Source organism: Cannabis sativa, chromosome X (assembly GCF_029168945.1).
Source record: "Cannabis sativa cultivar Pink pepper isolate KNU-18-1 chromosome X, ASM2916894v1, whole genome shotgun sequence".
Lineage (NCBI taxonomy): Eukaryota > Viridiplantae > Streptophyta > Magnoliopsida > Rosales > Cannabaceae > Cannabis > Cannabis sativa.
In genome coordinates this window covers 4,076,256-4,220,434 of record NC_083610.1, presented here as the reverse complement: position 1 = coordinate 4,220,434, position 144,179 = coordinate 4,076,256, and the positions used below count along the sequence as shown (strand labels likewise).

General features: G+C 31.3%; 9 protein-coding genes, 1 long non-coding RNA gene and 1 pseudogene across 19 annotated transcripts; 2 read left to right on the top strand and 9 right to left on the bottom strand.

The window, feature by feature from the left end:
- Nucleotides 1-3,759: 3,759 nt before the first annotated feature.
- On the bottom strand, nucleotides 3,760-7,999 carry LOC133032593 (uncharacterized). The gene is made up of 2 exons (XM_061106607.1): nucleotides 7,561-7,999; nucleotides 3,760-6,727 (listed from the first exon to the last, which is right to left on the bottom strand). The coding sequence occupies exon 2, from the start codon at nucleotides 5,656-5,658 to the stop codon at nucleotides 3,760-3,762; it is 1,899 nt and encodes a 632-aa protein (XP_060962590.1). The 5' UTR covers nucleotides 5,659-6,727; nucleotides 7,561-7,999.
- Nucleotides 8,000-53,570: 45,571 nt separating this feature from the next.
- LOC115707424 (F-box protein At2g17036) lies at nucleotides 53,571-55,863 on the bottom strand. The gene is made up of 4 exons (XM_030635387.2): nucleotides 55,680-55,863; nucleotides 55,471-55,541; nucleotides 55,259-55,303; nucleotides 53,571-54,993 (listed from the first exon to the last, which is right to left on the bottom strand). Exons 2-4 carry the CDS (start codon nucleotides 55,481-55,483, stop codon nucleotides 53,759-53,761), a joined length of 1,293 nt encoding a protein of 430 aa, XP_030491247.2. The 5' UTR covers nucleotides 55,484-55,541; nucleotides 55,680-55,863; the 3' UTR covers nucleotides 53,571-53,758.
- Nucleotides 55,864-57,494: 1,631 nt separating this feature from the next.
- On the bottom strand, nucleotides 57,495-61,545 carry LOC115707403 (pentatricopeptide repeat-containing protein At5g46100). 5 transcript variants are annotated; one of them, XR_004009737.2, is made up of 3 exons: nucleotides 61,266-61,526; nucleotides 58,922-60,470; nucleotides 57,495-58,287 (listed from the first exon to the last, which is right to left on the bottom strand). XR_004009737.2 is itself a non-coding variant. In XM_061107333.1 (2 exons), exon 2 carries the CDS (start codon nucleotides 60,452-60,454, stop codon nucleotides 59,021-59,023), a length of 1,434 nt encoding a protein of 477 aa, XP_060963316.1. In that variant the 5' UTR covers nucleotides 60,455-60,466; nucleotides 61,266-61,545; the 3' UTR covers nucleotides 57,495-59,020. The 5 variants fall into 5 exon arrangements, 1 of the variants encoding a protein (XP_060963316.1); XR_004009739.2 differs by having other exon boundaries at nucleotides 57,495-58,292; nucleotides 58,922-60,466; nucleotides 61,266-61,524; XR_009685404.1 differs by having other exon boundaries at nucleotides 58,922-60,466; nucleotides 61,266-61,524.
- A 5,005-nt stretch (nucleotides 61,546-66,550) lies between these two features.
- Nucleotides 66,551-69,516, bottom strand: LOC133032491 (uncharacterized). Of its 5 annotated transcripts, none has more exons than XR_009685122.1 (6): nucleotides 68,864-69,516; nucleotides 68,717-68,778; nucleotides 68,340-68,408; nucleotides 68,174-68,240; nucleotides 67,393-67,858; nucleotides 66,551-66,928 (listed from the first exon to the last, which is right to left on the bottom strand). It is a non-coding gene; the product is annotated as an uncharacterized LOC133032491 (long non-coding RNA). The 5 variants fall into 5 exon arrangements; XR_009685119.1 differs by having other exon boundaries at nucleotides 67,393-67,491; nucleotides 67,716-68,240; nucleotides 68,864-69,512; XR_009685123.1 differs by having other exon boundaries at nucleotides 67,393-68,259; nucleotides 68,864-69,515.
- Nucleotides 69,517-73,368: 3,852 nt separating this feature from the next.
- Nucleotides 73,369-80,643, top strand: LOC115707434 (potassium channel AKT1). Of its 2 annotated transcripts, none has more exons than XM_061105442.1 (12): nucleotides 73,369-74,027; nucleotides 74,925-75,290; nucleotides 75,967-76,024; nucleotides 76,136-76,453; nucleotides 76,849-77,094; nucleotides 77,242-77,340; nucleotides 77,435-77,471; nucleotides 77,694-77,875; nucleotides 77,966-78,160; nucleotides 78,630-78,705; nucleotides 78,785-79,351; nucleotides 80,144-80,643. In XM_061105442.1, the coding sequence occupies exons 1-12, from the start codon at nucleotides 73,846-73,848 to the stop codon at nucleotides 80,437-80,439; spliced, it is 2,622 nt and encodes an 873-aa protein (XP_060961425.1). In that variant the 5' UTR covers nucleotides 73,369-73,845; the 3' UTR covers nucleotides 80,440-80,643. The 2 variants fall into 2 exon arrangements, with proteins under 2 accessions (XP_060961425.1, XP_030491258.2); XM_030635398.2 differs by having other exon boundaries at nucleotides 73,373-74,027; nucleotides 77,435-77,467; nucleotides 77,690-77,875.
- A 2,074-nt stretch (nucleotides 80,644-82,717) lies between these two features.
- On the bottom strand, nucleotides 82,718-89,746 carry LOC115718649 (metal transporter Nramp6.1). Its single transcript, XM_030647476.2, has 13 exons — nucleotides 89,451-89,746; nucleotides 89,170-89,248; nucleotides 89,028-89,068; nucleotides 88,383-88,461; nucleotides 88,128-88,232; nucleotides 87,077-87,186; nucleotides 86,154-86,335; nucleotides 85,984-86,053; nucleotides 85,540-85,713; nucleotides 84,366-84,470; nucleotides 84,148-84,279; nucleotides 83,930-84,025; nucleotides 82,718-83,193 (listed from the first exon to the last, which is right to left on the bottom strand). Exons 1-13 carry the CDS (start codon nucleotides 89,580-89,582, stop codon nucleotides 82,867-82,869), a joined length of 1,632 nt encoding a protein of 543 aa, XP_030503336.2. The 5' UTR covers nucleotides 89,583-89,746; the 3' UTR covers nucleotides 82,718-82,866.
- A 6,531-nt stretch (nucleotides 89,747-96,277) lies between these two features.
- LOC133031953 (uncharacterized) lies at nucleotides 96,278-97,549 on the bottom strand. The gene is made up of 5 exons (XM_061105753.1): nucleotides 97,429-97,549; nucleotides 97,090-97,334; nucleotides 96,681-97,001; nucleotides 96,473-96,571; nucleotides 96,278-96,394 (listed from the first exon to the last, which is right to left on the bottom strand). Exons 1-5 carry the CDS (start codon nucleotides 97,517-97,519, stop codon nucleotides 96,278-96,280), a joined length of 873 nt encoding a protein of 290 aa, XP_060961736.1. The 5' UTR covers nucleotides 97,520-97,549.
- A 118-nt stretch (nucleotides 97,550-97,667) lies between these two features.
- On the bottom strand, nucleotides 97,668-112,823 carry LOC115707442 (uncharacterized). The gene is made up of 6 exons (XM_061105752.1): nucleotides 112,538-112,823; nucleotides 112,323-112,392; nucleotides 111,854-112,051; nucleotides 98,677-98,866; nucleotides 98,490-98,580; nucleotides 97,668-98,414 (listed from the first exon to the last, which is right to left on the bottom strand). Exons 1-6 carry the CDS (start codon nucleotides 112,613-112,615, stop codon nucleotides 97,668-97,670), a joined length of 1,374 nt encoding a protein of 457 aa, XP_060961735.1. The 5' UTR covers nucleotides 112,616-112,823.
- On the top strand, nucleotides 108,206-109,514 carry LOC133031662 (putative F-box protein At5g60060). The gene has a single exon (XM_061105167.1). It carries the CDS (start codon nucleotides 108,333-108,335, stop codon nucleotides 109,383-109,385), a length of 1,053 nt encoding a protein of 350 aa, XP_060961150.1. The 5' UTR covers nucleotides 108,206-108,332; the 3' UTR covers nucleotides 109,386-109,514.
- A 13,673-nt stretch (nucleotides 112,824-126,496) lies between the features above and the next one.
- On the bottom strand, nucleotides 126,497-131,140 carry LOC115710207 (uncharacterized; annotated as a pseudogene).
- Nucleotides 131,141-138,831: 7,691 nt separating this feature from the next.
- LOC133032563 (glutamate receptor 2.9-like) lies at nucleotides 138,832-139,888 on the bottom strand. Its single transcript, XM_061106544.1, has 2 exons — nucleotides 139,395-139,888; nucleotides 138,832-139,284 (listed from the first exon to the last, which is right to left on the bottom strand). Exons 1-2 carry the CDS (start codon nucleotides 139,759-139,761, stop codon nucleotides 138,866-138,868), a joined length of 786 nt encoding a protein of 261 aa, XP_060962527.1. The 5' UTR covers nucleotides 139,762-139,888; the 3' UTR covers nucleotides 138,832-138,865.
- Between the last annotated feature and the right edge of the window lie 4,291 nt (nucleotides 139,889-144,179).

Genomic DNA, 144,179 nt, shown 5'->3' with positions numbered 1-144,179 from the left:
GGTTTCAAAATGTGATTAGGGTATCCATCTAGCACAAGATTTCCGTTCAGATCGGCCAGCACACTTGAATTCGGAAAACAGGTAAGAACTGTGTATAATGTGTAATGTGATTATCTGGGTGTATGTATATGTATGATATATATATGCATGCTGTTTGTATCATTGTATATGTTCGGGTGATATCATAGCGACACAACCATTGTGTCGGTTCAGCAGTACAGGCATCGTACTGGTTAAGAGTGATATTCTCCCCCGAAAGTATGAATTGGTACTATCGTAGTGACACAACCATCGTGTCGGTTCAGCAGTACAGGTATCGTACTGGTTAAGAGTGATATCATGGCCAATTATACTTTCGGGTGTTGTTGACGCTATCATAGCGGCAGGAACATAGTGTCGGTCCTACAGCTAGAATATAAAGCTGGTAGGAGTGATATCATGGTCAATAGCACAAGTAGTTTGAACGTTCATACTCATCTAATAAGCTCTGTAAATAGGTGTATGGGCGCCTAATTACAGGTCGGAAATTATATGATATGTTATATGCATTTCTTACTAAGTCTATCGACTCACAGTTCTGCTTCCATGTGTAGGTAAAGGAAAGGCGAAGGCTGAACATGGGTGAACTTGAGCTCAGATGGGTTGTACATGTCAAAGCAGCGCGACCTGGAGTGTTCGGTCTCGGGACATCTGGAAATGGTATTTTGATAGTCGCTGTGCGACCTGTACTAAATGTGTATTTTGAAATGTTATTTTTACAAAGTTTAAAAACGGGATCCCGGCACTTGTAAATATTTTATTATATTACAAAGTTTAATATTTAATGCAAAAGTTTTAATTTGACACGTTTTTCGAGAAACTTCTTTGATTAGCAAAGATTGCACAATAATTGAAAAAGCACTATAGTGTGCCTTAGCATTAGGGCGTTACAATGCACATGCCAATAATATCATATCATCACAAAGAAAAATTCTCATACATATTTAAATCCATAAGTATGTAAAATAATAAAAAAAAATACTCTCAACTAAATAAAATTACAAAAATACCCTTTCGGAGTTAGCAGATATTACAATTATCCCCCTCTAAAAGAAAATTTTGTCCCGAAATTTATTCAAATAATTCTGGATATTGTTCTCGCATATCAGACTCTAGCTCCCAAGTAGCTTCCTCAACCACGCTGTTTCTCCATAGGACTTTCACCAGGGTAATTGTCTTATTTCTCAAAATCCTATCCTTTTGATCAAGAATCTTTACCGGACGTTCATTGTAGGACAAATCTTCCTGCAAACCCAGTGTTTCATAGCTCAAAACATGTGATGGGTCTGACACATATTTTCGAAGTTGGGATACATGAAATACATTGTGCACCCCAGATAATGATGGCGGTAAAGCTATTTTATAAGCTACACTGCCTACTTTGTCCAATATCTGAAATGGACCAACATATCTGGGACTTAGTTTCCCTCTCTTGCCAAATCTCTTCACTGAGAGTCCTTTTCGTGGTGTCACTCGAAGAAACACATGATCACCCACTTCGAACTCAATGTCCCTCCGCTTCAGGTCTGCATAAGATTTCTGTCTGCTCTGAGCTGTGATCATTCTAGCCCTGATCCTCTGAATAGCTTCGTTGGTGTGTTGAACCGCATCTGGCCCTAAGAGTTTGTTCTCTCCCAACTCATCCCAATGTAGTGGAGACCTGCATTTTCTTCCATACAACATCTCATAGGGTGCTACCCCGATAGTAGACTGATAGTTGTTGCTGTAAGAAAATTCAATCAAAGGCAAGTATTTGCTCCATGATCCTTGGAAATCTATCACACATGCCCTCAACATATCTTCCAAGATCTGATTTGTTCTCTCAGTCTGACCATCTGTCTCTGGATGATATGCAGTACTGAACTTCAATCGAGTTCCCATTGCTCTCTGTAAGCTTCCCCAAAAAGATGAAGTAAACCGAGCATCTCGATCACAAACAATAGAATACGGTGCCCCATGTAATCTCACAATCTCATTCACATAAAGTTCAGCAAAATGGTCCATGGAGTAAGTCATGCATACTGGTAGAAAAGGAGCAGACTTTGTATACCTATCCACAATTACCCAAATGGCGTCATGCTTCTTTGTAGTCTTAGGTAACCCAGTCACAAAATCCATGGAAATCTCTTCCCACTTCCATTCAGGGAGTTTCAGTGGTTGTAATAATCCTGCTGGTCTTTGATGCTCTGCTTTAACTTGTTGACATGTTAAGCATTTGGCCACAAATTCAACTACATCATTTTTCATACCAGGCCACCAATACAATGCTTTCAGTTCATGGTACATTTTAGTGGTCCCGAGGTGAACTGAATAAGGTGTAGTATGAGCTTCTACCAATATCCCCTTCTTGAGCTCATCATTATCGGGCACATAAATTCGTCCCTTGAACCGAATTAATCCTGTGTCTGATATTTCATAATCTTTGGCGTTACTATTCAAAATTTCTTGCTTTAGTTCACTGAGCTTTTGATCTGTCGTCTGTCCCTCCTTAATTCTTTCTAACAAAGTGGATTGAAGTGTGACCTTTGCAAGTTGCCCTGTAATAAACTCTATACCAGCTCGTTCCATGTCTTCCACTAATTCCCTTGATACTCCTTGTAAAGTGGAAACTAGTCCGGGACCTCTACGGCTGAGTGCATCCGCTACCACATTGGCTTTACCGAAATGGTACATTATCTCGCAGTCGTAGTCTTTGACCAATTCCAACCATCTCCTCTGCCTCATGTTTAACTCCCTCTGGGTGAAAAAGTACTTTAAACTCTTATGATCGGTGTAGATTTCACATTTCACTCCATAGAGATAATGACGCCAAATTTTTAGTGCCAAAACCACTGCGGCTAACTCTAGGTCATGTGTCGGGTATCTCTGTTCGTATTCTTTTAATTGCCTTGAAGCGTAAGCAATTACCTTCCCTTCTTGCATTAGAACACAACCCAACCCTTGTTTAGATGCATCACAATATACCGCAAATTGTCCCTCTTCTGTTGGTAAACTGAGGATTGGTGCTGAAATAAGTCTATTCTTCAACTCTTGGAAGCTTTGCTCACACTTGTCTGACCAGGAAAATTTTAGATTCTTCCTAGTTAATTCTGTTAAGGGTGTGGCTATCTTTGAGAACCCCTCAACAAACCTTCTATAATAGTCTGCTAAACCCAAAAAGCTTCGAACCTCTGAGGCGGTCTTTGGTCTAGGCCATTCTTTCACTGCAGCAACCTCGGCAGGATCTACTTTTATTCTCCCGTTAGTGACAATGTGGCCCAAAAATGCAACCTCGGACAACCAGAACTCACATTTTTTGTACTTGGCATACAATTGATGTTCTCTCAGTCGCTGCAAGGTCAAGCGTAAGTGCTCCTCATGTTCCTCTGTCTTAGAATAAATCAGTATATCATCTATGAATACAATGACAAACTGATCCAGATATTCCTTGAAGACTCGGTTCATGAGGTCCATAAAAGCTGCTGGGGCATTTGTAAGTCCAAATGACATCACCATGAACTCGTAATGCCCGTATCTCGTTCTGAAGGCTGTCTTCGGTATGTCTTCATTTTTGATTCTTAGCTGATGGTATCCTGAACGAAGATCAATCTTAGAAAACACCTTTTTTCCTTGAAGTTGGTCAAACAAGTCGTCAATCCTCGGTAATGGGTACTGATTCTTTATAGTCACCTTGTTCAGTTCTCGGTAATCTATGCACATTCTCATAGTACCGTCTTTCTTTTAAACAAATAGAACTGGTGCGCCCCACGGAGAGTAGCTAGGTCTGATAAACCCTAACTTAAGCAATTCTTCCAACTGTATTTTGAGTTCTTTCAATTCAGATGGTGCCATTCTATATGGTGCGCGGGAAACTGGTGCTGTCCCGGGCACTAATTCTATCACAAATTCGATTTCTCTGTGTGGTGGTAACCCGGGTAACTCCTCTGGAAATACATCAAGGAACTCAGCAACTACCCGTGTTTCCTCCGGCTTTCTTTCAATTTTCTTGGTGTCATCAACCACATTAACTAGGTACCCTAAGCACCCACGCTGCAATAGTTTCCCAACCTTCATTGCCGAAATAATAGGGGTGCGAGGTTTCTTTCCTATCCCTCTGAACTCGAATGTCTCTCCATCTTCTGGTGTGAAAACAACTTTCTTTTGCTTGCAGTCAATTGATGCTCCATATTTGGTAAGAAAATCCATGCCCAAGATTACATCAAAATCAAATAAATCTAATACAATCAGGTCTACAAATAATTCTCTACCATCTATCCTGACAGGTATTCCCCTAAGCCAATTTCTAGAGATTACAACCTCCCCAGATGGTAACATGGTCCCAAACCCCACAGTAAATAATTCACTCGGTGCATTTATATGATTAACAATTGTGCTAGCAATAAAGGAATGAGTTGCACCAGAATCAAACAAAACTTTACAAGTGGTGTTGGCCATAGGAATCTGACCTGATACAACCGAAGGACTGGCTTCAGCTTCTGCTTGAGTGATGGCAAAAACTCTGGCTGGAACATACTTGTCATCTTTCTTAGGTTCTGCTCTGTTCCCAGTCTGTCCCCACAGTGGGCAATTGCGTTTGATGTGTCCTTCTTTTCCACATTTGTAGCATGCTTTTGCGCGACACTCGCCGAGATGACGTTTGGTACATTTAGGGCATTCTGGAATATTTCGCCCACTGCTGCCATTAAATCGTTGGTCGTTATCACTTTTGTACCTCTTGTCTTGACTTGGCTGCCCGGACTGGTCCTGTCCCCGTTTCTTGTGGTCATTAGAATTGGCTCCACCTTTCTTAGATTCTCTCCTGGCAGCATTTTCCTTCCAAATTTTGTTTTCACTCCGCTCAGCCGTAAGAGCCATTTCGACAACTTGAGCATAACTGAATTGACCCCTTGACACAATTTCCACATCTCGAGCAACCATTGGTTTCAAGCCTTCCACAAATCGATGTGCTCGCACTCTATCAGTAGGTACCAGATCTGGAGCGAATTTCGCCAATCTATCAAATTTTTGTGCATACTCAGTCACAGTAAGAATCCCTTGGACTAATCCAGTAAATTCATCGACCTTTGCTGCTAGAACTGCTGAGTTATAATACTTCTCATTAAAGACCCTTTCGAAATCATCCCAGTTCATGGTATCTACATCCTTTGTTTGTTCCACCACCTCCCACCAGATACGAGCATCTTTTCTCAGCATGTAAGATGCACACCTCACTCGGTCATTCCCATCGACCCTTAGCATCTGCAAAATGCTTTCTATGCGACTTATCCACTCCTCAGCCACTACCGGGTCTATGCCTCCCTCAAATTCAGGTGGGTGTTGTTTTCGAAATCTCTCTGCTAACAACTCATGTCTAGCCTCTGTAGCAGGATATACCACTGCAGTTGGTGGGTCTCTATTTTCTGCATCCTGCCTTATTTGGACTGGCGGCTCCGGTTGACGTCTCAGCTGACGAAGTTCTTCATCCTGCCTATGAATGATTCTTTCCAGTGCGGCAATGCGCTCTTCCCATCCCTGTGGTGCTTGAGGTGGTTCATTGATCCCTCCATCATCTCGGCCTTGGCCTTGGCCTCGACCTCGACCTTGACCTCGACCCACTCTAACTGACCTTCTAGGAGGCATTTCTAAACTCCTGAACCACACAAACCAAAACACATCAAGATCATTTTGATCATCAATTTTACATGAAAATAATGTTACCCTCTCGCTTGCAGAAATTTAAGGCAACTAAATTATAAGTAATAACCACTTACAGTACAGTGAGTCGAGCTCGTCTCATGGCGGTGAACTTTACATGTTAGGGCTAACCACATTCTTTAGGACCGTATTGCTCTGATACCATATTGTAACACCCCGATTTCCCGAGATGTCACATAGGATAGTCCGTATAAAACAATTTAATAAGATAAAGACAAACAAATACTTCTTTATTAAAAAATATCCAAGCATGAGATATCATTGTTTAAAACAAAATACTTTTAGTACTGTAAACTTAAATAAGAACTAGTTAAGTCAAAATAATAGTTCCAAAATGTTTAGCAGTTAAAAACATTAAAAACAAAATACTGTGCCAGCCCCCCTAACATGCAATCCACGCCTCGAGCTCTTCAATCTCACTGCTTGGCCTTACCCTTACCTGCACACAGAGTACCCGTGAGCTAACGCCCAGTAAGAAGAGCTTTGTAGGACATAACCCTCCTAACTAGTTACTTGACATAAATTACTCTTTAATATTAATCAACAGTAATTCACATTCCATAAATATATCCACAACGCATGTTGTTCTCACATGCACAAATCATGTCTCATATCGCACATTATACTCACATACGATGATCAACTATACACTCATGTTGATCAGACATGAGGTAAACTGCCCTGCCTTGTGTTATTCTCACACTTGGCATCCAACAGGGCAATTAATTACCATAAGTTGTACTCACCCATGATAAAGTTATAACCTGCAAGTGTTATGCTCACACAAGCAGCAAGACCCTAATATCATTCTCATGCTAACGATGCTCACAAAATAAAAAGAAATCATAACACAATCAAATTAAATAGCAAACAACCCAAGTTGTATGCATAACATACACCCTGTGCACAGATGTCCACTCTTCTTACCTCAGTTGCTAAGACCACACTTGCTACCTCGAGCACCTCAACGAATTTCCTTGTTGAGAACAAGATCCTAAACATTCATTAACACAACAATACACTCAAAATACATTCAAGTATGAATCTCTAAACCCATACAGAAACTTACGTAAAAATATGTAACACATAGGTCCATTTCACTTGCATGACACACCATGCATAAGCATTTATTATTTTGATTCTCACAAACATATTGCATGCACTCAAACAAATATTCTTAACGTAAAACATGAATTCATACAACACCTTTTTACGTAAAATTTACTAAAATACTATTTATTCTCATTAAAACCCATATAAATAGTTAATTAATCACTAATAATTATAATAAATACCTACAGCAACCAATAAATAATAAAACCTATTCCATTTGATATCATAGACAGTAAATGGTATTTCAAAAATACATTTTACTATTTTAACAACACTTATCCATTTTTCATAATTAACTTAAGCATTAATTAAGTAAATTCATGAAAAATACCAAAATTGATTAAAAACTGAATCTAACTCTTCTAACATAGTTTATAATCTGTACTAAGTCATAAATAATTTTTTTTGAATTTTCTAAGCAACCTAGGTATTTTTCATAATTAAAATAAGAAATAACATCAATAATTCATGAAAAATACATAATCGCCTGAAAATTCAATCTACCAATTTTATAACAGTTTATATATCATAGTCTATCATATAAAATAAATCTAGTTTTTTCTGAGCACCCTAAGTATTTTTCATAATTAATCTATGAATTATACTAAATAATTCACAATAATTCTAAATAAATTCAGAAAATTATGAAACTTCACCAAGCACCTTAGAATAAAATAAGGAATCAAAATATACAAAAATATCTAAGAAAAACACCTCAGAAACGGTCAGAACGCGGTCGCCGGCGTTCTCGTCGGTTTCGTCGCCGGTAAAGTGTAACTTTGTCTCCGATTGCTCTTGAAGCGTCCTTTCGATTGGGGAAGCTCTCCACAATGCTCAAGACCTCAAAACGATCAAGAAAAGTGGTCAGAGAAGGCAGATCGGGGTCGTCTTCTTCGTTGGCGGTGTACCGTCTTTAATGGAGTCAAAATGTTGGATTTTCGTTTTGGACGTTAAAGCTTCGTTTTCCTACGTCAAAAACAATCCTTAGGGTCCCATGCACTCAAATATAACCTCCCTTGACCCAAGAACAAGCTTAAACACGTTCGAATTCGAGTCCGTAACTAAGCCGCACCTTTGAAGCTTCAAAAATGGCGAATCTTAAAACGACGACTTCCGCCCCTTATACCACGTTAAAAAGCTTCCTTAGGTCGTATATAAGCGGTCCCAAACCCCCACTTTCACCCAGGTTGCGCTCCGCTTGAAGAAACGAAAATTTTCAGTATCGTATACGCCGTATATTTCACTCTCTCTCTCGTTCGTTCTCTGTTTTTGGTGTACGAAAATAGAGCTCAAAACCTAATTTCTATCGTGTTTAAACTCAAGCAGAGAGATCGCTTTGAACCGAAGTAGAACGATTCTCATTCCACCAAAATTTCGGTTCGGTTCATGCGTATATACGTACAACCACATCATATTTTGTTTCGTATTAACAACCTCAACTTAATAATAATAATAATAATAATAATAATAATAATAATAATAATAATAATAATAATAATAATAATAATAACGTTAAATTTAAATATAATAACATTAATAATAATAATAATAATAATGTTAAATATACCCTTTAACACTATAATAATATTTACCCATATTATTAGACCAAAATAATAATCCCAATATTATTATAAGTTAACATTCATCATTATTATTATTCCTACACTAATAATAATATGTACCAAAATCAAACAATTCACACACCCATATAATAATAGCCAAATATATATATATTTATTAGGCATTATGCACATGCCAATAATATCATATCATCACAAAGAAAAATTCTCATACATATTTAAATCCATAAATATGTAAAATAATAAAAAAAAATACTCTCAACTAAATAAAATTACAAAAATACCCTTTCGGAGTTAGCAGATATTACATGGGTCAAATTCGACACACATTTTACATAACTATTGGAGTTAAATTTAAGCAAAATATTCTAAAAAATAGCAATACACTATATTTATAACTCTATATTAGAAATACTCTTAGTTATTTATTTATAAAAAAGTTAAACTTACGTATTTATGCGCAATTTACTCTAATCTTAATTACAAATGAATTAATTGTAAAATTATTGAAAATGAAATCATATAATGACTACATTCCACCAATTCAATTGAACAATTGGAATCTAAAATTAATTCAAGTTGCATATAAACTCTATAACATATTTGACAGTTCAATAATTCAATTATTAACACATATTTATTTATTTTTCAAAAATAGAAAAACTTGCATGTAATGTAACACCACAAAATGATAGCAAAGAAGAACAAGCAATACAAACAAGTAATCAAAGCACAAAAATGTAAAAACACACCAAGATATAATAGAAATTAAATTTATTAATAGTTTGATCATTAGAATATTACTAAACAATAAATTTCCACTTTTAATAGCATATATATAAGATTAAAGCCACAAATTTTGAGTTGTAAGCTATATACAATCAAATTAATTAATTAATACTTCAATTATTTTTGTCCCAAATAAGGACAAAGTAAACAGGAAGGTACTTGGTAAAAAGGAAGACAACCTCATTTTTTATCGATGTGGTACTGGTAGAGTTATTTACATTTGAGATTTGTAGTATCTATTCTATTGTGTGGAATTTTAGGCTCCATTTCGAAATACAGTAGAATATCTATCCAAGAATACACTTGGGACCAAGAAAATAATATTTAAATTAAGAAGTTATAACTAAATAAAATTACACTTGAAAAAAAAAATCAAAATATCAAAAAATATCAATGTAACAAAATTACCAATAAACAATTCTTAATACTATATTATATTAGAATTATTTTCGAGTACATATAATATTTATACATGTACTATAATTTAAAATGAAATTATTAATTTGCTCAAAAAAGAAAAATAAATAAAATTATTAATTCTACATAAATAAATTCATAAAATACATGTATATATTTTTTTTAAGATGTAATTATTCTTATATAGATATATATTTTATTAATACGGAACTTAAAAAATGTATAACTAATTACAATATAGAGGTTATTCTTATTTATAACTGGTCCAAATTGGGACTTCATTTTTTTTATAACAAATTAGAGGTTATTCTTGAATAGAGTATTCTTAAATAGAGGTTCTACTGTAATATGGATCGATGAGGATTGAAGAAAATTGTGAGTTGATCTTTAATGTACCATCAAACTTGGCTTGGATTGAAGAAAAGTATTAATAGGAGAATCTTCTACTGCAGAAATTTAATTAATAAATTATGGTACAACAAAAATTGTGGATACCTTTTGCCACTAGTTCAAATTTTTTAACCTATAAAAGTGACAATCATTAACAATAAGAAAGTGATTAATGATCATCTATATACTAGACTTTCTTCTGCACATTCATCTTTCACTTTTTTACATTAATAAGAAGAATTAAAGATACTTCTCGTAACTATATTCAATCCATCCAATGACTTGGTTCTCAAGATCATATAAAACCAACTTAATTGAGAGCACCATATGTGCAATTGTAAAAAAAAATCAGTAACTTAAACTGATTGAACTATCTTGACATGCACATACAATACTCAACACCAACCAGGCTATGCACAGGTTGAGCTCAAGAAATCATAAACAATCAAAGTAAGAGACCTGTTGAAGTTGAAGGTTACAGGTGAATCAACTCACCCTCAATTCTTTCTGTTATCCAACTTACAGTGGCAAGATCCATCTCAACACAAAACCAGCAAATGCAATAAACAATAAACCAGAAAATTGAGGATGAACAATAAGTAGAACTTGAATTAAATGAACAAACTAAATTAAAGATAGCAAAAACTCACAGCCACTTTATTCATTCATGATCATCACATTACATGGAGGATAGCTTGATCCAAAATGTACATTGTGTAAGAGAAAATTAGAGCAAGAACAGTTACAATCAATCCTCACTTGAGTCCCCTCCAACTCTCTCTAAGACCCTAAAATTTCTCTATGCTTATTGTCCTAAAACAGAGTACATAAATTGAACCAAAAAACCTTGCTTCATTGGATGCTGAAGCTTGTCTTGACTGGTTTCAGCTCCAACCAATTTTAACTAACTTTTGCCAACTAGGATAGGTAGGTAGCTGATGTGGCAGAGAGAGAGTGAGTCAAATCCACCACATGGTGGTTTCTATAAGCCTAAAATAATATATATCACATTACAGCATTGATAAAACCAAGCCTTTAACTTCATAATTGGCACCAAGGATGAATAAAAAAATCTATGGAGATGATGCTGAAGCAAATGCTGAAGCCTAAAATAATATCAAAGAACATAAACAAGATTGAATAAACTAAACAAAGATCATTGGTATTTTCCAAAATTGATTTTTTTTTTCTGTAACTTTCCAAAGATGATTCTTTTTCTGGAATTTCGCAAAGATGATTCTTTTTAAAACATTATGAAATTTAACATAAAGTTCCACAATACAATACTAGCATTTGTTACTGTGAATTGATCGAAATTGAAAATAGAATAGGATAATGTGGGCCTTTATTTATATATCAGTAAAAATCTATACAAATGAAAAAATTGAAGAAAAAGAAAATATATTTACTCAGTGTTTCAGCTTCTTTTCTTGCGCATGGCATTTCCCTATTGAGAGCAAGATTTTGCTTCTTGCTCAGAATGTGCCTTTATGAGAGTATCTCTCATGATCAACAAGAGCCCCAATTTCAACAAAATTTCTCGTAAGCCCAAGAATGTCTTCATAATTCATTTCTTCTTCTTTTTCAATATTCTCTAGCTCGATTAATATATTATAAAATTTTTCCTTCAATTTTTTTAATATTGAATGGAGCTTGATTGTTTATATAAGAAAGTATAAGTAAAAGGATTTATTTTGTCCTCTATGTGGGACACAACAATTTAAAACTCATTTTTTAATTTTTTTTTATGTTTATGTACATAAAAAAAGTAGCATCAGGTGATCATCGGACTACTATTGGACCACCATCGGACCATATTTATATTTATAGATGTTTATCTCCATTCATTAAGCTCGTTAGGAAGGCATTGGACCACCACCAGACCACCATCGGGCACCATCGGACCATATCATCGGGCTACCATAAGACCTTCATCTTCAACTTTTACTCATTTTAACAACAAGAAGGCATCAGACCACTATTGGACCACCATGGGGCCTAACAAAAAAACCAATTTTTTGCCCAAAACTCAAATCTGGCCATTTTCGATCCTAAATCTAACATCTACTCATAGATTACAAACATTAATCATACACTTTATTCTTTTGACAACATTGCCGATGGTGAAGCCGTAGTTGATGGAGAAGTCGTTGGGTCCGCGATGGTCATTGGGTCTGTGGTCATGGTGGTCGTGGAGAGAAGGGACCAAGGTGATGGGTTGTGGGTCGATTGTGTGCTCCTCCGTGTGCGTGTTTACAGAGAGCGAAAGAGAGAAGGGGGAAAGAGAGGGAGAGGGCTGCTCAATTGAGAGGGGCAGAATGAGATTTTAGGCAAAAATGACACATTCTACCAATATTGAATAGTTTAGGTTTAGAAAAAAAATTGGTCCAATAAATACATAATTAGTCAATTTTTCCTATATATATGACTCTTTGGATTATCATCTTTCAACTAATGTTTACTGAATTTTACTCTCTTAACCATCATACTCGAGCAAGAAAGCAAAAAAGATCAGTAATATACATGAGAAGACATGGATTGGATAAATGGTGGCCACATAAAAAAAGAGATAAGAATTCTACTATTTATTATCACTGTGAATGATATGAATTAACTATTTATTATTACAATATTTAATGGTGAATCTATCATTACATAAAAACAGGACATTATAAATGAAGTCAACAAGGACATTATAAATGAAGTCAACAAAGTTTGAGTTGCTTGCTTCTACTGTACAAATACAATTGCTAATGTCTATCATTTTCTTATATAAGTTAAACCGTTGGATCAAAATTTGGATACAATCTAAGAAACCTACGTCACATGACCATTGCCACCTGGCATTTACAGACCACAAAGAAGATTAAAGGAATAAACAAATATTACAATGCCTATATCCACATGGCTTTTTTTTTTCTTCCCTCCAAGAATTCCCCATTTTGAAAAGGAACTCTTGTAACTGACTTTTGAAATATGAAAGAGTAACGGCAATGTGAGGGAAAACACTAACCAACTTTTGAATTTGAACCTATCTAAGCTAAGCTAAAGATTCTACTAATTGCATATACTTCGTCCATGACAAAGATTCTACTAATTTCAGTATTGGTCCTTTAGATTGTGGAGTGTTAGTGAAAAACAAGATTAAAGATCTGTTATTAGTTATTTGTTATATAACAGAATTTTGTTATGCCTGTTATTTTGTTTTTCATCTGTAATTCGAGTACTCTGTACTCTATAAATACTTTGTATTGTGTTCTGTTCTTTAATGAAGAATTACTCTTTTCTTCTGCCTTTCTTTTGTCTCTTTTACTCTCTCTCTCTCTTTTACTCTCTCTCTCTCTCTCTCTCTCTCTCTCTCTCTCTCTCTCTCTCTCTCTCTCTCTCTCTCTCTCTCTCTTTTTCAAAAACTCATCTCTGAGTTTTACATGGTATCAGATTGCCATTGATCCTCTCCTTCAATGGCATCCACTACTGCTGATATTGCTACTCAAGCTTCTACTGGTCAAACTCTAACCAATGATCCTCCCGTCCAGACGAACTCCAACTGGAATCCCTTCTCTCACTCTCTGCAATCAACTTTGACAATTAAACTTGATCAAACTAATTTTCGTTCTTGGAAATCGTAGGTTATTCCTACTGTAATTGGTCATGAACTAGATGATATTCTCTTCAATGGTACTCCTCCTCCTGCAAATTTGGTTACTGGTGCACCAAATTGTAACACCCCGATTTCCCGAGACGTCACACTAGCTAGTACGTTTAAAACTATTTAAGATAAAGACAATAAAAGACTTCTTTAATGAAAATTAACTAAGCATGAGATCTCATTATTTTTTAAAACAAAACATTTATTTATTCATTACCTTAAAATATAAAGCTTTACAAAAATTATTTGAATCATAATCATTAATGAAATACTTTTAAATTAAAACATCGTGACAATCCCCTAACATGTAATCCATGCCTCAAGATCGCCATCCTCACTGTTTAGTTTTGTCATTACCTGCACACAGAGTACCCGTGAGCTAACGCCCAGTAAGAAGAGCTATGTAGGACATAACCCCCCAACTAGATAACATAGTCATAAGTATAACAATATCACAACATCAAATCAATTCATACCATACTTGCATACATATAACAACATGTCATATCAAATATTATTCTCACATACAATACAACATCATATCACAGTGTAATCTTAATGCATGCTATACTCACACACATAACACATAGTATCTTATCACACATTGGCCTCACATACGATAATCTACTCCCACTCATGTTGATCAAACATGAAGTGTAACTTGCCCTGCCTTGTGTTGTTCTCACACTCGGTATCCAATAGGGCAATCCCTTATCACAAGTTGTACTCACCCATGATAGGATAACCTGCAAGTAAACCCATACAAGCAGCCAAAAATATATCCTGCAGTGCTATGCTCACACTAGCAGCAGAAAACCTATCCTATAAGTGCTATTCTCACACAAACAGTCAAAAGCCTTTTCACTATCGCACACTAATAACATTAGCATAAAACAACAATCTACCATAGAATAAAACATGTAAATACAAACCCATAAATACAGTTGTATATTTCAACATACACCCTGTGCACATATGTCCACTCTTCTTACCTCAGTTGTTAAGAACACCTTCTTGCTACTCCAAACACCTCAATGAATTTCCTTATTGAGAACAAGATCCTAAATATTCATTAACACAACAATACACTCAAAATACATTCAAGTATGAATCTTTGTACTCATACAGAAACTTACCTAAAAATACATAACACATAAATCAATTTCAATACATAAAGAATTTAAATTTATGCAGATAAACACATACAAAATTATCTGATTTCCTTATCTCAAATCCCGCTGCTTAAGACTTGTTATCTCGTCACTACTACCTAAGACATGGGTCAAGGCCCTAATATTAAAATTCGTACTCTTATAGTACAACAGAAAGATCACTATTTTTGACCAACAACTATACTAATTCAGTGAAAGTTGTCTTCATAAAAATTATAGGAAATTTCATTATCTTTCCAATGATATAAAGATCATTAAAAATGAATTAAAACTGAGGGAGTTATGATTGTTTTACTGAAACTATATTTGAGAAGGAATATGAAGTAACGAATTACACGACTTAGCAAAAATACAAACTTTTGACCTTAAATGGTCCAGAACTAGAAGATAACATCTTCATCAAAGTTTTAGAAAATTAAATTCCCTTTCCAATGATACTAAAATCTTTGAAATTGGAATTATATTCAAAGAGATATTACAATTTTACCAAAACAGTTTTGCAAGAACAAGATTCAAGAAACGAATCACATGATATTGAAGAAAACTAACTTTTTGACATAGTATGACTTCGAATTAACAAAACATTTCTGCATAAAACTTATGGGAAATTGAATAAGCTTTCCAACAATACAAAAATCTCTAAAAACGGATCAATATCAAGAGAGATATCGTCACTTTACTGAAACTTGTTTTTTTTTTTTTCTGAAAACGAAAAAATATGATAGGTTCGAACCCTAGATACCATTTAGCATTATTGAGCAAGAAAATATTTCATACCTCTTCACAACTTTCTATTTGATGTCTCAAGTCCGCAAGCCTTGATTATAAATCCAAAACTTTAAGAATGAAGGTAGAAAAATAAGAAGTGTGGAAGGTTTGAGAGGAGCAACCATGAAGAAGAATGAAGCTTTGACAAATTGGTTTGGAAAGGAAAACTAAAACTATGATAGTTTAGGGTTTGATAAAAACATGTACTGAAGTTTATGAGATACCGTATTCTAATAGGTTTAGGTTAACCAAAAATAATAATATATAATAAAATGCTAAAATATTATTAAATCAACAAATATCTAATTTTTTTAAATTTTAAAAATAAGCCCTCTATCTTGTAACTTTAGACTCAGTTTTTATCTATAAAACTTCAGAATTATGATATAACTATTTCTACAAAATTTATAGATCTTTGAATTATCTTTCCAACGCCACTGGAATCACCTCAATCGGAGCTCTAAAACTCTAGATATGATCATTTTACTAAAACAGTTTTTAATCATGCGAATTTATCCAAACCTACGAATTGTTTTAACATTAATTCCATTATAATGTTATTTAATGCACTGATACAATAAATTAACCCACTAAATAATTTATAAAACTCTAATAGACTTTCATATTGGGCTTTAATTGGGTAATTATCCTAATTCGTAAAAATACCATAATTTTACATTGACACTTATTATAATTTCAACTATGTTTAGAAATCTGTCAATACTATTCTAAGCAATTATCTCTATTCACTATTAGTAGAAATAAATAAAATACTTATTCTCACACAAATTGTATAACAAATAAAATTTAAAATATATGTATATTTTTACCGGGTATTACACAAATCTTGTCTTTGCTCAATGGAAATGAAAAGACCAATTACTCCTCTCATGGCTTCGTTCGTCCATGACCGAAGGAATTCTTGCCTCTGTTGCTAACTTCCAAACCTCTGTCACGGTTTGGAAAGCTCTTGAACACAAGTTTGCCAGCAAATCCAAGGCACGACTTCTCCAGCTGAAGAGTCAATTCTCCACCATTCGAAAAGGCGGCTTGTCGATCTCTGACTTCGTGGACAAAGTTCAATCCATTGTGGATTCTCTTGCAACAACTGGTTCTCCAATTCTTGAGAAGATGTCATTCTTTAACTTCTGAATGGTCTTGGCCCAGAATTTGATTCGGTGGTGTCAGGAATTACTGCACGAAGTGATCTATTGAGTCTTGAGGAGGTTCAAGCTCTCTTTCTCTCCCATGAAAGCCGTCTTGAACATCATAGTGCCTTCATAGATCTGACTATACAGATGCAAGCTAATATGGCCATTGGAAACTCAAGAAGTGGCATTTACAGACCACCTCAAGGTTTCAAGAATGGTGGCCATGGGTTCTTTCGAGGTCCTAACACCAACAACATGCCACAATGTCAGCTCTGTCTTCGCTTTGGACACACTGCACCAGCCTGTCACTATCGGTTTGATAAGAACTGGGTACCCCGAAACCTTCCTCCAACACAAATGGTTAAAATCCCTCCCCAAAGGCTTATATTACTGAACAAGAATTTGAGTATGATCCACATGCATTTTATACATCCTTCCTACCTGACTTTGGTGATGATTCGGGGTGGTTTGCTGACACAGGAGCAACCAACCATGTGTCCCAAGGCACGAATAATCTTGACTCCTCAACCACCTACACATGTGCTGAAGGCTTGGCTGTAGGCAGTGGTAAGAAATTACGAATTTCAAATATTGGTTCAGCCACTCTACCCTCTACTAATTCTTATCCCATTAAGTTGAATTCCATCTTACATGTCTCCTCTATTATTAAAAATCTTGTTAGCATTTCTCAGTTAACTAATGACAATCCTGTCTATCTTGAATTTCACAAAACCTGCTGTTTTATAAAGGACAAGGCAACAGGGAGTGTGCTGCTCAAGGAAACCCTTAAAGATGGCCTTTACTTGCTAGGACAGTCCTCCAATGCCTCAAGATCAAGTGTCCCACCTCGGTCCAAGTCTCAATTTTCTTTTCCTGCTGCTATGATATGTAATAAACACAATTTCCCAAATGTAATTCTCAAATCTGATAGTAATATTGTTGACAGCAATAAAATAGAGAATTCTCATTCTTGTTTTTCCACTCCTGTCACATTTCATACCAGCAGTAAAATAAACTTTGATATTTGGCATCAAAAACTTGGTAACTGTTCGTTACCTATTTTACAAAAAGTTTTGTCTAGCATAAGTAATTCTACTACTCCAAATCAATCTTTTTGTCATGCCTGTCAATTAGGTAAAAGTCACAAACTACCATTTCCTATATCTAATTCTAGAGCCTCTCAACCCTTAGAATTAATACATACCGATCTTTGGGGGCCATCACATGCAGATTCCAAAGATGGATATAGGTATTACATCCATTTCTTGGATGACTTTAGTCGTTATACATGGATCTACCCTCTTGTTCAAAAGTCTCAAGCATTTGATATGTTTATAAAGTTTAAAAGCATGGCTAAAAAGCAATTCAACTTGCTTATAAAACAAGTTCAAGCAGATGGAAAGGGGGATATCGACCATTTGTTAAGTTTCTTTCAAATCAAGGAATTGTATTAAAGCACCTGTGTCCCAAGACAAGTGAACAAAACGGGAGAGCAGAACGCAAGCACAGGCACATCACAGAAATGGGACTCACAATGCTTGCTCAATCTGGTTTGCCATTCAAATACTGGTGGAATGCCTTTCACAGTGCTGCATTTACTATAAACCGGTTACCTACCCCTGTTCTACATCAACAATCACCACTTGAATGTCTTTTTGGCAATATACCTAATTATAACATACTAAAGCCTTTCGGCTATGCTTGCTACCCTAATTTGAGACCCTATAACAGACACAAAATGGAGTTTAGATCACAAAAGTGTCTTTTCTTGGGGTATTCTTCATCTCACAAAGGATACCTCTGTGAAAACCAAGATGGTAGACTTTATATAGCAAGAAATGTTGTCTTTGATGAACAATCATTTCCAGCAAAGGATATATCGACTCCTTGTCAGGTACAATCTTCCTTCACTATGCCTACTGCTGTTTTCTCTACTAATTCTCCCAATGTTATGCCTGAATCTAATCATATGAACTTTGAAAATGATGTCTCTGAGTCCTCTATACCATATGTCAACCCTACACCAGATCCCTCTCCCACTACTCAATCACCTAATCACTCAAACACAACTCCTCCACCAAGCTCAAACCCCAACGTCCTACCTGTTGCATCCTCACCACCAGAACCCACTTTCCCTAACATACACCCTGCTGCTACAGCATCTCACCATGAGCCCCCAGCCTCAATACCATCAAATATTCCTGCAGCATCCCAACCCACTCTACATAATCCCATTCCCACTCAAGAGACATCATTACCTACAGGTACAAGAGTTCACAAAAAGATCACTAGATCCCAGAATGGAATCTATAAACCCAAGTCGTATCTTGCAACAAAACATCCTCTATATGAGTCCACATTGCCCACTGAACTGAAGACACTCAAAGCAGCCTTAAATAATCCAAAATGGAATGCTGCTATGAATCAGGAAGGAAGAGCTCTTGTCAAGAATAACACCTGGGTGTTGGTTCCCTACGATCCCACTATGAATGTTATAGGCTGCAAATGGGTCCATAGAGTTAAACTTAACTCGAATGGCTCTCTTAACAGACTGAAATCACAGTTTGTTTAGATAGTTTGAGTCCTTTAAGCCTACCATAAAATGAATATCTGTAGTTAACCCTTTTGAGCCTAAACCTATTTCGTTTCTTCACCCATTGAACTAAAAGATGTATCCACACTGTTGTTTTTGTCCTCATTACATTTTGAATGGTATCATAAGCCTTACAATAAGTTTGGGGGAGTGAAATATATAGTGTGTGGAAGTATTGAAGAAAAGAAAAAAAAATCTTGCGTGATTGAGAAACATGTGAAAAAAAGGGAAAGAATTGTAACTCTGCATCACTTGAAAAAAAAAAAAAAGAATGAAAAAAATCAGAAATAAAGAAAAATTTCAGTGATGTCTGGTCATTGAAAAAATACAGAAAAATCTCAATCATTGTTAGTTGTGGGAGTACTTCGGGAAATTTTAAATTATGAGAAGTTTGTGGGTTCTATTATGCTTATGATATGAAAAGTAAAAATCAAAATACAAAAGCACACAAAAAATCGGAAGTTAATCCCATGAAACAGCATGAAAAATCGAAGAAAATCGAAAAAAATTGTGAGCTGTACGGATGGTATGCAGTTGCATACCCATCCGCGCGCGTCACCAAGTGAGCAGCCGAGAAATCTCGGCGCCAGGAGGTCCCTGCAGGATTTTCGCGCGTGCAGGAGAGGGATTCAGACATCCCTGGGCGTGTTCCTAGGACAGCGCCTTGTCCGAACACGCTCCTGGCCGTGTGAATGGGCCATCCGCGCGCGTGGGATGAGGTGATCACCTTATCTTTTTTTCAAATCTTCAAAAAATCATAACTAATTCAAATAAAATCCAAATTGAGTTTCGTAAAAAAGTAAATTGCTTAATTTTTTCCAAACTATCCAATAAAAATAATTCCAGAAACGAAAATTCAATTATTTTTCACAAAATCTCACAAGCATCAATCAATCATCATATAACACACAGATCAACATGAAACCATCCAAATCACACACAAATCATTTTAAGTCCAAATTTCTTGAAAACAAATCAATTACTATGGCTATGAGGCCAGTTGTTGGAATTATTTTACCAAGATCTTAGATTTACTAACAAGTATATTGTTTAATATCCTAAATATGAACTTCTAAAACGATTATAAATAAACACATATAAAGTATGATAAATCTTACAGTGGTTGCAGCGGAATATGATGTCTCGTTCCACTCAGATCTCTAACTCTTGTATCCTTTCTGTCGCAGAGTATCACCAAGATCTGAGTCCGAATGTCCTTCTGTTGAATCTGGATTCTTCACGATCTTCCACACCATGATTGAGGTACCACTTGATGTGTGTGGGCACTACTCTTTCACTCAAGGGATTCGGTTCAATAATGAAGAAGAGAGAAAGATAGGTGGCAGTTAGGTTAGGTAGAAGGCACTCAGGTTTTTCTCTGAAGGAATAAGATGCATCATCTTTTTCTGAAGCGATCACTACTTATTTATAGTATGCCACCTAAGGTTAGGTTAGAATTATTTGGCATTAAAATAATGAAAAAAATTAAATAATAAAACCTACATAAGTGGCCGGCCAAGGCTATGGATATTGGGCCCCACTTTTGCAATTTTGTTGTTTTATCATTTCTACATCTCATTTTCTCAAAAACGCCAATTTTCAAATTCAACCATTTAAATGCCAATTTCAACTACTTAATAACTAAAATTAATTATTAAATAATATTGTCATTTAATATATTTATTAATTAGATTAATCAAAGTCTCTTAATTAAAAAATATACCCTAGAAACTCTTTCTTTAAAATTTTGCCCTTGCTTAGTGAAAAAATTCACAAACTAGACATAGTCTAATTTTAGAATTATAATCGATTAATTAAAATCAATTAAGTGAGTCTTACAAGTGGTATTGTCTCAACTAGTATGGGGAGCATGGGCCTATATATCCGAGCTTCCAATAAGCAGACCAAGAACTTACCAAGTAAATTCACTGACTTATTAATTCTTTGTTGCATCCACGCATAGAACTCAGAATTACACTCTCAGCTATATAGAACGCTCTATATGTTCCACCATGTAGACACGCTATTAATTATCCATTGTTATAATCCTAATTTGATCAATGATCCTCTATATAGATGATCTACATTGTATAGGGATTAAATTACCGTAACACCCTTCAATGTATTTTATCCTTAAAACACTTAGCCCCGTATAAATGACATTTCAGCGAAGTGAAATGAATATTAAACCATTTATCTCTGTTTAGCCAAGCTCGAAGGAAATCATCATTTACTTTCTATTTGCCAGATAGAAGCTATAGATTCCATATCTATGTTTAGCGCTCCCACTCAATTGCACTACCATGTTCCCAAAATGAACGTATCACCCTGACCCAAAAGTAGGCTTAACTAACAAATCAAAGAACATGTGTAATACTCCTGAGATTGAACCTAATCATATCAGGATTAAGATCATTTGATCTAGGATCAACTAGGTAATATTGAATTGAATAGATATTACGGTAAGTTTAATATATCTGAATCAAAGTTCAATATCCGTCCCTTCCGATGCATACTCCATGCATCCAACTCAAGCTTTACTTTGACCAATGCTCTGGAAAGAACATAACATTTATCCAAAATGCAAGTAAACTATGTTGTAGATTATCATATCAGTAAAACCCTGTGTTCTGATAAATCTAGGAATATCTTTAATCACATAATCTTGATTACTTTCCACTGTGTTCACGACACAATAAACAAGAATATAAATGTGAAAAGGGTTTGGATGAATTTATAAATCAAATATACAAGTAATTGATAACATGAACCAAAAAACACATAAATAAATGAAAAATACTTATGTTTCTTTATTGATATTGAATAATAGAGATTACATTGAAATGGAGTTTTATTTAGGGCATAAAACTCAACAGGGCTTCCATCAATAAGCTGGGTTTGACTTCAATGAGACTTTTAGTCCCGTTGTCAAACCAGTAACCATAAGAATCATTCTCACTCTTGCACTGACAAAAGGATGGTCTGTTAGACAGTTGGATATTGACAATGCATTCTTAAATGGAGATCTTCATGAAGATATCTATATGGTTCAACCCCCGGGTTTTGAAGATCCAGAACACCCCACCAAAGTCTGTAAATTGGACAAGGCAATTTATGGCCTTAAACAGGCTCCTCGTGCCTGGTTTGAGAAACTATCCAATGTCTTACTTGGTCTTGGTTTTACCTCAGCCAAAACAGATTATTCCTTGTTTATCAACATCACTACCACAAGCTGCATTTATGTTCTCTTATATGTGGATGATATACTCATTACTGGCAGGAATTCTCAACATGTATCCACCCTGATCACTACTTTGAATTCAAAATTCTCTCTCAAAGATCTTGGTACTATGGATTACTTTCTTGGACTGATGGTTGTTCCAACCACTGATGGGATCATTCTGTCACAAAAGAAATATCTTCAAGATATCATTTGCAAAGCTGAAATGCAGGGTGTTAAAACCCAAAGTACCCCAATGAATAATGGCTTAAGATTGTCCAATTATGGGAGTGATCCTGTAATTGATCCCACTGCTTATAGATCTATTGTTGGTGCTCTTCAATATGCTACTATTACATATCTCCTTTACTGTCAACAAGGTGTGCCAATTCATGCACAATCCCTTGCAATCTCACCTTGTTGCTGTAAAACGAATTTTGAGGTATCTTGCTGGTACTTTGGACTATGGACTTTATCTTAAACCAGCCAAATCCCTGCACCTTGAAGCATATTGTGATGTGGATTGGGCTGCTGATCCTGATGACCGTCGATCAACAATACGATTCTGTATTATGCTGGGAGGTAATCTAATTGGATGGCAGTCCAAAAAGCAAACAACCATATCACGGTCTTCCACTGAAGACGAATACATGAGCCTAGCTGCTGTTGTCACTGAACTCAGTTGGATTCAGTCCTTGCTTTCTGAGTTGCAGCTCTCTCCCTTGCCACCTCCTCTGATTTGGTGTGACAATCTCAGTGCTGTGCTTCTCACATTGAATCCGGTTCTCCATGCTTGAACGAAACACATCGAGATTGATCTTTACTTTGTTCGAGACAAGGTTCTTCGTAAAGAAATTCTTGCACAACACATTCCTGCTGAGCATCAATTAGCAGACTGCCTAACTAAACTAATCTCTAGCTCCAGGTTTCCTTATCTTCCAGACAAACTTGGTGTGGTTTGCATTACCACCCTAAGTTTGAAGGGGGTTGTCAACAGAACCTGCTGAGCTATCACTTGTTCTGTTATTTCTGTTAGAGGTTAGGTAGTTAGGATTCTGTTATTTCCTTTCTTGCTAGTTGTTATGTCTGTTATGGCTGTGTATATAAGAACCTTGTAATGGATTGCTAAATCAATGTACAAAATTCTTTTCTTCTCCTTCTTCTTCTCTTTTGTTTCTTTCTATTATGTTCTCAAACAGTACCCAAACTACCCCTTAACAACTACCACCAGCTCAGCCCTCAAATGACCAAGACTACCCTGTTAGGTTATTTTTAGTACTAATTTTAAATTAAGCTTAGTATATTTTTAATTTAGTTTTAATCGTGTTTGGAGCATTTTCACGCTCGTTATCTATTATTTTTGCAGATTTAAAATAGAAGAAGATTATAAAATAACAAAGGAAAAAGATGGAAAAAAAAAGATGAAAATATCTTACAAAAAGATGATATTTGAAATAGAGAAAATTATGCAAAAAAAAAAAAAAATAAATAAAGTTGAAACTTCAAGCCTGAATTCAACTAGCTTTTGATTAGATTTTGGAAAAAGTCAAAACATAAAAGTTCTAGATGTATCTTTTATCTTTCCGCAACATCTTGAATTGTTCAATTCTGAGCAATATCGAGAGAGTTATGGCCAAAATACTATCAGTCGACGCAGTAGAAAAATCACCGTCGAACTCCAACACGGGTCGCGACCCAGCCTTTTAGCATGCCGCGGCCCGCCCCCTAAGCATCACAAAAATCGTATTTTTCTCTCACGTGGGTGTTGGTGGTTTCCTAATTCGAATAGGCATTTAACATGTGCATTTTTCTATTTTCTTAGTCCCTGAAAGCCTATATAAAGGGTGAACTGGAGTTGATTTCAATCAAGCAATTTTAGAGGGAAAAAGAAGTATGAATTTCAGAGACAGAAGTCAATACTGAAGGCATTCTGCGGAGGGTTTTCATCATTATTTTATTCTCTATCTTCTTCTCTTTCTTAAAGTTATTATGTGTGATTTTGCTTCCATGAACATGTGTAGCTAAACACTTAATTAGGGTTAGATGGATGTTGTTTGACATTGTTTTATAGTTTTAATATGATTTATTTTTCCTCTAATTTCTATGTATTCTATTTCATTCGTGCTTAATTACTTTTAATTGTCTAGCCATCAATTAACTGTTTTATGATTTCGATGCGAGATATGAGAAGTGAGTGTCGATTATGCTATAGTGAAATAGAACTGAATTTCGATATAGGACGAGAATACCTGTATGGTTTAGATAGCTTATAGGGTTTTTGTGTTTAATGCCTATTGCATGTTAAATTTATCACGAGAGTAGAAAGTTTGCATATGATTGAGATTTATATATCTGAGAAGACTGTAAATTACCTTAGTAAACCTGTTATTGCATAGAAATTGATAATACGGAGATAATCATATTAGACCATAATCAATAGAAACAATTGAAGTCGAAGCCCCAGTTCTTATTAAGTGTCAATTTCTTTTAATTATTTGCTTCTTACTAGTTTTCTTATTTTAGATTTCTTTCTTAATTTTTACTCAACAAAATAGAAGTAGAAGTTTAATTTTAATGTACTTAACTACAATCCTTGTAGGATCGACCTCACTCTTGGTGAGTTTACAACTTGTAACAATACGTGCACTTGCATGTGCAAAATATCACAACATACCATTGACCCGTGTGTTTGTTTGGCCCCATTCTAGTGTAAGTGAATCTTATAGCACGCCTAGCAATTTCATCATTACCCCCAAAATATTTAACCTTGTCCTTAAGGTTGAAAGCTGGAAATTGTGCTTTTTGTGATGTTGACTGGGCATCTGAAGCAGATGAAAGGAAATCAACATCTGGTTATGCAATCTTTTTTGGCTCAAATTTGATTGCTTGGAAAAGAAAAAGCAACAAATTGTCTCTCGGTCGAGTACAGAGGCAGAATATCGAAGTGTAGCCAATGTGACTGCTGCACTTACATGGCTTCACTACCTGTTTTCTAAACTACATATCAGATTATCTCAGCCACCAGCAATTTGATGCGACAACCTCTAAACAATAATGCTCAAACAAAATCCAATTCTTCATGCTAGAACAAAACATATTGAACTGGATTTGTATTTTGTCAAGGAGAAGGTTATACAAAAGCTGATTCAAATCAAGCATGTTGCAGCGTTTGATCAAATTGCAGATGGCTTCACCAAAGCAATTTCGAGTCAAAGGTTCTCTGGTTTCGGGGACAAACTAAAAATTGGTGATCATCCAATTCTGAGTTTGAGGGGAGGTGTTAAGGACTCTAATGACAGTTAGCCTACCAGCTCATGACAGTTACAACAGTTAGTTTTAGTTTATTAAATTTGTTATCTCTTTCTGTTGTGTCCTGTTATTTTGCTTAGCTGTCTTTGTAATTTTTTTTTCATTTTCGTTTGTAATCAGCTTGTATATATTGCTGTATTGGAATACAGTTCAATGAGATTGTTCTTTCTTCTCCACTCTTTCTCTGTTCTTTCTCTCTTTCCTCACCTTTGTTCATCTTTGTTCTTCAATCTTCAAACCTTGTTTTTTGGTTCAACGGTGCAATGGCTCGGAGGTTTAACAGTGCGCAAAAGCAATAAATAGCAATATATGAGGATATATCATAGCGGTAAATAAAAAACACACAGACTTACATGATTTAGCAATTTTTTTACTCTACGAGGGCAACTGCTATTATTAAAATAAAGTGTATATACAAAATACAAATACAGATTTACTTACCAGTAGCAAAGAAAAAGTTATCTCTCTCCCATATGCAATTAATGATAGCCACAAAAATCTATATTTTCAGCGATTATTGACTCGGACAAGAACCTTAGATCTCGGGCCTCGGGACCCGGACTAGGACACACTCCAGGTTAGGGTCAGGATTTGTGTTCAGGATGCAGGTCCAAGTTTGAGTTTGTGTTCGGGTTTGAGTCGGGGTTCGGGGTCCAGGGTCCAAGTCCAAGTCTAAGTATGTGAACAAAAATGTAAAAAAGAATATATTAGACAAAAAAAATAAAAATTATTATTGAAAATAGAAAACAATATTTTGAAGTTTTCTATTTTTTAATTTTTTATAACTCAATTTTCATAAAATTGTTTTTAAAAATTTGATAAAACACCCCCTATCAACTTTTAAAAGTTGAAAACAATTTTTAAGTAGCCAAACAAAACAATTCCATAGTTTTTATGAGTTTTGATATGTTAATAATATTGATTTGGGTTAAACTTTTCTTTTCGTGAAGGAATCATTAGAGAATACAATGGTTAGTTTACACGTTGAAATAGTCTTATATATAATTTTAAGAGTAATTTGCGGCATAAATATTTAGGTTTAATTTTTGGCGGTAATAATACTTAAGTTATAATTTTAGAACTTCTGTAGGTACCTAATTTTTGATTGTTAAGTGAATTGTCACGTGACAATCCCTAATTGATTCACGTCATTAAATTTTTATTTTTTTTTTTTAAAAATAAGTTTAAATATACCAATAAAAAATGACACGTAGATAAGGACTTGACATTTAACAATCAGGTACTTACAGAGTTGCAAAAATATAACTTATATATTATTATTGCTAAAAATTAAACATAGACCATCTCCAATAGATGGTGTATATTTTGGGTTAAATTTGGTCCAAAATATACGATGAAGCTATATTTAACCCAATTTTTGTATTTGTGTTTTAATACACAAGATGCAAATTAACTATAAAAGTCAATAATATCATTAATATTAATGAAAATACACAAAATAATTAACTTTATTTATATTTATCTAATATCTTATAAATATAATTTTTTTTTTCATCAATGAATGACAAAGAAGTAATTAAAAAATATAGTATTTATTGTGGGCTAAAATTTAGCTCATCTTATTTTTGTGTTAAATTTGACATAATTTTTAGCTTGGGTCAAATTCGACACACATTTTACATAACTATTGGAGTTAAATTTTAGCAAAATATTTTAAAAAATAGCAATACACTATATTTATAACTCTATATTAGAAATACTCTTAGTTATTTATTTATAAAAAAAATTAAACTTACGTATTTATGCGCAATTTACTCTAATCTTAATTACAAATGAATTAATTGTAAAATTATTGAAAATGAAATCATATAATGACTACATTCTACCAATTCAATTGAACAATTGGAATCTAAAATTAATTCAAGTTGCATACTAAACTCTATAACATATTTGACAGTTCAATAATTCAATTATTAACACATATTTATTTATTTTTCAAAAATAGACAAAATTGCATGTAATGTAACACCACAAAATGATAGCAAAGAAGAACAAGCAATACAAACAAGTAATCAAAGCACAAAAATGTAAAAACACACCAAGATATAATAGAAATTAAATTTATTAATAGTTTGATCATTAGAATATTACTAAACAATAAATTTCCACTTTTAATAGCATATATATATATATATATATATATAAGATTAAAGCCACAAATTTTGAGTTGTAAGCTATATACAATCAAATTAATTAATTACTACTTCAATTATTGGACAAAGTAAAAAGGAAGGAAGGAAGACAACCTCATTTTTTATCGATGTGGTACTGGTAGAGTTATTTACGTTTGTAGTATCTATTCTATTGTGTGGAATTTTAGGCTCCATTTTGAAATACAGTAGAATCTTTATTCAAGAATACACTTGGGACCAAGAAAATAATATTTAAATTAAGAGGTTATAACTAAATAAAGTTACACTTGAAAAAAAAAAATTAAAATATCAAAAAATATCAATGCAACAAAATTACCAATAAATAATTCTTAATACTATATTATATTAGAATTATTTTCGAGTACATATAATATTTATACATGTACTATAATTTAAAATAAAATTATTAATTCTACATAAATAAATTTATAAAATACATGTATATATTTTTTTTAAGATGTAACTATTCTTATATAGAGGTATATTTTATTAATACGGAACTTAAAAAATGTATAACTAATTACAATATAGAGGTTATTCTTATTTATAATTGGCCCAAATTGAGACTTCATTTTTTTTATATAACAAATTAGAAGTTATTCTTGAATAGAGTATTCTTAAATAAAGGTTCTACTGTAATATGGATCGAGGATTGAAGAAAATTGTGAGTTGATCTTTAATGTACCATCAAACTTGGCTTGGATTGAAGAAAAGTTCCATTAATAGGAGAATCTTCTACTGCAGAAATTTATTTAATAAATTATGGTACAACAAAAATTGTGGATACCTTTTGCCACTAGTTCAAATTTTTTAACATATAAAAGTGACAATCATTAACAATAAGAAAGTGATTAATGATTCTATGTACTAGACTTTCTTCTGCACATTCATCTTTCACTTTTTTACATTAATGCTTGTGCAGCTTATTAAGACAATAGTAATAAGAAGAACTAAAGATACTACTCACAACTATATTCAGTCCACCCAATGACTTGGTTCTCAAGATCATATAAAACCAACTTAATTGAGAGCACCATATGTGCAATTGTAAAAAAAAATCAGTAACTTAAACTGATTGAACTATCTTGACATGCACATACAATACTCAACACCAACCAACCAGTCTATGCACAGGTTGAGCTCAAGAAATCATAAAAAATCAAAGTAAGAGACCTGTTGAAGTTGAAGGTTACAGGTGAATCAACTCACCCTCAATTCTTTCTGTTATCCAGCTAACAGTGGCAAGATCCATCTCAACACAAAACCAGCAAATGCAATAAACAATAAACCAGAAAATTGAGGATGAACAATAAGTAGAACTTGAATTAAATGAACAAACTAAATTAAAGATAGCAAAAACTCACAGCCACTTTATTCATTCATGATCATCACATTACATGGAGGATAGCTTGATCCAAAATGTACATTGTGTAAGAGAAAATTAGAGCAAGAACAGTTACAATCAATCCTCACTTGAGTCCCCTCCAACTCTCTCTAAGACCCTAAAATTTCTCTATGCTTATTGTCCTAAAACAGAGTACATAAATTGAACCAAAAAACTTTGCTTCATTGGATGCTGAAGCTTGTCTTGACTGGTTTCAGCTCCAACCAATTTTAACTAACTTTTGCCAACTAGGATAGGTAGGTAGCTGATGTGGCAGAGAGAGAGTGAGTCAAATCCACCACATGGTGGTTTCTATAAGCCTAAAATAATATATATCACATTGCAGCATTGATAAAACCAAGCCTTTAACTTCATAATTGGCACCAAGGATGAATAAAAAAATCTATGGAGATGATGCTGAAGCAAATGCTGAAGCCTAAAATAATATCAAAGAACATAAACAAGATTGAATAAACTAAACAAAGATCATTGGGATTTTCCAAAATTGATTTTTTTTTTCTGTAACTTTCCAAAGATGATTCTTTTTCTGGAATTCTGCAAAGATGATTCTTTTTGAAACGTTATGAAATTTAACATAAAGTTCCACAATACAATACTAGCATTTGTTATTGTGAATTGATCGAAATTGAAAATAGAATAGGATAATGTGCACCTTTATTTATATATCAGTAAAAATCTATACAAATGAAAAAATTGAAGAAAAAGAAAATATATTTACTCAGTGTTTCAGCTTCTTTTCTTGCGCATGGCATTTCCCCATTGAGAGCAAGATTTTGCTTCTTGCTCAGAATGTATGATCAAAGACACTACGTCTCTAAATCTCTTGAAACACCTATTACACTCGTAATAGGTGCCTTTATGAGAGTATCTCTCATGATCAACAAAATTATATTATAAATTTTTTGCTTCAATTTTTTTAGTATTAATTTTTTGAATGGAGCTTGATTGTTTTTATAAGAAAGTATAAGTAAAAGGATTTAGTTTGTCCTCAATGTGGGACACAATTATTTAAAACTCATTTTTTAATTTTTTTTTATGTTTATGTACATAAAAAAAAAAAGTAGCATCAGGTGATCATCGGACTACTATTGGACCACCATCGGACCATATTTATATTTATAGATGTTTATCTCCATTCATTAAGCTCGTTAGGAAGGCATTGGACCACCACCAGACCACCATCGGGCACCATCGGACCATATCATCGGGCTACCATAAGACCTTCATCTTCAACTTTTACTCATTTTAACAAAAAAAGGCATCAGACCACTATTGGACCACCATGGGGCCTAACAAAAAAACCAATTTTTTGCCCAAAACTCAAATCTGGCCATTTTCGATCCTAAATCTAATATCTACCCATAGATTACAAACATTAATCATACACTTTATTCTTTTGACAACATTGTCGATGGTGAAGGCGTAGTTGATAGAGAAGTCGTTGGGTCCGCGATGGTCATTGGGTCTGTGGTCATGGTGGTCGTGGAGAGAAGGGACCAAGGTGATGGGTTGTGGGTCGATTGTGTGTTCCTCCGTGTGCGTGTTTACAGAGAGCGAAAGAGAGAAGGGGGAAAGAGAGAGGGAGAGGGCTGCTCAAATGAGAGGGGCAGAATGAGATTTTAGGAAAAAATGACACATTCTACCAATATTGAATAGTTTAGGTTTAGAAAAAAAATTGGTCCAATAAATACATAATTAGTCAATTTTTCCTATATATATGACTCTTTGGATTATCATCTTTCAACTAATGTTTACTCAATTTTACTCTCTTAACCATCATACTCGAGCAAGAAAGCAAAAAAAGATCAGTAGTATACATGAGAAGACATGGATTGGATAAATGGTGGCCACATAATAAAAGAGATAAGAATTCTACTATTTATTATCACTGTGAATGATATGAATTAACTATTTATTATTACAATATTTTATGGTGAATCTATCATTACATAAAAACAGGACAATATAAATGAAGTCAACAAAGTTTGAGTTGCTTGCTTCTACTGTACAAATACAATTGCTAATGTCTATCATTTTTTTATATAAGTTAAACCGTTGGATCAAAATTTGGATACAATCTAAGAAACCTACGTCACATGACCATTGCCACCTGGTATTTACAGACCACAAAGAAGATTAAAGGAATAAACAAATATTACAATGCCCATATCCACATGGCTTTTTTTTTTCTTCCCTCCAAGAATTCCCCATTTTGAAAAGGAACTCTTGTAGCTGACTTTTGAAATATGAAAGAGTAACGACTATGTGAGGGAAAACACTAACCAACTTTTGAATTTGAACCTATCTAAGCTAAGCTAAAGATTCTACTAATTGCATATACTTCGTCCATGACAAAGATTCTACTAATTTCAGTATTGGTCCTTTAGATTGTGAAATGTTAGTGAAAAACAAGATTAAAGATCTGTTATTAGTTATTTGTTATATAACAGAATTTTGTTATATCTGTTATTTTGTTTTTCATCTGTAATTCGAGTACTCTGTACTCTATAAATACTTTGTATTGTGTTCTGTTGTTTAATGAAGAATTACTCTTTTCTGCTGCCTTTCTTTTGTCTCTTTTACTCTCTCTCTCTCTCTCTCTCTCTCTCTCTCTCTCTCTCTCTCTCTCTCTCTCTCTCTCTCTCTCTCTCTCTCTCTCTCTCTCTCTCTCTCTCTCTCTCTCTCTCTCTCTCTCTCTCTCTCTCTCTCTCTCTCTCTCTCTCTGAGTTTTACATGGTATCAGATTGCCATTGATCCTCTCCTTCAATGGCATCCACTACTGCTGATCCTGCTACTCAAGCTTCTACTGGTCAAACTCTAACCAATGATCCTCTCGTCCAGACGAAATCAACTGGAATCCCTTCTCTCACTCTCTGCAATAAACTTTGACAATTAAACTTGATCGAACTAATTTTCTTTCTTGGAAATCGTAGGTTATTCCTACTGTAATTGATCATGAACTAGATGATATTCTCTTCAATGGTACTCCCCCTCCTGCAAATTTGGTTACTGGTGCACCAAATCTTGTCTTTTCTCAATGGAAATGAAAAGATCAATTACTCCTCTCATGGCTTCGTTCGTCCATGACCGAAGGAATTCTTGCCTCTGTTGCTAACTTCCAAACCTCTGTCACGGTTTGGAAAGATCTTGAACACAAGTTTTCCAGCCAATCCAAGGCACGACTTCTCTAGCTGAAGAGTCAATTCTCCACCATTCGAAAAGGCGGCTTGTCGATCTCTGACTTCGTCGACAAAGTTCAATCCATTGCGGATTCTCTTGCAATAGCTGGTTCTCCGATTCTTGAACAAGATGTCATTCTTTAACTTCTGAATGGTCTTGGCCAGAAATTTGATTCGGTGGTGTCAGGAATTACTGCACGAAGTGATCTATTGAGTCTTGAGGAGGTTCAAGCTCTCTTTCTCTCCCATGAAAGCCGTCTTGAACATCATAGTGCCTTGAACGATCTGACTATACAGATGCAAGCTAATATGGCCATTGGCAACTCAAGAAGTGGCATTTACAGACCACCTCAAGGTTTCAAGAATGGTGGCCGTGGGTTCTTTCGAGGTCCTAACACCAACAACATGCCACAATGTCATCTCTGTCTTCGCTTTGGATACACTGCACCAGTCTATCACTATCGGTTTGATAAGAACTGGGTACCCCCGAAACCTTCCTCCAACACAAATGGCCAAAATCCCTCCCCAAAGGCTTATATTACTGAACAAGAATTTGAGTATGATCCACATGCATTTTCTACATCCTTCCTACCTGACTTTGGTGATGATTCGGGGTGGTTTGCTGACACAGGAGCAACCAAACATGTGTCCCAAGGCACGAATAATCTTGACTTCTCAACCACCTACACATGTGCTGAAGGCCTGGTTGTAGGCAGTGGTAAGAAATTACGAATTTCAAATATTGGTTCAGCCACTCTACCCTCTACTAATTCTTATCCCATTAAGTTGAATTCCATCTTACATGTCTCCTCTATTACTAAAAATCTTGTTAGCATTTCTCAGATAACTAATGACAATCCTGTCTATCTTGAATTTCACAAAACCTGCTGTTTTATAAAGGACAAGGCAACAAGGAGTGTGCTGCTCAAGGAAACCCTTAAAGATGGCCTTTACTTGCTAGGACAGTCCTCCAATGCCTCAAGATCAAGAGTCCCACCTCGGTCCAAGTCTCAATTTTCTTTTCCTGCTGCTATGATATGTAATAAACACAATTTCCCAAATGTAATTCTCAAATCTGATTGTAATATTGTTGACAGCAATAAAATAGAGAATTCTCAGCAGCAAAATAAACTTTGATATTTGGCATCAAAAAATTGGTAACTGTTCGTTACCTATTTTACAAAAAGTTTTGTCTACCATAAGTAATTCTACGACTCCAAATCAATTGTCTTTTTGTCATGCATGTTAATTAGGTAAAAGTCACAAACTACCATTTCCTATATCTAATTCTAGAGCCTCTCAACCCTTAGAATTAATACATACCAATCTTTGGGGGCCATCACATGTAGATTCCAAAGATGGATATAGGTATTACATCCATTTCTTGGATGACTTTAGTCGTTATACATGGATATACCCTCTTGTTCAAAAGTCTCAAGCATTTGATATGTTTATAAAGTTTAAAAGCATGGCTGAAAAGCAATTCAACTTGCCTATAAAACAAGTTCAAGCAGATGGAAGGGGGGATATCGACCATTTATTAAGTTTCTTTCAGATCAAGGAATTGTATTCAAGCACCCGTGTCCCAAGACAAATGAACAAAACGGGAGAGCAGAACGCAAGCACAGGCACATCACAGAAATGGGACTCACAATGCTTGCTCAATCTGGTTTGCCATTCAAATACTGGTGGAATGCCTTTCACAGTGCTGCATTTACTATAAACGGGTTACCTACCCCTATTCTACATCAACAATCACCACTTGAATGTCTTTTTGGCAATATACCTGATTATAACATACTAAAGCCTTTCGGCTATGCTTGCTACCCTCATTTGAGACCATATAACAGACACAAAATGGAGTTTAGATCACAAAAGTGTCTTTTCTTGGGGTATTCTTCATCTCACAAAGGATACCTCTGTGAAAACTAAGATGGTAGACTTTATATAGCAAGAAATGTTGTCTTTGAGGAACAATCATTTCCAACAAAGGATATATCGACTCCTTGTCAAGTACAATCTTCCTTCACTATGCCTACTGTTGTTTTCTCTACTAATTCTCCCAATGTTATGCCTGAATCTAATCATATGAACTTTGAAAATGATGTCTCTGAGTGCTCTATACCATATTTCAACCCTACACCAGATCCCTCTCCCACTACTCAATCACCTAATCACTCAAACACAACTCCTCCACCAAGCTCAAACCCCAACGTCCTACCTGTTGCATCCTCACCACCAGAACCCACTTTCCCTAACATACACCCCCGTCGCTACAGCATCTCACCATGAGCCCCCAGCCTCAATACCATCAAATATTCCTGCAGCATCCCAACCCACTCTACATAATCCCATTCCCACTCAAGAGACATCATTACCTACAGGTAGAAGAGTTCACAAAAAGATCACTAGATCCCAGAATGGAATCTATAAACCCAAGTCGTATCTTGCAACAAAACATCCTCTATATGAGTCCACATTGCCCATTGAATTGAAGACACTCAAAGCAGCCTTAAATAATCCAAAATTGAATGCTGCTATGAATCAGGAAGGAAGAGCTCTTGTCAAGAATAACACTTGGGTGTTGGTTCCCTACGATCCCGCTATGAATGTTATAGGCTGCAAATGGGTCCATAGAGTTAAACTTAACTCGGATGGCTCTCTTAACAGACATAAATCACAGTTTGTTTAGATAGTTTGAGTCTTTTAAGCCTACCATAAAATGAATATCCTTAGTGAACCCTTTTGAACCTAAACCTATTTCGTTTCTTCACCCATTGAACTAAAAGATGTATCCACACTGTTGTTTTTGTCCTCATTACATTTTGAATGGTATCATAAGCCTTACAATAAGTTTGGGGGAGTGAAATATATAGTGTGTGGAAGTATTGAAGAAAAGAAAAAAAAATCTTGCATGATTGAGAAACATGTGAAAAAAAAAAAGGAAAGAATTGTAACTCGACATCACTTGAAAAAAAAAAAAGAATGAAAAAAATCAGAAATAAAGAAAAATTTCAGTGATGTCCGGTCATTGAAAAAAATACAGAAAAATCTCAATCATTGTTAGTTGTGGGAATACTTCGGGAAATTTTAAATTATGAGAAGTTTGTGGGTTCTATTGTGCTTATGATATCTTTAGCCAAAAATATCTTGTATTTTCCGAATATCTAAGCCATAAATTCTAACCTTAAAAAGTCATTTTGATTTCGAAAAGAATGTTGTCAACATTAGTGGAGAGAGGTAAGCATGCAAGCATATTGGCCATTAGTTTGTGGACTGATTTGATGGAGTGAAACAATTATGACAGTATTTCAATATTGAAGTTAGTTTGTATCTGTACATTGTGTGATAAGATAAGCATCCTAATTAATTGTTAGAGTTTTTAGAATTGAAAATCTAGTTTAGTTAATGGAAGGAAATTTCACATGAGCCAGCAATAATATAATTATCTGATAGCTTAGTTAATCGAGTTTTAGTGTAAGTCTTAGTCTTACTCGAGGGCGAGTAAGAATCTAGTTTGGGGGAATTTGTTAGGCTATTTTTAGCCTACGTTTTGAGTTACTTTTTATAGTTGTTTTCCTTTTTTGTTATTCTTTTTGGAATAGAATTATGTTGTTTTCTTTGGTTTCAGGTTTCACACTTGGAATGTATAAATTGATCAAATTTCAGAAAATAACAATCTATAGAATAGAGAAAATTCTGCAACAAAATAAAGCTGAAACTTCAAGCTTAAATTTGACTATGTTCTGATCAGATTTTGGAAAAATTCAAAACATAGAAGTTTTAGATTTTTTTTTCTTCTTTCCAACGCATCTTGAATCAACTCATTTGGAGTTCGTATGTGAAAGTTATGCACATTTTATTGAAAGATGCTGAAGCTGTCAAATTTGCTTCAGTATCGCGACCCTTTTTCATGGTCGCGACCATGGTCGCGACTAGGAGGCCAGACAGCAAGTTTATTTTCGTATTTTGCCTATGGTCGCGACTAGGCTTTATGTAGTCGCGACCAGGGGCGAAACACGGGATTTTTGGCCAGTTTTTGACTTTTTCAGAGGTAGCAACCCTAATTTCTATTTAAGGGGCTTGTATTTTAGATGGAAAGGAGGAGAAATTGGACCCAAAAGTGAAAGAAGGAGGCAGAGGAAGCAATGGTGGTGATCCGGAATGCAATCACCAACTAGTTCTTTCTTAAACTCTTAATTTCTATGTTAATTTCTGTTTTAGTTTTGATTATGGATGTTATTATGGATTTTATGAACTAAACTCCTATTTGGGGAGATGATGAATGTTGATTGAAATTACTTTTGGTTAATGATAATTGTTATTTCTCCTTTCTTGATTGTGAATTTATCCATATTTGTGTTTAATTACATGTTTAAGATTGATCACCTTCTACATGTTCTATGATCCCAATTCAAAATCTGAAAAGTGAGAATTGGGAATGCTAAAATTGGATAAACTAGGTTTTGATGTGAAACGAAAGTATTTGCATAGCCTTTGTGACATTTAGATTATTGCTTAATGCTGATTATATGTTAATCTATCTTAGAGATGATTAGATAACATGTGATTTAGGACCTAAAAGATCTGAAAAGAGTTAGCTTAATTTTATAATCTGTCATTCACATAAAGAAAGATGAATAGTAATTTGCATTAACAATTGGGTAATTAAATCAACAGGATTCTTTTCCCTAATTTCTCATCCTTGATTAAACACCTTTATTGCTTTCTTTAATTTTCTAGTTTCTTTTCTTTATTTAAAATCTATCAAAATTATTTATCTACCAAATAGAATCATAAGTCTAATTTAGTGGTATTTAGTTCAATTCACTGTGGTTCGACCTCACCTGCGTGAGTTTACTACTTGATTACGTGAACTTACGTATTGTTCATAATTTTCGTAACATGCTTGCACCGCTGTCCACGAACTAAGCTTCACTATCAACTATCTCAGGAGAAGCCGTATATGCTGCTGCTTGCTGATTGTTTTTCTGATTTGTTGAGCCACCAACCTTGGGGTCAGATCTCATGTACGCCTCATCGTATCTGTTGTAACAGATAGATGCGGAGTGACCATAGCGCCCACATACCTGGCAAGTGGGTTTGGGTCCATTTGAACGACCACCACGACCTCTTCCACTTTGATTTCCACCACCACGAGAGTAATTTTCTCGACCGCCTCCTGCTTGGTTCTGATTAGAGTGATAGTGATTCTGATTTGGATGATAGTTGCCTCGACCACGATTACCAGTGTTGGAGCGATTAGCTAGATTATCATTGGGAGTGACTGAAGAGTTAGCAGATTTGTTGTTGGTGTTGAGGCTCAAGTTCTGAAGCCGCTCCATCTTGCTGTCAAAGGCGAGTAAGATCCCCTGTAGTTCTTGCCAAGTAGTGGAGGATCGAGCTTCAATCTGCAAGACTATAGGTAGATATTCAATGTCAAGACCAAAAGTCACATTAGATATGAGTTGGTTCTTTGGGTAAGGGTCCCCTGCCAAGGCAAGTGAATCAGACCAGGCCTTCTTCTGCTTCAAGTATTCTTCCATGGACATAGAGCCTTTGCGTGTTGTCTGAATTAGAGTTCGAGTATTATCCATCTTTGATTTTAAGTGTGCACCGTACAAGTTTTCCAAAGCTTTCCATAGTGCAGCTGATGAATCACAACCCATCACCTCTGTTGCGATTCCTTTTGTCATGGAACTATACAACCAACCCATTAAGAGTTGGTCACTAACAATCCAATATTCATACTCTGGATTGATAGTAACTCCAAAGCCTGGCTCTCCTTCTGCTGTTGTTGGAGTAGGGATGAACTCTGCTGGACAGGGTCTTGTACCATTAACAAACCCCTCGAGGCGATGGCCTCGTATGACAGTGGAAACCATAGTTTTCCACAGTACATAGTTCTTTCTATCGAGCTTGAGGGGGAAGGGTTGATTCAAAATACTGAAAGGTTGAGTGTAATTGGGTTGAACAACAAGAATGGTTGGGGTTGCAGCACCTGCTGCACCAGTATTCGTAACTTGTGGAGCCTGAGAATGGGAGGACATTGATGCAGGCTTTTTTGGCTCTGATACCAAGTAAAGGTTTACACAAAAAATGGAAAAGTAATTCTCAACGCAAAGGAGGCTGAGTAAATCATGTTGTATTTATACTCTGTAGAGAGATTACAATGAAAAATGAGAGTATAACAGGTGGCCCTAATGTTGGCACCAAGGGAACAATGAATAACAGAAAATAAAGGTTGACTACACCTTAATACAAAGCACTGAAAACAGAACAATTAACAACTAATGACAATTCACTAATTCTTAACAAAAGCACGAACCAGTACAAATTTCAAACGAAACCCCAACCTGAAATAGATCGATGAAGACACCAGTCGAGATTTTCTTAATCCCTTTCTATAAAACCCTAAGATTTTTTTAAAATTTTTTAATTGGAAAAATAAAAATTAGATTAATTTTTTTTTCTTTCTCACTCTCTTATCCTAAACTTTAATTTATACTAAAATATTATATATATATATATATATATATAAATATATCTATAAAAATTAATACTACATATAATTTTACATAAAAATATGATATATAATCCAATTCAATATAATACAATACAATACAATACGACTTGATCCAGAATTACAATCCCAAAAACTTAAGAAATGACCCAGACAAAGTATTTACTTGTGGTTACTGTTGCGATTGTTGAATGGAAATTCGTGTGGATCTTTTTGAGCTCAAGGTGTTTCTTTGTATTTTATATATTCTCCTCCTATTACATTGCTACTGATATCTCTACTTGAGCTCAAGGTTTTTGCTTGCTAAAGCTTTTATGTGTTGCTTTCAGGGTCTACCAAGCCATCTTTACTTTGACTTGGAGTTCAGTACGAGAGAGATTGCAGAAAAAGATGGAGATGAAATGGTTGATCTTCTGATATCGGTTATTTTGGAAGCCTTGGGTGATAAATTCTCAATTGAAGGAAGTAGAGAATGGATAGTAGAGCTTTATTCTTCTACTCATGGTATGATTAGCTAGGAGATGTATAATGTACAGTCCTTGTTCATTTTGGAAATCTTTGTATGTGTGTATTTTTAATTATGCAACAAACAAACTTTATGTTTGTGCTTATGACTTTATTGTGTTATTTATATGATTTCTAAACATGGTTATCTTTAAAGGATTAATTATAAATTACATTTTGAATTGATTGCTGCTATATATCCATTTGCAGGGAAGTTCTCTCAGTATTTAATCATTTGCATACCAAAAATTGTTTTTAAAGACAACTCAGATGTGGGTACATTTGTCAATGAGGTATGTATTGATAAAGGAATAAACACTAACTGTTTATTACATCAACATTATGGAATTATCTATTAGATCTCCCATAAATATGACTTATTTTAGGTGGAACAAAAGGCATAGTCTTAGTTAATGACTGTTATTTCTATTATGTTTAATTATTGTTGTGAAAAGGATTAAGCTGATGTCTCAAAAGCGTACGTTCTAAATGGTCTTTAGAGAACACGTTTGTTGAGACATCTTGCTGGTCTATCTGTGTTCTAATATTTGTAACGAATGCACACTTAAGTGAATTAATTTAGGGTCTCAGTTCTCTCTAGGATTGGAAGGAATTATATCATCCAAGCAATGCTTGTTTGATGAACAAGTTACAATAAAAGAAATTACTCATTTCATTCATAATATCTTAATTATATATAAAATCAATAAATTATGGTATCTTTTCTGTAGGTATGGCTCTTGAGGTCATGGAGGAGATGCATGTTTATGACTTCAAGTAAGTCTATTTCATTTTAACCGTATATGTTTAGTTGACCACTTTGGTGCAGAGTTGATATCTGGTCTTTTGGTATAATTACTGCAATAGAGCTTGCTCATGGTCATGCTCCTTTCTCAAGATACTCTCCAATAAAGGTGCATAGCTTGCTCAATTAACTGGACTCTAATCACTTTAATTATGAATAGAGTTTAATCTGAACCAATTTTTAAATTGTGAGTAGGTACTACTACTGACACTGCAAAGTGGACCTCCTTGCGTTACTAATCCTTGAGATGATATGTTTTTAATGTATGATCTTTACCTCTTAATATCTTATTTATACTTTTCATTCATTATAATTATACATGTGAATGAGCTTCTTTCTCTTTGGTGTTTTTCTTTAGAGCTTTAGGCAAATGGTTGCTTCTTGCTTGATAAAAGACCATTCAAGGCCCCCTTCTGCAAAAATATTGCTAAAGCATTCATTCTTTAAGCAAGCTCGGTCGAAGGACTATATCCAAAAGAAGTTTTTAGATGGGCTATTTCAATAGTGTTTTCAATGAGAAAATTACACTCTATACCTTTTTTATATTGTCCTCTTTTATTTTTACCCTTTTTTTTAAAGTCTATCATTTTTACCTCTTTTTTTTTAAATATTATACCAACTTTGCCCCTGTCACTTTAAGATACTCTCTATGTAACTCTCTTATGTTAGGGTATTTTAGGTACAATACATATAAAAAGAGGTATGTTTCAAATAAATATAAAATTAGAGGTAAATTTGATTGATTAATTAATAAAATGGGTATTTTTCAACTTACCCCATTTTCAATTGTAATTGTATGTTTCTTTTTTATTTTGAAAATCTTCATATTTATTGTCTTTAACAATATGACATAGATTTGTTTCTTTTACAAAAATATCAACAATTTACATATTAGTTAGCTTTTAATTTCATAGATTTAATATTATTGCTTTTGTTATATTTTACTAACATTTTGAGGTTAATTTTTATTTCTTAAAATTTTACACAATATATTTTTTTTATCAAATTACTATTATGCTTTTTACCATCATCATTCTAAAATTATTTATTTTAAAATTACATTTAACATTGTTTTTTTAAAAAAACTTAAATATAACTAACCATACGTGTTGGCACGTAACATTCATCTAGATAATTTACTTGTGACTAAATGTGACTTTTAGTCACAACAAAATGTCACTTGTGACTAAAACGTAGTATTTAGTTACAAATTGTCACTAATTTAATTTTAGTCGCATCAAGTATTGTGACTAAAACTACATTTAGTCACAACAAATTGTGATTTTTGTAACTAATACTTTTAGCCACGAACCTTTTATAAACAACATATGAATCATGATTTATAATTAGTCACAATTTCTTACTTTTAATCACAGATTTTATTGTGATTAAAAGTAAGATTTTTTTTAGTGAATTTTTTTTTTAAAAAAAAAACTAATTAATTAAATTTATTTTTATATTTAATCAATACATTAAAATTATAAATTATTTTAATTTTTTTTTTAAATAATAATAATCTGATTCTGAACTTCTTTTGAAAAGTTTTAATGGTACATATATATAAATTAAAAAGATATATTTTATTACGTTAATATATATATATATTAAATTCAAAAAAGTTAATATTTTGATATTTTGATATATATATATATATATATATATTTTTGAGAGATATATTTTGATATTTAATGAAACGTAAAATGATATTTATTTCTATTCTATATAAAGTGTTCTTATATAACTGAAATTCTTAATTTATGAGAAATTCATATGTGACTTTTTATTTTTATTTAATAAAATAATAATATATTATTTATATATAATAAAATAATAATAAAATAAATTCCATTAATATTTGAATTGATATTAAATATTCGAGAATCACAACCCATTTAAAAAGAAAACAACCGGAGATTTAATACGGAGAGAAGATTTGAGCAAACAATCTTGTGTGTGCTCATGACGTTGGCAGTGTACTCAAGTTAATGAATGATACAATGTTGCTCTTTATTTCGTTGGCTTCTTCCAAAGAAGTTCGCCCGACCCATTACTCTTCAGTGAATTTTATTAAGAAACTGAAACTTTCGTGGCGGGTTCGTTGGGACTGAGGTGTCTTAGTTTAAGATTTGGTTAAAAATGAGATCTTTTAGTAGATAGGCCTTTTCTCTACATCCAACGGTTGAAAAGAAGCCACCTCTTATATATAAATTGATAATTAATTACTTATTTGTGACCTTTTTTCGTTGTTGGTTGGAGAAAATGGGTACCCAATCCCAAATTCAAGTGCTTCAGCTTCTTCAACCATTGCCACTGTCACAGAAAAGAACTCTTATTTTCAATGGAGTTCGACTCAACTCGATTCCTTTCAAGCCAAGTAGCAATCTTTCTCTTCAAAACCCAAAGAAGAGACTTCCAATCGTTCTGGCAAGTGGGGAAGACACAGCTTCGACTTCAACTTCAGTTTCAGTTGAGGAAGCCACTGAAGCTGACCCTGAAGACCTCGTGTAGGATTTTTACCGTTTTAACCCTACACCAACAAAGCCACAATATCAGTTATCAAGGTCAAAAATGACCTTTCCTAGTCTAAGTAAACCCTTAGACTAAACGGCACCGTATTAACCCCACGACATCAATCTTGATGTCGTATGAATCCTTTGATTCAAAGACTCAGTAGAAGAGTCTAGAATCCCAAACACTCAGACACAAATCACTCACACACTCACAAACTCGAAACCCTAGCAGAGCAAGTTCTCTCTGAGAACTTGCTCGATTCCAAACCCTAGAAACCCAGAGAACCCAGAAAAACCCAGATCTAAGCACACACACACATAGCTTTTAGGTTAGATGAAAAGAAAATGAAAGATAAGGAGAGAAAACACCAGAAATTTGTTTCAGAGTTCACCCAAATCTGGGCTACGTCTCTGTCAAGCTCTTCTCAGAGATAGAAGCTTGATATCCACTATCACAAGGTTTGTTTACAAACTTTTGGGAGCTTCCTGTCACAGAAATCGACCAGGTAAGCTCTATTTCTTTCTTTACACTTTGTTTTGTTGTTTTCTTTGTGTTTTGTTCTCGATCTAACTCTCTTCTTTTCTTTCTCTGTGCATGTACTGCTTCTTCGAGCTTCTCACCATGAGATCTGGATTCTCATGGTTGGATCTTGGAGCTGAAGACTCAAAATAGGGTTTTCTCCTTTTCTCTCTCTCTATTTCTGTTTTTCTCTGTATTCAATGTTGTAGATCTAGGTTTTTTCTGCTTTGATCTGTATATTTATATTGTTGTTGTGTCGGTTGATCAAAGTCTTAGGAGTTAGTTACAACATCAGTTGTAACTAACTACTAAGTCTTGATCCACTAGAGGCGAAGCCACCCTAGGATCGAGTCTTACTTGCTTTTAAACTGTTTGTAATTTGCTGATGTGGATATTTGTAAAGAGGACTGGTTATAAGTGGATTTTATTCAACAATTTCCACCTGAAATCCTCTTATAACCAGTTCTGATGTTTGTCTGTTTATCTCTGAGAGTCTTAGCTTGATAGGTCTTACTTTTAGTCTCCTTTGTCGATTCTTAACAAGTTCATACAATGTATGAACTTGTTAAGAGTCACAATCTTAGTTCCCATGTCTGCTGGGTTATCCTCAGTAGGTACCTTTTCTATGTCTATCTCTCCTTGTGTCACTTTGTCCCTGATGAAGTGATACTTGATTTCTATGTGTTTTGTTCTGTCATGGAACATAGGGTTTTTACATAGGAATATACAGCTCTGGCTGTCTGAGTACACAGTAGGTACTCCTTTAAGTAGATTTAGCTCTCTCATTAGTCCTTTTAGCCATATAGCTTCCTTTATAGCTTCAGTTGTGGCCACATACTCAGCTTCTGTAGTTGATAGTGCCACAACAGGTTGAAGCTGAACTTTCCAACTTACACAGTTACCTCCAATTAGAAAGAAATAGGCAGATGTAGATCTCCTATTGTCCCTGTCCCCTGCATAGTCTGAGTCACTATAACCTTCAATTATAGTGTTAGCTTTCTGTCTATTGTAGGTTAATCCAACCTTAGTTGTCCCAAGTAGGTACCTGAACACCCATTTCATGGCTAGCCAGTGAACTTTTCCTGGATTAGCCATGTATTTGCTAAGAACACTCATAGCAAATCCCAAGTCAGGTCTAGTACTTACCATTAAGTACATTACAGACCCTACAGCATTAGAATAGGGTACATCCTTCATAGTTTCAATTTCCTTCTCTGTCTTAGGGCATTGTTCCTTAGAGAGTGTATACTGACTAGTAATAGGTTGCTTAACAACCTTAGCATCCCTCATTGAGAATTTATCTATGATTTTCTCAATGTAGTCTTCCTGTCTAAGCACTAGCTTTCCTTTATCTCTGTCCCTTAGTATAGAAATCCCAAGGATCTTGGTAGCATTTCCAAGATCCTTCATTTCAAATTCTGTCTTAAGTAGAGCTTTAACCGTATCAACCCTAGTCCTTTCTTGACTTATAATAAGCATGTCATCTACATAAAGTAGTAAGTAGATGACATCTTTTATAGAGTCTCCTTTGTAGTACAGACATGTGTCATGGTAGCTTCTGTTGAACCCATGCTTTAACATAAAAGCATCAAACTTTCTGTTCCACTGTCTAGGAGCTTGTTTGAGTCCATACAAGGACTTAACCAACCTGCAGACCATATTTTCCTTCCCTTTAATCTCAAAACCTTTAGGCTGTTCCATATAGATCTCTTCTTCTAAGTCTCCATGTAGAAAAGCTGTAGTGACATCCATTTGATCAATTTCCATGTCAAACTGATTAGCTATAGATAGCATTATCCTTATGGTCTTGTACTTGGCTACTGGTGAGAATATCTCATTGTAGTCAACTCCTTCTTTCTGTGTAAAACCTTTGGCTACTAACCTAGCCTTGAATCTTATAGGTTCACCTTCAAGTATCCCTTCTTTATGCTTGTAAACCCATTTGCAGGCTATTATTCTTTTCCCTTTAGGCCTTAGAACCATTATCCAGGTCTTGTTTTTCTTCAGAGAAACCATTTCTGAATCCATAGCTTTAAACCATTTCTTAGCATTAGGTCCTGTCATAGCTTCTTCATAGGTTTGAGGTTCTGTACTTAGAGATTTCATAGCAGTCATGAAGGCATAGGCTATGTCTTCATTCCAGATATTGAAACTGTACTTAGGATTAGGTTTAGGTGTCCTCTTCTCTCTGTCTCTAGTTAATTGGTAGTCATCCAGAGCTTCAGTGGGCTGAACCACTTCAGTTTCATCTCCCTGTTGCTCTTCTCCTTCAGTTCTTTCTCTGTTGGAGCTTTCTGTTTGTTCCACCTGATCCTGATCAGGTTCACTTCCAGCTGGTTCCACCTGATTTATATCAGGTTCTTCTTGGTCATCTAGCTTCCATAGAGTAGGGTCAAACTGTATTGTACCTGCATGGTTAGTGTCTACTGTACCTGCAGGGTTAGTTTTAAGCAAACAAGGAAATTCATTTTCTTTAAAAATAACATCTCTGCTAATTATAGTTTTGAATCCACCTTTGTCTCTTAGCCAAATTCTGTAACCCTTAACTCCTTCAGGATAGCCTAGAAAAACCCCTTTAATAGCTCTAGGTTCCAGCTTACCAATACTCTGGTGCACAAATGCACTACAACCAAAAACTCTCAGGTTTGAAAGATCTGGTGGTTTACCAGACCACCTTTCCTCAGGTGTTTTGAATTCAATAACACTTGAGGGACATCTGTTTATTAAATAAGCAGATGTCATAACTGCTTCTCCCCAGAAACCATGGGACAAACCAGATTGTATTAACATACATCTGGCTTTGTTCAGAATGGTTCTGTTCATTCTTTCTGCAACACCATTTTGTTGTGGTGTTAGCCTAACTGTTCTGTGTCTTTGAATACCTGTTTCTCTGCAAAACATGTCAAATTCATTGTTGCAAAATTCCAGACCATTGTCTGTCCTTAGGTTTTTAACCTTTCTGTTAGTAAGATTTTCAACAAGTGTTTTCCAATGTTTAAACCTTTGAAAAGCATCATTTTTATTTTTCAGTAAGAAAATCCACACTTTTCTAGAAAAATCATCAACTATAGATAGAAAATAGGTATTACCTCCATGAGTTGGAGTCTTTTCAGGGCCCCATAAATCTGAATGTATATAATCTAATATACCTTTAGATTTATGTGTCCCTGTTTTGAACTTCAGTCTATGATGTTTTCCAAGTATGCAATGCTCACAAAATTCCACTTTGCTGATTTTGTCCTTGCCCAGTAGTTGTTGTTCATTTACAATCTGTAAACCTTTTTCTGCTAAGTGTCCAAGTCTGTTGTGCCATAGTATAGCTTTAGCATCTTCAGGATTTTGTAAAATGTTGTTCTGTCCAACAGTATTGTTGCTTCTAGCTATAGGTTCCCCAATCATGTAGTATAGGCCTTCTTTCTTAACTCCTTTGATGATAGTCATAGATCCTTTGCATATTTTCATTTGTCCATCTTTGATCTTGCTTTCTATTTTTAAATCATCAAGCACACTTAGTGAAATTAGGTTTCTAGATAAATCAGGTACAAATCTTACCCCAGTTAGTGATCTAGTGACCCCATCATGCATCTTAAATGCTACTGTTCCTGCTCCTTTAATTTCACAGCTTTGGTCATTCCCTAGAATCACTTTTCCCTTAGTTGAATCCCTGAAATCAGTCAAAATAGATCTGTTATTAGTCATATGAAATGTACAACCTGAGTCAAGTATCCAATCATCTTTAAAAGATGATCCTGCAACATAAACTTCCCCATTTTCATAACAATCACTGAAATTAGCATTTTGGTGATCTGTTTTGCCCTTAGGATTTCTGGACTCTGAATTGTAATCAGTTCTTTGTCCATTAAATTTGTTCTTTCTGTTTTTATTCAAGAAATAGCAATCTTTCTTGAAATGTCCAGGTTTCCCACAGTTGTAACAACCATCTGTGTCTTGTGGCCCTTTAGAATTAGGTCTACCCTTGTTCTGTCCTCTGTTTGGACCCCTGCTATGGCTTTGACTCCTCCCTTTTCCATGCCAAGGCTTCTTCTGAGTAGATCTGCCTCTACTCAGATTTAGTTCACCATTAGAGCCACCATTCCTTTCTGATTTCATCTCTAAGTCCTTAGATTTTAAGGCAGAGATGACCTCATCAAGAGTGATTGAGGTCCTTCCATACTTAATTGCTGTTTTAACTTCTCTGTAAGTTTCTGGCAATGAATTAAGTATGATGATGGCTTGGTTTTCATCACTAAGAGCCTCATTCTCCCCTGAGTTTGCAAGCTCAATGTGCATCCTCAAGAACTCATCAAGATTTTGATCTAAGGACTTGGATTGGTTCATTTTGAACCCAAAAATCCTTTCCTTGAGATAAATCTTGTTTGTCAAAGATTTCTGTTGAAATTGCTCTTCTAGCTTTTTCCAGATCTTTGATGGAGTCTCTTCTTTATCTACCAATCTTATTATTGCATCTGATAGATTGAAGATTAGAATTCCGATGCTTGATTTCTAGGTATTCTTCTTGTTGTATTTTAGAGGTTCCCTCTGGCCATTCAATAGGTTCATCTAGCACCCTTAGTAATTTTTGTTGAGCTAGTAGAGACCTGATTTTCCTCCTCCAAATTCTGTAATCCCCTGTACCATCAAATTTATCAATGTCAACTTTTATGTTACTCATTTTAATAAAATTGAAAAGAAACAGATAAGAGTTTTAGAATTTTCTCAGTTTGTATTTCTGATATTTGAATTTGAATCTTGATATTCTTGCTGTTTGAGTGTTGTTCTTTTTGTCAATCTTTCTTTCAAGATTTTCTTGCCAATTCCTTCCTGATATTTTTTTTTTTTTTTTTGATTCTTTGTTGATCTTCCTTAGCCAAACCAGGCTCTGATACCACTGTAGGATTTTTACCGTTTTAACCCTACACCAACAAAGCCACAATATCAGTTATCAAGGTCAAAAATGACCTTTCCTAGTCTAAGTAAACCCTTAGACTAAACGGCACCGTATTAACCCCACGACATCAATCTTGATGTCGTATGAATCCTTTGATTCAAAGACTCAGTAGAAGAGTCTAGAATCCCAAACACTCAGACACAAATCACTCACACACTCACAAACTCGAAACCCTAGCAGAGCAAGTTCTCTCTGAGAACTTGCTCGATTCCAAACCCTAGAAACCCAGAGAACCCAGAAAAACCCAGATCTAAGCACACACACACATAGCTTTTAGGTTAGATGAAAAGAAAATGAAAGATAAGGAGAGAAAACACCAGAAATTTGTTTCAGAGTTCACCCAAATCTGGGCTACGTCTCTGTCAAGCTCTTCTCAGAGATAGAAGCTTGATATCCACTATCACAAGGTTTGTTTACAAACTTTTGGGAGCTTCCTGTCACAGAAATCGACCAGGTAAGCTCGATTTCTTTCTTTACACTTTGTTTTGTTGTTTTCTTTGTGTTTTGTTCTCGATCTAACTCTCTTCTTTTCTTTCTCTGTGCATGTACTGCTTCTTCGAGCTTCTCACCATGAGATCTGGATTCTCATGGTTGGATCTTGGAGCTGAAGACTCAAAATAGGGTTTTCTCCTTTTCTCTCTCTCTATTTCTGTTTTTCTCTGTATTCAATGTTGTAGATCTAGGTTTTTTCTGCTTTGATCTGTATATTTATATTGTTGTTGTGTCGGTTGATCAAAGTCTTAGGAGTTAGTTACAACATCAGTTGTAACTAACTACTAAGTCTTGATCCACTAGAGGCGAAGCCACCCTAGGATCGAGTCTTACTTGCTTTTAAACTGTTTGTAATTTGCTGATGTGGATATTTGTAAAGAGGACTGGTTATAAGTGGATTTTATTCAACACCTCGAATACGTTGGCCAAATCAAAAGAGTATGTTTCAGTTTCACTATTGATGATTAGCCTTTACTTCTGTACTTACTCTCTTACTCTCAATTCTCAGGTGTTAGAGCTTCTTCGAAAGAACAGAGATATGCTGTTTAGTGAGGTAATGAAATGATAAAAAAAAAAAGCTTCTTTTTTTGATCTTTTTGAATTAGCCCATTTGGATTTGGTAATTAAATTGTACTCTTTTCATATATTTCGTTCTTATCCTATATTATTATTATTATCAATTTCGTTTTTATTGTTTTTATTAAATTTCAAAAACAGTAATGATATTGATTGATGGTAAATTAAAAGAAAATATAAAAAGAAAATAGTTGTAACAATTCATTGTGAATAATGAATATTGTCCAAATGTTATATTCAAATATAATGGATATTGTCAAAAGTAAAACTCTATACTATATTTAATCATATAAAGTTTTTCTTTTTTGATCTAACCGTTTCATGTAAGTATGGATTTTCTGAATTATTATTATTTAAATTTAATGTATACAATTACTTTATTACACCATCTTTTTTTACTTGTGTAGATTGGATTCTTACAATTGAAACATACATTTTCTGCATTAGCATAATGACACATGGTAAGATGTCATACACAAAATACCTAAAACTTAAAAATGTGTTTTGTTTAAGAGAAACTAATACATATGAAATTAATGTTCATAATTTAATTTTACAAGATCGTGACAGAGAACCATCAAAGCGGATTCCATATAAAGATTTACCATTCGAAAAAAAGAAAGCAATATGTAAAAAACAAAGAGAGAGATATGCTAAACAAAAGCATTTAAGATCAATCCGATTAGTGTAAGTAGTAATTCCAATCATATTGATCTTCACACATATATTGTCGAGAATACGGCAACGTCAAGTCAACAACAAACAAAAAGACTGCGAAATGATTCCACTCACACTACCATAAATGGCACCTAACAATAACTAATAATTTTTTCTTCAATTATTAATTGTATTATTTTTAAATAAAGAGAAAATACCTAGCCTCGCACGTAACTTTTTACTAGTAAAAATATATATATATATATATACTGATTTGTATATTGAAGTATAAGTGTTTTTTTAGTTTTGATTATTTGTAATTGTGTATATCATTCATTCAAAATTAACATATTCAATAATTTTGACATTTAATTTCTTTCAATTTTTTTAATATTGATTATTTGAATGGAGCTTGATTATTTATATAGGAGAGTATAAGTAGAAGGATTTACTTTTTCCTTTATGTGGGACACAAATATTTAGTATTAATTAATGAATTTGATTGTATGTAGCTTATGATTAAAATGGGATTGTTTAGGTAATTGCTATTATGTTTTTTTTTTTTATTGTTAATTAAGTCATTTTATTAAAAAAACCGAACAAACTAGTACAAACCCATTGCCACATAGGGGGCAATATCCCATTGTGTAAAAGCTTAAGAACTGTAGCTAATACTATGACATTGTGTAAAAATTGATGATGTATCCACAGATACTGATGTACTATCACCAATAAACAAAGCTTCATCTTCTAAACTGTTTATTTCAACCCACTTGGATCGATCAAATTTAAGTTTGAAAAGTTTAAAAGCTTTTGTCATCCATTTTGCTTGTTTTTTTTAACAAGGCAATACTAATTGTGGTTGCGAAGTTATTAATGAATTGTCTAAATCCCATCTGGTGAGTTCTAGTGTAGGTTATTTGTAGCTCTTCGGTACAGAGTATTTGACTATATAGTCAAATTTTAAAGATTGTTGGCCTAATAGACCGATATTTTTGTCACCCTTTTCTAGCTTTCGTTTGAGTCACTTTCTTGGAGTGGGATGTCGTGAGGGCTCATCATCATCTAGACAATTTTTGCAGTTACAAACATCCCAGTATTTATGCTTGTTTGAGGATTTAAAAACATAAATTAGCTTTCATTGGGAATCGAAATACTTGATCTCTGCATTTGTTGGCTGGATGGGTGTGATGACATATTGGGTGCAAAAACAATTACGTAGTTTTGTTTGGCTTCTTTCAAAAATAATTTTAACAGAATCATCTTCTTTTGGAGCCTTAAAAGATAGTTTAATAAGTGTTTTAATAGATCTAGTATAAGAGAAAAGAGTTAGTAAAGTAAAGTAAAGTATTATCATTATTATTATTTAATTTAATGAAACACATATTTTTCTTTTTGTCTAATTTATTTTTTCTCTCCATACCATAATATTAGTATTTTAACAATTTTCATAGCAGTAGGCTTGAATGGAAGCTATGAAATCTAATCAAATATTATTAATCGTCAATCATGTATATTAAAAGCAGTGTTAAAATCTAGGACACATCACAATATTCAAATCAGAAAAACTAAAATCTTATCCAATACATAAAATGTTTCAAAAAAATGTAAAGTAAAATAAAAATTAAGGGAATGGACACTAGTCCATTAGCTATAGTGAAGGGTTTAAGCTCAACTTTAATTTGGGAAAACATTTTGTTAAGAGACAACAATTCTTGTTGGCCATGATCCGAGCTTCACTACTCTCTTTATTGAATATAGTTGAGACTAGAAATAGAATAGTATATGTATTTGTGAATATGCAGAATAGGTGTCATATATGCAAGAATTGAGTGTTGATATAAATATATATATATACATATATATATATATAAAACTCTTTGAATTATCATCTTTCAACTAATGTTTATTGAATTTTACTCTTTTAATTATCATACTCGAGCAAGAAAGTAAAAAAAATCAGCAATATACAATATAAAGAGGCATACCAAAGCTCTAAGTGTCTAGAAGCTATGAAAAAAGAGATAAGCACGCTAAAAAGAATCAGACTTGAGAGATGGTGCAAAAGTCGAAAGAAGTGAAACCCATTTTGTACAAATGGGCCTACAAGGTAAAAACTTATCATGATGGTTCAATTGAAAGATACAAGGCTCGGTTAGTAGTTTGAGAATTCTCTGAACAGTATGAGCTAGATTATGACAAGATATTTGTCCCGGTCGCTAGGATTACAACAGTGTGGGTTCTATTAGCACTCACAACCAGTAAAGACTGAAGGCTATGGCAGATGGATGTGAATAATGCCTTTTAACATGGAGAACTAGATTGAGAGATATACATGGTGCAACCAAGAGGATTTGAGGATAGAGCTCATCCAAACTATGTTTGTAAACTGAAAAAGGCGCTCTATGGTTTGAAGCATGCTCCAAGAGCACGGTATGGCAAGATTGCTAAGTTTTTAGTAGAGAGTGGTTACATCATGGCACACGCAAATTCAAGCTTATTCCTCAAAGTAAGAGAATAAAAGATTGCCGTTGTTCTAGTATATGTATATAAAACATTAAAAACTGTTAAAAATATTTAAAATTTCGTATAACTGTATTTTTGTAATTTTTGTTTTTTTTTTTGTTATTTTTGTATATATATATTTTTTAAATTATCCCTTTTTTTTTCATAAATTAAAAAATTCTCTTAATCAACCAGATACAAGAAATTCAAGCTCAATAATAATAATTGATATTAAAACAAGCAACCCCAATAAGTTTTACCAAGACTAATATTACCACCAAGTTACAAATAAACTTTTTTTCAAAAAAAAAGTTATAAATAAACCATTGATGTATCTTTTTTTTTAGTAAATAAATAATCCATTGATCAAATAGAGAACTTTACAAACAACCAAAACAAACGACCTCAATCACTCACAACACCATTCCCCTAAACCAGTTTTGGTCTTTTACACTCACAGTCCAACATTCTATATGGTAATATGTATGATCCCAATAAACCGCATTTCAGGTTTTAAAAATATAGTATACGACTCATTAATAATAGCTAAAATATTCAGCACCAACGAAAGCAATCTATCCCGAGTTTTAAGACTCCCAAGCACAGCTAGCCATGACATAAATCGATGCTTATGCAAGCTCAGTCAAGACCAAATTAGACAGTACCGAAACAAACTTCCACCGCCATCTTTCAGAGTTTGATACAACATAGTTGCTAAAAGTCTTCTGCCTCATAACATTCATAACAGTCGAGGAGAAATGATTTTTCAGGATTTCTTGGACTTTCACAATGTGTTTCCAAATTTATTTTTTCTTTTCATACCATAATATTCCATATTGAAATTAGTATATTAACTATTTTCATAGCAGAAGGATTGAAGAGAAATTATGAAATCTAAACAACCATTAACTATTATTAATCATTAACAAAGGTACTCTCATGTCATATATATTAACACCAGTGATAAAATCTAAGTCACATCTCACTATTCAAAACACAAAACAAAAAAAGAACAAATAGAATATTGACAAACAGTGTTTCTCTCTACTGAATATTAACAATGTGAGAACACTTTGTTAAGAGATAAACAACTTTTGCTGACCTTGTTGACGATGATGTGAACTTGTTCCTTTCTGAGCTTCACTCCCTCTACTGAATACGGTAGGTGCAACCCAAAATGGTATTCTTTCACTCATTTTTGGGAAGAGTCTCACATCAATACTGAAAAGACGGAAAACACTACGAGTTTTAAGATTGTACACCCCGCAATCTAAAGGTCCAACATCAAAACCAATTGTATCTTTGTCATCGACGAAGTATATACAATTACTCTGGCATTGTGTAGAAGTTGATGATGTATCAACAGACACCGATGTACTATCACCAATAAATAAAGCTTCATCTTCTAAATAGTTAATTTCAACCCACTGAGACTGATCAAAACTAAGTTTGAAAACTTTAAATTCTTTTGTGACATGAGCAACACGACTTTCACGATACCTCTGAACTTGCAAAAGTTCTCCTTTATACGACTCCACCAAATATCTTCTACAAACATAACGATTTTTCTCTGCTGGAGTCATTCTATTTCTAACAATCAGCTTCATAATTGGTTGAGCCTGAGACGAATCTTCTGAAATGTCAAAAGCAACAAGCCCGCCCTTGTCATATAGAGCATAAAATGTGTCATTGTAGTAAAGAACGTCACTATAGTATGCATCAAGTAAAGAAGGTATATGAGTCCACGCAGCATCTTTAGAAGTTCTAATATAAGCCAATTCACACGAAGGTCCATATATTGCTACCATAATAAAATCGTTTGGATTCAATACCGGATCTGGTGTAAATGTTGTGAACTTCATGACATAGTATTCACGATAAGCCAATAACTTCTTCACAACTAATGCATCACTTGGAGGAAACAATGGAGGAAGGTGAACAGTACTTCTTTCCTCAGTTCTCATAAATGGCTTGAATAATGTAAATCCAAAATTATCATCCAGAGTGGCCAACCATCCTTCCGATGACCCTGAAAACGGTTTATTATAGGAAGGGAGTAGCAAATCCGACCCAAAGACATTCTTGTGTTCTGAGTTTATGCTACACACACTCCAAGAATTGTGAGCTTCGCTTTCGATGGGAAATAAGAGCTTTGGTTCCAAATGACGAATCAATTTGACTAACTTACTTCGATTATGCATAAATATTTGGTACCACTTAACACAAATAGTACCAAATATCAAAGAATCTCTCACTGTTTTTATCTTCTCAAAAATGAAGTCTAAAATATGGTCTGGAAGATCTGTCCAATCTGAAATTCATGATAGAGTCTCTTAACTTAATTATTGAAAATTTCTATCTAGGAATACAAATATTACTAAAACAAACTATTAACTTGGAAAACACTAGACTCTTTCTGCAATTGGTACTGTGTAAAACCCCTTATGAAATGTGTAGAGTATTAAAAGAAAAACATGCATAAACAAATACATAAAAATTATGTTCTTTTTTCTTTCATTTTTCAATCATAGATTCATGCATGCATAAATAAATAAATAAACTTATAATTTAATTACCTGGATTCAGTTCCAGAGTTGGTTTTATACGGCGAGAAATGAACACTGAAAAGTAATTTTCAGAAGAAATTAAAAATTTATAACCTAATGAAATTGGTATAATATGATAAGACATATAAAAACAAGAGATTTGAATCTTTTTCTTTGATCTGTCAGTTGAGTTTTCTTAAAATTCATCTTGTTTTATCTTTTTCAATCAAGAATTCAATTACCTGGATGATCCATACAATTTAGCTCTCTCCAAATATACAAAATCCTCAATGTAGAACTGAATTGAATTGAACTGTATACAAAACAAAACAGAGAGAACTCAATTGGGTCTATGTTGGAAGAATCAAATCAGGAACTATTTTTTAAAGAACAAATTAAAGACCAGTTAATTTAATTGATTTGATGAAATCTAAATGGAATGAAGCCATACTTATGTGAGTGTGAGTGAAGCAATTGTAATGAACCCAATTCGTCCTCTCCGATCAGTTAGTAAAGCTTTCTAGGGTTTTGATGAGAAGAAACCCAAAAAGGCCGCCGATGGACAGAGAATTGGATATGATGAAACCCTTCTATCTTCAAAATATTCTGTTTGGAAGTAATTGTGTAACTACTGGGATGGGATGGTAATTACACAACACAATTTACTAGTTACACTGTGTGTTTAGATATGAAGTGGTAATTATATATGAATTTTTAATATCTTGTTTGGCAAAATAGTTAGTAATTACATGGGAAAATAATATTTTTTAGTAACTAATGTTTAATATGGAAAGTTTTTAGGAATTACACAGTGTAATTACATTCAATTTTCATGGGGCATGAGAATTGGGAAGTGTAGTTGGAACCCCTCAATTATTTCTAATTACACAGTTATAGTGTAATTACATGGTTAGACAAGCATGTCAAATTGTTTAATTAACTCTAATTACACACAAATCTAATTACATTGTGACTTTCCAAACGCATCCTAAGAAAATTCAAGATGATGTATTCTAAGAAAATTATTGAGGCTAAAACTACACAACGAATACAAAAATAATAAAAAAAAAATATAAAAATACAATAATACAGAATTTTAAATAATTTTACAATTTTTATGATTATATTTACAAAAAATACACTTTTTTTATGTTGTGGTGTGCATAAATCGATCAAATCCAATAAGAACCGACCGATCCAATTACAACCGACTGCCAAATATTAGATATCTAATTGTGATCGGATCGGATCAGATGTTAATTTTAAATATCCAATTAGATCGGATCAAATGTTGGATGAGGTGTCTAAAAATCCAATACATCTAACATCCAATCAAACTCATTGGTATTTTTATTTAGTTTGGATGAATAATTGGATTTTATATTGTTATACGTAAACTATATATGTATATATGAAAATTAACATTAAAATTCTACACTTTTTTTCTTGGATTGGATGGATACAGTCCAATCCAATCCACACTGGACCTAAAATATTAGATGGATCCGATCCGATCTAAAAAATACTATGTATAAATATTAGATAAACCCAAATTAAACCAATAAATATATATAAAATACATCCAATGTATAGAACTGATCCAATCCAACATCAAATAAATGTTTGATCGATTGGATGACTGTTAATTAGATCAGATCGGATGGTAAAATCTAACATCTAATATATAATTTGATCGGATTTGGATGGGCCTAAAAACATTGGATGTGATCCAATGAACACCCTACTATTGTTAATTTTTTGTTATCTGTATGTTATTTTTTTGTTGTTGTTTGGATGTTATTTTCCTATTACTTTTATGCAATTTTCGTGTTATTTTTATAAAAAATTATAAAAATATATATATAAAAAAAATTTAAATGTAAAAATATAATTTTTTTTAAAAAATAATACTTTATGTAATTATCCTAAAACTATGTGTCACGAACAAATTTCTAGGTACTAAAACATGCTTTTTGTAGTTATAATTAAACTTTGAACAGTAAATGATGATGAAACAGGAGATAGTATCTGTCTGATTTTTACTTTAGTAAATGTTGTTTACACTACAGAGATGAGGTGAAGAAGCTTGTGTCTTTTTCTGACCACAAGGGGTGAGCTGTTATAGGTATTTATTTCATTTTCTTTACACTTGTTTTGAATTAACCCAACAATCATTGTTTTATGAAGTGTGATAATTGGGTTCAAATCACTTGAATCTTCCAATTTTGAGTGATATAACAGCAATTGATATATTAACAGACTAAGCTACACATTTAAAAACCATTATTATGCTCACTATTTGATCATCCAAACTAACTATTATTCTAAAACAGAATGATGCTCAAATCACTTAGTAAGTATTATTTATATTCATAAAGAACACAACAAGGCATTACACCTCTAACTCTATGGTTTACATCAATTTGAATTTTCTTTACAATTGAATCTATTGTATATAATTTCAAACTCCAAAAGGCCTCATTCCTGCAATGCCACACATGGACACGGTAGAGACTGTTGCTGCAAACGATGCTTATCCCGGGTAAGGAGTAGAGAAAATGCCTCGAGCCAATCCCACCAAAGAAAGCATGTTCCCTACTTTCTTTACTTGTTCCACACATTGGACAACTCTCATCTGGTTACATGTTAAATCTGTATAGTCTCTCTTTCAATCTCAATATGTCTAAAACCGCAAGCCAGAGAACATACCTGTGCTTCGGGATTCAGAAAGTTTAAGCACTGCCTAAACTTATCTCTTGTTACACTTTTAGTGAACAAGAGATAAGTTTAGTCTTCAACATTCTCCTCCTATATATCTAGACTCTTAACAAACCCTAGTAATTAATCATGGGGTCTAACAGGCGCACCTCTTCGTTTTTGGCTTCCTTCTTCAATTGAAGTTCAAACTCTTCTTCACTAGAATAATAGGTACTAGCATATAAACGAAAAACAGTTTTGAGTTTTATATATATAATATAAACTGTCAATCTTCAAGAATATAAGTTCCAGCCTGTAATGAGTTGATGAATTGTGACTTATGTTGATCATCTAATAATACCCTGCACTGCAAAATATTTATTATAAAGAAGAAAAGAAAAATGAGGAATTTACTTAATCAAACACAAAGGCAACAATGGCCTTAATTAATAGCCCAATTCACAATAGAAAGACAAGGAATTTCTCTCTATAATACACTTGAGAAGAATACATTTGAAAGTATGTATGTATGTATAGTAAGGAGTCTTCTAGGTCTAACTAAAGTGATCATTACTCAACAGATCAATCAACCAGAAATTGATGATGAATCCAAGAAGGGAGAACTTGTGTGTTTTGAGAGAGGAATAATATGGTGTACTAGGATATAGCATATAAAAGGGGTAAATGAGGGCTCCCATACTATGTAAGTGGGTTTCTCATACATTCAATATACAATTCCTATTATTTTGCTATTGTTTTATTGTGTTCTTAAGTTTGGAGTTTTCGGTTCTTATCAGAAACTTAATCTTCCAGACAACATTTTAGTAACTATTATTTATACTCATAAAGAACACGAGAAACTTTAAAGGTGATAGATGGAAAAGTACCTGGGCACTCACTATAATATGAAAGCACACATCACAATATTATTCAAATCAGAAAAACTAAAATCTTATCCAATACAAAAAATGTTTCAAGAAAATGAAAAATTCTTACCAGGGCTTCCCTTCTACGTTGGAACTTTTCCACCATGGAACAAGTTCTCTCATCAAACATTGAGTTAGAACAATTTGACTATAGAAACACAAACTAAGTTCAAGAGTCAAGGACGTCGCTCAGCAACTCAGCTTGCAATGAGTCAACAGATTCTCGTACCTTCCTTCTACTCCAAAATCCGTCAACAATAGATCTCCAAGTATCCTCATTTGGAACACATCCATCAAGCATCATCTCATCAACTATTCGAGCAGCTTTGTGTAAGTCACCTTTCATACAAAACATTTCAACCAAAGTATCAAATGTCCTAGTATCAACTGTGATACCCCTCGTACGCAAGCTAAGATATAATTGAAAAGCTCGATCAATGTTGTTGGTAGTACATAAGCCTTGGACAACAATATTATGGATTCTAACGTGAAGGCTCCAAGTTATACGGTTTGGTGTGATACCATCAAGAACCATCTCATCAATAAAGTTTGCCGCCTCCTGAAACTTATTAATATCACAGAACCCAATTATTACTTTTCCATATTGGCCTGCATCTGGCTTTAAACCTTGAAGCTTCATCCGGTCAAGAATTTCAAGAGATTCTTGAAGCTTTCCTTCTTTACATAGCCCATAGATCAGAGAACTATAAGTGACCATGTTGGGCGAATGGCCTTTGCTTATCATCTTATGCATTAGTTCCAAGGCCTCGGAAGAACGCCCACCCTTGCAAAATCCATCCATAAGAGAACTATAAGTAAACACATTTGGACTAATACCTTTGCTTATCATCTCCTCAAAAAATCCCATAGCTTCATCTAAATTGTTGGACCGACACAAACCATGTATCAAGTTAGTGTATGTGACAACAGTAGGCAAACAACATTTTGTCTCCATTTCTTTGAATAGCTCCTTTGCGTCATCAACCTTTCCTAATTTACACAATCCATTAATTAAAGTACCATATGTATATGAATCAGGAGTAAACCCACGACTAGGCATCTCACGAAACATTCGAATAGCTGCATCCATTGTTTCACTGTTCTTGCAGAGAGCTTTCAGCAAAATATTAAGGGAAGCAAGGATAGGTGGAATACCCATTTCTTTCATATACCGATAAAACCTATATGCTACCTTTAACTGGTTTTCTTCAACAAGAATAGACAATATAGTAATGTATGATTTCGAGGTTGGTTTGCATTGAAAGTCTTCCATCTTGTGAAAGACCCTAATAGCATCCAAGGGCTTGTGGACACGACCATACCCTCTGCAAATAGACATGAATATGTTCTCCTTGATATCACACTTCTCCTCCTTCATTCTACCAAGCATTGCCTCAGCTAATCTAAACTGGTTCGAGGATACTAATTTAGAGATCATAAGACCAAAAGTGTTATGATCATGACGAAAACCATTGACAAACTCAGCTGTTGCCGAATCAAATACAAGAATGGCCTTCTTTATGTCCTTTTCGGCTCGTATCATTTGCTCAACTTGGGAAGAAGTGATATTTTTGGACCATTTGAATAAAGTTCCACCTCCCATGGTTGCACTGATCTTTCTATACAGAAAATTCCATAATTAATTTATACATTCTTATTTTTGAGAAAATTTTCATTCTACATTTCATTTCAAAGTATAAAATCAACGCAAACTGCAAGGAGAAGTATATCAACATCCACTACAATATATCAGGGAACCATACCACTTTTCCCTTCCATCCAATTACATTTTATTCAAAATGATTCCTACCCATTTTAGCAACTAAACTATCAAATTCCATCCACCAAAACATTTTTCTTAAACTATTTTCTTAAAAACAAAACAAGAAAGGGTTGAATAGTTACACAAAAAATTAAACCCAACATGTACATCAAAAAACACTAAACTTCATAGTCTCGTTGTTCAGCAAGAAAGAATACAACATACAAAGTAAAATCCAATAAAAATTAAACCTCCTTACAAGTTCGATCAAAATTATTGATTTCACCATTTTCAAATTCCAAGTTTCTTACAAAAATCAGCTTTAAACTTGAATCACAAAGAAAATAAACGAGATTCGGGTACCTTTTGGCTTCAGCTCAGAAATATAGTTGCAAGGGTTTATGCTGTGAGAGCTAAATTACGGAAGGGTTTTAGGTTTTATAATCCATCAAACAGAGCAAAAATATGGTATTTTTATCCAAGGAAGTCAAGAGGGAAAAGAGAGGGAAAAGCATAGGGCAATCAATTATATCATGTCAAGCTACAACAAATCTTTCTTTTTTTCATTTTACATGAACAATTTCATATTTCAATGACAATGAGAGTTTAGGTCATTTTCCCCAAGCTTTTAGAAACCCTAATTATTTCATACCTTATGATTGGCTTCCGTTGTGGTGTAGAATGCAGAAACAGTGGTCGTGAGCTTTAGTTTCAATGGGAAATAAGAGCTTTGGTTCCAAATGAGGAATCAATTTGACTAGCTTACTTCGATTATGCATAAATATTTGGTACCACTTGACACAAATAGTACCAAATATCAAAGAATCTCTCACTGTTTTTATTTTCTCAAAAATCAAGTCTAAAATATGGTTTGGAAGATCTGTCCAATCTGAAATGCATGATAGAGTCTCCTAGCTTAGGTGTAGTTTGGAAATATTTTGTTTTCTAATTTTTGAATGAGTAAATATCATTTTAGACCTTGTATTTTACAAAAGTTACTAATTGGACCTTCTATTTTGTTAAATGATAAAATAAACCATGTATTTTCTAAAATGGTACAAATAGGACCCTTAACTTAATTTTTGACAATTTTTTTTTAATGTAACCAACTTGAAAATACAAACAGATATAGAAAATGTAAATAGTTTTGTCATAACACTTTTAGATCAAATTATTATTAAATTTTATTTTGACAAAAAATCAGTTCAGATTCCTATTTTTACCATTTTGAAAAATACATGGTCCATTTTGTCATTTAACAAAACAGATGGTCCAATCGGTAACTTTTGCAAAACATAGGATTCAAAATGGGATTTACCATTTTTAATCACAAAATAAAAGTAAAATTTTTGTTTTTGAAAAACAAAAATGCGTTCTGTAACCACTTTTGTTTTTTAATTTTAAAAACAGAAAATAATGTATTATGTATAGTTCATTTTCATTTTCATTTTTTGATTTTATTTATGTCGGGAGTCTAGGTCTGGGTCAGATTCGGGTTCAGGTCAGAGGGCGAGTTCAGTGCCAAGGCCGTGGAGGGATTTGGGTCCGAGTCTGATCGAAGTCAAAAATATTGATTAAGAAAATAAAAACTGTTTAAAAAATATTGAAAGTGACTTTTTTTTTGTTTTAAAAATTTTGATTCTCAATTAAAAAATTGAAAAGTAAAAACAGTTTTATAGAACATGTTTTTAAAAAATATTTTCACTTTTTTAATTTTAAAAACAAAAAACTGATTAAAAAAGTGTTACCAAACGCCACCTTACTAAAACAAACTAATAACTTGGAAAACACAAGACTCAATCTGCAATTGGTACTGTGTAAAACCCCTTATGAAATGTGCTGAGTATTAAAAGAAATTTTTTTAATAATAAATAAACTTCTTCAAAGTAAAAATTTTGGATCCGTCACTGAGTAGATGATAGAAAGTCTATAAGTGATTATATTTTTTTTTCCAAGGAGAAATATCTTGTATCTTAGTTTGCAAAGAAGCAACAAGTTGTTGTATAATACAGCACAAAACGTGAGTCTAAGGCCTTAGCAAATGCTGCTACTAAACTAAAATAGTTGGTCTCCTTACTCACTTAATTAAAGGTCACATTGTCTCATTGTCCAGTAATTTGGGTAGATAACTAAAGTGCTGTAATATTGGCTACTAACTCCATATTTTATACTCGTTCGAAGTATATTGAAATCGATCTACACTTTGTCAGAGATCAAATTTTACCAAGAAATTTCAGTAAGATATGTCCCAGCAATTGACCAAGTGGCAGATGTCCTTATTAAGTCTCTGTCCACTGATAGGTTCTCTTATTTCAAGTCCAAACTCAAAATGGTTACAACCTCTTTTCGTTTGAGAGAAATATAAACCGACAAACTAATTAGCTGTGTTAGTTAATTTGGCCTAAGTGAGCTCTAACATTTTTCTTGTTTTTACTTTCTTGTCAAACATTTCTGCTATAAATAAAAGATCAGCTCAATTGCTTTGGGTTAAGCTTTCATTGAGCTTGGCTCATACCACCATTCAATCTAAAATTGCTCTGCATTTTCTATTTAGCTTCTGCTGTTTCTTTACACGCTTGTATTTGTGGTTGGTCTCTTTAGTTTGGGCCCATATATATATATGACATTTTGTAACTTTCACTTTGGTTTATACCAATTTCAATGAGAATGGGTTTTCATCAACTAATACCAAACGGGGCCTTAGTGTGTGAGGCCCTAATTAGTAGTTAAACATGTGAATATTGTACTAATATTAATAAATAATGATATATCATTAACATAATTAAAATAGATAATTACATAAAACATAACTTTTTGTAAAAAAATATATTTTCACGTTTTAAGATTTTTTTTTTACATATTTACAGTTTTTTATATAAGCAACACGAAAACAACAAAAAAATTACGTAAAAGTAACAAGAAAATAACATTCAAACAACATCAAAATAATAATAAAAAATTACATACATATAACAAAAAATCAATAGCAAATTAACAATAGTATAACATAAAAATATCATATTTTCTATAAATAAAATAAAAAAATCGTGAAATATTTAAAATTCTGTACAATCGTATTTTTGTAATTTTTTTTTTTTTGTTATTTTTATATATTTGTGAAATAATCCCTAATTAAAAGTAGTGATACACTTATGTGAGTTTTATTCTTTAAAAAATAATATTTACAAACATATCTACATTTACGTATTTATTACTAAGACTAGGTGATTGTTACGTGCCAAGCCACGTAGTGTTAGTTTTATTTAATATTTTAATTTTTTATTTTAATTAATAATTAAAATAGTATAATTATTTGAACGATTTGTTTTATAAAAATAAAATATGTGTCAGTATATTTAGTAAGTAAAACATAATTGTGTTATAATAATGTATGTTATTAATAGTAAAATGTACATTAATCTTCTAATTGAAAAAAGTTCTATTATCTCATTTCATATCTAATAATAGCTACACAACTATATATTTATAGACTTTCACATTCTTTGGAAAATTACTAATAAGCACCAATAATATTTTCATATTCTAATATTTTTCAACCTTCTCCTCTTGGTGGTAAAATTAAAAATAAAACTAAAAATAAGCACAAACATATAAGGTAAATACTAATTACAGCCCATTTCATCTTTTTTTTTTATTATTTTTTTAAGTCCAAGCCCAAAAATCTCTAAGCCAACACAATGAATCTTCTTTTATATTATCTTTTCTAGATATTTTATCTATATTTTTCTTTTTTAAAAAATAAATAAAAAAAATTATTAATATTCTCCCAAGATAGGTTTGTTAGAGAGATATGTGGCTAAGATGATTTTTTTAATTTAAAAAGAGATTATTAATTTAAAAGATTGTTTATTTAAAAGATTGTTTAATTTTTTGGGTTTAATTATTGGGTTTATTTTTTAACGGGAGATCAAACCTAATCGTTAAATTTAACAGAATATTCTTTTATTTTTAAGTATATTCTGTTAAACCAAGAATGTTAAACCAAGAAATGCCGTTAGATAGGCACTTTTAATATATAAAGATATTGACAAACAATGATAACAATTCTCTTTAGATATGTAATAAAAATAATACTTAGGATGCGCAAAAACCTTGGTACTGAAAAAGAGAACAATTCTCTTTATATATGTAATGAAAATATATCTTACTCAATTTTTGTATTTTATTAATACTTCATCCATCTAATATTATTAAAAGTTTTATTTTTAGTCACAACAAAATTTATGATTAAAAATAAAAGAATTTTGTAATTATAAATCATCATTTCTATGTTATGACTAAAAGGTAACTAAATGTATTAATTATAAAAATTCCAATTTGTTGTAACTAAATATATTTTTAATCACAATAAGTATTGTGATTAAAATTAAATTAGTAATATAATTTGTATTTAATACTATATTTTAGTCACGCATAACTTTTTGTTGTAACTAAAAATTACATGTAATCACAAAAAATTTATGTTATGACTAAAAAATTATCAGTAACAAAATAATTTTCTTTTTAATGTAATAACATTTATTATAAACGACTAAATTGATAGTAGTCATGTTAATTAGTTTAAATTAAGGATACTGGAAGAAAAAGGCACATCAAATTATAATTATTAAATATATATATCTTTATATATTAAAAGTGCCTATCTAACGGCATTTCTTGGTTTAACATTCTTGGTTTAACAGAATATACTTAAAAATAAAAGAATATTCTGTTAAATTTAACGATTAGGTTTGATCTCCCGTTAAAAAATAAACCCAATAATTAAACCAAAAAATTAAACAATCTTTTAAATAAACAATCTTTTAAATATTAATAATCTCTTTTTAAATTAAAAAAATCATCTTAGCCACAAATCTCTCTAACAAACCTATCTTGGGAGAATATTAATAATTTTTTTATTTATTTTTTAATTTTACCACCAAGAGGAGAAGGTTGAAAAATATTAGAATATGAAAATATTATTGGTGCTTATTAGTAATTTGCAAAGAATGTGAAAGTCTATAAATATATAGTTGTGTAGCTGTTATTAGATATGAAATGAGATAATAGAACTTTTTTCAATTAGAAGATTAATGTACATTTTACTATTAATAACATACATTATTATAACACAACTATGTTTTACTTACTAAATATACTGACACATATTTTATTTTTATAAAACAAATCGTTCAAATAATTATACTATTTTAATTATTAATTAAAATAAAAAACAAAAATACTAAATAAAACTAACACTACGTGGCTTGGTACGTAACAATCACCTAGTATATATATATATATACTAGATAAGAGTTACGTGGCGAGCCACGTAAATATTAGTTTTATATAAGTTCTAGTGATTTTTGTTTAAGAATTCAGTAATTAAGCAACGACAACAACAATAGTAGATAGATCTATTTAAGTTTTTCATATTTGTAAAGATTATAAATCTAAACTTTTAATTTTCTAGATTTGAGATTTTGAATTTTTAAAGAAATAAAAAATAAAGTTCATATGTAAGTTAAAAATAAATAATATTTAATCTAGAGTACTAAGAAATCAAAACAATCAGCACTGGGGCTGCCCATGTGAGGAGCTTCTTTATTACCTTCATTGCAAAACTTTGAAGCTTCAAAGGCTACTCTCAGTCCATTTCTTCTCATTTCTGGATCTCCAACCACTAAAATGAGCTAAGCAAGATTGCAGCATGAGTCCATAAAGAAACTACATGTACTTAATTCATAAAGAAATAATTACAATACATTCAGTTACATAAATATAACTAAAACTTTCAAATAATGAATAATATACATAATTACATTTCTGTGAGAAGGGTTAGAAGATTTTACATTTTTGGTCATTGTTTTTTTATCAAAATTCAAAGCTTTCAAATGGGGCATCATAGCCTCCATCATGAGATCCACAAAGTGCTCCTGATCCATCAATTTCTTAAGAATGATAACAAACATTTTGGGGATGCCTACAATTGAATACGAAACAAACAAGCACTAATACATAAACTATACATGTCTCACTCATAGTGTTTGTAGGTCAACACCTCATTTTTGGAACAAACACTAAAAAAATTGTATTTAAATGCGGCCAACTCACCTTAAGCTTTTTTATTTTAACTATTAATTAAGTTTTTCCAACATTGTATGGTCAACAAATGGAACCTAATGTATAAATGAAAATTTTCAACTTCTCAACCTCTCATTCCTTCTCAAGCATTTCTTTTGTTTCTTTAAGTTGAATCTACATTTCTTTAAAGGAGAATGTAGCTTTCATTTTTTTACCGTTGTCCATGTCAATCTGTAAAATTACAATAGAAAGAAAAAGATAAGTGAATAAAGGGATCTGCTACAAAACATACTTCGAAAAGGTGCATTAAGATACAAATTTATGTCACTGTTTGGTCTCTCACCTATTTTCTACGATTGTACCACATTCAACGACAAAGCTCATCCTAAATTATGTAAACTATACTGTGGTCGCAAGCTTTGCTTGTCAATATCACATTTCAATTTTCATAGAGTAATCCAAAAAATGAAAGAAAAATGATCTAAAGATTTATTGAAAGACTTTGTCCCTTTGACTAAAATATGTCTGAATTCATAAAGTTTAGTATTGACTGAAATTTTCAGCTTACTAAGAAATTGTCAAAACTATAAACAAGCTCTAATCAAGAGACAATAGAGCACATTGAAAGTCATAAGCAAGGATTAAAATTGGTCATACCCATACACATCCCTAAGCAATCTTAAAATTACCCTTACCAGTTTTTCTAGTTGTAATCTCAATGTCAAATCTTCAACGTGCTTCATAAGTTTATTTTTGGCAACCTGAAGAGTGCAGAGCTCCAATTTCTCTTACACCTGCATATGAAAACAAGAATAACTAAGACAACGTTTTAAAAATCCTAAAACTAATCAAATAAATATCATTAACATTATCAGAGATAATAGGAAAACATTATTGGAAGCATTAATAGTATGATTGTGAAAATAGGAGATAACTGCCTAAATCAATTGTAAGGCAGTAAGTCAAATCTTAAATACTAAAAAAAACTTTGAGATAACTTGCCAACAATGTTTCTCACGTTTAGTTCTTCTTCTTCAGCTTTTAAATCTACATTAAATCTTCCTTTTGCGAGCCTCTTAAATCATTCTTGTACTATGAAGGACATCATATAAGCAATCAACTTTGTAGGTCTGGCTACCCTTTATTTATGTTAGAACATAGCTGGGCAGAGTGTACCAAAATTTTTAAAGTTACTTCTATACATACCATAACCACAATATAGATGCCTCAAAAAATAATAAATATTCTAAGCAAGGGACATGAAGTAAGTCCATAGAATTTGTGGTATTTTAGGTAAATAATACTGTAGAAAAAGCATATCCAAACAAACAAAGCATTTAGCAAATGAGTGACACAATGAAATGGTTTATCTTCATACCTTGCGCATCGGAAAGCGTGGTCCTTTCACCCACAGAGTTAAGAAATTAGATCAAACTAACTCAAAAGTTAATAAACTAAAAATGTATAAACACTCACTCATATCCCGTGTACTTGTTAGGGAATAACATTATATTAACTCCATGATCACAGAGGTTCTCATCACCTAATGTTATTCAGATCATCTCATCAATCAAAAAAAAAAAGTATTATCATTTGTTATGAAGCAATTACTTATAAGTATTGGGATTTAACAAGAGCATACCTCAGCCTGACCATCTGTGATGAGAGGAACAACAGCCCCAGCTCCTCCAAGTCTCCTCATGCTAAGAACCTGACAATAAGAGTCATCGAGTTATTTTTAACATGGTCAGTTAAGTGATTGTTTCATTTGAACACTTTTGCAAACACATAGTGTGCATTGTCTCAGAATTATTTCCATATTTCAAATAGAAATTAGTCAAACTATTTTCATCAATGAGAACTATTTATGAAAGTTTATGGCAGAAATTTAATGCGATCCACCAAATACCAAAGGAAAAAAAAATAATAGAAGAACAATTGACCCAAGCAATAACAACGTACTAAAGAAAATGAACAAAAAACAAAGATATAAAGCTTTTAATTGAAATTAATATATACCTTGTATGGACACAATTTCTTCCTGAGCTTTGTAAAACCAGTTCGCCTGCAAAAACAACAACCTAGAAAATATTATGATATATATAGATTAGAAATATGAGAGAGAGAGAGATAGATTTAAATATAGATCTAGAAATAGAACTTAACGGAGATCTCTAGAGGGACCGCTGGTTGTGTGCTTGGCCGGTGGGCGGAGGTGCTGGGTCGGAGATGAGAGAGAAGGTCGAAGATGAGAGAGAAGGTCGGAGATGAGTCGGTGTTCGTAGAAAGAGTGGAGGAGGCACTTAGAGAGGAACTGAAGTCGGGTATATTAGTCGACTGGGAGTGGGAGTCGACTGATCCTAGACGATGATGATACATATAGGATTCAAAATAATATTAATTTTTAAAACATTTTTTTTTGAAAATATTTTTAAAACATTAATATTAATATATTTAGATAATAATAATGCTAACTGTTAAATAATAATATGTTATTATACGGGATGTGGCTAAGATGATTTTTTTTTTTAATTTAAAAAAGATTGTTTAATTTTTTTAGATTTAATTATTTAATTTAAAAAAAGATTGTTTAATTTTTTGGGTTTAATTATTGGGTTTATTTATTAACGGGAGATCAAACCTATTAACATCGTTAAATTTAACAGAATATTCTTTCTGTTAAACCAAGAAATTTCGTTAAACCAAGAATCGTTAGATAGGCACTTTTAATATATAAAGATATAAAAGAAATTAAGAGTCTCTCTCATAAACTTTCCTCCACCTACAATCTTGCATAATAATTCACCTCAATCCCCAAAGCTCAGAAAAGTAGAAAAAGAAAATAGATTTACCCAAAAAGAAAAAAATGATTAAGAGAAGATCACAAATTATATCATCTTGTGGCCCAAAAAAATAACCAACCTACTCCTGAAGATAATGGTTCGGTTGATGGTAACTTGGAGCATTGGACCCCTCCCAACTTTCCCTCAATAAAAGTTAATGTTGATGGTGCAATTTTCACCAATGAAAGGCGCTTTGGAATTGGTTTGGTGGCAAGGTCTTCTACTGGTTTAGCTCTTCAAGCCAAAAGATTAAGCAAATTAGGAGCTTTGAAGCCACACGTGGTTGAGGCCATTGGAATTAAGGAAGCTCTGAGTTGGGTCAAAACCACTGGATGGACAAATGTGGTGATTGAGTCGGATTGCTTGAGAGTCATCAAAGACCTACGAAGATTTAAAAATATGGCTTCTCCTTATGGCCATATCATATCAGACTGTATGACTCTGAGTTCAGATATTGTTAATGTTTCTTTTACTTTTGTAAAACGATCTGCTAATAAGGTTGCGCATTTCTTGGCGCGATCTTCTCTTTCAGAGGCTGATTGTACTTTTTCTGGGGACGCTTTACCTTCGAGTATTGCTTCCTTGGTCTCAGATGATTTGATTTAATAAAACTTATCATTTTTCAAAAAAAAAATCATTTTGTGGCCCACTATGAAAAACAATATCAAGGTTCAATGTTTCTCTTTATATTATTCAATTTAATTGAGATTTTCATCCATTAATGCAATCAAATTAGTTTAAGCTTTATAGTACTTTTACACTAATTTATCAATTTATTACCACTCTAACGATTTCTTGTGATTTAAACTTGGGATCTTTTAGTGATATTATAATATTTGCACTCAAGTAATCTTTGCTTTTCCACTAGATTTTAACAAAAGTAATGTAAAATTATCATATTTAATTTGTTTAAGAAATTTTGTCATGTGTTTTTAACTTCAAATTAATTTATTGTGATTAGATTTACCATTTTTAAATAAATTATGAAATTTAATAAATCATTATAACACGTTTAAATTAAGAGTATTGTTATTGGATATGTGCTTAATATTTTCTAGACGTGTTGTCTTGCGATTATTAGCAATAATTCTTAAAAATTATTACTTTAAATTATATGAGACTCAATATTTAATTGATACTTAAATTAATATGATCTCAATTTAAAATTATATATAGCTTTATAGTTAAACTTTAAATACAAGTGCAATGTGTACATTTAATAGTGTGTGTTAACATCATATAGGGTTATGCAAAAAAAAAATAAAATCTATTCAATTAATCTCGAAATATATTGTCATTAGTAAGGCCAAGAAATTTGAAGTATCTATAATTAAATTTGCAACTATAAAACTATAGACTAATTTTTTTTCTATGTAATAACTTGCTAGCATTTAATTACTAATTAATGCAAAACAAGAAAAAAAAAACAAGTGAAACTAAAAATGAAAAGGAAAAAGAGACATGTCATGATGAAGAAATATTAATTAATTAGAGTTGGTATTAGAGATTCCAACCACTAATTAATGCTATATATTTACATAAAGTTGATATATTGTCAAGCAGTAATGGGAAATAATACATTATATATATGGTTTTAAGTGTGATCACATCACATGTTTTTCCTTAACATTACTAAAAGTAACACAAGATTGTTAATGGTTCCACAAGTTAAATATTACTTTTTTATAAAGTTATTACAACAATCATATGAATTAATGTTATTGTTAGTAATGAATTGAATAATAGCCACATATATATTTATGGGTTATTATATTATCAATAAATGCAAGCATCAGACAAAATAAAAAATCCAATACATACCAAAATGAAAAAAGTTAGTTCCTATCTTCCTTACTACTAAATCGAGCTATTTATAACGATGGATAAATGGTAATGTGGATCTAACACAATTTAAATTTTATATAAAAAAAATAACAATATATAAAAAAATTCTTAGGTGAAACCGTCAGTACATCAATTTTGCTTTTATTATATGGGTATTTTTTGTATTTGATATATAGAGAAATTATAAATTATATTTGTTTATATGATGATATATATTATAGTTATATATATTGGGAATTTGTCCCTTTTTGAAAAATTATGAATAATTATTAAAGATACCGAAAATAAGATTTAAAAATTTAGTTGTACGTATTTATTTTATTTTGTGCTCGTACAACAAACTATTTTGAACTTTATTTTCAATATTGTAAAATATTCAAAATTTATTAAAAATGAACTGTCTATTACAACTATATATAATGTACAACACCAGATAAAAAAAGGAATACAATTTCTTAAAGAATGAAAAATAGAAAATGCCTTAAGTAAAAGTAATGTGTCCACCAAAGAAGCTCACATATATATTATTGTACTAGATTATGTTTAGTTTTATACTATCTATAGTTTTAAATATAAAATATAATAGTTGTTTGTATATATTCCCCTTAAATAACCATCTTTTATATATAAAAATTATATTTTTCCTAAATTTTTTATATATTTAAATCCATATAATAATATCTTATCATATAAATTATTGTTGTTTATATTATTCTCATTTATACCTATATATTTATTTAGTATTTAACGAGAATAACTAGAAAAACAAAACAATATATTTCAAAAAGAGCCAGCTGTGTTATAAAGAAATTAAATAATTTTACAAAAATTACAAAACCTGAAAACAATCGAGACTACACATTGTTTTAATCTCCAATCTTGTGTTGTTTCAAAATTAACAAAAATTAATATCAAAACTACTTACTTACCATATAAATATAATTACTAAATATATATAAATATTTCCACATATCACGCTATTACTCTATAAACAAATATTACACTTTTAAACTAAATAAATAATTAGATTAACTGAAAACACGGACAAAATCATGTAAAGTGACCCAAATAAAAGGTTCTCTCTTCCTTGTTCAAACAAAAAGTTCTCTCTTTTAATTAAACAAAGATAATAATAATAATAATAATAATAATAATAATAATAATAATAATAATAATAATTGCACACATAAATTACACAAATAGACGTACACCAAAATGCCTTAACCGATTTTACATTTATATTATGTTTATCAAGTAAAAAATAAAGTACCTCCTTAACTAAAATTTTGAGTTCGTCACTGGTTAAATAGTAAACTATTTTTAATAAAAGAAACCTATTAAGAATAAAAAAGAATTAATTAAAATTACATTTTTCTTATAATGTATCAATTTGTATGTGTACATAAGATATCATAACTAAGTACGAGACTCGAGGTGTCAATAAAATATCTAATTTAATTCAATTCGCACGATTCAATTCAATCCATTCAATCCACAAAATGCGAAAATCTATACTTGTACGAATTTGATTGAAAAATCTAACATCCGCACAAAATATGATAGATTAAATGTATATTATATTCTTATTTATAAAAAAATAAATAATATAATCTAAAATAAAATTAATTATTTCTTTATATATAATTTCTTTGAATTTGATATTTTATCTTTAATTTATTTAATTTGTTGTTAAAATGCTAGTTATGTGGAAAAAAAAACTCTTTAATAAATATTAAATAGATCAATATTAAAAATAACTAATATAAAATAATAATATAAATAAAATAATGCAGATTGAATAGAATAAATTATTCCATCTTGATTTAAATATCGGTAACTATTTACAAGGCGCTGGAATTGTCTAATACTAAAAAAACTATTTCAAATTCAATCAAAACTTATACATAAGAAAAAATCATCGCCGCCGTGGCCGTCACTACGGCCGACGAGCCGACGATTCGCCTCTGATGAGAATAAGTTTGTTTTGTCAATATTATTTTGTTTACAAAAAAAAAGTAAATTTAAAATTAAAAGCAAAAAAGAAAAATTAGGAAAAGATATAAAAGAGTTTAAGCCTCTCATCATATTCATACACGTCCTTGCTTCTCCTCATTTTTCTCTCTCTAAAAAAGAAAATTCTTTCTCTCTCTAAATCTTTACAAAAATTCAATTCAGAAGAAAAAATGTATTAGAATTTAGAACACAGAATTCATTTTTTTTTCTTGTTTTAAATCCATTCGTTTATGACTTGTTCATTAGGATTGCTTGATTGGCTTTCTTTCTTCTCTTCTTGAAGAAATTGTAAAATGGAATTGTTTTTCGGGTACTTCTCTGCTTCGCTATCGCCGCCATTGTTGCCGTCGCTACTACCACAGACGATAATGGTTACCCGAATTCGCCTCTGAGATCAAGAATATTGGAATTATATAGGTTTGTGTGAAATGAGATTGGTTTGATCTGATGAAAAAGAATAAGAAATGGTTGATGAAAGAAAATGATGACAATGAAATGGAGATATCAAGAGATGAAGGCAGTCAATATAGTCTCACCGGAATTCTTCCTCCTCTCGGCGCCACTGCTCGCAACATTCGACGACCAAAGCTTTCTCCTTTCATTGTTTCACCATTTAATTATCATTACAGGTTTGATCATCTCTATGTTTTTCTCTGTTTCATTCTTCTTTTTATTTTATTATGTAAATTGAGTAAAATTTTCACACCATTTCACCCTATAGATACACCAAATTTTACATATTAATGGTGTTAAATTTTGAATTTTTACCAACTTGGTGCATAACCACTTTTTGTTTGTTTTTTTTACTCAATTTTTTTTCTTTTAATTTGTTTTAAAAAAATATATATTATTGAAAGGTTCTACCCTACATCAATCATCTAAAAGAAAAATTTAATAATTTTTTTTTTTATTTTGTAAGTTGTAGTTATTTAAAATATTTTACAATATACACAACCATAAAAACAAAAGAAGAATTAAAAATTCTCTTAGATGTTGAAATAGTTAGGGGAGAATAAAATTTCAGAATTTTTTCATTTTTACATTTTAAAATATTTTTTTTTTATATTTTTATGGAATTCGACATAGAAACTTTGCAGAATAACTTAAATCGCAACCAAATTCCGTATAACAACCTATATAGAAACTACCGTAGAAACCACTTTAGATTCCTTAATTTTTTTTAAAAAAATTAAAAAAATAATATATGGAGTAATTTTCCTGAATTACTATACGATAAATTAGGTATCGTTTGGTAATACTTTTGTTTTCTAATTTTAAAAACAAAAAATTGATTAAAAAAGTGTTACCAAACGCCACCTTAGTTTTTTCAATGATAAATTAATTATTAATGTAAATAATAAAAATGTGAGATTTTTTAATGGTCTTGTTAATAGATTCTCTACCGAATTGGTGAAAAGAATAACCCTAAAATAGTACAACCGTTTGAGATAATCTTAATAGGTTTTGTTTAGATTGAGTTTCTATACATGGGAAATCTTGTTTATTTATTTATTTTTTTTTTGCAGAAATTGGCAATTATTTTTGGTACTTTTAGTGTTCTACACAGCATGGGTAACCCCATTTGAATTTGGGTTTTTAGACAAACCAAAAGGGACTCTGGCTATACTTGACAACGTGGTCAATGGTTTTTTTGGTATTGATATTGTTGTTACATTCTTTGTTGCTTATTTGGACAAGAGTACTTATCTCCTAATTGATAATCCTAAGTTAATTGCCAAGAGGTACATCAAGACATGGTTGATTCTTGATGTTGTTTCAACTATTCCTTCTGAGTTGGGTAAAAAATTATTACCTTCTCCTTTTAAGACTTATGGATACTTCACTATGCTCCGATTATGGCGTCTTCGTAGAGTCAGCTCCATGTTTGCCAGGTATAAACAATTCTTCGATTTGATGAATAATAGATTGCCTAATACTATGCGAGTTGTCATATCGTTCTACATATTTTAGTCTAGTCAAGAAATGTTATTATGAATGTTTCATTTTGAGACTCTAGTTAACAAGAAAGTGACTTATTATATTATAATTTTCATACTCTCATATCTACTTTTCCTTGTTTCTATTAGTTACTTTTATTGTTAGGATTTTAAGTAATAAAATTTTATTGCGGTATAGATAGTGTATTATTATCATTTGAGTTTCTCATTGTTCGTGTCTCATATATTTTAATTTAATAAGTAATATTGAAAATCGTTATTGTGTTGAGAAATGTTGTTATGAATATACATTGTGAGGCTCTAAATACCAAGAAATCGACTTATTATGTTATAATTTTCATACTCTCATATCTACTTTTCCTAGTTTCTATTGAATTTCATTGAGATTTTGCCTAATAATACTTTATTAGGGTATAGTTAATGTATTGCTAAAGAATATTAGGATGATATCATATGAATTTATCAATATTCGACCCTCATATATTTTAATTTAATAAATAACATTAAAAATAACGAGCAATGTCAAATAAAAATTATGAATGTACATTGTGAGGCTCTAAATGCTATAATCTCCATTCAAACTCTCACATTTATTTTTCATTGTTTTTAGATTGGAAAAGGACAGGAAATATAGCTACACTTGGGTTCGATACTCAAAGCTTATTTGTGTGAGTAACTTCCATAAAATTAACTATACATAATAATAATAATAATATATTTTTGTTGTTATATTATTAGGCTGATAATGTATATATAAATATGATGTGGTGTTTGTATAGGTAACTCTGTTCACAGTCCATTTTGCTGGGTGCATATTCTATTTTCTTGCAGCACAATACCATGATCCAGGAAGAACATGGATTGGAATTAACAATGAACATTTCAAAGAAGAGACTTTATGGGATAGATATGTTACCTCAATTTATTGGTCTATAGTTACACTCACATCCATTGGCTATGGTGATCTTCATCCTGTAAATTCTGGGGAAATGGTATTTGATATCTTGTATATGCTCTTTATTCTAGCCCTTCAAGCATATCTTATTGGAAATATGACCAATTTGGTTGTTCATGGCACTGCTAGAACAAGAAAATTTGTGAGTAAACTCTCTTTCCTTATTGGAATCTTTTATGCGAAAATTACACTGCATTTTATTCGAACAAATATAGAATCAGAATGGATAGTTTTATGTGTTTTATCGGTTATTCCTCTCGAGTTGAGACCAATCATTAAAATAGATGGCGGTAAATTACGAGTTTGGATAGTAATGAACTCCATAGAAGAGCTAATGTTTTTATACTAGGCAAAAGTATGGTATTTCTTTCCAAACTCTATAGAGGTAACGTGGTAACTGGTTACCTTAAACTGTTTTTTTTTTTTTGTTTCATATTTTTTAACATTTTTTTGTTAAATTTTCCCATAACTTAAATAGCTATATTTTTAATGAAAATTATTCATAACTTATTAAGAGATTTGTATGTGTAATTTCAGAGAGACACCATTCAAGGAGCCTCAAGTTTTGCACAAAGGAACCAGTTACCGGAGCGGTTGCAAGAGCAAATGCTAGCTCATTTGTGCTTGAAATTTAGAACAGATTCAGAAGGATTGCAGCAGCAAGAGACACTTGAAGCCCTTCCTAAAGCCATTCGATCTAGCATCACACATCATCTCTTCTATTCGCTCGTTGATAATGTCTACTTGTTTCGCGGTGTCTCAAAGGATTTGCTTTTCCAACTGGTAATTATTCTTACTCAGTTGTGTTATGTTAGAATCCCACATCGACTAAGTTACCAACTGATTCCACACTCAGTCGATGTGGGATCCTAACATATTAGTAATCAAATTGAAATAATTTTCACATGTTGTTTTCGATATTTTTTTAAGGTCTCCGAGATGAAAGCAGAGTACATTCCTCCAAAGGAAGATGTTATTTTACAAAATGAAGCTCCTACTGACTTGTACATATTGGTTACTGGTGCAGTTGTAAGAGCTAAAAATACCATTTTCTCTTCTTTGTTTGAATGTGTTTTTCGAGTTTGAGTCATTAGAGTTTTTGATGGTTTTAGTTTCTTGGCAGGAACTTATCATACAAAGAAGTGGAGTAGAACAGGCAAGTACAATCAAATTTGTCCTAATTTCTCATTGAATTTTGTACTAGACCGGCCCTGAAATTGAATAAGAAAAAAAAAATTATTAGGCTTTTTATTTAAAATTATGTATAATTTTAAATGAGAAATATTTTTTTAGGCTCCTGGGTTGGGTGGGTCCTAGCCCGTCTTAGCCCAGGCTCGGTCTTGATTTTGTACATATTAACAAAATTAATATTTTCTAGGTAGTTGGTGAGGCAAAGAATGGAGATGTTGTTGGTGAAATAGGCTTGTTATGTTATAGACCGCAACCATTTACAGTTCGAACGAAGCGATTGAGCCAATTGCTGCGATTAAACCGGACATCGTTTCTAAATATTGTTCAAGCTAATGTTGGAGATGGAACAATTATTATCAACAATCTTCTTCAGGTAAAGTACAATCTGTTTTCATCGATTCTTCGTGTTGTGTTTTTTAGTTTTAAACTCAAGTTTTTCATTATGTTGTGTCGTTCAATGCAGCATTTGAAAGAATTGAATGATCCTCTTATGGGGGAAATTCTGACTGATACAGAGAATATGTTGGCCCGAGGCCGAATGGATTTGCCTATTAGTTTGTGCTTTGCTGCAACAAGAAATGACGATTTGTTGTTGCAGCGGTTGCTAAATCGAGGTTCAGATCCGAATGAACCTGATGTTAATGGTAGAACTGCTATGGTGAGTAGTATAATGTCATGTTTGGAAATTAGAATTGGATTAGATATAGATATATAGGTTTATAATAAGAATAAATAATATTTTAGACCTTTTATTTTGTAAAAATTATCGATTTGACTTTTTATTTTGTTAAATAGTAATTTAAATTTTGTATTTGAAAATGGTAATTGGACTTTTTTGTTAAATTACTTGATTTAGAGGTGTTATGACCAGTTATATATATATATATATTTTTTTTCATCGGTCCATGCTAGAAACAGATTTCAAGATAGTTATATTAGGAAAAAAATTGGCGAAAAATTTAGCGTAGGGTATTAATTTGTAATATTTTGAAAAATATAAGGTTTAATTTATCATTTAACAAAGTTTGATAGGTAATTTTTTCGAAACACATGGTCTCGAAATGATATTTATCCTATAAACTAAAAACTTCTCTTAATAAGAAAATTACTATTCTGTTTTTGAACAGCATATTGCAGCAGCTAATGGAAATGAGCATTGTGTAGTTCTTCTACTAGAGTATGGAGCCAATCCTAATGCCACAGGTAAAATAATCATAAGCATATGTTACCATAAATACACACAATGCTATCAATCTCTTAATTAAGTACATTTTCTCTACAGATTTACTAGGAAATGTTCCTCTTGGAGAAGCAATACAAGGAAAGAATGAAGCAATAATCAAACTTCTCTTAGAGAATGAAGCAGAGATACCATCTAGGGATTTCGGTCGTTTCGCATGCATTTTAGTTGAACAAAACAACTTAGAATTGCTAAGAATGTTCGCTGATTATGGCTACGATGTGACGATGCCAAAGATCGACGGAACCACAGCTCTTCACGCTGCGGTTTGTGAAGGAAATGCCGAAATAGTGAGTTTCCTTTTGGAGAAAGGAGCTAACATCGATAAACCGGATAACAATGGATGGACACCAAGAGCTTTGGCTGATCACCAAGGCCATGAAGACATAAAAGAGTTGTTTCAAAGTAGAGGTGATCATAGTAATAATGCATCACCAATGCCCTATCAAACACCAATGGACCTTTCAAAGCACAAGAGTGATTATGCAATGGAACCATACTCACAGGATAGCAGTACTCATAGTGATACTAATAACAATAGCAACAGAAGAAGAAGGGCAAGTAATTTTCGCAATTCGCTTCTTGGTATGATTTCTGCTGCAAATGTTGGTAAGTATGTTACTATGTTATGTAAGATTTAGTACCAAAACTTGTAGAAAATGAAAGAAAAATGTTGACTATAGTTCTATAAAATTGATTTTAAAAACCAATAGTGGGTGTTTGGCCATATATTTTGAAAACTGAGTTAAAAAAATCCGGGAACATTGTTTTTTCTAGTTTGATTTTTTTTTTGTTTACATATTTTTTTCTCTTCATTAGTCCTAGTCGAGGTTCCGGAATGGGTCCAAGATCTGGGTTTGGAGCCAGGTTCGGGGGTTAGGGTCTAGGGTTGGCGATTTAGTCCAAAACTGGGGTTTGGGGTCGAGTCTGGGATCTAGAGTTCAATAGGGTCGGTGTCGAGTTTGGGTCCGGGGTCCAAGTTTAGGTTTAGGGCCGTTGAGGCTAGGTCCGAAGTTGGGGTTTGGGGTCCAAGCTCAACGTCTAGAGTCTGGGTCGGCTTGGGTTGGGTTCTTGTTGAGGTGTGAAAATAGTTTTTAGAAAATATTAACCTAACGTATCATGTATTTTAAAAACTACAAAAGTTATTTTCTGTTTACATTTTTTAAACACAATTTTGAATCATCATCGAAAATAATCAAATAATTCTGATACATTCAAAAAAAATAAACGTTTACAATTAATAAACTAGATTTATTTTCATAACTTAAGTTTTCCAACAAATTCGATTTATTAGTATTAAAATAAAAAACAGAAAACAATGTCAAACACACCCTAAAGCTCTATCTTACAATTTCGATCTAATGAAGTAATGTTTTTATTGTTTTTTTTCAAATTATGCAGAAGAGAGAGAACTAATTCAAGGCCAAAGCATTGTGAATAGCAACAACAGCAATATGATGAGCCAATACAGAGCAAGAGTCACAATTAGTTGCCCAGAAAGAGGTGAAGTTGGTGGAAAACTAGTGTTTTTGCCAGAATCACTTTCTGAACTAATGGATATTGGTGCCAAAAAATTTGGGTTATGTCCCACTAAAGTGTTCACAAAAGAAGGAGCTGAAATTGAAGATATTGAACTTGTTAGAGATGGTGATCATCTTGTTCTTCTTGGTAATAATGTTAACAACTATCCCAATTGAGACATAGCTAAGAGAAATTTTTGGTTATAAACAACATAAATAATCAAGTATAGTATAACATGAGCTAATAATGTGCATAGATAATGAACTAACATATGCCAAACAAAATGAAAATTAAGGTTTTATGAGAATAAAACAAAAAGTGTATCTCAAGTTTTGATCATGAGTTTGCTTTCAAAAAAAAAAAAAAACAGTTTTGATCAATGATCATGAGTTGTTTCTTATTTTTAGTGTATATTATTTGTTTCTTGAAGAAGGGAAAAATAATAATAATTAATATTTTTACAAATAATTACAGAGATAATTAGAAAAAAAAAAAGAAGTCCCTTATGTTAATGTTAAATTTCATTTTAGAGCTTATTAAAATACTAAAAAATTTCGGACAAGCATTTGTGATGCTATAATTAGATGGATATTTGAAAGAAGAATTTTTATGAATCAATCAAATCAACTGTTACATAAGTATTTAAAATTTTTTGAATAAGAATTTGTTCAAACACGAACTCTAATGAACAACTAATAACAGATCTTGCTAGTGATGGATTACATATTGATTGGTTTCTGAAAAATAGAAACATAAACATTGATTGGTTGTGGTTCTATACTATAATTTATTTTTTTAATTATTTTTTTTCAAACTAAAAAAAATGGTGAGTCCCAAACCCTTTTTCTCTTCTCTATATTTTTTTATCTTGTGAGTGTTGTTGTTAAATTTAATAAACTTTTCTGACTTTTCAAAAAAAAATAAAAAAAATAACTAAGAGCATGTTTGGTATTGTTTTTTGTTTTTCATTTTTAAAAAATTGTTTTTAAAAATGAGAACAAAAAATAGTTTTTGAAATTTTTAAAAACAAGTCATGTTTGGTTAGTGTTTTTTAAAAACAATATTGACTAAAAGTGAATTGGTTTTTAAAACAGAAAACAACATTTTGTTGTTTTCAAAATTCTTGTTTTTTGTAACTTTGTTTTCTGAAAACTGTTTTCAAAAAATAAGGCCAAACAAGCCAAATTGTTTTCAAAAAATAATTTTCTGTTTTTAAAAACAAAAAACAATTTTTTAATTATGATGTGAAACATACACTTAAGTTTTTTTATCACTTCTACTAACTTTTCTCTCATTTAATTTCTTTAACATTTCTTCTTCACTAAACATAATTTGGGCTGTTGTATTTTGGGCCGTATAAGTAGATAGTTTTGGGCTGGCTTGATTAGACTCAGATTTTGGGTTTATATCTTTAATTGTACTAAGTATTTTTAACTTTTTTCTTTCAATTTATATTCTTAAAAAATATACCTATCAAACAAAATTAAATTATATTTTAAAAATTATGACAAAAAATTAAAATAAAAAATTATATGAAATTTTCTTAGAAAAAAATAAAAAAAATATATACATGAGTTAGAAAAAATTATGAAAATGAAATCAAAATAAGTATTAAAATTAACATAAAATAATGTGAGGAAAATTTTTTAAAAAATTATTAAGAGTAATTTTTAAAAATTATTTAAGTTTATATTTTTTTTAATAATGGGGTGTATTTATAATTTTATGGAGTGCAAATATAACTCCCCTTCTTTAAAATATACTTATTTTTATAAATGATGTTCCCATTATACCCTTAAGTTAATGTAAATTATTTGTTAGATTTAAGTAGAGGGTGATGGTGTATTGGACAACCCACTCACTCACAAAGGTGGGTTGTAATGAAATATAATTTGAGGATATTTTTAACTAATAGATACAAAAAATAGGTATTCATCAACTTATATAATTTGGAGAAGCTTGACTTTGGTTTTGAGTCATTGACTGTGTGAAATGAAGATTGTTTTTAAAATGGGATAATTTTACAAATACACAAAAACAATAAAAAAATTATAAAATTACGGTTTCACAGAATTTTAAACATATTTACATTTTTTTTTATTTTATTTACAGAAAATACGGTCTTTTTATGTTGTACTCTTGTTAATTTGTTGTTGATTTTTTGTTATATGCATTTTATATTTTGTTGTTATTTTGATGTTATTTAAATGTCATTTTCATATTACTTTTATGTAGTTTTCGTGTTTCTATGGAAAACCGTAAAAATGTAAAAAAAAATATAAAAATGTAAATTTTTCTACAAAAAAAATAGTGCTAATTATCCCTTTTAAAATAGGAGATTTTATATTGAATATCCAAGAAAATTTCCCCATAAATGTGCAGCAAGTAAATTTCGATCACATAATTTAACTGTAAATAACATTGAATTAGTTAACAAAAATGATAACAGGCTAATAATATAAAGATGAGCCCTTTAACCTTTATATTACATACCACATTAGATTACATACCCTTATTACAAACACTTTTCCACATTAACATATGACTTGACAAAAAATAATAATACAAAAACAGTTCTCATCATCATTTTTGTTGAGAGAAATCTATTGAGGTAGAGGGATATCAGCCAAATCCTCTCTATAGTGAATCATTGTATTTGGGTCAAAGCTTTGACCATTTTCCATTTGGGTTTGGGCAATTGGATCATTTTTTACTGGTTGGATATAAGTCTCAACAACATCTTTTCTTAAAGTTAGGTAAATCACAGCAATGATATAAATTGCCATTAATGGAAAAACCAAGATTCCAATGAACACATTTGCCACTTTTGGTAAAGTACTATGAATTAGCCAACCCACAAAGGCTGTGGTTAGGTAATATATGTTTATTCCAATTATTCCAAACCCTAGAATCCATGACACCACGATTATCTGTAAAAATGTTGTCAAAGTACACAAATTTAGTTAATTAGATCAGTAATTATATTTTGATATATATAGGGTTACGATTTTGTCCCAATTTAATGTACTTTGGATTGGTAACCAAACACAAATTACATCAAATCTCAAACTATGTTTAAAGGATATATTCATTTATCTTTTTGAAGACATAAGAAGAAGATTAATGATATGTTAATGAATATGTGTACATATGTATCGAAATATTAGCTTAGTGAAGTGACAGCAATTTTCAGTGGCCCTATAATTTTAAGGCCTAATATATATCAGGATCATCACTGCTAGATAGGATAAGTCCACAAGTTTAAATAAAGGATAATTACATAAAATATTAATTTTTATAAAATTTACTTTTCTATGTTCAAAGTTTTTTTTTTTTTTTTAATATTTTTACAGTATTCTATAAAAATACAAAAAAAAATAACAAAAAAAATTAAAATAATAATAAAACAACATAAAAATGATATATAAATAACAAAAAATCAATAACAAAATAACAAGAGTATAACATAAAAATACATAAAAAGATAATATTTTTAATTTTTTTTTGTGATTTTTATATATTTTTTTTTGAAATTATTCCTTTAAATAATGTTGTTACATTAATTGATGTAGTATATTTGGTAAATATATATTTTTTAAAAAGTAATATAAAATGTCGATATAAAATGGTATCAGTCACGATACTATTAAACATCTAAAAACTTACAATTATTGAGTTCTTGTAAGGTCCCATTTTGGTGGCACTACTACTGAATTTAAGAAGTGGGATTAGGGCAAAAGGAAGTTCAAAGGAAAGAATCATCTGCAAACAAAAAATACAATAATGAAGAATTAATTATTATATATTTTCATTTAAAATATAAGAATTAATTTTTCTTATCATTATAATTAAAAAAAAAAAGAGTAATAATATATGAAACAAACCGAAGCAATAATAATAAGTCGACCAGCTCCAGATGAGCCACCAATAATGGAGACGATGAGACTTGGAGTAATGGCAATGCACCTAGTCAATAAATTTCTCAACCATTTCTTCATTTTCAAGTCCAAGAAACCCTATTAAGATAATTTGTTCAAAAATTAATAATAATTAATTAATATTTAGTTGTATTTTTTATGAATTATAAATTTAATTAATATACCTGCATGATGAATTGTCCAGCATAAGTGCCTGTAATTGCTGAGCTTTGGCCTGAGGCCAATAAAGCAATAGCATACACAATTTTGCTTGATTTTCCCAACACATTCTGCATTATTAAAAACACATCTCAATATATCATTTGGAGTTTTTTTATTTTAAAATATGTTTTTTTTTTTTTTTTTTTTTTTTTACAGAAATCTACATAAAAACACATATAGCAACTAATAGAGCTACATAAATTGTAACCAAAATTCACATAACTCAAATAGAAACTACTTGAGCAACCTAAACCGTATTTTTTTTAAAAAGAAAAAAAAATATTAAAAAATAGTATGGGAGGTAATAACATTATCCTTATATATTATCTAAGTAATTATGCGTTTTCTTAAAAAAAAAACTTATTCACAATAATAAAAAAAAAGAGGTAAGTTGAAAAATATCTCTTTTTAATTTATATCCATTAATCAAAAATACTTTCATATTATATTTTATTAAAATATACCAACTTTTATAAGTGAGTTGCTCAATATATACTCTTTCCTTAAGTTTAGCATATAATTTACATTAACATAAGGAATTTAATGAAGATATTATCTATAAAAGTGAGTACATCTTAAAGAATATAAAAATGAAGACAAAAATGAAAACAAGTAAAAATAAAATGAATATGCAATGTAATTTCCTCAAATAAAAAGGGAAATTTACATGATATACTAACTTTTGCCATTTTTTTTACAAAAGTACTACTAGGTGGTATTTTTTTACTTTTTTACTGTGTTTTTTTATAACTTTCATACTGTAGTATATTGTGTTAAGTTTTCACTGGTGTTCTACTTGTGTTTTTTAGTTGTTTTACTGTTGTTTTGAGTTATTTTGCTTTGTGTTTTACTGGCATTTTATAAAAACACAGTATTTTTGAAAACTTTTCTGCGTAACAGTATTTTTGTAAAAGTTAACCCAAATTCCAGTATTTTTATAAGTTTCCCAATAAAAATCGCTTAACCCGATTCGAGCCTGACCTGCCAGATTCAAGGGAGTTATCGGGCCGGGCCGAATCGGGCCAAACTGTTATTGGGCCGGGTTGGGTCAATATCGGATCGGCCCTAACCCGCCCCACTTGACATTCCTATTAATAATGGAATTAATTTTATAATTAGAATTTAAGATTAATTTACCTGGAGAAGAAAAGAGGCAGAGTTGAGAGTAAGATCACTACATCGATCAGAATTGTCATTTGAGAGGTTAGAAGCAGAACAAACAGTACCCGAAACAGATATAACTGCCACATTTATCAAAAATGCCACAAACAATGCAAATCCACTCTCTATCAAGAAATATCTACATGCATCCTGCAATTCATTCATTAATTCAACATTATTATTATTATTATTATTGCAAAAATATGTAAATATATATTAGTGAACATTACATATTTTATGAGTTTTATGGAGAGATTATAAAATATATATATATAGAGAGAAATAAAATAGTATAAGGTAACTAGTTACCCTTTTAGTTATTACCTAATGGTAACTAGTTACTTACAACTAAGTTATATTTTTGTAAGTTTTACCATGAATTGAAAATTCTTCTATATATTATTACAACAACATACTTACATTAACACCTCGAACAGAATTGGGTACTTTTCTAGAGAGAACAAGAGCTGAGTGAAGAAAAAGATTGTGCCTGTAAAATAATATTAGTTATATTAATATTAATAATACTTATATTGTTACGTGTTATTTTAAATTAAAATATGTGAGATTTGATATTAAGTTGTACTTACGGCATGATAAGAGCACCCAAAAGAGCGATGGCATCGCCGGTGGCTCCTTGGCCGGAGAGCTTAGGAATAAACATGCCTTTAAGGACGCCGGACGCCGGAGGTTTCACATAACTCATTTCTCCAAAGAAACAAGCTGCCATTACGAACACTAGGATTGATATAAGCAGTTCCAGCTTTCGAACCTGTTCAAATTATTATTATTACTATTATCGTTATTTTGAGTAAGAGACAACCAGTCCTGAGATTTTGCGGGCCATGAAAAAAAAAATCTAAAATATTATAGTGTATGAAAAAATTACTAAAAAGTAAATAGATATGTGTAATTTTTTTTAAGGCCCGTACTCTAAATTATGTGAGCTTTAGGCGCAAGCTTAGTGTATCTTAAAACTTAGGACCGACTTTGAATATTTGGTAGAAATTTTTGTAATTTTTTTAAATAATTTACGACTACTTTATACAAATAATACTTAATACTAATTTAGATCATGATTTTGTAAAAGTTATTAATTACAAATGAAATCAGTATTTTTAAAAATGGTATAAATAGAGTTTTGAGCTTAATTTTAGATAATTTTTTAAATATTACTAACTTCAGGCTAATTTTTAAGACAAACAGATACAGAAAACGTAACTCGTTTTATAATAACACATTTAGATCGATTTATTATTAAGTTTTATTTTGATAAAAAAATTACTATTTAATATTATTTTAAAAAATACAAAGTCTAATTTTTTATTTACAAAACAGAAAGTTCAATTAATAACTTTTACAAAACACAAATTCAAAAAATTATTTACTCTAAAAATAATTATAATTCAAAATTACATTATTTTTTTATTTCCTTTGTTATTGTTGGCTGATTTTTTTTATTAAAAATAATGAACTAATTAATGAAAAATAAAATGATATATATATTATATACCCCATATCGTTGGAGACCAAGGAGTAGGAGAGTACTTGAACCAGTCAAAAGAACTCCTCCCCAAACTGGAATATTGAACAAAATATTCAATGCAAATGCTGTTCCTATAACTGCAAATCAAAACAATTATGAGTATATCTAATCATCATCATATTAATATCTTTCTTCCTTAAAAAAAAAAAATAAATAAAAAATCTTTCTTCCCATGTAAAAAAAATAGGAGAATTATCTCAAATATTATTTATTTATTTATTTTTAAATTTACTGTTCGAGTTTCTATAATAGCTGCAGCGCTAGTTGCAATAGGAGTTTCTATACGATTTTTTGTTACAATTTAAGTTGCAGCGCTAGTTCCAATAGAGATTTCTATGTAAAATTTCATTAAAAAAACAGTTTTAAAGTGTAAAAATAAAAAAAAAAAAATCTCCATAAAAATATCTTCCCATATTTAACATATATATTTTTTTATTTAATTTACTTATTAAAAGGTCAGATATATTATTGATCAGCAACTTTAATAAAAAGACAAACAGAAGGATTCATAAATAAATGACAAAATAGATATTTTTTTCATAAAATAAAAAATGAAAGTCATATAGTAATAAATTAATAATGGAGAGTTTTATTTGCACTTCTAAAATTTATAAATACATTTTATTTTATATAAAATATACATTTTTAATTATATTAATTTTTTTTCAATTTATATTCATAAAAAATATAAATATAAAAAAAAATTATTTTAAATATTATAACAAAAATTATACATAATTTTAAAAAAATTATAAAAGATTTTTTTTATTATAAAAATAGTAAGTGTGATTTTAGAAAATTGGCTTAAGCTTAATTTTTTTTTTTTTTTAAAAAAAAAAATTAGTATACTTATCATATTGTGGAAGAGAAACATAATTTCTATTGATAATTTATATACATTATCTTATCTTGAACCAATTTAATCGTGATGAAATTTTTTTTTCATGCGATTTATATTTAGATACATATATTTATATATGTATATATATATATATATATATGTATATATGTATATTACCTTCTGGAATATCAGCAGCTATAACAGCCAGCTCAGCAAGCAACCATAAACAATACTTGACAAATAATGGGTACTCAGCTTTACATAACTCTGAAAGATGCTTCCCTGTACATATAATTTAAAAATTAAATTAAATAAATATATTTACATAATTATAATGATATCATCTTCACCTAATTTATAAATTAAACATTATCATTATTGTTATTTGGTCTTATAAATTATAAAATAATAATAATAATTAAAAATTATTACCTGTAGTGACACCTAGGTTAGCTGCAAGAGACTGGATTATGAGGGCAAAGATTAATCCAATAAGGATTATCCATAATAACTGAAACAAAATACATATTATTACTAATCACCTCATAATGATTAATTATATAATATTTGGAGACGGAGTTACATGGGGCAGACCAAATATTTATATTATATATTGTATCACTCACTATCTAAACGTCTATAATTTCACTAATATAAAATTATTAGTAAAAACAAATTATAATTATTATTTCAATTTTTAATATTAAGGAGAAGAGTTCGAGATCGATCAAAGATAATAATGTTTTTCCTTCAGTCCTTTTTTTTATAACAATCTTACATATATGCCCTTGGTTTGCAAATTGTTTTTAAAATTATCATTTTTTATAAATTAATTTATATTTATACGCTTTTTTATTTTTATTTTTATTTTTTCCCCTCACTTTCTATAAATACCACAAATGTTTATAGTATAGTTCATAATTTATTAATAATTAAGTAATTAAAAAAAAGTAGAATTTTAGATAATTTGTTTGCAATAATAATAATAATAATAATTGGACACTATTTTACTATAACAATTTTATGTTTATTTATTTAACATATACATATTGATTTATATTTAATCAATTAAAATACCTCATATCCATGGTTAGCACCAGCTTGAAGATCAGTTTCCACTGTAACATAATTCCAAAGTTAATCTCCTCATAATTATCAAAACACAAAAAAAAAAAAAAACAGAGAGAAAAATAATTAAAAGATAGTTAATAGTACTTACAATTTCCAGGATCAAGATAAGCCAAAGAGACCAAAAAACCAGGTCCAACATGAGCTAGAAACTTCTTCCACCCAGGTTTCTAAATTTCATATATAAACCATATTAAACAAAATTAATTAAAACCAAATCCACATCAAACAAACAAAATATTTTTTCATTTTTACACTTCATTTTTTTTAACGAACTGAAACAACTATACGACCAACCCAAACCATAAATTTTAAAAAAAAATTAAAATGATAGTATATGAAATAATTTCTCTAAAAAACCGAGGAAAAAACCTTATTATCATCATCGATATAATCATGATGAATGTGGTTAGAAGGGGGAGTTCCGTCGATGTTGACGGCGGAGATACGGCTGCTGCCACCACCACCACCACCTGTGACTCGTTCTTGCATTATGCTTCCCATTTTTTGATCTCTCTCTCTCTCTCTCTAGCTTTTTCTCTTTCTTTTTTTCACTCTCTCTCTCTATATACTACTTAGTACATAGATTTGTTTATATAACTGAATTCGTAACTGTCATATATATATATATATGTACATGTTGGATCTTACTATTGTCTAATCTGAAAGGCCCTGTAATGGCCTCTCTTTCCTACTCTTCCCATAACGGTGCGCCATTTGCCTTATTTTATTTTATTATTATTTTTTTTATTTTAAATATCTCTAAAGTGTGTGGGACCTTTGATGTTTCAATATATATGTTTTTTTTTTCAAGGAAAAAAATCATATTGAAGTCAAATTGTTTTCTTTAGAATTAAATAGTAGTATCAAGCTAGCAGTATATAGGTTGACCACTTAGGAAACATAATAATGGGATAATTACAAAAGTACACAAAAAAAAAAAATTATAAAATATTATTACACACAATTTTTAATATTTTTACGGCTTTTAAAATTTTCTTTACATAAAATATGATATTTTTAGGATTGAGCTTAGGCTGAGGCAGATTAAACCCGTGTCTAGGGTCCATTCAGCCTAGGGGTTCAAAAATAATATTTTTCCTTTAAAACTATATATATTTTCAATCATTTTTAAAAATACCACGAACATAATTTTTAAATAAAGGATCAAATAGTTTTTATTTTCTTAAGATCCACCCGATCTCAGGGTCATCCTTGGGTCTTTTGATGTATTTTTATATTGTACTCTTATTATTTTGTTGTTATCTTTTTATTATTTGTATATATTATTTTTTTTATATTGTTTTGATGTTATTTTTGTATTTTTTTAGGAGTGTTTTTGTGTTGTTTTTATAAACACAGTAAAAATATATAAAAAATCTTTGAGCATAAAAGCATAAAAATATAAAGAATTTACCAAAAATAATAATTTATATGAATTTTCTCATAATAATAGCATTAAGATAAATAAATAAATAAATAAATAAATAAATAAAAAATTCAACTCTTCCTCCTTTACTTTGGGAGCTTTCATTAATCATGTGACAACATTATATATTCTCTACTCTATATTTTAGTAGAGTTTATATACATAACAAGTTTCATGCCATAGCTAAGAAGACTAATATGGTTGTAATGAAAAAAATTATGGACTAATATGATTCATGCCTTTCCAATTATTTTTTTTATACCTATATATATTCCAAAAACCCACGTCTTCAATTTGTCTTTTGTGATTGTATATATATGTATGTATGTTGTATTAATTGAATATTGTTTGTATATAGCTTAACTATTTAAGATATATTTTAAAAAGACATCTATTCAATATTTTGAAAAATATTCTTGATTAGTACAATATTATATGTTACTAGATAACAAATTATTGGTCGTAGTAGGTATGATGCTTATAGACGAATTTGATGGTGGTAAAAATTTGGCTTCAGATAAAATTACTAATTATTTAACGACAATAATCTCATTTTTTTAGAAGAATTTATCAACCAAATTATATTTTGTTTAAGTAATAATATATCTAAGCCACTAAGGCTAGCTTAGTAGTGAGGGAGGGGTGGGAAAAAGGGAGAGGTCATGGGTTCGAACCTAAGACCTTGAAGCTATTAAGCTATTAACTGATTGTAAAATACCATTACGCTACACTCAAAAAAAAAAGTAATAATATATCTAAACTATCGCTGAAAATTCTTTGGACTTAGATATAGTTTGGTTGGGCTTATATTTAGCTACTACAACTCAATTTTTGCTAATGTGATTAGTCTTATTTCTGTGACATGGTTGAGTATTTTAATCTCGTCTTGTAGCATAGTTTTGAATATTTTCGTTTTGTTTTCGTGACATGATTTTGGGTATTTTAGTCTTGTCTATGTGACATGATTTTGTTTTGGTTTGTTTCATTGTTAGTTTTTATTTGTTCTTTAGTGACTCACCATCAAATCATTGTTAGTGGTTGGGAATAACAAGTTCTTTGCGACTGAAGGAGTTGTTAGCAGTGCAGTTACGTACTTTACACAGTTAAGTATACGAGGTTAAATGAACATGATATAATAATTTCTACTGTCTTTTGAACGGTAAATAAAATATAATACATGTATTTTTAAGGTTAATTGTGATGTTGCAACCTTTTTCATATGATTTTAGTTTAATTTTTTTGTCAAACAATTCGGGAATTAAAAAACTGATTATTTAGTTTATTTTTCTAATTTAAATTCTGATCGTATCTCTAACAGAGAGATGTGCAGATTATTATTTAGTCGACTGTGAGTAATAAAATTTCATTTATATTTATTAAAAAAATGTAAGAAAGAGTATTATTCACTACAAAATTAAAGATAACATGTAAGCACGATATTACACCAATATGTTAAACTCACCATCTCTGTATTACACATAAATGTATTCTGAAACCAATCTACATTCTCATATTTTACCTCCTACGTAGCTCTCCAAATGTAGTAAACTGAACTCTGGGCTGAAATATAATGGGTCATAGAAAAATAAATATTTTTAAACCCTCATTTTTTTTAAGAGATATTTTTAAAAATATGAGAAAAATTATTAAGGTTATAATAAATATGGCATAAAAAGTAAATGCCACTAAATATGGCATTATCTAACCAATCAAATTAAAAATATGGTTTTTTTTTTCTAAAAAAATCCATATAAAACATTAAAAAAAATATGAATTTAAAATTCATAAAAAATAAAAACTTAATTAAATTACCATAAAAAATATTAAAATTTCCTTCATATTTATTTTTTTAAAAAAAAATAAAACAAGTAAAACTATAGTGATCGTCGAAGTTGTCACTCGTGCCAGAAAAGTCACCGGAGTTTACTGTCGGCACCGGAAAAGTCGTCGGAGTAGCCATCGGTGTCGGAAAAGTCACCGGAGTTGCTGTCGGCATTGAAAAAGTCGTCAGAATTAGCATTGTCCCTGAAAAAATCTCCAAGAAACTGATTTCTTGATGAAGAAATCGGTTTCTTGGAAACTGGTTTCTTGGTGATTTTTCCGGTAATTTTACCGGTGACAATGCCAAGTCCGACGACTATTCTAGAGTTTGATGTCGGTGCCGGAAAGGTCGCCGAAGTAGTTGCCAGTGTCGGAAAAATCGTCGGAGTTATTGCCGGCGTCAAAAAAGTCGTTAGAATTGGTATTGTCGCCAGCAAAATCACTAGAAAAATTACCAAGAAAGTGGTTTTTTATCAAGAAACCGGTTTCTTCATCAAGGAACCAATTTTGTTACACAACAACAATAAAGATTATGAAAACAAAATAAAAATGATATACACTGAAAATAATTGAAACTAGTTTCATCAATCAACCAAATAGAGAAAAAAAATACAAAAAAAATTACCAAGAAACTGATTTCTTCATCAAGAAAATTGTTTCTTGATGAAGAAAAAAAAACCAATTTCTTGGTGATTTTTTCGGTAATTTTTCCGGCGACAATGCCAATTCCGATGAATTTCCTAGAGTTTACTAGAGTAGCTGTCACCAGAGTAGCTGTCGATGTATTAGTCGTCAGAGTTGCTACCAACACCAGAAAAGTCGTCATAATTGCCATTGTCGTCAGAGAAATCACTAGAAAAATCACCAAAATACTGGTTTCTTCATCAAGAAACCAGAAACCAGTTTCTTGGTAATTTTTCCAGCGACTATGCCAATTCTGATGACTTTTCCGAAGTTTGCTGTGGGTGCCAAAAGTCGCCGGAGTAGCTGCTAGCGTCAGAATTGGCATTGCCAACGGAAAAATCACCAATAAATCGGTTTCTTGGTGATTTTTCCGGTGACAATACCAATTTCGACGAATTTTCCAGCGCCGGCAGCAACTCCGGCGACTTTCCCAGCACCGACCGCTACTCCGACGACTTTTCCGGCACCGGCAGCAAACTCCAGTGACTTTTCCGGCATCAATGACAAGTAGAACTTCCTAAACAAATAGAAACATTAAATATGGGATTTGAAAACCTAATTACATATATATGGCATATCAAATACCATCAAAAGACCTAAAAACAAAAAAAAAAATACCATTTAAATTGGTCAAACTTAAATGTGTCATATTTATCATAAGAACTTTTAAAATCCCATAGTAAGTGTAATTTCCTCTTTTTTTTTAAAAAAAAATGTGTCATTTTCTAAATCAGTTAAAAAACGTATAATTTTAAAAGAGAAATTTATTTTTTAGGCCTTTGGGCTAGGTGGGTCTTAGGCACAGGTCTAGCTCGCCTATACCCAAGGTCAGGCCTGAACAACCCGAAAAGCACTTTGCTAAGTAAACACCTTTCTTAAATTTTCTTAATTTATGATGCTTCAATCCACTTCAGTGACAATTAACCGGATAACACCTAAAATTTATTAACAGTTTAGTAATTTAGAAGATTATACCGCTAGAATTTAAACTTGGAGAATTAAGTGTAACTGAAATAATAATTAGGAAGATTTAGCAGTCAAAAAATCTTTTGTGACAGAGAATTTTAATGTTTTTAAGTGGAGTTTTGATTCGTCTGAGTGGAAAGAATTTTGATATTGTCCGCTGGATCGATCTTAAGTTAAGGCGGACTAAACTCGTGTTTAGAGCCCACCCAACCGAAGGGCCTAAATAGAAAAAAGTCTATTTAAAAGTACATACATATTTTTTTAATAATTTTTAAAAATACTATCTATCCTTATAATAATTTAAATTTTGAGTAGTTTTTAGGACATTTTTAGAAATCTACTATATAATTATAATTGAGTATAATTCAAAGTACTTATAAAGTTTAGCATGTTTGTTAAGTACACATTAACCATGTAATTAAAAGTTGTTTAGGACTCTCAATTACTCTCCAATTATGAGAATTAGGTATTAGTACAATTTTTATTTTATAACCACATTTAATATGGGATTATTTCACAAATACATAAAATAACAAAAAAAATTACAAAAATGCAATTGTACAGAATTTTAAATATTTTTACGACTTTTATAATTTTAGTTGGGAAATTTGATTTTCTATGCATTTTCTATACTTAAATTTGTTCCCCAAACTAATAGTTATAGCTATTGAAAAAATGGATATACTTTTCCCTAAACCCTAAAATACCCCTCCCATTTTTTTCAACCTCTCTCTCTCTTCCTCCTTTCTCTCTCAAATCAAACTCAAAACCCACAAAGCCTCCATGCCGAGCCACCTCCTCCACCGCACAAAATTCACGCCAATCTACCTCCTCCACCGCACAAAACCCACGTCGATCCACCTCTTCCACCGCACCGCTCGACCGCCGCAACCACCGCATCGCTCGACGCCATGACCACCACGAAAACCGACCAAAACAAAAACCCACGCGCAGTCCGATTCAGTCCGATTCAGGCGTGAATGGGTTGGGAAAGACGAAGACCCGATGGGTCCGATGGGGCTGGGCTGGGTCCGATGGTGCTGGGCTGGGTCCGATGGGGCTGGGTCCGATGGGGTTGGGCTGTGTCCGATGGGGCTGGGCTGGGTCCGATGGGGCTGGGCTGGGTCCGATGCTTCAGTCACTACAACATTAAGGACCAATAGCGGCGGGCCCCTCGGCCGCTATTGGTCCACAATCTGGCCGCTAAAGGGCAATAGCGGCGGACCTCGGCCGCTATTGGTCCGCCGCTATTGCTTGGCCGCTATTAATAGTATTAGCGGGTTTCGAGACTGACACAGGGCAATAGCGGCGGGGTCCCGCCGCTATTACCCATCAGAATAAAAAAAAAATAATAAATATTTATAAATAATAAATAATAATAAATATATATTAATCTTATATATAAATAAATAATTAATTAATATACGAATATTTAATAAATAAATCTAATTAATATAATTAAAACAATTTAATAAAATTTATTAATAATTTAAAATTGTCTCCAAAGTAATTAACTTTAACATAATAATCCTAATAAAATATTGTCTCAAAATTAAACTAAATTATTACAAAACATAAATAAATTATTCATTAACATCTTCATTCAGGTCTCTAATTATGAAGTCTTGATCTGGATTATTTTCGGTACGAGTCCCCGAAGCCCGTGGCGGAGAAGGCACATACGCTTGGTCTGATGATAAACCCAACGTTAAATTACCGAGCTCAGCTTGGTTGAAAATGGGAGTTGAAAAAAATTGGTTCTCCTGCGATGAACTCCCAAATAATCCAAAATCAGCAAAGTTTGAGCCGAGTGGAGGAGACTCTGACGGTGTTCGGTATAAGAACTGATTTCCCATTGGCGGAGCAGACTGTTGTTGCTGCTGAGGAAACTGCTGAGGAAAAGATTGGGGTTGTTGCTGCTGCAAAAAATTTTCAAATTGCTGCTGTGACAAATTTTGGAATTGTTGTTGCGAGGAAGGCTGAAATTGTGGTTGCGAAGGAGGTTGTTGTTGCTGTTCCGGAGGAGCGGCATGACTCTGAGAAGACGAACCACCAGGCGACTGCGACTGACTATACGTTTGAATGAAATTGTCAAAGCGTGGGTTAAATATTTGGGCACGTTGTTCAGGCGTCAAATTACCCCCCCAAGTGGCACGCATAGCTGAGAATATATCTGCCACAGTGCTCATCATTTCAGTAGTTGGTTGGGGAGGCACCGTTGATTGAGTTTGAGGGATTGGTTTCTTTCCTTTGCCCTTGAGCCTTTTACCCACGCCTCTTTGATAGTCAGATCTTTGGCCTAGAACTGTTTCCATAACGTCAAACTGATAACCGCATCGGTATTCGGATTCGGTCCCGCATCGCTCTGGGATTGTCGTTCCAGTCGCTTCCTATCAAGCTCCTTGATCAGTTCCTCCTATTTAAATCAAAATTATTAGAATATGTAATTAATATAAAATATAAATTTTAATAATAAATCATTTTAATCACTTACATAATCTTTTGCAGCTAATTCATTAACGAAAGTTCCAGACGGTTTTTTCACATGGATCTCCTTCCATGCTTCAACTACATGCTCTCCAGGAGGACCCCCCTATACAAATATAAACAATTAAATTAGTTTATTATAAGAAAAAAATATTATTAACTATTAAAGAATTTTTTTTTATGAAACATTTAACAATTAAAGAATTAATACATACCATTCCGTGGCGTATGGACGCCAACGATTTTGTGCCTTGCGTTGTTGGATATTTCATTAGTTGCCGATTCGATTTATTTTTAGTTGAACGATTCAAAAATGCCTCGCTAACGAACAATTCGCAAACCGGTTTCCAAGTCTCGGTATTCAAGTAGTCAGGGGGGAATTTGAGAACTGTGTCCCAATCTTCTGGTTTTTTGTAATGTTGTTTGAAATGCTTGTGTCTGAGTGTCTTTCGCTCACTATACCGCTCCGCCATCACCGAATATAAAGTCCCCATAAGTAGGTCTCGATGGGGATTCCCATCGATATCAAAGTAGTACTATGTAATAAAAGTAATTTAAAGTAATGTTAATTTATAAATGAGGACATAAAATTATTACAACTTTTAATAATTCAAAGTCACTCACTCTAATTCGATTGAGCACTTGATCCTTGTATTGTTGGGGTACATCAGAAAAATTTAGATGACCACCCGGGCACAACATGCTTACTTGTTGGCCAAGAAATCGAACATAATTGCTTGCTTCAGCGCCAACAACTTTGCCTGTTTCAAGATCTACCTCCACCGGCAAGGGCTTACCAGCATCTCTCCTTTTTTTTTCGAGATTAGCGTTTGCGGCAACCCCACGACCCTTTCTGACCGGAGGTGGAACTATATATATTCGAGGGAAAAATAATTTTATTAGTAAATCATACATTCACTATTTATATTCAGAACAATTGTAGATTTGAAAAAATATGAAAACCTGCTTCGCAAGACGACGGTACCCTAGAAGGATCAGGGGGATCCCTGCCATCACCATCCCCACCGTGGTATGTCGCTAACGTAGCTGACATTTTACTTTACTTTGAAGACGGAAAAAAATGTAAGAATTCACAAATGTGAAACACATAATTGAAATATCACACAAATGTTAATGCGAAAGAAATTAAATAGTCCTTTAATTGTAAAAAATTTTAATAACAAATGTTTACAAAATAAAAGTTACACTGAAGAATCACTATCATTTCCATCATTCACTAAGTTTACATTTTCATCCTCCACATGTTCAACTAGTAAATCATCTACTTCTTCAGCAACATAATTTTCATCAAGTTCATTATTCTCTATCTCAGAATCCACTAACTGATCGGACGATTCAACAATTACTGGAGGTTCATTCGATTGCATAATCAACTCTCCAAGATCAACCGTCAACACAAAATTGGCAGAGTTAGAATCACTAACAACATCTACATCAGTCTCATCTTCGTTGTCAGTAATGTCCCAAATTTGTCGATGGCTAATATCTTCAACAACCTTCCAATCGCGACCTCTGAGTGGATCTTCAAGATAGAAAACTTGCTTCGCCTGGTTAGCAAGGATGTACGGTTCATCTTGATACCAATATCCACGAGTATTTATACTAGTTATATTATTTTCAGTGATTGTCTTCTTTCTTAATGGATTAGTGTTATACCATTTACATTCAAACAATGACACTGTATATGCACCAGTATAAGATATAGTGATTACATCTTCAAGTGTGCCGTAATAATTAAACCCTTCGGCCCAAAGAACAAGAACACCACTATTTTGTGTCTTCCGCTTTTGGTCTCGCTTTGATGCAATAAACCGAACACCATTCACTACACAACCTTCGTAAAATGTTGCTAAGTAATCGGACCCGGAAGCGAGAGCGAGTAACTCATCACCATTTTGTAAAGTTCCAAGCTTGTGCAACTCATGTATCTAAATACATAAAATGTATTAATACGAGAGGAATATAAATGATTGAATTAAAACTTTACAATTTTGTCGTTATACCTTCTTATGAAACCACGGACGGAAAGTTTGCCTATGCAAGACATCGTGATTACCATTAGGATATTCATGCCTGATCTTGTCCAAATGTTCACTGTGAAGTATGATAATGTCAAGATACAATAGAGGGAGATAGAAAATAAAAACTAAAAATTTAATAAAATAATTTATAAAAATGTAACAAACTTACTCTAAGTAAGCTTGGATTTCAGGAGAATTTTGAAGAATGCACCACTCAGCTTTGTCACGACTGATATGATCAAGAGGCTTGATAAGTCCGCTAGTTAAAGGACGAGATTGAGAATTAAAAACTGAGAGATAGCGACAAACAGAAGGCGCATCTTCATTTCGATCAAGCCGATTAAATCTTGTTTCACACCCTTTAAAGTATATATACACATAAAAAAAAATCAAAACTTATATATATACCCAATTATATATACACAAATATACATAAACATATATTTATATATAAATATACCCAATTTTATATACAAAAATATATATACACACAGATTTTTCTATATAAAAACCTACATTTATAAACTCAAAATTATTTAAAACCTAAAATATATAACATTCAAAATTTAAATATACATTATATAAACCAATCTAAAACCTAAAACTATATAATAACAAATCTAAAATAATAATAAAAAAACAATACTTACCTAAAATAACCGGTGGTGCGTCGGGGTGGTGGTGCGGTGGTGGTGCGTCGGGGTGGTGGTGCGTCGGAGTGGTGGTGCGTCGGAGATGGAGGCGGTGGAAATTTCAGAAAAGGAGAAGGGGAAGGAGGAGGCGGTTAGGGTTTTTTTTTGAGAGAAAATGGAAAAATGGGGATGAGGGGTCTGATGGGGTATATATAGTGTTATTAGCGGCGGGGTAATAGCGGCGGACCCCGCCGCTAATAACATTTAATTGATTTTTTTATTTTTTTTTAAATAAAATACTATTAGCGGCGGGGTCCGCCGCTAATACCCCGCCGCTAATACTTTGAATCAATATGTGCGGGATTTTTCCCGCCCACCTATTAGCGGCGGGGTATTAGCGGCGGACCCCGCCGCTAATAGTATTAGCGGCGGGCATTAGCGGCGGACAGCCCGCCGCTATTAATATTTAAAAAAAAAAAAATAAATTCTGCCCCCCAATAGCGGCCAAGCAGGGGCTCCGCCGCTAATAGCCCCATTATTAGCGGCGGAGGAGCTCCGCCGCTAATAGGCCCGCCGCTATTGGTGGAAATTCTTGTAGTGTGACGAGTCAGACTTGAATGAGGGGGTAATGTGGGAATTAAGTAAATATTGTCCTATTTTACCTATATAGGATATTTTAGGTTTAAGGAAAAAATTTCCCCTTAATGTAAGGATAAAAAATCAAATTTCCCTTTTAATTTCAGAAAATAAGGTCTTTTTATATTGTACTCTTGTTAATTTGTTGTTGATTTTTGTTATATATATGCTATTTTTTGTTGTTATTTTGATGTTATTTAGATGTTATATTTTTCTATTACTTTTATGTAGTTTTCTTATTGTTTTCGCATTGTTTCTAAAGAAAACCATAAAAATTAATGTAAAAAAATTCTTTAAATGTAAAAATGTAAATTTTTTTACAAAAATTGGTGCCTTATATAATTACCCCTTTAATATACATTACATGACCCATAATATCTTTATATATTAAAAGTGTCTATCTAACGGCAATTCTTGGTTTAACGATTCTTGGTTTAACGATTCCTTTTTTTATTTAGCCTTACACGATTAACTTAACAGACTATTAACGTTAAACGTTAACAAATAAATAAACCCAATAATTAAACCCAAAAAATTAAACAATCTTTTTTAAAATTAAAAAAATATCTTACCCACATATCTCTCTAACAACCATTTTTGAAATTTTTTTACACGGCTAAATTCAAATTTCAAAAAATAAACCCAATAATTAAACCTAAAAAATTAAATAATATTTACGATTAACTTACATATCTCTCTAACAAACTACAATTTTTGAAATTTTTTTACACTACTAAACAATCATCAGTTAAGCAACATATATTATAACCATATTATTATTATTAATTTTGTAATATTTGCTTTTCCAGGTCAAAGATGTTCTTACTGCTATTATTTTAAGAACTGGAACAAATGCAACATATATTATAACCTTATTATTATTGTTTCCAATATGTTTTTACTGGACATAAAAGTTTAATTTAAATTTATTATTCAAATCTCTCTAAATTAAATATTATTTATTTTTGATTCATTTATTTCTTTTCGAACTCATAATATAATACTTAATATAAAACATAGCATACGTGCATCGCACGTAACAATATACTAGATTATAAATTAAGGGATATTTACAAAAATATGAAGAAAAAAAAAATGTAAGTTTTGATATATATCATATATGGCATAAAAACTTAAATGTACAAAATATGGCTTTTTTTTTTTTAAAAAAAACTTAAGAATATGGAAAAAATCATTGTATATAAGAAGAAATGCCATAAAAAAACTTTAAAATTGTGTTTTTTTTTTCTTTTTTTTTTAAAAAAAATATTAGAATAAAAAAATGATGTCAACTGAAATTTTTTTTTTTGTTAATAAATTGAAGGAATATTAAAATAATTTTATTAAGATGATAAATTAATAAACCAATTAACTGTGTATAATCAAAAACTGGTTTCTTAACGAAAAAAATTAGTTACAAATACAAATACTCATATAAATTTTACATGCATTTTAGAATCTCTAAGACTTGACCACCAATCCAGTATCAAAACTAAAACCAACACAAGACCAAAATTAAAACTAATTACAAATTTTTGAGAAGCTCCAAGACTCGATTATTAACCCACTAAACAAAACCGTCACTATCCACTAAAAAACAAAATATTAGCCGCAATAAAAGCAAAGAATAGAATGGGAATATTCAACATAATTGCTATCATCGTCGAAAAAGTCATCGCTACCGAAAAATTACTGTAATTAGACATCAAAGTTGTCACCGATGTTGGATGTTGGAGTTGTCGCCGAAGTTGGACCTTAGAATTTGACAAAGAGAAATCAGTAATATTTATCAGCTAGTTCAAAATATAACACCAAGAAACCAGTTATATAGATTAACCAAATTAAAAACTAAATCTTAAAATAAATTACATATAATAACAAAAACAATAATTTAATACAAAAACCTGCTTCATATTACAATCAACTAAAAAGTGAACAAACATACCACACCTAAAGTAATAAAAAAGATATATTAATTTCAAAAACCAGTTACTCAAAAAATAAAAAAATACATACCATAAAATTATTTTTAATAATAACTTATAAACTAAATAACAAAAACCTGTTACATTAAACAACTTAGCAAAAATTTGATATAAAAAACCAATTTCGTAAAATAATTATTAAAAATTAACTTTCATAAACCAAATACCAAAATATCTAAAACAAAATTTAAATACAAAAACCAATTACTAAATACAATTACCTAAAAAATATAAATAAAAACATAAGAAACTTAAAATAATAAAATGATATATTGAAACACAAAAACTAATAAATTAAAAAAAAAAAAAAGTAGACTACCATTGGAGAATTCTTCACATATAAATAAATTTAAATCATTAAAACGAGGTACATTAACTAACCAAATAAAATTTTTGACACATAAAAATCAATTACATTAAACAACCAATTAAATTTTCGACATAGAGAAATTATCTACATTAAACAATTAAAAATCTGACACAAAAAAACCAGTTACATTAAACAACCAATTAAACATGTTAAATAGAGAAGCCAAGTAAAAAAAAAATGAACAAACATAAAATTTGAAACACAAAACTGAGTTAGTAAAAAAAAATATAGCACATTATTATTTTTTTTTTTTAACAAATAGCTTAGAAAATTAAATTATCAAAAACCAATTTTACTTATCACCTATTTGAAAATTTTACACAGCGAAACTAGATTTCTAAAATAACAAAAGAAAAAAATAAAACTTAAAACTTAATTACGTACAATAACAAACCAGTTTTAAACTTATGAAGTATGAACCATCGTAACAAAAATTATAACAAAACATCAAATGATAAATAAAGAAGATAACTTAAACCAGTTCATCAATCAACCATATGAAAAAAAAAAAATCAGACACAAACAAAAAAATTTAAAAACTCGCAAATATAATTAAAATAACATACAATGCACAACAAAATCTAAAAACAAAATATAAGTATGAAACCAGTTTCAAACCTAAAAATAAAATAATAAAAGGAAACTTAAAATTAAAAAAATATACAATAATTTCATAAAATTGAGCAACTACCCATTACAAAACCCTAATGTGAAACAAGTTTCGAACTTGGGAAACCAGTTTAAAACAGAAACTAAGTTTAACTAAACTAAATAAGACAACAAAGAGTTTTACATCAAAGCTACATCCATCATACAAAATTGGTTTTAACCAATATTTCACAAAATATAATAATGCTACAAAGTAATCAAACCAAACTTTTAACACTATAACCAACAACAAACAAATAATAATAAACCAGTTTCATCACATTAACATCAACTAAAAAATAACACATTAATTGATAAAAAAAAAGTACTGATGAAACCAGGCCCGACCCTGGGCATAGGCGGGCTAGGCCTGTGCCTAGGGCCCACCTATCCTAGGGGCCCAAAAAAAAAATATTTACCTTTTAAAATTATACCATTTTTAACTGATTTTAAAAAATACCATATTTTTTTTCTAAATTAGGGTCCAAAATAATTTTTTTTTCTATGGCCCACTAAAAGTCAGGGCCGGCCCTGGATGAAACTAGTTCTATCAAACACCATTAACATAGTTGAACAAAAGGAATGAATTAATAAAACCAATTTCTATAAAACATAACACAAACTCTAATTCTCGTCATGCTCATTTTTTAATGGGCACTTTGACCTTTTTGGCAAGATTAATGTTATTCCCAATATATGCATGTTTAGTAGGAGAACCGATTTCCATCTGCTAAATCTGAAATTAAACCGATAAAAAATATTACAACTAGTTTTACGTTTTCTTCAATTTGCTTTCTAGTTTTAATGCACAGGAATATTTTTTTAAAATAAATAACAACTTTGCTTCCATTATAATAGTCCAAAAATTTCAACTTTTATTAATTTTTATTTTTTTTTAAAAAAATCAAATCTTCAAACTGAATACAAAATTGCAGCTTCTGCCGCGACAAGCATCGAAAAAAATCAAAGAACGATGGAGAGTGAAAGGAGGAAGAAAGAAGAAGCTACGAAGATCACTCACCACTTCTCGACGGCTCTGTAATGTTTTGAGAGAGACTTACGACAAACAACTTTCAAACTTGGGAGATGGCGAAGGAGTGTTCAAATAAAGTTACAGTGGATTTCAGAAAAACAAATTACATGTGAAAAGGAGGAATCAATGGGTGTATGGTTGAGATCAATGGGGACTGGAGAAGAAGAAGACGTGGAGTGGGTTTGTGGAATGAGTTTGTAAAGTGAGATTGTAATTTTGAGGGAAAATTAATAAGATATCGGCTTTCTAAATAATTTTACACAAATATGGCAAATCTAATCCCATAATAAAGTCTAAAAATACAAAACTACCATAAAATGTGTACAAACTTAAAAATGCCATATTTAAGTAAAATATTTTTAAAAACTCACATTTGATGTAATTTTCACATAAATTAATCATATTAATTCTTTTTGTTTTTGCTAAGGATAAATCAGGATAAGTTGAGAAATATTATATTTTATTAATATATACTTATTTTTTTTTTGAGTGGGTTGACCAATATATTATTATTCTCTACTAAGTCTAGCATATAGTTTACATTAATCTAAGAGGTCTAATGAAAAAATCATTTATAAAAGTGGATATATCTTAAAGAATATGAAAAGAAAGTAAAATAGATATATAATATAATTTCCTCTAATAAATTAATCATATTTGATATAGGACTTTTATATTATTTTCAACTTATCGTATATCAACTCATTTAATTAATTGTCAATTTTGTCATTTTGTCTCCCATGCTCCTTGTTTGATAGTTAGAATAGGCTTATTTGGTATTTCTCTGATAATGGTTCTTTCTCGGTAAATAGTGGATATTGGAGTAATGTGTCCAGGTTGGGGTGGGGCCAAGCTTCGGGCTCCTCAGGGTCTTCTCGGTGGTGGAAACTTCTTTGACAGCTAAATCTCCCGCCTAAGATAAAAAAATTTGTGTGGAAGACATGTTTGAATATCATCCTGGCTTATGCCAATTTATCTCGCCATGGTGTATGGATATCTTGAGACGACAGGAACTTGAACAGTTTATAACCCTTGGTTGGCGAATTTGGAATAGGCGAAATACCTTTGTGCATGATCAACGGCTCCTTTTTGATAACATGGTTAGTACTTGGGACATGGATTATTTATGGAAGTATCAAGATGCTAATAATAATATTGTGCCAACTTCTATGGGTCCGGCTCCTGGCAACGCAAGTAATCGATTGGGCTCATCTGAGGCTGATCTGGTTCTTGGTGAGTTCAATCTTTTTGTGGATGCTGGGGTTTGTGTTGAGAATCGAAAAATAGGGATGGGGCTTTGGTTTCTAATCGTATGGGGCATGTCCTATTCTTGAGTGCGGCTGATCCTTGGGTGAGATTGTTGGAATCTCACGTTGCCGAAGCCAAAGCTCTGCTCCATGGGCTTTCTTGCTGCGTGCAGATGGGGTATACAGTGATTGCTGTTTTCTCCAATTGTCAGTGGGTAGTTTTAGCTGTCAATAGAAAAGCTCCTTGTCTCAATGAATTTGGTATTGTTCTTAATGATATTAATCATATTCGGAATTCTTTCAGTAACATATCCCTGTCGCATTGTAATCGGTCTAAGAACCATGTTGCTCATTCTTTAGCAAAACGAGCGGTAGATTTAGGTGGCCGAGTTTCCCCTGATTTAGCTATTTAAATTTGTCTATCTTTTGTAATTCCAATTTTTTTGGCTTAATGCCTTTTAATGAAGTTCCCATATTTTCTTTAAAAAAAATTAATTGTCAATTTTGGTAAATATTTGTAGATATGTATGATATATATAAAGGATATAAAAGATAATTTTCGAAAACTAAGGAAGATAATTAATTATATATAATTGATTAGTGTTCAAATTAATAAATAACTGTAAATTAAAGTTCAAATTATAAATAGTTAATTTAACTAAGAATTTAATTAATCATTTTTAAAAAAATATAATTATATATATAAAATATTTAATTTTAATTAATGCAGTTTTTATACGATTGATTATATATATATATATATTCTTTATTATTTAATTAATTTATAAATGAAAGAAATCTAAATTTAACATTCAAATTAAAGTTAATCCTAATAAGTCTAGGGTTTTGTTTAACAAAAAAACTTTTTGTCAAGTCTTTGAGAAATATAAACCTATATATATAATACCTATATATTTCTAGCCAAATCCATTATGTTTCTCCTCTAAATCGTTTATACTTTATATTAGGTTTAATTGGTGAGAAAGATTGAAGAAATAACGACAGATCATAGAAAGATTATCTAAAAAGGGTAAGTAATCAAATCTTTGCTTTTTTATTTTATGAGTTTCTAATGATTGAATTTATTGTATAATAAGTATTAGTAAGGAAAGGATGAAAATTAAAGAGAAGTAATTTAGTACACCTGAAAGTATGATTTTGTAAATATGAATGTTTGAGGAGCCTGATATATTTAAATTTAAATGCAGCTTTTATACGATTGATTACATATATATTCTTTATTATTTAATTAATTTATAAAATGAAAAAAAAAATTCAAATTCAAATTAAAGTTAATCCTAATAAGTCTAGGGTTTTGTATAAACTAAAAAATTTTTGTCAGGTCTGTTAGAAATATAAAAATAAGGTAATAATCTAATAACCTTTTTAGGGCAAGTTTCTAAAAATTATTTCTTTTTTTTTTTAAAAAAATATATTTATTTTTTATAAAATTGGAAATAATAATTACAACTAATAATTTGAAAAAAAAAATTATAAATTATTTTTAAAAATTAATTAAAATTACTACTCTATTATTGTAAAACTAAAAATTATTTACATGTATATTAATGTGTTTTTTTTATTAGAAGAATAGGAGGTGGAATCCAATTGTCTTAATATTATTCATATTCTTAAAAATAAAACGCTACAATACTTCTTAGTTCTTACTTAGGCTATCATTGTTAGAAAAATATTATTATCATCCAATGATTTTTTTGATATTACCATGAATCATTCTCCTAGAATAACTAATGAGATGTTGTTCATTATTTATATTTTTAGGATTGGAAGATGATAATCTTGTCTAGGAGTCAAATATAATTTTTTGTGCTGAAATTCTTGTGTTGACAATTGCCATTATTCAATAATGTTTATGACAATTTTTCTTTCTTCATTTTTTTTTTGTTAAAATTTTCTTCATTGGTTTTGTTCTTATAAATTTGGTAAGCTCAAGTATTTTTTTTAAAAAAATAAAAACATATAAATAATTGTTAATTATTATAAAATTAAAGATTTTAGGTTTAAAAAAAATCTTATACATTTTATGTGTATTACAGTTTAAAGCTTAAAATTATTATTTTTTTTATTTTCAGTAATGCAATTTAGAATTCTAGTATGAAGAAATTTTATAAAAAGATAAATATACATTTTTTTTTCTTTTTAATCTTTAAAATGATTTTTATTAAAAAAAATAGTTTGTTAATTTTTTTTAGTGTGTTTTATTTTTTAAATAACAATTCCATTTATAATTTTTTTATTTCTATTAATAGTTTTATTTATTTTAGGAATATAGAGAATAACAAAATAGGAAATATTAATTTTTTAATATTTAATTAATGATTATAAATATCAACCATTAGATATTTGATCCAATGGTCAATAATAAAATACCTATACATGGGTAATACCCATTAAGAGCATACCCATATATATATATAAATATCTTACCTATATATTTGTACTCAAATCCATTAGGTTTCTCCTCTAATAAATCGTTTAAGTAATCAAATTTTGCTTTTCTATTTTATGAGTTTCTTATAATTGAATCTATTTTATAATAAGTATTATATATATATATGGTCTGCAAAAATAAATAGAGTTCTACCATTTCCTCTCCAACCAATCGTCACCTTAAAATCAATATGTTTTCTTAAAAAAACTTTTTTTATATGTAAATATATATCTTATTTGTTTTAGGATTTGAAAAAAAAAAATTAATTATATAAGACGTCAATTTAAAAAAATTTAACACTCTGAAAATAAAATTAAATGAAGTATAATTAATTATTTGTTTTAGGATTTGTTTTAAAATGTTTTATATAATTGTTATAGGAATATCTTTTGTAGAAGCATCAATTACGTGTATATATATGTGTTTATGTTTATGTTTTTTTTTTACGGATCATGGTTTAAATTTCTTCAAAATCAAAATCAAAAACAATTAAAGATTGTTTAATTAATATGTTTTTTACACTTAAATAATTAAGACTATATATGCATTTAGAAGATCAAGCTCAAAGCAAATGGAAACATTCGTAGATCAATTTCTGAAACTGAAAGATAAGAAAATAAAACCAGGTAATTACTATATATATGAATTTCTTTAATTAAGAAATAATGATTTTTAATTAAGAACTAATCATTTGTTTTTCTTTTTCTTTTACAAGATTGGAGATATCTTCCTCATGACCTTATAGAATTCTTGTTTAAAAAAATTGAAGTGAAAGATTCATTTTCATTTGCTTTAGTTTGTCAATCATGGCACAAAATAGCAATGAAGAATCGAGGTAAGTTGATGAAACTAAATCAACATCATTTAGTTCCAAAACTTTTGATTCCAAATGAGAGTGATGAAACCAACACATTATGGAGTGTCTACAATGTATTTTCCAAGAACAATAATATATCCTTAACATCATCAAACCTAGTACTTCCTTCGTACGATATGCCTTTCGTAGGATCATCAGAAGGATGGTTAGCTACTCTCGGAAAAGATTTCAAATTTACACTCTATAAGCCTTTTAATAACACTATAGACATATACCTTCCTGTGTTGTTCGATGAATTAAGTATAAATCGTTATGAAATGGTTATGAAGTTCACAACATTCACCTTCGATTCAATATCAAAGCCAAACAATTTTATTATCGTTATGATATTTGGAGCATATTTACGAGCGGCTTATATAAGACCTTTTCAAGATTCTGCTTGGACTATCATACCTCATTTACCAAATTGCATTGCGTTTTATTATGATGATGTTTTGTTTCATAAGGGGGCATTATTTGGTACAGATTTTCATCAAAGTAGAATTGTTTGTTTCGACATCAGTGATGATTTGTCTCAACTAAGTTTCAAGTGGGTTAGAGAGATTCAAACAAATTATAATAATGTTAAACGACGCATTGATAAGAAATATTTGGTTGAATCATGTGACGGAGATCATCTTTTGCAAGTTCATAGGTGTAGTAAAATCACCGATACAAACGGTCGTGCAACAGAGTATTTTGTTGTTTCTAGGTTGAGTTTTGATCAGTCAAAATGGGAAGAAATAGATAATTTAGGTGATCAAGCTTTGTTTTTAGGTGACAATTCATCAGTATCAATCGATACTAGTTCATCAAATTCTACAAAATGTCAAAGTAATTGCATATATTTTACTGATGACAAAGGTGGGACTAATTTAAATATCAATAATCCTTTGGATATGGGAGTCTACAATATTGGAACTAAGAGTTTGACACGATTCGATATTGATAAAAATCACCTTCGTAAGATGGGCGGAAGAACACCAATTTGGGTTGTGCCTACGGTATTTCTTCCTTAAATAACAGTGTGAAAGTTTAGTTTTTTTTAGATTGTTAGGCACATTTTCATATTTCATGTAGATAGTTCTTTATTTATTTTTATCAATTTAAGTACAATTATTTTTATCTTTTGTCTCTGATTCATTTACAATTTATACTCGTATCCTAACTGCACAAGCCCAAATATTTTTTTGAAAAAAGCAATCAAATAATATATTGATACTATAAAAAGAAAAAAAAAAGTAATTTTTTTTTGAAGGAAAGTAAAAATTTAAATTGATAGTAGTATGCAACTACTAATACTATATCACATATCTATTTTTCTTATAATTGTTATTATAACCAATTTAAATTTGGTAACCATTTCTTTTAAATATAAATTTTGTAGTAATTAGTTACCACTGTTAATTTCTAAAAATAGGATAAAAAAATAAAAATAGAAAAGCAATAAAAAAAACACAGTTAAAATAAAAAATCATAATTCTCATTTTTAATTTTTTGAAAAGGTGGGAAAACTTGTTGGGATAAATTGAAAAATATTTTTTTTGTATCAATTAATCAAAAATACTCTCATATTATATTTTATTAAAATAAATTATTTATAAAAGTGGGTATGTTTTAAAAAATATGAAAATAAAAGTAAAAATTAAAATGTAATTTCTTCAAATATGAAATTTGTTTAGATTAGAATAAATAGCATATAAATAAGCACATCGGTCTATACACATTTCAGTTTTACGATCAACATTAAAGAAATAAAAGATTTCTAGTCTTGGATCCATTAAAGAACATAGTTAAGATAGAAGAAGAAAAGAGAAGAAAAGCGATGGATAGAGGTAAATAATTTATTGTTCATATTAAAATAATGGATATCTGAATAATAGAGGTAAATAATTTATTGTTCATATTAAAATAATGAATATCTGAATAAATAAATTACATACACGCACTAGTTTGAAATTTTAGAGTTGATATATGTTATCAATATTTGACTTTTGATAAGTTCTTTGTATTATTATTATTTGGAATTGAAAATTTTGAAGTTATGAGAAATTATAGAATAATTATTACAAGTAAATTTATTATTATTATTATTATTATTATTTTATTTTAATTTTTTTTTAAAAAAAATGGTGCACTATTTGATGTCTAAATGAAAAATAATTATGAAAATCACAAAAACTTTGATCTTCAAAACATAACTATAGCAATTAAGAGGAAAAAAGGATTTTAAGCACTAATCTTTTTTTCTTTTTCTTTTGTACCAGAATGGGGACACCTTCCATATCCTGTTCTAAAAGTATTGTTTCAGAAGATACACGTTAAAGATTCGCTTTCATTTTCTATGGTTTGTCAAAAATGGCACGAAATAGGCAGGGAGGATATAACTATCATTTAGTTCCCAAGCTTCTCGTTCCAAATGAAGACGATGATACTAATACAAAATGGACTGTTTTCAATACAACTAAAGAAACCGATCATATATCATTCGTAACTTCGAGTTTGGTACTTCCTCCATACACCTTACCGTTTATAGGGTCATCGCAAGGATGGTTATGTACCCTTAGAGCCGATTACAAGCTAACCTTGTACAAGCCATTTATGCACACCATAGATATCTTCCTTCCTTCCCCAGTTTTATTACCCCGAGAGAACCTCTCTTTTGATATAATAAAGAAGTTCACTACATACACTTTGGATACAATATCAAAACCCCATACTTTTCTCATGGCAATTATTTTTGGACAGCCATGTCAGGTGGCCTACATCAGGCCATTCAGAGACCCATCATGGACTACCATGCCAGATATTCCTGAAGTTTGTAGGTTTTCCTACGATGATATCTTGTTCCACAGAGGGGCATTTTATGGTGTAGATCACCATACCGGTGGAATGGCTTGCTTCAACATCAGCGATGATTTGTCTACACTAACATTTAGGTGGTTTCACGGAATTCAGCCTGATGAAACCAGGGACTGGGCTAGAAAGTACCTGGTTGAGTCATGTGACGGAAGAGATATACTACAGATTCAGAGGTTTCGAAAAGAAACACTTAACATGGCAGTGCGATTAACAGACTACTTCGACGTTTTCAGATGGAACTTTGACCAACGGACATGGGAGGAGGTACATAATATAGGTGGTTCTGGATTCAACATAAGGTATCCTTTGGACATGGGACTGTTTAACATTAGCACTAGGAGAATGAGAGAACTTGGCATAGACAGATTTCATTTAGTTAAAATGGGAGGAAGAACACCCATATGGGTACAACCTACCATATATTTTAGGGAAGATTTCTGTTAGATTTTTTGATTTCATGTACTTATAATCTACACAGTACAATTAAGTGATATGATTTTGAACATATCTATATTTACAACACTAAGAACATTTATTCTCCATGCTTCTTTATATATATAAAAAAAAAAAAAGCAATTTAGTTTGTAAAAACAGTGAGAAAAAGAAAAAGTTGGAAGCTTTTTACCTCCATCAAAGCAGAGTATAGGCCATATTATAGGCCCCAAACTGGTATTCAAAGCAGAGTATTTGCTCTTCTTCTTATTAATATTATCTCCAAAATCCAACCCAACACTCGCTCCAATCTTTCTTTCTCCACTTCCATTCAGGAGTCGAAGTTTGTATTGTAGCTGTCTCACCACCCGAAAGCCCTTCAAATCCCATCCTTGGAGAAACCCCAAATGATCCCATTAACGAGTTTAAACTCACCCAAAAGCCCTTTACTTTAAATCCCATCCTTGGAGAAACCCCAAATGATCCCATTAACGAGTTTAAACTCACCCAAAAGCCCTTTACTTTAAATCCCATCCTTGGAGAAACCCCAAACGATCCCACTAAACTTTATCGGGTCCATATTATTATTATGCATGCTCCCATTATCTATGTCGATTTCTTTAGGTGGAAATCAATGCAAAATTTTAGTTTATTTTTGGTACCTGAAGATTGATGGAAGCTTTTCCCTCCTTTTCTCCAAAAATCTATAGGTGAAAACCAGCCCTCAACAATCTGTAGGACATACATAGTAAATTTAAAACATGTACATACATCTTATTCCTAGTACATCATGCTGCGATAAACGCCATCAAATAAATTGTTTCAAACACACTAACTAACTAGATATGAATACAATAAGTCGATTCGTATTTCAAACCAGCAAAAAGTCAATACTGAAGACCTTGCGGACTGGCTTTTCTCTACCGAAGAGCCTGAAAAATCTTGGCTTCAACATCAGAATCCGAAGACGACGACGAATGATGGCCGCGGATGTTTGAGAGAGAGAGAGAATGAAAGAGGTGAATTATGGAGACTATAAATCAGAGCCGTTAAAAATGGTTGAACCGACGAACCAGGCAAGTGGTTCGCTTTCAAAACGAAAATGTTTCTTCTTATTCTATTTTTATAAATATAGAATATTTTAGTAGACCTCTAATAAACTATTCTTCTACTTGTTTCAACATATAACATTTAATCTAATTTTTTACATTATTAAGTATGTTGCAGACTTGCAGTTATTTAAAAAAAAAAAAAATCGATAAAAAAGTTTTGTTAGATTGTTTGGCATATTTTCATATTTTATGTAAATTGTAATTTATTTACTTTAATTAATATAAGTACAATTATTTTTATATTTGTCATTGATTTATTTATAAAAATATTGGTTGGTGATAATTTGACAATCGTGTTTTCAAAAAATGTAATTTTAAAATGAAAATCTGAATTATGTAACTATTTATTATCATCCATTTCAAAAAAACAAAAACTATTTACTATGTTGAATATTCATATCCCATTTCAACCAATAATGATATTTTTAATTAATTAATCCCATATTCATATAAATAAATGGTTTGAGTTTTATTATTTAGTGTGTTAATTTTTTTTCTTTTTTTGGATTTTTTAAAAAAATTATAGTATATCTTAAATAACTAAGTTATACAAACAAGCAGTGTGCATCTATACAAAATGCACCATATATTTTTTTAAAAAATTATATATATATTTGTGATATTAAATAGTTTTCTTATTGTATATATAAGAAAAAAAAAATTAGAGGTTGTTTGGCTGTATAGTTTAAAAACTGTTTTTTAAAACTGAAAACAATTTTTAAAAACTATTAGGACAAAAATTTTTAAAAACTATTTTTTAAAAATTGAGTTTTAAAAAATTAGAAAACAGAAAACATCCAAATGTTGTTTTCAATTTTCAAAAACAATTTTTGTTGTCTAACATATTATATTTTTATATTTTGCTCACATACTCAGATCCTAGACCCGAAATCATACCCGAACCTAGACCCGGATGAGTTAATGTCATGATATGGTGCTAAAATATTATTTTTTTTGTAAGAAAAAAATCTAAAAACAATTTTTAAAAATTTGTACCAAACACCATTAAATTTTTAAAATGACAAAAACTGTTTTCTATTCTCACTTTTAAAAACACAATTTTAAAATATGAAAACACAGCCAAACAAGCTCTTAGCTTTCTTTTTTTTTTTTTTCATTTTTTATATCAAAAAAGTTGTTGAATATTACTTAATTTTCTTTTATTTAATATAATTTAGAGGTCTCAATTACACTTTCTACTTCTCACAACCGTCCATAAAAAATGGGACATAATTATTATTTATTACCATTTTAAAAAAGTTGTTTAGATCTATTTTTTTATTAAAAAAATTATTATCACCTTACTTTATTAAGTGTATGACATGTAATACTATAGTCCTTAATCATTTCTCTTTAAAGAATTAACAACAAATTTCAATTCATAATATTTTTTAAAAGGCATATTTGCGGCAAAATCTCCTTAATATTTAAAACGGTTACATATATAATATAATAATAAAAAAAATAGTAGCAAAAATACTTTATTTTACAATTTTGTTACATCTCATATTAAATAAGTTAAAAAATATGTCACCACGTGTTTTTAAATTAAAAAAGACTTAATTGACACATGCAACAAAATTATAAAATAAAGTATTTTTACCATCAATTACAAATATTAATATGATTTCGCCACAAATATCTCATTTTAAAAACTAATCAAATTATTTATTAAACATAGATATTCTAAGATTTCATATATAGTAAATATTCAATATAAACTAACACATTAATAAATATCATTTGCTTTTATTATCTCTACGACCATATATAATTTATCTAGTAATAAAGAATTTTCTAAATAATGGTTCTTTTTTTTTTTTTTAACTATCCAAATTAATATATAACGATATAATAAAACAATCAAATTAATATATAACGATATAATAAAACAATCAAATTAATTTTAATCAACATGAAATAAAAATATTTCAAACAATCTTTTTTTTTTTTTTGAAGGAAATTTCAAACAATCTTAATACAATGTTTCATAAAATTCAAATCTTTGGAAACCAATTACCAAAAGAGAAAAAAAAGAAGAAAAGAAAAAAAAAAATAACACCAAGTAGAGAGACCTTACTTATAATTTTTTATAGATATGTTAGGTACAATCCAAATGGGTGCTCTTCCACCCATTCTAGTAAAGAGATTAGTATCAATGTTGAAACGTCTCACACTTCGAGTTACAAGATTGTACACTCCCATATCTGAAGGGTTATTAATATTTGAATGAATACTATAATCGTTGGTAAAATATATGCAGTTACTCTGACATTTTGTAGAACTTAATCATGTATCAACTGATACTGAAGAATTATCACCTACAAACAAAGCTTCATCACCTAAATCACTTATTTCTTCCCAATTTGATCGATCAAAACTCCACTTAAAAATATCAAAACATGTTGTTACACGAAATGTCTCCATGTAAACATACCTTTGAACTTGCAAAAGATCTCCTTTATATGATTCCACCAAATATTTCTTATCAAAAACAACATCATGATCATTGTTACGCTTGTTTGTTTGAATCCCACCAACCAACTTTAAACTCGGTTTATAAGACGAATCATACTTAATTTCGAAAGAAACAAGTCCATTCGTATAAATATCAACTCCATAGAAAGCATCTTTATAGTACAAAATGTCGTCTATAAAAAAGGGCTTATTAAAAGGCGACGGATCAAGTACATGAGTCCATGAATCGTCTTTTAAAGTGGTCCAAATATCACTATCGTAATGAAATCGTTTGGATTTGATATTGGATTGGGTGTGAATGTTATGAATCTGTTAAATGAATCACGATGCTTATAATCATCAAATAAAGGAGGAAGGAAAATTGTTATAGTGTTATTAAGAGGCTTAAAAAGTGTGATTTTCAAATCTTTTTGAATAGTAGCTAACCATCCTTCGGAGGAGCCTATAAAAGGAATATCGTATGAAGGGAGTAATAGGTATGATTCTAAAGATATGTGGCGGTATGAGCTTAGGTTATAGACACTCCATAAATTATTAGCTTCGCTTTCATTTGGAATCAAAAGCTTTGGAACTAGATGATGATTTAGTTCGATTAACTTACTTCGATTTTCCATTGCTATGTCGCGCCACAAGAGACAAACACAAGCAAATGAAAATGAATATTTTGCTTCTATCTTTTCAAAAATCAATTCTAATAGGTGACATGGAAGATTTGCCCAATCTGAAACAAAAATGAATTTTGTGTCAACATTTAATGAAATTCATATGAAATTTTTAAGAAGATTTTGTAACGCCCCGATTTCCCGAGACGTCACACTCGCTAGTCCGTTTAAAACCATTTATAATAAAAACAATAAACTATTTTATTGAAAATAATTAAAGCATGAGATCTCATTATTTTAAAACAAAAACACTTGATTCATTTACAAATTTTTAAACATTAATTTTTACAAAAGTAATCGAGCCATAATCTTTAAAGAAATATTCTTAAACCAAAATATCGTGACAATCCCCTAACATGTAATCCACGCCTCGAGCTCGCCATCCTCACTGCTTAGTTTTGTCTTTACCTGCACACAGAGTACCCGTGAGCTAACGCCCAGTAAGAAGAGCTATGTAGGACATAACCCCCCAACTAGATAACATGGTCATAAACATAATAACATCACAACATCAAATCAATTCATACCATGCTAGCATACATATACCAACATATCACATCACATACTATTCTCAAATATAATATAGCATCATATCACAGTGTAATCTTAATGCATGATATACTCACACACATAACACACGGTATCTTATCGCACATTGTCCTCACATACGATAACATACTCCCACTCATGTTGATTAGACATGAAGTGTAACCTGCCCTGCCTTGTGCTGTTCTCACACTCGGCATCCAATAGGGCAATCCCTTATCACAAGTTGTACTCACCCATGATAGGATAACCTGCAAGTAAACCCATACAAGCAGCCAAAAATATATCCTGCAGTGCTATGCTCACACCAGCAGCAGAAAACCTATCCTATAAGTGTTATCCTCACACAAACAGTCAAAAGCCTTATCACTATCACACAGTAATAACATTAGCATAAAACAACAATCTACCACAAAACATGTAAATACAAACCCATAATACAGTTGTATGTTTCAACATACACCCTGTGCACAGATGTCCACTCTTCTTACCTCAGTTGCTAAGTATATCCTTTTCTCTCCCTCGAACCTCTTGCCGAGTTTCTTTGTTGAGAACAAGATCCTAAATCCAATAACACAATAACACTTAAAATATATTCTGTTGGATTAAAAATCCTATGTGGGCACATATGTATAATGTATATGCTATTATAAAGTGTGATACAAAATTAAGTGACCAATTATGTTATGGGTATCAAAAGGATATTAAAGTGTCATGGAATTAATGTGTAGATACCATAAGCTAATTTATAATTTGTTGAGGGGCCAAATTATAAATACCCAAAACTCATTCTAAGATGAGTCTATAAATAGGTAGTGGTCCCCAAGAAACACCAGGGTTTCTGTATTATCTCCTTCCCCATCAGAGAAAATACTCTAGAAAATAGTGTATTCTTGGAAGATCAAAACCTTCTCTGCAATCTCCAACAATGGATTCAGGTTAGTGCTTCCGCTCATATTTTATCATCTTCTTCTTCTTTAATTTAGCAAAGGCTTTATAGATTTATGATTTAGGGTTTTCTATATTAAAGCACTTTTAAGAATATGTTTGGATCTGTGATTTGTATATTTCTTGAGTGTTTTATAAACCCTAACAAGTGGTACCAGAGCCACCTTTGTTGAATTAATTGAAAATCTGATGATTTTATTTATGAAATTTGGGGATTTTGAAAATTAGAGTTAATTTTCTTTACTGTTACCGCAATTTTTGGGTTCCAGATTAATTGATTATATCAAAGTTTCAATATATACTGATTATATATGATTATGCATACACATATGCGTTTGTTCGGTTTCGGCTTCAGTATATTATATATATTCGATCATGATGTGTGATTTGGGAATTTGGAAATTCAATATTGAATTGTAATGATTGTGGCTTCAATGACTTCTGCCAACTGTATGTTTCTATTTTATGCAATGGATTCGTTTTTGGCTTCAGTTGAATTTGAGTTATTGCTTCAGCTTAAATATATATATTTGGAATTGATGAATAGTGTTATGCATATGATTACATGTCCTTTTGTCGCCATTGATAATGGCTTCAGGCTTCATAGCTTCAGACTTTTACAGACCCTTTTTACAACATATATATGTTTTCTAATAATTAACTATACATGTATATTTTATCTGTAAGATATATATATATATTGAATAATTATTGGGTAAGGTTAGGTATTGATTTTTTAAGCATATTTATATATATTATATTTCTGTGTGTTATATATATGTTACAGTATAGTTTGGTAAATATATATTTTAGTGCAAACAATTTAATTCAAATTTTGGTGTTGGTTTATGACTAATATTTTGAGTAAATTAATTGAAACAATATGTCGCCAAAGTGACCTCTTTTGTGTAGATTAATTTATTTAAATATTAGGATGGTTGTGTGTTTGTAATTGATGCTTATATTGACTAGCCCAAAGGTAAGTGAATATTTCGCTAAATTTCAAACATACATGTGGCAATAAATGTGTGACAATTATAAGGTATTTTGTGTGAGCAATACGTTAGTCCAAAGATTAACCTATTGTTTGGCACAGTTTTTATTGTCAATATTTGATTGCTACACCAAGAGTACCCTTTACAGTTAATATTACTGTCCAAAGACTTGATATTAATGTGTGTTTGGTATCTTGAGATGGGATTAACCAATTTTTGAATTTATTGTTTAATTATGCATATTAATGTGAGCTTGTTTTATTTGTTCTATATTCAGCTTCTGCTGCCTCAATATCTGCTAATATTAATTCTATTCCTATGCTTAATGGGACCAATTTCAAGGATTGGAAAAGGAACTTACTTATAGTTCTGGGATGTATGGATTTAGATCATGCACTAAGGAATGAACAACCTGCACCTCTCACTAAGGAAAGTTCCCATGATGATAAAAGAGAATTTGAGAGGTGGGATCGTTCAAATCGCATGAGTCTAATGATTATGAAACACTGCATTCCAGAAGCCTTTTGGGGCACAGAATCCGAAGGGGTTACTATGGCTAAGAATTTCCTTGAACAAATTGAGGAACGTTTTGCCAAAAACGATAAGGTTGAAATGACAACACTTCTTGGTTCTTTAATGAACATGAAGTATAAGGGTCAAGGAAATGTAAGGGAGTACATTATGAAAATGCATCATATTGTCTCAAGATTAAGGACACTTAAGATTGAGCTTTCAGATGATGTACTTGTACTCATGGTTTTGTTAACGCTTCCTCCACAGTTTAACCAATTTAAAATTAGTTACAACTGTCAAAAAGAGAAATGGACTCTCAACGAGCTTATTTCTCATTGTGTGCAAGAGGAAGAAAGGTTGAAAAAGGATAAAACCGAAAGTGCTCATTTGGCCACTACCCCTAAGGATAAGGGCAAGAAAAGAAAATTTGAGAATGAAGCTGCTAAGGGTCCAGTTCAAAAGAAACAACAACAGGATTCTAAGGGTTGTTTCTTTTGTAACCAACCTGGACATGTGAAGAAAGATTGTGCCAAATATCACGCATGGCGTGTAAAGAAAGGTATTAATCTTGCTTTGGTCTGTTCTGAGGTTAATTTAGTTTCAGTACCTAGAAACACTTGGTGGATAGATTCTGGTGCTACTACTCACATAAGTGTTTCTATGCAGGGTTGCCTGAGCTACCGAAAGCCAAGTGATGGTGAAAGATACATCTTTGTGGGCGATGGACAATCGGTAGAAGTGGAAGCAATTGGGCATTTCAGATTGTTATTAAGAACTGGTTTTTATTTGGATTTCAAAGACACTTTTGTTGTGCCGTCTTTTAGACGGAATTTAGTTTTCGTTTCTTCGTTGGACAAATTTGGATATTCTTGTTCATTTGGAAACAATCAGTTTACTTTGTCTTTAAATTCAAATATTATTGGAACTGGTTATTTGAATACTTATGACAATCTTTATTTGCTAGAAACAATTGCATCCTATAATGAAATCTTGCATGTGGAATCACGAGGTACTAAACGTAAATTAAATAAAGAAAATTCAGCGTCATTATGGCATAAACGCTTAGGTCATATCTCAAGAGGTAGAATTGAGCGTCTTGTATCTGATGACATTTTAGAGTCTCTTGACTTTCACAGATTTCAATGTCTGTGTAGATTGTATCAAGGGAAAACAGACCAAAACTAAGAGATTAGGTGCCAATAGAGATTAGGTCCCTCTAGGGAGAAGCGTTAAAGACAGCAGCTTACATTCTGAATAGAGTACCAAGTCAAGCAGTTGCAAAAACACCTTATGAGGTTTGGACAGGTCGAAAGCCTAGTCTAAAGCATTTTCACATTTGGGGATGTCCAGCTGAGGCAAGGCCTTATAGGCCACATGAAAATAAATTGGACTCCAAAACAGTTAGCAGCTACTTTATTGGTTATTCTGAGCGATCTAGGGGCTATAAGTTTTATGATCCCACTGTCAGAAATATTTTTGAGACGGGAACTGCAACATTTTTTGAGGATGTTGAATTTGGGGGGAGAAATAAGGTTAGAGACATTGTTTTTGAGGAGGAATTGAATTCAAACTCAGTTTAGACTATCATTTTAGACAATGTTCAGGCTTCCACACCTGTCATTGATCAAGAAATGAATCCGGAACCTCAACAAGACAATGTTGAACAACTCCCAAATCAAAATGAGGCTATTGTTCCAGAAGAACAAATTCAACACCCTCAAGAACAAGAGCCATTAAGGAAATCCACAAGAGGGAGAAGAAATGCTATTTCAGATGACTATTTTGTATTTCTTCAAGAACATGAGGATGAAATTGGAATGATGGAAGATGATCCAATCAACTTGCATCAGGCCATGAAAAGTTTTAACTCTCAAAAGTGGATTGATGCCATGGATGAAGAGAATAAGTCTATGCAAGACAATAAAGTTTGGGAAGTTGTCCCATTACCAGAAGGTGTAAAACCAATTGGTTGTAAGTGGATACTTAAAACCAAGAAGGATGAATATGGTAATGTGGTGAGATTTAAGGCACGTCTTGTAGCAAAAGGCTATACTCAGAAACAAGGCATTGATTATACAGAGACTTTCTCTCCGGTTTCATCGAAAGACTCTTTTAGGATAATATTGGCACTTGTTGCTCATTTTGACCTTGAGTTACATCAGATGGATGTTAAAACAGCGTTTCTCAATGGCGACATTGATGAGACAATTTATATGGAGCAACCAGAAAACTTTGTGGTTGGTGACCCAAAGAATATGGTTTGCAAATTAAAGAAATCCATCTATGGACTCAAGCAAGCTTCTCGTCAATGGTATCACAAGTTTCATCAAGTAATTATCTCATTTGGATTTGAGATGAATATTATTGATGATTGTGTATATCACAAGTTCAGTGGGAGTAAATACATATTTCTGGTTCTATATGTCGATGACATATTGCTTGCTACTAATGATATAGGCTTATTGCACGAAACCAAGAGATTTTTATCTAAGCAATTTGAGATGAAAGATCTTGGTGACGCCTCTTTTGTATTAGGAATTCAAATACGTCGAGATCGTTCTCGGGGTATTCTTGGATTATCACAAAAGAGCTATATCGATAAAGTACTCAAAAGGTTTGGCATGCAAGATTGTAGACCAGGTGATACCCCTGTTGCTAAAGGAGACAAATTCAGTCTTAGACAATGCCCTAAAAGCAGCCTTGAAATTCAGGAAATGAAAAAGATTCCCTATGCATCAGTTGTAGGGAGTCTAATGTATCTTCAGGTATGTACGCGTCCAGATATTGCGTACATTGTTGGGATGTTAGGCAGATATTTAAGCAACCCTGGTATGGACCATTAGATAGCAGCCAAGAAGGTTATGAGGTATCTTCAGAGAACAAAAGATTACATGCTCACATACAGGAAATCAGATCATTTGGAGGTCGTAGGGTATTCTGATTCTGATTTCGCTGGATGCCAAGATAGCAGAAGGTCTACATCAGGCTACATTTTCTTGTTAGCTGGAGGAGCTATATCCTGGAAAAGTGTCAAACAGACACTTGTAGCTTCTTCCACTATGGCAGCTGAATTCGTAGCGTGTTATGAGGCATCAAATCAGGGAATATGGCTGAGAAACTTTGTCACTAGGCTGCGTATTTTGGAGAATGTTGAAAGACCACTTAAGATATTTTGTGACAATAAATCAACAGTGCTGTATTCCAATAACAATAGGAGCTCATTCAAGTCAAAGAATATTGACATAAAGTTCCTAGTTGTGAAAGAAAGAGTGCAGAGTGGACAGATTTCCATAGAGCATATTGGGACAAACTCCATGATAGCGGATCCACTCACAAAAGGATTACCACCCAAGGTCTTTCATGAGCACACTGCTCATATGGGTGTCGTATTACTTGAGGATATCATGATTTAGTGGGAGTTTGTATTCTCTTTGCTTTATGTTTGTTTAAGACATTTATGTATTTGGTTATTTTCTGATCAGAAATAAAGTTTTCAGTTTATTCACTCTGTTTTGTTATGTTTAAGTTTGACCTCACTTTGGTTTAAGGAGGACCAGTTGGAAATAGGCATGTTCGGTTCACATTCCATGTAATTTCCATGCTACACATCCATGATTGATCTATGTCATTTGGCTATATTTGTATATGTGACCATTGATGGGTTTAGTCATGATTGATATGACGAAAATCGCTTTGATCCTATATGAGTATAGTTGATGGACGAGATTGTTGTGAATACCTTTACATAATAGCAAATTTTGAGCTCATAAGGTTATACATTTATCAGGTAACATATGTTGCCCAAGTGGGAGATTGTTGGATTAAAAATCCTATGTGGGCACATATGTATAATGTATATGCTATTATAAAGTGTGATACAAAATTAAGTGACCAATTATGTTATGGGTATCAAAAGGATATTAAAGTGTCATGGAATTAATGTGTAGATACCATAAGCTAATTTATAATTTGTTGAGGGGCCAAATTATAAATACCCAAAACTCATTCTAAGATGAGTCTATAAATAGGTAGTGGTCCCCAAGAAACACCAGGGTTTCTGTATTATCTCCTTCCCCATCAGAGAAAATACTCTAGAAAATAGTGTATTCTTGGAAGATCAAAACCTTCTCTGCAATCTCCAACAATGGTTTCAGGTTAGTGCTTCCGCTCATATTTTATCATCTTCTTCTTCTTTAATTTAGCAAAGGCTTTTATAGATTTATGATTTAGGGTTTTGTATATTAAAGCACTTTTAAGAATATGTTTGGATCTGTGATTTGTATATTTCTTGAGTGTTTTATAAACCCTAACATATTCAAGCATAACCTAAGATTAACAATGAAATCTTACGTCAAACTACACAACACATAGGTTAATTGTCACTTGCATGACACACTAAACACAATCATTTATCACTATGATTCACACCAACACATATAATGTACTAAAACGAACATTTTTAACGTAAAATATGAACTCATACAAACACTCTTTACGTGAAATCTCACTAAAATACCATTTATTAACAAAATATACAAATATGTAATTATTTACCAAAATCAGAAGCTAGCATAAATCTTAATCATTTATACAGATTATAAAACATATTTAATCTATCTAGAAACACGTACAATTTATTATCCATATTTATGTACTAATTTACACTTAAAACTGTATATAAAATACTAATTATTTAAATAAATAAAATAACAAAACATCTCAACCTAGTCTTAAATTTATTTCATAGACTAGAATTATATTGTAACATCATATTCACAGTTCCCAAACAGTGAACACAATTTTTTAATATTTACTCTATTTAAAACTCAATTAAATAGTTAATTAGTCACAAATAATTATAATAAATACCTACAGCAACTAATAAATTATAAAAACCTTTTTATTTTGTACCATTGATAGTAAATAGCACTATAAAAATACATTTTACTGTTTTAGCATCACTTAACTATTTTTCATAATTATTTTAAGTATTAACTAAATAAATTCATGAAAAATACAAAAATAATCGAAAACCAAATATAACCATTCTAACACAGTTTATAGTCTGTACCAAACCCCAGATAATTTACTTTGAATTTTCTGAACAATCTAAGTATTTTTCATCATTAAATTAAGAAATAATACAAATAATTCATGAAAAATACAAAATCGATCAAAAATCTAATCTATCAATTTTCTAACATTTTATAATCCATATTAAGCCATATAAAATTATTCTAGAATTTTCTGGGAAGCCTAGCTATTTTTCATAATTAATTTATAAAATAAATCAATTAATTCATAATAAATAAAATAATTGCAAGAAAATTCTAAAACTTCATAGCAGACCTAGAAATACCTAAGTAAGATCAAAAATCCAAGAAAATCTCAAAAATAAACCTCAGAAGGTGTTGATCGGAGCTTCGCCGGAGTTACGCCGGCGAGCCCTTCTTCTCCGGCGACGGCGAGCCTCCAACTTCTTATACAATTGTTTTTCACGCATTATTTTGATTGGAAAAGCTTCCTACAGTGCTTAGAACCTCAAGCCGACCATAAATCACCAAATAATACGGTCCAACATCGTTGTCTTCTTCGTTGCCGGTGTACCTTTAAAAATGGAGTCCAACAATGGCAATTTTTGTTCAGGGCTTTAAAGCTTCGATTCTCCACGTCAAAACAGATTATTGGGTTCCTATAAGCTTAAACACAATGTTCTTTAAACCCAGAAGCGGTTCAAGTACGTTTAAATTCGATATTGCTCAAGAACATGCTTGAATGTGCATGAAAATGGTGGATTTCGAAACCTCTGCTCTTAGCCCGTTTGGTCATGACTATTAGCTTCCTTAGATCGTAGAAAAGCTACTCAAAACGATCAAACAAACCCAGAAACTCTCTAAGTGTTTCAAGATCAAAATTTCTCTTTCTCTCTCTAAGTTTCATGTAAATCTATATCGGTCTCTCTCGCTCTCTTTCCAGGATTTCTTCACCTACGAATTTTTGGGTCTTTAGGCTTCAAAATAATCGTATAAAAGATCGTAACAAACTCATTTTGTGGAACCATTCATAGTTCCACAATTATCGGGATTTTGTCACGGATGTTACTAATACTTATTATAATAATAAAATATGTAACAATTACACCATTCTATAACAATATTATTAATATTACTATATTATATCTCTAATAAAATGACAACAATAATATAACAAATATATTACACCATAATATAAAATAAATTCACATAATTATTATTGTTATACCCACAATAATAATATGCACAAAATAAATAATTAAATTATCACAAGTATTTAATTATTTACTCAACATTCTCATATGTTTAATAAATTTTCTTAATATGCAAATTAACAAAGTATCGACAAAAGGAAAAAAAATACAAAATTACCCTTTCAAGAAAGAGGATATTACAGATTTGATCCTAATTTAATGTAGAATAATACATAATATACAAAAAAAAAAATATATATATATATATATTTATATATGAATTACCTGAATCCATTTTCTTTTCTTTCAGTTTCAGAAATTGATTTAGGAATGTACCATCCGTTTGCATCGAATTAATGTATAGTAATCGAGTGAGAACTAAAATTAAGAAGAAATTAAAACCATGAAAATGTGATAGTAATAAATATTTATATTCAAAGCATTTTTTTTTTCTAAACAAATTTCACATTAATATCGGTAACTAATTTGCCTTCATTTTTATAGGAAACTCTGTTTTGTTTGTTTTTTTTTCTTGACGAATTAAAAACTACCAATTTATTTTTTCTTTTTTGAACAATTAAAAACTACTAATTAAAGTGATTCAAATTATTCTTGTTGATCTGACCAAAAAAAATAATTAAATAAATATGTTATATGCTCATTTGTAGTGGCTATTAGTGTTCAATTTATCTCTATAGTGTAATGTCATTCCTTCTTTCTTTTATTTTCTTTTTTCAATCAAAAAGAAACAATATTCTCATCAATTAAACAGCAAACAATAAAACAATTACAATGTAGTGACAATCTCCATCTTCTAGACAATTTCCTTGTTATCTACCATTAACCGCGTATACGATTTTATTCCTATTTATCCAAATACTAGTCATGAACCTTTTCGGTTCACTTTCACTGAGTTTCAGTTTCAGAATCATCACAATGTTAACCTTACAATGTAACAAATTGCCTCTAGCCATAAGATAAACATGTGTAATGTAACTCTTGTTTTGATATAATGCTCATTAAATAGAGACCAGAATTGAGACTTTTTTTTTGCACTTGGTGTAAAGGACAATAAACAATATGGGGAAGAGTATATCAAATGGCCAATATTGTAGCTCAATTATATATATATATATATACTAGTTAAAAGGCACGTAAATATTAGTTTTATTTAAAATTTAGTTTTTTTTTATTTAGTTTTCAGCACAGGTATAATTATGCGAATGATTTATTTTATTAAAGTAATATTTGTGCTATTGTATTTGGTTAGTAAAATATATAATTGGGTATACATAAATCATAACAAAATAATACTTATTATTTACTTATAGAAAATTTAGAGGAACAACATATAGGTTTTGCAAAATTTAAAACAAACATTATGTAACAAAAATTAAACAAAATGTACAATCTTAAAATAGAAGAAAAAATTAATAAAAAAAGTCTTAATATGGCGAATATTATTAGAAAGACTAAAAAAAAGTATAGTGAAACTTCTTCCTAATCTTCTATTAGTTCAGCTGCTTGGATGGTGAATTAATTGTACTTTGGACTCATCGTTTGTTTTGGATCTACATACAACTGAATTCTCCATTTTTTGGTCGATAATTTCTCCGTAGTTTTTTAGACAAACAACCTATGTTTTTGTAAAAATAATTAGCAATAAGATTTATTATTCCTCTATTGATGAAAATGTATAAATTTTATATATTTATTTTTTCATATTTATCTCGTCCCAATATGACTTTAATTGAACTGCAGTACATGAGAATATGTTTTCTGCAACATCTCCGAACATCACAGCATCTAGCAACCCAGTACTATCGTCGAGTTGTACATATGTCCTTGTACCAACAAGTGAGAAACGCTTTCAATGTCACAAGGAACAAGTTGCTTGGAGGCATTAAACCTCTTCATCACATAGTCATATTGATGCATCAATCACACTCTGCATCGGTTTTTTAACATACATACAGATATTCATATATTCAACTTTATAAGTAAAATTTAAACAAATTGAGCAGCTATGACATCTGATCTGATGAAATTATTATGAAACAGAAACTAATATGGGAAAGCTTGATAAACTAAAGCAATAGAAACAACAAATAGAAAAATGGTTGAAATGAAAGGGAAAGCTAACCTCAAAGACTGCATTATGCTCTTTTGTTCGTTGATAAACCGCTGGTGATCTTTTGTAATATCCCAGAAAATATAATAAATTTATTTGGACATATTTTATTAAATATGTGATTATATGAATATTAGAGTAAGATTATGATCTTACTTACACTAATTACGAGTTAATTAGTGGATTTTTAGTAAATAAACAAATAAAGCGTAATTTATAAATTACGAAGATTTATTGTGACAGTCAGTAGTCCCGTGATCCGTAAGGGGAAATACCGGGTAAGCTGTGCAATCCCACACCGCCTGGGGAAGGTCAAGTGGGATGATTATGAGACTGTGTAGGTATGGGACTACACAGTTGAAGAGGGCTTAAATGGATTGATTGGTACTACCTATGTCAACAAGGTGCATCTTGTTTTTCGGTAGCCCATCACGAAAGAACTCCACAGTTAAGCGAGCTTGACTTGGGAGTAATTTCAGGATGGGTGACCTCCTGGGAAGTTTTCCCAAGAAGCGTGCGAGTGAGGACAAAGCATGCTGGAAACACTCGTGTTGGTCTGTAGGGTCAGTCATCAATCCGGGAAGCAGCCAGAGTGACGTACTCGTGTATAAGAGCCATTTATTCCGTGGGTGTAAGGACCCAATGGAGGCTTGAAGCGGGGACGTTACAAATGGTATCAGAGCCTTGACCCAGCTGGAAGTGTGGTCGACGAGGACGTCGGACCCCGTAAGGGGGGGTGATTGTGACAGTCAGTAGTCCCGTGATCCGTAAGGGGAAATACCGGGTAAGCTGTGCAATCCCACACCGTCTGGGGAAGGTCAAGTGGGATGATTATGAGACTGTGTAGGTATGGGACTACACAGTTGAAGAGGGCTTAAATGGATTGATTGGTACTACCTATGTCAACAAGGTGCATCTTGTTTTTCGGTAGCCCATCACGAAAGAACTCCACAGTTAAGCGAGCTTGACTTGGGAGTAATTTCAGGATGGGTGACCTCCTGGGAAGTTTTCCCAAGAAGCGTGCGAGTGAGGACAAAGCATGCTGGAAACACTCGTGTTGGTCTGTAGGGTCAGTCATCAATCCGGGAAGCAGCCAGAGTGACGTACTCGTGTATAAGAGCCATTTATTCCGTGGGTGTAAGGACCCAATGGAGGCTTGAAGCGGGGACGTTACATCTTTGATCATCTGTTCCAAGTTCCTGATAGGAGGAGAAGCCCTGCTAGAGAAAACTTCATCCATCTTGCTGTGTATCTCATTAAACATTTGCTTAAACTGTGAGACTTTACTCTCAAACTGCCTATGAGAACTGCTACAATTCTCAGCAGACTTCCTCAACTTCTCTTCTTTGACAAAATCCAACAAACATTTACGAGTGCTAGAAAGCACCTACGCTTAACATTAGAGGATCAGTGTATAGAAATTAATCCTTCAAAGTATTAACACCATGTAAGTAGACCCATTGATTAAAAATATATTATTAATACGTGGATTAAAAATTACCAATATTAATATATTATATTTATATTTATGAAGATACTCATTAACTTGAATTTGAAAAAACCCGGTTAGTGATACTTAAACTACTTCCAAATGAAGAATGTCTAGAAAATAACTTCATTTCCTTCTTAGTCTTAAAAAGTTTTTATCATAATCTGGAATGAAGATGGTCATCCTAAATGTGAGTAGATTATTTCAACTTCAAGAGAATTAAGTGACAAGTTCGTAAGACTAACATAAGAAAACAGAATTAAAGGAGAATTCACTTATTCCCAACTACAAGAAGCAAGTTTAATGAAGATTTACGCGAATAGAGAGCTAACATACAAAAACATAATTGAACCCAAAAACTAAAGATGTCAACTTAGTAAAAATAAATAAATAAAAATAATTGAACCCAAAACTAAAAATGTCAACTTAGGAAAAAATTTGTTTAATATATAAGACCAGAAGTCACCCATTTGATACTCTTGATCAAAAGAACAGTTTCAGGGCCTTGAATTCTAAATTCTACAAGAATAAAGCGAAAAGAATAGTAATTACCTTGAAATATTCTCCAAAACTTTAACACCCTCTCATCTATCAAAGGAGACCCACAAAAATGGTTAGAGCAAAGACGACCTAAGAATTGGAAAATTCATGAAAAGGGTACAGAAAAAGAGAAAAAACATATATGTATAAAATAATACACACCTCTTTGTGGTTTGAGCAAGAAAAATAGACAAACAATACAACTCCAACAACAAGTTGCCCGTCTCTGACTCTGATCACAGATTCCTCCAATTTAATTTCATTTATTTTTATATTGACAATAGAATAACCTATTAATTAATAATAAGAAGAATTAATAGCCTATCTTAACAAAAATGAATTGTTGTCTCTAAACCCAACTGCCAATTGTTAAACCACAATAATTATAGTTATTTATTTTTCAATTGAATTTCAAGAAGAACATAAATTCAACCCTTTCATATTCATTAAAAAAAAAAGTCCAAATCATTTACACAACTTTCTTCCCAAGCAAGTAAAATTGAAAGCAATGAAGAAAGAAAACAATAAAGAAAAAAAATTAAGAAAGATAGAACTACTCACAGCTTCAATGTCGATTTTGTTAACTAAAAGCTTTTATCTTTCTCTGCAGCTAGTTCTATAAGCCACAATTATACGACCCACAGCAAAAATCAGTGAGCATAAGAAAAGGGCTATTTCAGCTACTCTCATAATGATCTACCCTTCTTGATCAACACTCGAAACTCCAAATACATAAGAAGCTTTAAACGAAACAAACACAAGAGAAAGCAGAGAACACACTGTTGTAATCCCCAAATATGGTCCTCTCGATAACTTTGGTCCATCACAGAAGCTATAAACACCTACACACAAATACATACAAAAGCTAATTATTAATTGATTGATTAATTATTTTCTTTCTTTAAAATAAAATAATTGTATCAATAGATGAGTACTACTACTTACAGACGAATAGGGCTAATCTGATAATGGAAATGATTGGAATATCAATAAGAGAGTATCGAAAATTGTAGTTTCTGAAATGAAAAGAGAGAGTTTCGAGCGGAGAATAAGAGGTGGGAATGGGATTAATATTATCATCATGAAACGAAGCCGTATGGTGTGGAGAAAGCGAGGCAGAGAGAATCGCCGAAGGGAGTAAGTTATCGGCAATAACAAGAAGAACAGGAACCAAGAATAAGAGAAGAGAAATCAACATGTATCAAAATGAATATAAGGGTTCACAACAGTCCTATTAGGATTTTCATGACTATACTGCATAATAGTCTCTTGTCTAGCATCTTCTCCTACCAATTCAACATCAAAATGCTTACCCAAATCACCATCGATCACCTCACCACGATCATCAGCATCAAAGATTTTCTTCGCACCATGCTAAATTGCAAACAAATAACCCACAGTTTTACTAACATACGAATCATAAGGAAGGAAATCCACAACCCTAAAACCCAATCTAGCTTGCTCCTCTAGAGACAAAAAGATCGCACCTTTAAGGCTCCAATCCGACGGCGTTTTGGAGTTCCCAATCACCAAGACCTGCCATCCCTTGATCTTCACGAGCTTTCTAAGCGAATCAGAGGCATAATCAGAGACGGATCGTTTTCAATCGTCGACTCCAACAGAGGGAATAAAACGGAATGACCTCCAATTGGGATTCGGAGAGTGAAATGGAGGAGTCGGTGAAAGGATACTTTGGTTCGTCGGGGCTCGTCGGGCTGTTGGTTTTGACGATCTGCGATTGAGAGTGAGAATGGAAGGAAAGAGTGAATAGATTGGCGTGAGAATGAAACGATTGAGATTAGGACTGAGAGAGAATTTTTTTAAAAATCTTTTTATAAGAATATAATAAGTTAACGACGTTAAAGAGAACGTTTAAAAAAAAATAAGGATAGTTAAATTTAACAGAATATTCTTTTATTTGTAAAGTATATTCTGTTAAACCAAGAAATGCCGTTAAATAGGCACTTTTAATATATAAAGATATGGAGGAGGAGGTTCTAATGGTTACATTTTTATTGTAACCGGTTACATTTTTTTTAGCCATTGGATCACTATTAAATGGTTGTGATTAATTTGGAAATTAAATAAAAAAAATAATACATGACCTGTAACCTGATATTAACCTGTAAATTTATTTCATTTTAAAACTTTGATTAAGATTAATTATATTTTAAAATTAAATTAAGTATAATTATTAATTAATTTTTTGTAATTTATTATTAAATAAGGATCTTTTAGCAATTTATTTTTTTTACACTGAAATTATTTTAATTTATATAACAAAATTCTTAATAATTTAAAATTATACACATATAATTTCATAATTAAAATTTTATTATACTTATAATATTAATTTAAAATGATTACACTTCCTTATACTTCTTGTATTTCAATGTATCTTAATAATATCATCTCTTGTATTGTCAATATTGTACTTCATCTGGGTTCTGACTATATTTGTTATCTTATTCTTGTTTAGATTTGTTTCATCATCAACTATGTGTGCTTAAAAAGTATATTTTTTTTTATCGATCCAGCTTGGGTACAGTTTATGATTGCAAGATAATGTGCCATAGGAATGGGAGTCAATTTTAAATGTTATTGCTACTAGTTTCCATTGATGAGTGCCTTTCAATGTAATTTTAATTAAATATTCGGGCTCAAGGCTGAATGGTATTTCATTATGTACAGGGCAAAAAGGTTAAAATTCCAATATTCCTTGTCCCAGCTACCCAAAAGGTTTGTCTCCCAAATGCAATGCTAAAATAATTGGTTGCTTAATGTTGTCCATAAGAGGAGAGAAATTTGTCTAACACATCCTAATCTACATGTGTGGATGGACTTATATAGTCTTCTAAATTTTTATCAATCTGCAAAAAATTTGAAAAATCACTCCAAACAGCTACATCAGGATCAATCCATTTATGGCTAACATCTTCAGTGTCATGCTCAATTCCACTGTTCTTCACATTTCTTTTTCACAAAACTCATGAAATGAAAAAAATTATCTTCATCTTCGGACAAATTTGCTATAGGTTCTATGTTTTCGTTGTCAATCATTTTCAATGTAAGTGTGGTGAAGAGTGAATGAAAGAAGATAATTGTGAGTAAGACTTTAGTTAATTAGAATTTATAATTAAAAAAATAAAAATCAAGACTTTAAAGATTAATTAGGTTTTAATTAAGTGTCAATATAATATCATATTTTTTAATTTATAAGGACACATCCTAAAAAAAAAAAAGCAGTGTGTGTTCTTATAAAAAAAAATTCATTATAAGGATAAAATTTTAATTTATATAAAAATAATTTTAATTTTTGTAAAAAAAAAATTGTAAATATTATAATTAAATAGTTTAATTGTTAAAATAATTAAGGTAAGGGATTTATATATAAATAAAAAAAATTATTTATAAATTTTAATTGCTAATTAAGATCTTCTTAAATATTTATTTCATTACTTAAAATATAGTATATTATAATTAATTAAATCTAAAAATGGAATTTTAACCTATTGGTAACCTTCTATTATAGGTAAAAAAAAAATGTAACCATATGGTTACAATAAAAATGTAACCATTGAATAGTACTAGATGAAAGTTACGTAGCGAGCCACGTAAATATTAGTTTTATTTAAGTTTTAGTGAATTTTTTTTTTAAAAAATCAATAACTAATTGTAAATTATTTTTTTAAAAGATTTGTTTTATAAAAGTAAGCTTGTTAAGAATGTCATAATTGTATATATAAGCTTATGATGTACACATTGTTATTAATAATACTAAAAAATTAGTAATATTAGAAATTAAAATATATAACCTATATAAAATTGGAAAATTGTAAGAAAAAAGAATGACTAACATGTTAAATTAGAAGAAAAATTCTTTTAAAGAAGAAGAATAAAATTTGTATAAAATAATAAATAAAACATATTTTGAAAAAGAAATTTTACAAAAATAATAAATAAATACAGTAGGAATGAAAAGTAAAATTAATATATAAAACATGAGAAATAATTAATAAACATAAATTAAAAAGTTGAATTATAAGAATAAATAATTGACTAATAATAATAATAATAATAATAATAATAATAATAATAATAATAAATGAGAGCTGGCTTTTGTGGGTATGAAGATGAGTTTCTGAAAAGGAATGAAACCATTGGGAGATTGTTGTTGTTGGGGAGGTGTAGAGGTGGTCTCAGAGACCTGTAAATACTGTCTCTTCCATACCCAGATTTCTCCATTGTAGGGTAGTATATCAAATTTAACAAAATGACCCGTAAAAAGAAACTCATAAATAAACAGAGAACAAAACCAGAGGTAAAAAAGAAATCATAAAATAAACAGCATGCATGAAAGAGAAGCAAATAAACATTTAAACCCACGAAAAGGCTACTTTTTGCTTCCATTAGAAAAAGAAAGCTAGAAGAACGAGGGTCATACAATTATATACATACCACTAATCTACCGTAAATACATTGTGGGAATCAACCACAAACAAATAATCAGAAACTATTTTGAAGGTCACAAACGTAATCCAAATATTGGGGTTCAAAACGCAGCAAACCAAACCAAGACTCTAAATATTGGTGGCAATCAGATGTAGGGGAATGTCAATCGTATATATTTTTTGAATTTAAACTCTGCTAAAAAAATTGTATATATTTTTGAATTTAACCTCACCCAAAAAAATTGTTATTTTTGAATAAAAAATTAAAAAAAAAAAATCACCCACTAATTTTTTATAAACTAAGAATTCAGTTATATAGCCACATTTTATATAGAAATAGATATATGAGAGTCTTTACACTTTTACATAACATGTATAACAATATGAAAGAAGCAGATTTTGAGGAACAATATTAACAATATGAAGATTTAACTGAATCCATTTTCTTTGTCTTCTGTATTCTATAGATGTGTTAGTAACACCATAGTAACACATGTAGAGATGCATAATACAAGTTCTATATCAAAGTTTGGTCTCTCAGTTATATTCTGGGATTGTAGTTTACAGTGCATAAAGACTCACACACAGAGTATACCAAGAAAGAAGTACATAACAAGATAGATATAATGAAATTGAAAGTTTCTTTCACTATTTGGCTATACCTAATCTTATCTTATTCAACCCAATTCACATCATCTTCCATGTATTTCATTAACAAAAACAACTTACAATTTCATCTTTCATTCTAGACCACTCAACTCACTACTAATTAAGGCTAGATAACATATCGAGTTTTTTAAAATTAGGCAAATTGGAAGGGAAGACTAAAGTTATAGTAAGAATTTTTAACCCAGAAAAATTAAAGAGAAAGATAACATACATACATTCATAAGATAGTCAAGCTAGAAAGTATTGTAATCCTCTTTAACATTTGAAAGTAAAATCAATTTTATCAAACCAAATCATTATCGTATAGTTCCAAAGTTTTTGATTCCAAGTAAGTGTGAAGATAATAATTTATCGGGTGTTTACAAAATAAGGTTACAACACGACATTTCCTTAATATCAAATCTATTAAGAAAAATTATTATCATTAAAGAGATCCAATTTTATAAACTAGAGCACTATACATTGATTATAAGTAAAAAAAGATCTTGTATTATTTCTTCTTTATAAATGATATATGCTTGAAGAGCTAGAACAATAAAAAGCATGTAACTAAGATATCAAACACCATTTCTCTAAAGTTAGTGTAAAACATGGATTGGAGATCACTATTGTTATAGAGTCCCATATTGACAATTGATTATGTGTCAAAACTTAATACCATGTATAAAATGTTTCGGTTACTTCACTCATTTTTAATTAACTTTCGAATCTCTATTGTAATTTTCAAGACACTACTACGAATTATTAGATTTACTTTCATTAGGAATTAAACCTATGGGAATCAAAACTTTTAAAATTTGTGCGTTAATAAATATCAGTTGATGATGAAGAATGGAGTATGTTTTCACAATAGGATGTATATTTAGTGTTTAGAGATAGATATGGAAGATGGGAGAAAAAGAAGAAGAATGAGTAGTCATAGTATATATAGATTGAGTATCTATAAATTAATTTTATAAAATAATAAAATGTAATAGTACTTTTGATTAAAATACTATTTAAAAAATTTAGCAAAAAAGTAGGAACCTTTTTATATAAAAAGTGATTTTTTCAATTTCACTTTCTCTCTGTTTAATTTAACTAATAAATGTATTTAGTGAATATGATTGACTCACATGCTTTTAGGAACCTATAGGAATGCTCTCCTAAATGACTAGAAGAGATTGTAGAGTGACAAACAAGAGCAAATGAGAATGAGAATAAATCTTTCACTTCGACCTTAAATTCAAAAATTAGATCGAGATATTATTAAATTTGGCAACTTGTAATTCGTTCAATTTTACAAAAAAAACTTAGAAAGAATCTATTTTCTTTGCTTTCTATTTCAGAAATTGATCCATTTGTTTCAATATTAGAGCCAAATGAAATTAAAATTAGTCACTATTGAAAAAAAAGTTTTGCATAGATTAATATAATGGTTAGCACTGTTGGACTGACACAATTAATCTATTAATTAGTTTTAAAGGGACACACTACAAAAAATGTCACTTTTACCAGCACAATTCGCTACTGCACTAGTAAAAGTAACTCTTTTTACCAACGTATTTCGCAAACTGCGCTGGAAAAGAGATCAAAATTTTACCAACATACATTTGCAGTGGCTAAAATCTATCTTTTACCAGTGTATTTATGCGCTGAGAAAAGTCATTTTTGCCAGCGCTTTTCATTTTATGCTGGCAAAATTTCTAATACCAACATTGATTTGCCAACCCTTTTTGCCAACACATCACAAGTAAATTTTATTTTACCTGCGCAATACCAACTTTTGCCAGCACAAAAATATGATGGCAAATGTAACATTTAGTGACACATATAACCTTTTTATTAATAAAAAAAAATCGCTCTACTAAGTGGACTGAGTTAACAGTGATACTTATAAAAGAGTTCAAATCATTCTTGTTGTATCAAAATTTGATTATTATTTAATTATTATTTTTTATTTCAAAAAATGTTCTTGATTTCAAATGTTGTACTAATCTCTTCAATTATTTGAGACGACTCTCCTTTGTCATTTTTGTTTTTTGAAATTAAACTCTTATCAACAACAATCAGAGTTTAATACATCAATAAAAAGAAGAAAAATTCTCAATCCAAGCTAATTTACCATCCGCCCTAAGTGCATGCACTGTTAATTTATAAGCAACCTTAAGGCTATACGGCGAAGTACATGAACTAAGAATGTCTCAAAAAAATTAGAAAATAAACTAGTAAAATCATCTAATAAAAAACCTAACTCATTACAAATAATCAAGGGCATTTTACAATTTTGTATACATTATTTTAATTAATTACAAAATATGTGCAAAAAAACTTATTATCATATTCTCATACATTTTTATATATAGTTAAAAACTTTTTTTCAATTTCTTTTATAATATATATGGTAATAATTATTGATTATTATATATATGGTAATATTGGCTATGTTTATTTTATGTTTACAATTATAATAAAAAATATACCAATAATATAAAATATTTTATATATGTGTTTATTTTATTTTCTATTAATTAAACATACTAATTTAATAAACAAAATAATAATATTCACATAAGTTTATTATATCACTCTATGTGTGTTATGTTTATTTTTTAGTATTTTTTTTGAAAATAAATAATATATATATATAAAAAAATTATTTATCTTTATCTTTTTCTTTGTTTATTGTGTTATGTTTATTTTTTCTAATTAAATAATTTTTGGAGTTTATAAAGTTATGTTTGTTTATTTATTTTTTGATGTAAGAATTATACTTCAATAGAAAATTCGTTCACTAATTCATTAGAAAATAATCAATATATAGAAACAATAGAAAAAAATATACTTATTTTAGTATAGTATAAATTGTCTATGTCTATTTTTATGTTTACAATTATAATAAACATACTAATAATATAAAATACTTTGTATATATATGTTTATTTTTTTTCTATTTATTAAACATACTACTTTAATAAACAAAATAATAATATTCAGATATGTTTATTATATCATTCTATGTGTCATGTTTATTTTTAGTAATTTTAAGTATTGATTTATATTTATATACATTAATGTTTATAATTTTGGTATTGTATTTTATTAAAAAAAATCTTATTAAATTATAATAATTCATACTAAAATAGATAATAAACATTTATCTTTTAATAAAAAAAATTAACTTGTTTATTTTTATAAAACTGTTTAATTAATTTTACGAAATTATTTATTTTGAGTTTTAATAAACATAGTTTATTATTTAATGATTAAAATGTATGGTTTCATGTAATAAGTTTTCAAAATATATAAGTTTTTATAATATATTTTTTTGCACATTTTTTGTAATTATGTTGTTTTTGTTGTACATTTATGAAAAAAGCCCAATAGTCAATTGAACATTTGATTATTAAACATAATAATTAACATAGTTTTCTAAAAAAGAAAATAATTAACAATTGAATTGACAAATAAAGAGTTTAATGAACTTACATTTGAATGTGAATTTGAATTGAAAACGTAGGGTTCTTTTTGAAAACATAGTGATAAAAGCTTGTGAAAGTTACTAGAAATTTTTTAAACTATTATTTAAATAATTGGTAAAGAATTGTAAAAATTTCAAATTAATTAGACAAACCCAACGGTGAAAAGACTAAACGATGAATCTTTTGTACTATTAAGTGTGAGAATTTGCATATACATATATCAGTATTATATATATATATATCTACATATGTAACATGAATTATGTACAAATAAAACTCATACCATTATAAATTGAGGTAGAGTTCCATCATTAGTAGCATAATCTAAGAGTTGAGATTCTCTCTTGAGTCTTGATTTGGGCAAGTAAGCTCTACAGCTGAGATAACAACAGTTTCTTGATCAGTTGGTTGTGTAACATTTCGGTTTGGAGAAGACACTCCTTGCTCCCCATACACAAAGCTTGAATCTGTATGGACTGAAAACCCAGAAGGACTTGGCGGGCAATTGGTGTTCGGCGATGACAAGTCAATGACACTCCTTTCTCCCGCTTCATTCTTTTTGAAAGTGTGCGAGTTAAGATCCTTTTCGTCGAATGTTTTGAAAATAGCCATAAGTCTCCTCCAAATCGATGGTTCTATGTCAGAGTTCATCAATAGATGCCTTTGCTCGTAGATAAACATAGCCGCGTATATGACTAGAGCCAATGATGAAGCCACACCCGCGATAAGGAAGAGTCCCCAAAAGCTTTCGAGACCAAGACTGTTGGATGAGAACATGTTATTAGGGTCCGGACAATTGGTGTCTTTCTTGAACCACACATCTTCCATATCCTTCATTTTCTTTCCCTCGGTCACTTTCAATATTGCCCTTGAGATATCTGGAACAAGAGGAGAGCCTTTCGGAAAAGCTTAGGATAAACATGTTGAGAATATTAGTCATATTGGAACTATGAGCCTTTGTTTTCAAGGGTATATAAATTGAAATCATAGACTTACAAAAGCAAAGCCGTCGGCTTTGAATGTTGGTTCAACCATGGTAAACTTGGAGCAATATTTTGCCAGAAAAACTTTAATATAAGGTGTTTCATCAAAAGCAGCAGCAATCCCATTTTTTTTACTACCATTTTCAAAGAGTTGGTATAAGTCTTCTGGAGTGTTATAGATCATAAATTGGTGATCTTCAAACCCCATTTGTTTCAATATTCCTTCTATAAAAGAACCCTTTTGAAAAGCAACTTTCTCCTTGTTCTTCAAGAGTTGGTTAACATCATTAATGGTTGGTTGGAGCTTTTGGACTGTTAAAAGTGAGGTCAAACTAGCTGTGTAACTTTGGGTGAGTATGAGCACTACAAAACACCATATGATCACTACAAACCTTCCCAAGTTACTCACAACTTTTTCCTCTGTAAATTTGTTAAAAGAAAAAAAAGACATTGTTAAGTTCTTATGCAATAATTTCTCAAATACATAAGTTATTTTTTTCGATATGTTCGAACAATCACAAGAAACTTACTATGTGCAAAAACCATGGTTGAAAAGGAGTACCAAAAGCTTGTTCCAATTTGATGGTATGGAGGTCCACGAAAATCTTCGTTAATTCTGTGTTCAAGAACCCATACTACAAAACCAACAAAAATGAAGAAACAACCACTTGTCACCCAAAGATCCCAAGTCAAAGGCTTCAAGAATGCCCACGCATTATCACTTCTATCATCCTTAATTGGTACTATCATGTACACACCAGACTCAGTGTAAGGCAATGTGAAATCCACATACAATGACCGATTTGCTCTAATGGTTATGTCCCCAACTACAGCATCCATTTTCTGCCAAATATTAGCCATTAAAATGCAAAGTATTAACGGCAAAAGTAAGAACATTTTATTCAAAAGAAGCTAGCTTAAGGACTATATTAATTCTAAAAGAAGAAAAACTCTCTACGCAAGTCTTCTATTATGTTTCTCAAGAATTAATTGTTTCATGTTTCAACAACCAATCCAACAGAAGAGTAAAACCATTTATTCTCTTGTATAACAAAAACAAACAAACAAGTTTTTAAACTGTCAATGAATAAACTTAATTAAATAATTTAAGTGCAAAAAAATAAATTGCTAAAAGATCCTTATATAGTAATAAATTACAAAAAATTAATTAATAATTATAATTAGTTTAATTTTAAAATATAATTAATCTTAATTAAAGTTTTATAAGGAAATAAATTATTAGATTACTTTCAGGTTACAAGTTATTTATTAATTATTTTTATTTAATTTCCAAATTAATCATAACCATTAATAGTAATGGTTACAATAAAAATGTAACCATTGAAACCTCTTCCATATATATATATATTTGTGATATTAAATAGTTTTCTGTTTTTTTTTTTTTGAAATAAAACTTGTATTATTAAGCAACACTAGGCACCTCTGCTTTTAAAAGAACAGCAGCACAAGAGGGTAACACATTAGTCATTACAATAAACTTTTGAGTCTTAAGACTCCACTTAGCTAAGCTATTAGCTACATGATTACACATCCTAGGATAAAAAAACAGAAGACAAATCCTAAAAAAGAGTCTTCAAATGGTTTATATCCATCACCACTTGCCCCCAATCCGTATGCACTCTCAAATTTGAGTTAATAGCTTTGACAATGGTTTGACAATCCGAGCCTAACCGAGCCTTTTGAATAGACCACCTTGAAACCAACTAGATTCCTAGTTTGATTGCAGCAGCTTCTGCTAATTGGACTGACAAGCAGCCCGGAATGTAAGTTACTTCAGCCACCACCATCCGCCCTGTATTATCTCGAATAACAGCACTTAGGCCACAGCCAAGCACCCCCAGATTTAGAGCTGCATCTGTGTCAATTTGAAGGACATCTGAAGGAGTTGGAGACCAGGTAGCAATTGGCTTTGAAGGGAGAAGAAGAGGCTGCTGCTGGTGTAACACCAACTGCTGATCTAGATACTCCAAAGCCCAATCAATCCACACACGGTCTGGAGGGTGCTTTTTATTAAATATGAAGTTGTTCCTTCTTAGCCAAATTAACCAAGAAAAGCCTATAAACCTTAAGAGCTTATCCTTCTCAAAATGATCCCAACACCACCATAAAATGTCAGCTGGCCGATTCACCTTTGGAGGAAGAAAATTGAAAAAACCCACCTTTTCCCAAATGTGAAGAACTTGAGGACATCTCCATAAAGCATGGCTAGTGTCTTCCTTATGAGCTTTACACCAATCGCCATAAGTATCCAAAGAGATACCTCTTTTCTCCAATTCCACCTTTGAGGGGAGCCAATTATTGAACACTTTCCAAATGAAGTTCTTCATTTTAGGGGTAAGTCTAGATCCCCAAACAACCTTCCACCAAGCTTTGGTTTTTGAGTTGTTTGAACAATTCGCTAAATCCGGGTTTTGGAAAGCGAAGTTTATAGCCACTAGCAACCGAGTAATTTCCATTAGCATTTAGACTCCAAGTTATCCAATCCGATCGACTAGTATTGGGAAGAATACCAAGGACCCAAGGAATATCATCCTTATGGAACCAGTTGTCCACTTCATGATTTTTCCAATTTCCACTTTCTGTTAACAAAGAACTAAGAGTTACATCCTTAGGAATAGGGACCTTGGTTCGGAGAGTAAAAGGCCGACTTCGAGGAAGCCAAGAATCTTCATTTATACGAATAGTTCTCCCATCTCCCACACACCAACGACATCCTTCCATTAACAACTCTCTCCCCCATAAAATACTTCTCCAAATTGAAGAACCAAAATGACCCAACTTTGCTTCAAAGAAACTTTCGTTGGGAAAGTAGAGGTCTTTTAGGACCCGAGCTAGTAAACAATCGGGATTGGTAAGGATTTTCCACCCTTGTTTGGCTAAGAGGGCTTTATTGAAATCTTCCAACTTGCGAAACCCCATTCCTCCCTTTTCTTTTAGGTTGCACAACTTTTCCCAACTACCCCAATGAATCTTATGTTTATTAGAGTTAGCTCCCCACCAAAAACGAGCAATTAAACTTTCTATGTCATGGAGAATACCTTTGGTAATTCGAAAGCAGCTCATAACATAGCATGGAAGAGCTTGAATCACTGCTTTGATAAGAATTTCCTTTCCCGCTTGAGAGAAAAGACCAACTTTCCATCCTTGTAATTTAGCTTCTATCTTCTCCCTAATTTTCCCAAACACTTGCTGTTTATTTTTCCCCATAAAAGTGGGCATTTCCAAGTATTTCGTATGATTCTTCACCAAGGAAACACCCATGCTTGTAGCTAGACTTGTTGCCAAAGAGTCTCCGATCTTACATCCCACACACATCTCAATTTTATCAAGATTAATACTTTGACTGGAAAGAGCTGCATAAGTCTCAAGGATTGTTTTCAAGGTTAAGCCCTCAGTTATATTGGCGTCAAGGAAGATAAGACTATCGTCTGCAAAGAGAAGGTGAGATAATTTTTGCTCCATAGACCCAAATCTAAGACCATGAAGTCTACCAGCCCGTTCAGCTTCAAAGATTAAACACGAGAGACCTTCAGAACATAATAGAAAAAGGAAAGGAGATAAAGGATCACCTTGGCGGAGCCCTCTTTCGGGAGAAAATTTGCCTTTGATAGAACCATTTATGAGTATAGAAAAAGAGACCGATTGGATGCAATTCATGATCTTCATTATCCAGCTTTGGTCATATCCCAAGCACTCCATCATAACCGCCAAGAAGTCCCATTCCACCCTATCATAAGCCTTGGACATATCTTGTAAAGCCCGCTTAGTTTAATTTGGAAATTAGCAGTTAATTATGATTAATTATGAAATTATTTATAGCCATTTAAATAATTTATTATACTGTTATTTATTGAATTCAGAAGTGCATTGATATGTCATTCAGTAGTTTTCATATTTTGCATTTCCGGTGCCCGGTATTTTGGAACCCGGTGTTTGGCTCAGTAGAAATCACAACTTAGTATGTTAGTAGTTTGGGGCGGTTTATTAGACATTAGGAATGTCGGGAATGGCCGGGAATTTAGAATTTCCCAAAAATACCCTTTAGTGTGTTTTATGTGATTTTAGTGTGGAGGGGCAAATTGGTCTTTTTGTCCCAATGAGATTTTGTCTTTTAGTGATTTTTATTAAATGAAAAATAAATGTTATTTATGATTTATTGGCTGAAATAATATTGTTTTATGTTAAGTGTATTTTTGCCTTAAAAATCATTTTCTTCTCATTTTCAACACTTAGTCAAAAAATAGAAAATTTTCAAGAAAAACTCTCTCAAGTTCTCTCTCTATTTCGGCTGGGTATGTGGGTGCATGAAGCTAATTTCTTTCTTTGATTTTCAAGCAAATTCTCTTCCAATCTAAGCATTCTTCAAGCTAGGTTAGCTTCTCTTGTTTTCTTCTTTAAAATTGTTGAAATTTTGATGAAAATATGATGATGCATGCATGATTATTTGAGTATGTTGCTGCTGTGATGTTGTTGTTGAATTTTGTGATTTAAGCATGTTTAATTGAAGTTAAATGAGCTGTTTATAAAGCATGATTCTTAGGTTGAGCAAGTTATAGTTTTTCTATGCAAAAATGTGATTTTTGAAAGAAATTGTATAATCTGTTGCTGGGTTGTTGCTTGATGTTTCTAGTTGTTTTCAGAGGCTTAGTTTTGCTTATTTAAGTAGATTTAATCAGGTTTGAATGCATGTTTGAGGGGTTTGCTCAAGTTTGAGTTTAGAACTCAAAGCTTGAGCTTTAATGGTGTTTTTCGTATCTGTGATTTCTGGGTTGTTTTGATGCCTTAGAAATGTTCTTTGGGGTATTTAGAACAGGTCTGGAAGGTTTGGTATGAATTGGGTTTGATTTGATTGAGTTATGAATTTTTGGAAAATTCCTGCGAGGAACCGGAATTCCGGTTGTGCAACCGAAATTCCGGATGAGGGTCCAGTAATTCCCAGAACCGGAATTCCGGTTGCAGAACCGGTCTACCGGTTGGGAAATTTTCAGAAACCCTAGATTTCCTCGATTTTATGTTTTAGGGGGTATTGCCATGCTTTTTATCGATAGGGAAACTTTTAGTTCCTAGTTTAAGTCCCCGGGAAGCGATTTAGCGTGTCACTTATAGCGTTGTGATTTTTATGGTTTAGGAGCCTGTAATCCGCCGCTCAGCTAAAGTTCCAGTCAGGTTGACCGGCACACCTGAATTCGGAATCCAGGTAAGATTAGTATAACAGTATGCATATGTAGATTGCATGTTTAGTGTGCACGTAGGAAGCCTGTTAGATTACATTAGTTATGTATGTTGGCTTCGAA

Excerpts from the sequence above, each read along its gene's own strand:
- LOC133032593 (XM_061106607.1), bottom strand. The coding sequence starts at position 5,658 with ATGCCTCCTAGAAGGTCAGTTAGAGTGGGTCGAGGTCAAGGTCGAGGT.
- LOC115707424 (XM_030635387.2), bottom strand. Across the intron at positions 54,994-55,258 it reads AACTCTGGAACTGAATCCAG|ATTGGACAGATCTTCCAGAC; the intron begins GTAATTAAATTA and ends CATGAATTTCAG.
- LOC115707403 (XM_061107333.1), bottom strand. The coding sequence starts at position 60,454 with ATGGGAGGTGGAACTTTATTCAAATGGTCCAAAAATATCACTTCTTCC.
- LOC115707434 (XM_061105442.1), top strand. The coding sequence starts at position 73,846 with ATGAAAAAGAATAAGAAATGGTTGATGAAAGAAAATGATGACAATGAA. Across the intron at positions 77,095-77,241 it reads AGGATTTGCTTTTCCAACTG|GTCTCCGAGATGAAAGCAGA; the intron begins GTAATTATTCTT and ends TATTTTTTTAAG. Across the intron at positions 77,341-77,434 it reads TATTGGTTACTGGTGCAGTT|GAACTTATCATACAAAGAAG; the intron begins GTAAGAGCTAAA and ends GTTTCTTGGCAG.
- LOC115718649 (XM_030647476.2), bottom strand. The coding sequence starts at position 89,582 with ATGGGAAGCATAATGCAAGAACGAGTCACAGGTGGTGGTGGTGGTGGC. Across the intron at positions 84,280-84,365 it reads CTGGACAATTCATCATGCAG|GGTTTCTTGGACTTGAAAAT; the intron begins GTATATTAATTA and ends TTATCTTAATAG. Across the intron at positions 83,194-83,929 it reads CTTACAAGAACTCAATAATT|ATAATCGTGGTGTCATGGAT; the intron begins GTAAGTTTTTAG and ends ACATTTTTACAG.
- LOC133031953 (XM_061105753.1), bottom strand. The coding sequence starts at position 97,519 with ATGTCAGCTACGTTAGCGACATACCACGGTGGGGATGGTGATGGCAGG. Across the intron at positions 97,335-97,428 it reads ACCGTCGTCTTGCGAAGCAG|TTCCACCTCCGGTCAGAAAG; the intron begins GTTTTCATATTT and ends GAATATATATAG. Across the intron at positions 96,395-96,472 it reads AATTAGCTGCAAAAGATTAT|GAGGAACTGATCAAGGAGCT; the intron begins GTAAGTGATTAA and ends TGATTTAAATAG.
- LOC133031662 (XM_061105167.1), top strand. The coding sequence starts at position 108,333 with ATGAAGAATCGAGGTAAGTTGATGAAACTAAATCAACATCATTTAGTT.
- LOC115707442 (XM_061105752.1), bottom strand. The coding sequence starts at position 112,615 with ATGTTGAAGCCAAGATTTTTCAGGCTCTTCGGTAGAGAAAAGCCAGTC. Across the intron at positions 112,052-112,322 it reads AAGCTTCCATCAATCTTCAG|GATGGGATTTGAAGGGCTTT; the intron begins GTACCAAAAATA and ends GGTTTCTCCAAG. Across the intron at positions 98,581-98,676 it reads GAAATCCAAGCTTACTTAGA|TGAACATTTGGACAAGATCA; the intron begins GTAAGTTTGTTA and ends CATACTTCACAG.
- LOC133032563 (XM_061106544.1), bottom strand. The coding sequence starts at position 139,761 with ATGTTCTTACTTTTGCCGTTAATACTTTGCATTTTAATGGCTAATATT. Across the intron at positions 139,285-139,394 it reads AACCATGGTTTTTGCACATA|AGGAAAAAGTTGTGAGTAAC; the intron begins GTAAGTTTCTTG and ends ACAAATTTACAG.